This window comes from Anopheles bellator, chromosome 1, assembly GCF_943735745.2.
Source record: "Anopheles bellator chromosome 1, idAnoBellAS_SP24_06.2, whole genome shotgun sequence".
In the NCBI taxonomy this organism is placed as follows: Eukaryota; Metazoa; Arthropoda; class Insecta; order Diptera; family Culicidae; genus Anopheles; species Anopheles bellator.
Window position 1 is genome coordinate 24,320,434 of NC_071285.1, and position 137,842 is coordinate 24,458,275.

General features: G+C 47.4%; 14 protein-coding genes across 16 annotated transcripts in view; 7 read left to right on the forward strand and 7 right to left on the reverse strand.

Moving 5' to 3' along the window:
- Positions 1 to 30,281: 30,281 nt before the first annotated feature.
- On the forward strand, positions 30,282 to 59,324 carry LOC131205769 (protein gooseberry-neuro). The gene is made up of 6 exons (XM_058198019.1): positions 30,282 to 30,345; positions 33,688 to 34,001; positions 39,116 to 39,187; positions 43,094 to 43,217; positions 58,402 to 58,896; positions 58,966 to 59,324. Exons 1-6 carry the CDS (start codon positions 30,282 to 30,284, stop codon positions 59,322 to 59,324), a joined length of 1,428 nt encoding a protein of 475 aa, XP_058054002.1.
- Positions 59,325 to 62,196: 2,872 nt separating this feature from the next.
- On the reverse strand, positions 62,197 to 63,336 carry LOC131215272 (uncharacterized). The gene is made up of 2 exons (XM_058209661.1): positions 63,304 to 63,336; positions 62,197 to 63,240 (listed from the first exon to the last, which is right to left on the reverse strand). Exons 1-2 carry the CDS (start codon positions 63,334 to 63,336, stop codon positions 62,197 to 62,199), a joined length of 1,077 nt encoding a protein of 358 aa, XP_058065644.1.
- Positions 63,337 to 65,503: 2,167 nt separating this feature from the next.
- LOC131215273 (uncharacterized) lies at positions 65,504 to 66,503 on the reverse strand. The gene is made up of 4 exons (XM_058209662.1): positions 66,447 to 66,503; positions 66,107 to 66,374; positions 65,660 to 66,027; positions 65,504 to 65,587 (listed from the first exon to the last, which is right to left on the reverse strand). The coding sequence occupies exons 1-4, from the start codon at positions 66,501 to 66,503 to the stop codon at positions 65,504 to 65,506; spliced, it is 777 nt and encodes a 258-aa protein (XP_058065645.1).
- A 2,668-nt stretch (positions 66,504 to 69,171) lies between these two features.
- On the reverse strand, positions 69,172 to 70,200 carry LOC131215274 (uncharacterized). The gene is made up of 4 exons (XM_058209663.1): positions 70,015 to 70,200; positions 69,786 to 69,945; positions 69,347 to 69,717; positions 69,172 to 69,276 (listed from the first exon to the last, which is right to left on the reverse strand). Exons 1-4 carry the CDS (start codon positions 70,198 to 70,200, stop codon positions 69,172 to 69,174), a joined length of 822 nt encoding a protein of 273 aa, XP_058065646.1.
- A 1,172-nt stretch (positions 70,201 to 71,372) lies between these two features.
- Positions 71,373 to 72,277, forward strand: LOC131215275 (uncharacterized). Its single transcript, XM_058209664.1, has 2 exons — positions 71,373 to 71,739; positions 71,811 to 72,277. The coding sequence occupies exons 1-2, from the start codon at positions 71,373 to 71,375 to the stop codon at positions 72,269 to 72,271; spliced, it is 828 nt and encodes a 275-aa protein (XP_058065647.1). The 3' UTR covers positions 72,272 to 72,277.
- A 1,573-nt stretch (positions 72,278 to 73,850) lies between these two features.
- On the forward strand, positions 73,851 to 75,657 carry LOC131208537 (uncharacterized). The gene is made up of 2 exons (XM_058201324.1): positions 73,851 to 74,280; positions 74,348 to 75,657. The coding sequence occupies exons 1-2, from the start codon at positions 73,887 to 73,889 to the stop codon at positions 74,794 to 74,796; spliced, it is 843 nt and encodes a 280-aa protein (XP_058057307.1). The 5' UTR covers positions 73,851 to 73,886; the 3' UTR covers positions 74,797 to 75,657.
- A 1,525-nt stretch (positions 75,658 to 77,182) lies between these two features.
- Positions 77,183 to 78,086, forward strand: LOC131215276 (uncharacterized). The gene is made up of 2 exons (XM_058209665.1): positions 77,183 to 77,251; positions 77,388 to 78,086. The coding sequence occupies exons 1-2, from the start codon at positions 77,183 to 77,185 to the stop codon at positions 77,883 to 77,885; spliced, it is 567 nt and encodes a 188-aa protein (XP_058065648.1). The 3' UTR covers positions 77,886 to 78,086.
- Positions 78,087 to 79,663: 1,577 nt separating this feature from the next.
- Positions 79,664 to 95,367, reverse strand: LOC131215278 (neuropeptide-like precursor 1). Its single transcript, XM_058209666.1, has 5 exons — positions 95,020 to 95,367; positions 84,723 to 85,398; positions 83,463 to 83,678; positions 83,047 to 83,347; positions 79,664 to 80,564 (listed from the first exon to the last, which is right to left on the reverse strand). The coding sequence occupies exons 1-5, from the start codon at positions 95,095 to 95,097 to the stop codon at positions 80,207 to 80,209; spliced, it is 1,629 nt and encodes a 542-aa protein (XP_058065649.1). The 5' UTR covers positions 95,098 to 95,367; the 3' UTR covers positions 79,664 to 80,206.
- Positions 95,368 to 105,839: 10,472 nt separating this feature from the next.
- LOC131215279 (uncharacterized) lies at positions 105,840 to 109,993 on the forward strand. The gene is made up of 5 exons (XM_058209667.1): positions 105,840 to 106,336; positions 106,801 to 108,049; positions 108,118 to 108,287; positions 108,440 to 108,489; positions 108,543 to 109,993. The coding sequence occupies exons 1-5, from the start codon at positions 105,840 to 105,842 to the stop codon at positions 109,991 to 109,993; spliced, it is 3,417 nt and encodes a 1,138-aa protein (XP_058065650.1).
- Positions 109,994 to 110,027: 34 nt separating this feature from the next.
- LOC131214981 (2-hydroxyacyl-CoA lyase 1) lies at positions 110,028 to 112,254 on the reverse strand. The gene is made up of 4 exons (XM_058209338.1): positions 112,114 to 112,254; positions 111,797 to 111,919; positions 110,424 to 111,736; positions 110,028 to 110,363 (listed from the first exon to the last, which is right to left on the reverse strand). The coding sequence occupies exons 1-4, from the start codon at positions 112,159 to 112,161 to the stop codon at positions 110,144 to 110,146; spliced, it is 1,704 nt and encodes a 567-aa protein (XP_058065321.1). The 5' UTR covers positions 112,162 to 112,254; the 3' UTR covers positions 110,028 to 110,143.
- A 1,293-nt stretch (positions 112,255 to 113,547) lies between these two features.
- On the forward strand, positions 113,548 to 121,983 carry LOC131213801 (sialin). The gene is made up of 7 exons (XM_058207934.1): positions 113,548 to 113,746; positions 115,028 to 115,304; positions 118,935 to 119,059; positions 119,154 to 119,441; positions 120,078 to 120,506; positions 120,592 to 120,748; positions 121,266 to 121,983. Exons 2-7 carry the CDS (start codon positions 115,265 to 115,267, stop codon positions 121,661 to 121,663), a joined length of 1,437 nt encoding a protein of 478 aa, XP_058063917.1. The 5' UTR covers positions 113,548 to 113,746; positions 115,028 to 115,264; the 3' UTR covers positions 121,664 to 121,983.
- Positions 121,984 to 124,775: 2,792 nt separating this feature from the next.
- On the reverse strand, positions 124,776 to 127,331 carry LOC131215280 (uncharacterized). The gene is made up of 5 exons (XM_058209668.1): positions 127,109 to 127,331; positions 126,842 to 127,038; positions 126,544 to 126,777; positions 124,947 to 126,466; positions 124,776 to 124,866 (listed from the first exon to the last, which is right to left on the reverse strand). The coding sequence occupies exons 1-5, from the start codon at positions 127,329 to 127,331 to the stop codon at positions 124,776 to 124,778; spliced, it is 2,265 nt and encodes a 754-aa protein (XP_058065651.1).
- Positions 127,332 to 130,023: 2,692 nt separating this feature from the next.
- On the forward strand, positions 130,024 to 135,281 carry LOC131216468 (putative inorganic phosphate cotransporter). The gene is made up of 5 exons (XM_058210965.1): positions 130,024 to 130,169; positions 133,322 to 133,429; positions 133,537 to 134,643; positions 134,720 to 134,961; positions 135,027 to 135,281. The coding sequence occupies exons 2-5, from the start codon at positions 133,402 to 133,404 to the stop codon at positions 135,192 to 135,194; spliced, it is 1,545 nt and encodes a 514-aa protein (XP_058066948.1). The 5' UTR covers positions 130,024 to 130,169; positions 133,322 to 133,401; the 3' UTR covers positions 135,195 to 135,281.
- Positions 135,282 to 135,353: 72 nt separating this feature from the next.
- LOC131211197 (arginyl-tRNA--protein transferase 1) overlaps positions 135,354 to 137,842 on the reverse strand; it is a 2,845-nt gene continuing 356 nt past the window's right edge. The window contains exons 2-7 of one of the 3 annotated variants that reach the window (XM_058204589.1): positions 137,234 to 137,842; positions 137,022 to 137,165; positions 136,724 to 136,873; positions 136,202 to 136,362; positions 135,830 to 136,139; positions 135,354 to 135,749 (exon numbers count right to left, since the gene is read on the reverse strand). The exon at positions 137,234 to 137,842 is cut by the window's right edge and continues 47 nt beyond it. In XM_058204589.1, coding sequence (XP_058060572.1) covers positions 135,660 to 135,749; positions 135,830 to 136,139; positions 136,202 to 136,362; positions 136,724 to 136,873; positions 137,022 to 137,165; positions 137,234 to 137,842 — 1,464 coding nt within the window. In that variant the 3' untranslated portion in view covers positions 135,354 to 135,659. The remainder of the gene's footprint in view (positions 135,750 to 135,829; positions 136,140 to 136,201; positions 136,363 to 136,723; positions 136,874 to 137,021; positions 137,166 to 137,233) is intronic. The other 2 variants (XM_058204606.1, XM_058204597.1) reach the window with 2 other exon arrangements.

The window sequence follows — 137,842 nt, forward strand, 5'->3', positions numbered from 1 at the left end:
GAGGCCAAAAATTCGTTGGTAAATCGTACATCAAGGTTCTATCGGACCAAAGTACAATGGATTTACTTGTGGACGATGAAGCTCACGTGAGGAAGAATTTTGGCCAACTCTAAGAGCCCAAACTCTCTTGGAACAAATTAAATTCAATTCTATGTGTTAATCAAAAATCGTTTTTGTTTATTGATCACCTGACATAACACCAATTCGTTACAAGTAAGAACTCAACACGAACTCCAAAATATGGGTTTGTACATAAAAACGCAAAGTATCCTGTAGATTGCTGATCAGATTTGGACAGTTGTCAGTAGGGACACTTCAGTTCACTTCAATTTAACATCGTTTCACATGAATTAAACGTAATCATTTAAGTGAATGAGACGATGCCTCTAGTGTTTGCGGACAAACCCGAATAGTTTCGAAACGGTGTGGTGAGTTACAATTAAAAGTGGGTTATTCATGAAAAGTACCATTATAAAGTTTATTTATTTGCTTATTTTAGTTCAGCTCTTTGGACGGACAGTATAATCACCAACTTAGACTGTTGCATTCAAGATGACGCACTGCCAGGGTTCGGACTGGCGCAAATGAGGTCACAAATTCGTCATGGTTTTCTACAACGACAAAGCCATATAATCCGTCTTCAAGCAAAGCAATATCTCTGAACATTTAATTCCACTGCCCATATCTGGTTTAGAACGTGCTGCTGTTAGAGTTCCAAGCAGTCCTAAACCAAGAGTAGTCTAATGCGCGAATGGTACGAAGGTCACTATTTATATTTCGGGAATTGGCAACACTGATGTCATGTGAGTCCATCTGATGGTTCCATCGTAAAGTTTGACATTTTTGACGACATACGTACTCAGAACATTTTGTCATACGGACGCTATTTGTTCATTTTATATTTAGTTGAAAGTTTCGTCTCGGCAAAAAAATGGAACTGAATCGTGAACATTTTCGAGCGATGATTTTTTACGACTTTCGACGTGGATTATTACAACAAGAGTGCGTCAATCAACTTAATTTGACTTTTGGCGATGAAGCTCCATCAAAAACCACTGTGTATCGCTGGTATAGTGAATTCAATCGTGGTCGTAGTTCGCTGTCCGACGAGTTTCGTGAAGGTCGTCCAAAATCGACTGTAGTGCCAGAAAACATCGATGCTGTGCACGAAATGATTAAGCAAGATCGTCATGTAACCTATTGTGAGATTGAGGCATCCCTAAGCATTAGTTCCACCAGCATATATGCGATTTTACATGAACACTTAGCTGTGCGAAAATTATGTTCACGTTGGATCCCACATAATTTGACAATCGCTAAAAAAAAGGCTCGTGTCGATTGGTGCAAAGAAATGCTTCAGAAATACAATCGCGGTGCTTCAAAAGACGTTTATAAAATCGTGACAGGTGACGAATCATGGATATATTCGTATGAGCCCGAAAGTAAGCAGCAGTCGACTGTATGGGTGTTCCAAGATGAACCAAATCCAACAAAAGTTGTTCGCACACGAAGCACTTCAAAGAAAATGGTGGCCTGTTTCTTCGGAAAAACTGGTCATATTGCAACAGTGTCTCTAGAGGATCGTAGAACAGTAAATTCTGAGTGGTACACAACCATCTGTTTGCCAGAAATCTTCGGTGAAATAAGGAAAACAAACAAGAGACGTCGGATTGTTCTTCATCATGACAATGCCAGCTCTCACACATCGGCTCAAACAAGAGACTATTTGAGCACTCAAAACATCGAATTGATGGGTCATCCGCCGTACAGCCCTGATTTGGCACCCAATGATTTCTTTTTGTTCCCATCCGTGAAGAATAAACTGCGTGGTCAACGATTTTCATCGCCCGAAGAAGCTCTTGAAGCGTTCAAAAATCATGTTTTGGAGATACCTCATTCGGAATGGAATAAATGCTTTGAAAATTGGTTTAAGCGCATGCAAAAGTGTATCGATCATCGTGGCGAGTACTTTGAAAAACATTAAAAATATATTCGCAGCTTCACTATTTGTTTTTGTTCCTATTCCCGAAATATAAATAGTGACCCTCGTAGAATGTTTTAGCTTAAATTTGGGTACCTTTCTTCGCTACTGGGACTGCGACGATCTTGAGCCTCCCAAAGCGCCGCGGCGATGGCTAAATGAGGTTAAAGATCGAATTTCGCGAACGCGGAAACCAGCAGCTCCAGGGGTCCCGAGTGTTACGTTCTAGTGAGTGCAACTCCGACCGCCGGGTCGATGGACTATCAATGATTGCAATGGAAAATGAAGCCACTTTGCATCGGCTACCGTAAAGAGGAGATCAAAGGGAGCGCCTGCAATTGGACACCCTGCATCCGACTAGCACGAAGCCATTCGCTCGGCTTGGCCACCTGCAAAATAGCGACCGAGTAATTCGATTTTAGTTCGAAGACCTGACACAGGGGGCCCGGGCAACTTTCGTGATCGCGTTTCCGGCGGGATCAAAGGTGAACCCCTAGGAACCGCCCCCACCCATATGGCCGCGTGTGTGTGGGCTCGCCCGAGTGAAATCTAATTTATCGGATTGAAGGGCCATAAAGCTGGCAGGTCTGGCTGGCCTCAGTCGGATGCAGTAGCCGGACGGACAGTTTACGATCGCACGCGGCGAGTCTAAATGGTGCAGCGCCGGTGCAGCCCCCGATCGAATGCATTTCACAATCGATCCGGTGGGCCACCTACGAGGCTCCCCCCATTCCCGTTACGGGGCTACTGTGCGAAGCCCGGGTGTGGGGTCCGCCAACAAAACGGTCAATTTCTTGCTAAACTTGTGCCATTTCACTTGAGTGGAATGAGATGAGTTCCAAGGGTCCAATAAAACAGAGCCCACTCGACCCACACCGTGCTGGTATGCAGATGGATTCTGAACGGTGATCGGTTCCTAGAACGCCGAGAGTTCTGTGGCTGTTTTGCGTATTCCGACAGCGCAGGCGGCCAAGCACTTCGAATGGCACACCGTATCCGATCGAGGCGTTATCGAGGCCACGCAGAGCTTCGTTCCTGCGCGCACCGATCGTCTTGCGGTCGGTCGGTCCCCGCCAGAGCATCAAACAGCAGAGTAGCATAGCTCGCCCCGGGCTTTGTCGGCGCTTTTAGGCATTTATTTTTACGTTTGCCCATACTTACACACATATTTATGACGATTATGATCTATTGATCGTATCTTTTGAACTCGTTTCGGAGCGCCCGAGACCGAGCGCGGATGGGTCCGTCGACTTGCGCTTTCGCCGCGCACTGCACCTTATGCGGTGCGTTTCGTGGATGCCGCAGCATCCCGAGTGGCCACGAGAGAGCTCTGCTGTGCGGCATAAGGAACGAAATGGAAGAAGCATGGCTCTGCATAGTGGGCTGCAGGTGGCTGTGGTCAACAAAAGTAACGCCGAAAGACACTGTTGTTGTTTGTTTGTTTGAATGTTTTAAGAGTCTTTAGGCCTTACGGCCCTTTCGACTCTGCCGGGAGGGTGGGACATTCTAGAGACTCTGGGCACCGAAAGACACTGGAACCCATTTGGCGATTGTGCATCTCTTTTGAAAAATAATAACAAATGGGTGAATTCAAGAACACCAATAGGAAATTGAATTTTCAAATAATATTTTTAATATTCCTCTAATATTTCACCATAAACAACCTTGTTTTCTCTGCTCTCTGAAATATTTTTTTTGATCCATGACATTAAATTCAGATCTCTACTGTCAACAACTGAACCGTTCGAAGATAGCGATTAACCAGAAACGACCATCGGAAATATCTTGAATAGAGTCTAGAAATTCACTCAAAAATAATGGACTTCTCTTTAGCCAACCTAATTTAATAATAATCTATAAATTCGAACAAATCTTGATCGACCTTTACAAAACTGAAATATGTTTGAAAAAATGTTAAATGTCAGAAAGTTTGGTTACATTGGACCCACTGTGCCGAGTGGGGCTCGTCCCGGGCCGTCGTCACGATGTCTGGCTGGCTTGGAAAAATAAAAACCCACCGAGACACACCGCTTAACGCGAGATGCGTGAAGTTCCCGCACTGCCTGCCTTACGCTTCCTCGCCAGGATCGTCGCTATCAGCCCGCAGGGTTGTCTGCGCGGTCGGAGTGCGTGCGTATCATGCGCAGTGCAGCAGTGAAGAGAGAGAGATAGAGAGCGATGGCAAACGCGAAGTAATAACACTGTGTGCTGCAATTGGGAACAGCGCGGCGGCGGCCCATAAAATCGCTTCCACTTCGCATCGCTCGCCTGTGAGAGAGATTGACGGGGAGCCCGCGGTCTCCGGAGACATTCCGGCCGGCCGGTGGCGGGCGGCATAAATTTTGGCACGGATCGAACCGGACCCCGGACGATGGATGGTCCGCGCGCCGATGGCCGATCACTTTCTTCTGCGGGAAGTCGGCAAAAAGGCGCTTTGAACTCGGCATGGCGCGTCTTGATACGCGCGGCACCACAAAGCCGAGTGTGACATATGACCTGCGCTTCGGCCGGCCACACTTGAATGGATCCGCTTTGGATCGCTTATGCTGCGCAGGGGCTAGGCATCGGTGTATGAGCCGGGATCGATCGCCCGATGGACACGGACACACACAGGCCGTGGTGTCGATAGAACAATTACTCCCGTGTAAAAGTTGTGTCAAAGGTGCCGTGGCGGCAATGATGAGCGAATGATCTGCTTCGGAGCGTGAAAGTGTAAAGCATCACTCGAGAGAGGCGTGCATCGTGCCGATCTTCTCCATTCGCCACGATCCACCACGTTTGAGGGGCGATTGATCGACCTTGGAATTATTGGAGACCTTTTCTACTGGTTTTAAGTAATGGTCTTCGGTCCAGAAGTCTAGCAAAAAATTGACAACATCAAATGCAACTTTCGCAAAAACATCCCTGTGGAGCATAAATGGCAAAGTTTCAAACTAATCGTTAACGAAAGTCGAAACAATTTCGGGATCTGATTCTAGTGTTTAGTTAATAAAAATGTGAAAAAGAAAGTCACGGAACTAACCTTGGAAACGTTTTTGGTTTTGTTTTCGTCTTCAATAATGAACAGTGTTTGCGGTAAATCCAAAGAAAGTTTCGATGTTCAGCATATTTTTTTTCCTGGTTTTGTCCGCTAGAGGTCCTCGCGTAAACCTCAGTAAGAATGACAACAATTCATTTTTGAACTATATAAACAATACAGCCAACAGGGTTTAGTTTCTTGCTTTAAAATGAAGCAACAGCAACTTAAATACTTTCGTAACACTTTATGTTTCATCTCTTCGATTTACCAAAAAAAAGGTCTAAAACTTGAAATTCGGACTGTTAAACAGATGGCTCTCGCTATCCTTTTCTGGCAAAATTACTTTGTTTTGACATCAGGATAATGATAAAAAATAATAATTAAATGGTAAACTTAATCCATTGCAAGGGCATCGCCGTTTTCATAACACATATTTTATCTTAAAAGATGAAACCTTTAGCTTTAAAACTAAAGGCTTAACTTAGATCATTAACACATTTGAAGCTTGATCCCAGAGACCAACCCGAAGGGCATGCAAATACCTCCACTCAGAGGCTCCAGAAATCCTCCAAAAAGAAATCCCAAAATAAAGAACATCTTTCTTTGTGTCGTCCGGTCTATTGGGCAATTGTCGTTTTGTTCTACGTCCGAGCATCATTTTTCAACACCCGGCAAACGCCCGACCCAGCCAATATCCAGCATATGCTGCCAGCGGAACAGGAATTCCTTGGTCACCATATCAATCATTCACGAGACTCCCAATTCGAGCGGATCGGTTTCGATGTACCTGTCATGTTTGGTCTAATTAAACTTTCCTGGGGCCCGGCACCGACGGATTGACTAATAGACTTGCGCGCGGACTCGGGTCGGGCGCGCCGGTGGCATGATACCCGTGAGGCCGCGCGCTGTAATCATGTGTTAAACATAAAAATACATTTATATTAATCGTTTTTATTGCCGCGCGGCCCGCTTCGAAACATCTGACGACTCCTAGGCCGCCTAGAGGTCTGAGCTCTCACTCCATCTCTTTCTCTCTCTCTCCCTCTCTCCCGGGCGATGAAAGCGAAAAGAGATAGAACCGACGGAACTATCGAGGGAAGAGCATTAAATTCCACGACGATTCCTTCGACGATTGGGGGGGACTGAAAGGGCGGGCAACCGGTAGAACCTGTGCGCCTGCGGAACTGGTCTCCATTCTTGCGACGAAAAGGCCCGAGGCTGGTTTCATCGCCCCTTCGCCCCTCTCTCTCTGCCAGCCTCCGGCGTTGACCCCTGGAGGTCCCGAGGCTACGCGCGCGGACCTCACCACTCCGAGGCTGACCGTTTTGCCGGTTGAAGTCGGGCCGGGCCGGGCCGGGCCGGGCCGGGACCCGGGGCACACAATATCGAAACGATGGACAACAATGCGGCGAGAGCCTGAGAGTCTGCCGGAGAACGGAGAACAAAACTCCCGGGCCGGGATCCCGGGTTTGGGACTCGAGCGTTCGCCTTCGCGCCTTTGATCGGGGTTTTCCTTTGATTTTTGCCGGCCACCCAGAAGCGAAGGAGTCAACGCGTCTCGTCTATGATGGACTACGCCACGAATTGAGGCATTTCGCTCGCTCGCAGTGTCCGGTCATAGCTGACGCGGATTAGTCCGTGATTCGCCGGCCGATATGGGCGCATAAATGGGATGCGGTTCCCTGTGTCTTGTCCGGCGTGGGAAGTGTGATCGGTACCCATGTGGTCCGGATGCCTTAAGCCTAACCCGTCCCGCCTTTGACTGTTGTCCTCGCAACGTACCGTTCGTAAACCTTCAATATTATTAACTTTCGAAAACGAACTTTATGTTAAGAACCCACCGCAGATGGGCACGAAGGCGGTGTAATATTCTTCGTTTTCTGATTATTTCACAATTGTGAAACAATAACTTTGGTTTCTAAATAAGTTTCTAACACGGAATCAAACGAAATGGACTGAAGAACTGGGCAATATGATTCCACTTCAATCCTCGTTAAAGACAACTTTCGCTTAGAACTTATAATTGATTAATAAAAAATGTAATATTTATTAATAACTTAAAGAATAACTTTTTAACCATCATTAATATTCAAAGTATGCATTTTTTAAACTTGTCAAGTATTTTGTTATTTCACAATAATTGGTTAAGAATATAAAGACACTATTAAGATTACCTCACAAAACAACATCACACAACACAACATGCGTACAAAGAATAGATCAAGAATAGATTTATCCTTAACCTAGATGGAATATTATTGAAACGTCATTTAACGCCTTAAAGTAAAACAAAGCTGAAAGCATTCATAGCTGCGGAATCAATTAAAAATAAATGATTCTCTGTAAAAATGGTTTCCAACAGGCTTCAAACCTAAGAACGCCGACCTGCCGGTCAACTTCAATCAGACCGGCTGGTAATCTGCTTACAGGGCACTATCGTCACGTGCGAATCATTTCCTCTGTCTCGGGGCCATAATTTGGCCGGAAAGTCTGGCGAAAGAATTGCCCTCCGCCATGACGGCTCAACTCTGAACGTTTGCCGGCAAGCTTCAGGGACGTCTATATTTTCCCACTCGCAGAGGGTGCTCTTGATAGGATTAAGACATCGAACGTTTTGTAACGACGCACGGCCAGAAAGGGTTACAGTTTGACAACAAGCGCGGCGACCATGATTCAAATATTACAGTTCAAGGGACCCATTTTACGACTATAGTTACGCCAGCGATAGTAACCACCCGAAAGGAAGCCCTGAGCTGGCTCTTAAATCAACCAAAAGCCGAATCATTTATCGTTGTTTCTCACCCAACAGAAAGTGATCGTAAAACCATTCACAGCCCTGTCAAATATAGAGCCGTCACAAGGGAGAGTCATTGCCGCGGAGTTCCCGACTCCAGACTCCAATTAATTTGTTTAACATCGACACCAGCCTGTTGTTGGCGTTGGCGCCACCCGAATCCCGAATCGTAAACATGAGATTAACCATAAATCTACGGCCAGTTTTCTGAGAAACGCGTGCCTACGACTTTTTGTGGGGGGCCACACGCCACTGCCACGCCGGACCAAGTGGTGTGCCGGCCACGTCACGCCAAGCCTACCAGCTCATATAACCATCATAATTTCATAATTATTCTACAATTATGAAGTGACGCGAAGTGACGCGCATTCTCCGCAAGTTCGGCGTCGGCCGCAAGTCGCCTGTTAGGCGGGCAGGGACCGAGCAACCCCAACCGCACATAAAACCATAAGCAACGTTCTGTAAAACGATCACCAAAGGGCCACGGTTTAAAGACCCTCATGCTTCAGACTTCACGAGGGAGAGAACGTCACACGTAACCACAATTTTATAGAGATGTTTATACGTTTATTGGCGGGTTGCAGTGAACCGAACCACCTCGGTAACCGACCGAAAAAACCCCTTCCAAGGACTGATCACTTTACGGTGGGACCATAAACGGCCGGGTTTTGTGGGTCCGTGACTCTCCATGTGACTCGCAGTCGCTGTAGTGACTCTGGAAGTCACTCTGGAACGATCGTAAGTCGATCGGGGCCTGCCAGTTACCCAAATCCTGTCACTTCGCCCAGGGCCTTCCAGGGGCTCCAGGAAGGACTACGAAGGACGCAGCCGGCCGCTGCATAAAGCGGAGCGCATTAGCGGAGGATAATGTGTTTATTGTAGCAAACTTCGAGGTTTCCACCCAAGGATCCGGCCCTCGCTTTCCGGCGGTCATGTTGCGAACAGGCTCGTAAACAAATAAAAATCGTCGTCCGGACTCTCCGGCCGTCCTTTTTGCGGACGAATCCTTTTACCCAGTGACCCAGTGAGATGAGCTCACAAGGATCGGGGAGGATCGAGGCTCCGAAGCGGTGACCAGCACGAGATCTTCGCTAATCCAATTTGCATTGTTTGTTATTTCTGACAGCTTTTTTGACCCGCACTCCGGTTGTCCTGCGCACCGGAGATGCGCAGTTCCATTACAGAGAGTCCTTTCGGTTAAGTAAGTTACCTAAAGCTTTGCAGTGTGTTTCAGATTTTTCTATATCTATCTCGCTCAACCGGCAATCCTTTGGCTTTGGCTTTACCATAAAGCGCACGGCTTTAATTTCGTCCACCATTTCTGCGGCTTATCTGGGCCCGGTTCGTCGACCTGATCCGGTTAATAACGTTACCTGTGGGCACCGTTAAGCAGGGTTCCCGTTTCGAAACGGGTTAGCTAATGCCGGTCCGGGAGAGTGTTGCTGTTGCGGTAACGTAGTTGTGGGCACTTCATTGGGCTGCTGTGGCCACTTGGGCCGTTGGTTGACCGTTTAGGGCTTCTTAGGCTTGGTTGACTATCTCAAATATTTGTAAACTAACCAAAACACGCCCAACACGGTGTGGCTGCGAGAAAGGGAGACGCCAAACGATGTCAGTTCTCTGTCGTTTCTGCTTTGCCATGAAGAATAGCTTGGCTGCTTGGCCATAGAGACAGTTGAAAATTTTACTAGAAGTTGGAAACAAGCTACAAGTTTGTATGAAAAAATCTTTAACAGTCACTCGGAACATTTATCGGTAATGTACTTTTTCAATTTCTTTAAATTAATACTTTAAATTAATAATAGCTACAAGTTTGTACGAAAACTGGGCTTGAGTATTACCTAATTACTTGTTACTTCATTCTACGGTTATGATTATGAACTCCATAACCTTTACTACTACTTCCCTCAATAATTGTTTAAATAAACCAATCATTATAATAGGTAAACCCCAATAATTTGGCTAATTCAATTATTCAACTATTATGACTCTTTTGACTCTTTGACTCATTTTCGCATTCAGCAAAGTTTTCTGAATTCTGAATTTTCTGAAGAATGCTGTTCCAATTTTGGACAATTTGGCTACGTTGTTGGCTACATTGTTTCATGCTGAACGATTGTACAGTTTAGTCAACTGTCGTCGTTTTAGTTTTTGTAAAATAATTGCTGTGAGATGTCATCCGATTGTGTCCGGGATAGCGGAATCTTGTGGCCTATGAGTCAACTACGACGGATTCAAAAAGAGACCAAGATCTTTAAGGATACTTCCCGTTTCAATGAACTGCATTGTAGCTAGGTAAGGTATTGATTTGTGTATGCTTCTGGTGCTGTCCAAAGATATAGTCAAACGAACGATGTCTGGACCAAGTAACACAACGAAGTACGGTCACTTCCGTGCGATCAATGATGCTTTAAGTAGACTAAACTAATTCAGTGACTCAGTAACTAACTCAGTTTCGTCTTTTAACATTGTTTCGTGTAAGACTGAAGGCACCAATTACGCCCGAAATTGCGTTGAGAATTTGAAATTAAATACATTTACACAATGTATAAGCACTGCGCGGTACAATGTTTCTATTTTCGGAAAACACGAAAAGCGTCGTACGTAAATATTTGCTCTAAGACCCTTGGCATGCCCTTCGGACGAGGTAGCCCGTTTCGGGTAGCCGAGATGCACCACGCTGGCTTGGAAGTGCATCGAAAGGCGAACACGGTGACAGTGAGGACACAGTACGGGGTGACAATAAACAAATAAACTCATAAACAGAGACCACGGGGTGCGTGGAGACAACGGTAGGGAAGCCGTCGAAGCGGTCAGGGCGAGAAATCGTACGCATTTGTTCTAGTTCGGCACCGAAAAACCTCTGCACCGAAGGTCGTGTCGGAGACTTCGACTTCAGCCACCACCAACGCTGCCCCGAAGTTCCCCGAACGTCCTCCGGCCACTATCGCATGTCCTTGCCGAACCCTGGGTCTCTCTGGCCTCTACAGTAGATGACCAGTTTTTTCGACGGCTCGAAGGCCGAACCGGAGATAAAAGTCGCTCTTGGAACCGATTTCGGTTTTCCGGGAGATCGGTGGGAGCGTATCGGTGGAACGATTAGGACTTCCACAAAATCGGTGTGCATAAAATCGGTTTTAAACGGCGCAACTGCATCACGGAGCCGTCGAGGTCAGGTTTCTCTCATTGGCTGCCTCAGCAGAAACGGCAAATCCATTTTCCGCTCCGCTGCCGGCATCCAAACCTCAAGCTTTTGAAGGACGATGGTCACCAGTGTTTGCCACTGGCGTCGTTGTTGGCGACCATTGTTTTGCGAGAAAATTCTGCGGCAACGACAACACAACTCAATTAGGCCCAAACCGGCCATAACGGGCCATCGGAAGGCGACGCCAATGTTACTCCACAGGTGACTTCGTGAGCTTTGGTGGCAGATTCTGTTTTGGTTTTTTGTTTTCTTCACAAACTGTGGCTTTTGGTAGGCCCCCCCGAAGGGGTCGCATTGGCACCTGCCGTTGTGCTGTTGTTGTTGAGGGCTACCGAAAATCCTGCAGCGCATTTTGAAGGCTGAGTGATGCGGGGAAACAAAATACATTCTGAAAAAAAGCGATAAATCACCTGTTTTGAAACCGCTTCTCGAAAACTGCATTTTGAATGCTACTTTTGTCACCAACTTGACGAATGTTATCAGCTTAATAGATTCGCTAGACTGAGGATTTTAATAGAGGATCCGTTTAAGATAGTGATTTACAGGCCTTTCTAATACTTTTCACGCTACTCTAAATTTTTGATTATAATTCTTGTGATTTGTGTGAACAATAATCTACCGTGAATACTACAAACAAATCATAAAGTTTACAATGCCTCGGGCGAAACAACAGAGAACCGTGGACTTGTGGACTCCTCGTGCATTCATTCAGGTGAAGCAAAACAGTGAGCCCAGAAATGAAGAAACCATTTCGAGGCCGTAACGGCTCATGAATGAAATCAATCGAAACTGCGTCAGACACTGCGCGAGATGACGGTGTGTGATTCAGTTCAGCTCGTTCCCGAACTGGTTATTGTGGCAACACAATAAACCGAGACCATCACAACATCCTCCAAACCACCGCTGCCGCGCGAACAGGTCCACCATCGCAGAGAGGTGTCGGCCATAAAAATGCCAAACCTCCCGAAGTCACGATCGTCCTTCACAAAACGGTAGCCTGAAAATAGTTAATTAAAGATTTTTCTCTCCCTCTCTCTCTCTCTCTCTCTCTCTCTCTCTCCATCTCTATCTTCACGGCCAAGGAACGAGTCTCTTTCGGTGCGTGTGTTAGATCCCCAGATTTCACGCCGCTCCTGTGGATCACTTCGGTAGCTTTGTTTGGCTGTTTCTCCTTTTGACACGGGGAAATGATTTTGGGCCCCTAGGAGAGAGAAAAGAACCAAGAAGAAGCACTGATGACTTTTGCTGGGGAAATCTCAGGGTTTGGCGACGCGCGAATGGGATGATATCAAGAAAGTGACTTCGAGTTCGTCCAAGTATAATATGAATAAAAAAGCGATTACAGTGAACGATCCTAGAGGAGGCTATATAGTTTGCAGGAACCCAGATATTCGCTAGGTATGCTGTACGGAGCTGAACATAACATTTCCATTTTGTAACCATGGCGGTGTGGAAGCATTATCCCCGATATATCCCGATGTCTACCGGGTCCATTATCAACAACACACGAGTTATGCTAAACAACACACACCAAAGACAACTTCACGTCCAGTTGAAGAGCACCATGTGGGACACGTGAGAGTTACCTAAAGACTAGTTGGGAGCGGGGCCAAGAAATTAGAGCGGAACCTGTTATCACCAACAGCTCCAGGGGAACCATCAAGTGTATGAATTTGAAACTACCGATTAGTTGACCTTTAAAACGTCAAACTTCATTCTGAAAATTGTAGACATTTAGTAAAAACTTTGACATTTACGAAATGGGTAGCAATACGATTGCCGGAAATTGGGAAATATTAAAAACTTATTTCCAAAGTGACGATTTTCTTAGATCACCCTGCATGGGCTAGATTTCGATTTCGACGGAGATTCGGAAAAACTCTTCTAGTCTTCAGCATAATCAAATGAAGGCAAAGTTCGAAGTTCACTTTCCATGTTACAACAATTCACAAAAATCTTGTTAAATTTTAAATATAAGGAGTTGGTCAATTTTGACGCACATGTCCATGGCCGAGTCGTTTGTCCATACTTTTGCAGTAAACGCAGAAAAAACGATAGGTCTTAGCTTTCTGCTTAGCTACTCTAAAGGGCATCGCCTGAAAGTGCCTAACCGATGGACCCGCGGCAGGACGTTCCCATAGTTCATTACGCGTCCTTTTCGCCTTATATTTTAGCTTCTGTTGTTCTTTGGCCCTTTTTTTGCTACTTGCCCAGGCTCTCTTCACCTCAAATCGATCCGACGTTACAACCGCTGTGAGAGAGAGAGAGAGAGCAGAGCGCGGCAGGATGTTTGTTGTTGTTGTTTGATTGAACCGCGATCATCATTTTATCATTATTCACCGCGCCCCCGGCATCCGCCGGCGGCCAACTCCGGCGAACTCCGGCTCCTAAACTCGAAGGTGTCTAAATGGGTGTGAGAGTTATTTTAAAATCATTAAGCACCGCTCACCGCCCAACGCCGCGCCGCGAGGTAGCGTCTTCATCCGCTCCGATCGCACCAGGCGGAGACCTTCAGAGGGTCCGACCAGCAGCAGCAGCCGCAACGTCGTGTGTTGATCGTCGTTGAGTATTGATAAAGTTTCTTGGCTCATTTGGCTTGGCTCGTTCCACTTCTTCTCGGCCGGTCGGTAGTTCCAAGGAGCACCGGAGCGGCCCACGGAGCGGGCTACCGTGTTACTACAACGAATGGCGCGGCGATTGGATGCCGAATTGAATGGACAGATCGATCGATTGATCGCGGTGCTGCGAGGGTGGCCGGAGGGTGGCTGGAGGGTGCCGACGGGCTGCTCCCACCCCCGCCCGTCGGAGGCTGGCCGCTGGCCGGACAATGGGAAACATTGAAAAATGGTTTTCGTAACATGAAGGAAGACAATTAGTCCCGAGATAATTAGGCATTTCCTTCGTAAGACCCCCCTCGACATAACGGCCGGCCGGACGGACGGTGGAGGAGCGGAGGGAAGGGAGTCGTTCGGTAGTCACCTCCAAGTTTGAGGCAATATCGCGCGTATCGATGCCAAGGGTGTAGGAAGGTGTTCCGCTGACCGACAGCAAATCCTGTTGCGAGCGCGCGGCACGGCCACATCGGACACCCCGACAAAAAAAAAATACCCGCATAGCCGCAGCTCAGAAGCTCGTGACGCGACGACGTAACCACGACGTCCAAGCCGAACGGCTGAGCCGGCGCATGAAAGCCTTCGGGGGGCCTCAAGGTGATAAAACCGAGCCGGGACCGGACTTGGCGCGTTTTTCTTTTTTTTTTGTACCTTTTTGGCACTTGTTAACAATTAAGCACCACGTAAGCAGTGCTCCATTCGGCGCATTGTGTAACAATATTGAGGAAAACTGCTGGGGTCTCAGTGGCCCCAGCAGAAAAACGCCGAACCGAAGCGTTACAGCGGCGGTCTCAAAGAGTGCTAACTCTGCTTTAAGTCACTTCAGTTCAGTTTCGAGATCAAGGGCTTTCTCTATAAAATTAGGAAAAATTCTCCCTATCATAAGGACTCAATTGCTGGTCTGATAGTGACAGGAGGCCATTCACCGAAAGAACTGGTTATTACATATTTTCAGGCGCATACTGAAATCGGGATATTCTGACACGAATTCATCGCTGAACTGTGACCTAAAGCTAAAGTCCTCAACACGGTACATAATTCATAAAAATAAATAAACTATATTTACTGCTATGCTCTCCTGTTACTAGGTTGTGGCCTTTACTCAGATTCTAAAATAAATTATAAGGAAAACTAAGGCAAAACTTTTAATATTTTTGTGGAGAGACAATTCTCGTTATAACTTCTTCGTAATATTTTTGCGTCTCATTTTCGTGATCCTTTCGTGATGTTTTTGAGACAAACTAGAACCATAGCGTTCCACAACCACCGTATTCCAAGGCTCCATCTCCAAGCGACTTCTGGCCGTTCACTAAACTCAAGAGGCCGCCCTATAGAACGGTTACATTCAATATTTGAAATATGTAGGAGACGAAGGAAACGAAGAATCTGTTGAAGACTATTCCCAAAAAAAGGAACTTTTCGGACCATTTGAAAAATTGAAACAAATGTAGATATAAATGTATTACATACAATGTAGCAATTATTTAAAAGAATAAAGAATGAGTTATGCAACTGGTGGAAAGTGCACCTAGAGGGTTAATTAGTTACTTGGACGAGGACTTACGGTGACTTTCGCCTGCATTTGTAATGGCGAATTTCCAGCCAATTCTCGTACTACATTGCTTAGGTAAATTGTGCAACTTAACTAAGCTGTAAGCTAAGGTAAGTTCTCACAAGGTAGTGGCAATTATTGCTCAAAACTATAAGGATCGCGTTTGGTGAAGAGAACGTTGAGCTGTACTAGCTACAAAAAGCTGCTAACGATCTGAACTATCCCATTCAGTGTAAAACTGGCGCCGAGTGCCGAGTTACTGGCGAGCCAAAACTATGAAATCGGTCGAATTTGTCAATTAGCTAGATGACGAATTCTTAACTAGCATTCTGAGTTTCACAATCGGATCATTAGTAACATTTGCAACTGAATCAATCGCCTATGACATTGTTATGGTACCTACCTTGCTGTTGAAGAATTTTCGGCCAACGCTATCAAAGCCAGTATTCTTCGCGGAAAGTTCAAAGGAGATCACGAGCATTCGAATGATTCCATTTCTGGTTTGATTTGATTTGATACGATTGCATTTTCCAGATATTTTAATTTCACAATTAATTTAATTTAATTGAACAAAACAAAACTAATCATCCAATGTTTGCGATATGCTCTTGGAAAACTATCATCGCTATACAAAAGAGTTGGTGACTAGCAGTTTTGATATGCTTCGTATCATTGTAGTTCAATACACTTGCCGTTCAATACTCATTATTATTAAAATCGCCCATCCATTATTATTCTTAAAACAATCTCTAATCAGAAAAAGGTTTCAGTTGGGCAATACATCGTCTATCACAGCTGCCACAATAAATCAATAGATAATTCTTATGTGTAACATTTTTATTTAATAAAAATCGAAATATTATCTTCTCGTTTCGTGCTAAAAGTCGTGTTTTGAAATAATGTTTCCTCATTGGGCCGTTATTGTGAGTTCTTCAGCTCTCTACAATTACATCTCGAAAAACCCTATTCCTATAACTCACCTTACCCACACAATTTATGAGGTTTTGTGTGTGAGCACTGAGCCCGGCGCAATCAACCGTCGGTCGGCAGCATCGTTCAATCAGGCGAGAAGATGCAGGAGAAGAACGCAAGACTCGTGCTACATTCGGCCACCTACGCAGTTGATTGGGAATGACAGATTACGCCTTACGCGCGAAAGGTGAAAATATCTCCATACAACTGCCATCGCGGAAGAGTCGCTATTCAGTTGTCAAATAATGTGTCAATTAATTTTCTCGGCCTCTCTCGCCCCGGAACCAGGTCGCGCGCCACTACAGAACTCGGACCGGAATTCTGAGTCCGCAGATCCCTCTTGTAGTCCGCTAATCCGTGTTTGCTCACCTGGAGCTGGAGCGGGATCATAACTTAATTTTTTTTATTCCTGCCGCGGCCCCGGCCAAAAGCCGCCAACGTGCTGAGCGTTCGGCCTATGTGCCGAGTGACCGATATGACGGCCGGGACTGGGAATTAAAAATGCAATCACAAGACAGCGAGCGAGTCGGAGCGAAGAAGTCGCTGGTCCGGTAACGTCTCGCAGTAACGCTGCCCTCCCGGACGGCGAAGAGCGCCCAAGGACCGCAGGGAATCGGAAATTAAGCGGACAAATAAGTGACACAAGAATGCCGTAAAGCTCCGAATTTCCTGCCGAGGACGTGGAACGTCTCCCACTGCCGAACCACGGGCGGGAGCAAAAACTTGCCCGGCCTGGTCCAGGACGGGTCCGACGATTCATGCCGAGCGTGACACACAAATGCGACAGTTCGAGAATGGTCAGTTCGGGATGACCTGCGGTACTCCCCGAAAGGCGATGTGGCCATCGCTGTTTGACAGGACAAAAGTTTATTGCTACCATATTTCTTCCCATTAGCCTTTCTGCCTGTGCCTGGCCCCAGAGCATAATAGGATTGCGATAAGGATCCGGCGGTAATTTATGGTTTTTATGATTCAAATTGATTTTTAGCACCGATAATTAGTGAGGCAAGCGCTTTGTGCCCGAAATTAGCATGCAGCGAGGCAGAAAACAGGGTGACGCTGCATGACCGAAAGAGTGCGAAAAGCCGAAGAGAAAAGTGCTGCGGCGGTTCAGGAATAACCGATGCAAATATGCGGAAGAAGCGTACTTTTCTTTATGCAACCATCGCTCGTTTGGAGACTGAGAATTGTAATAGCTTAACACCTAATGGATTTCCCCTTTTTATATGATAAGTTTTGATGATTGATCTCACGAAGTCGAAGTCCATCATGAAGTGCTTCCACCTTACTTCAGTTACAATTACAATTGTGTTTCTTACATTGAATAAATCGTGTTCCTATCCATTCAATAACTCTTCATTTAAAAACAATTTGTGAGATGTGTCTAAAGCTCCATAAACTGTAACAAAGTGCCTATTATCTATTAACCATATCTATTACATGTAAAAGATTCTATTAAACTGACGTCTTTCGTGTTGCCATTTATTGTTCTTGCCGTGGCCCTAATTGGCCCATAATAACAATCAAATGCGGGTGGTATGACACAATTTATGACACCAAATCAAAGCACAAGATAAAAGAATATAAATCAAACGCAGCGCCCTTTGGCGAAAGTTTTACAAAATAAATCAACCGAAACCCGGATCGGTCCTCGGAAGCATCCAGTGCCCTGTCACCACGAAGGCTCCGATAAGTGTTGACGGCGAGCGAAAAAATAAAACCAAACCAATCGAAAGAAATATCATAACAACACTCAATCATACAATCATTAGTCCGCGGGCTGCGGAGCTGCACCGGAAGCGGAACACGCCGGAAGGTCCGCGGGCCACGGAGTAAAACAAAACACCCCAAAAAGCGGGGCGCCGGATTCCGCCACGGCCGCCGGAGGCTCCATTACGGCCGGGGGAGGCACGCTACGCAAACCGACCGGCGGCAATCTGGTTTGCGGTCAAATTTATCGCGCCGCTGCGCGGAAGCTTGACGAAATTTGATTTATTACCGGAAGGAAATTCGATCCCGGGTGGCCGGGTGGCCGGGTGGCCGGGTGCTCGCTCCAAGCGTTCCGCGTTCTGTTACCAAATGGCTCTCGGGTCGGTTCCCGAAGCCCGGGCATATGGTAGGGTTGTCGGCTTCAAGGAAGCCACGGACCTACGTTCAGCAACTCGTAGCGAGATGTTTGGTATTCACGGGAAACAATTAGAACAACTGTAGCTTTAATGTTAACACATGGCTCAACAAATCCAGCGGATCTTATGGATAAACGATTCAACTTCGGACTCGAAATATGCTTCCCAAATCTCTTGCCCAGCAGCATCGTGCTGAGGTACTGAGTAACTTTTGCTTATGGCAGGCAAATTAACATTTTTCCAAGCAACGCCAAGTGAATCTTTCGGACTTATTGACCCATCTGCTAGTGATATGATGGATTTCAGCAACTCTGAAAGTGATGTTCGCCTTGCACAACCAAGATGCTGTTAGATTATTATTGGTATTAAAAGAAGATAAATGGAGAAGGCAAAACCATAATGCTAATAAGCAGTATTAGGATGTTTTTCTCAGTTTGTCCGTCGCTGATGTGGATTCGGAAAAGTTTTCCGCGCCCAAATCCTGTAATCCACCGAAAGCAACCTGTGGCAGTGAGAAGAATGATGCCGAAGGCATTCCCTACCGAGAAGCAATGGGCTTTTAATGCGAGCCGAGTGATGCTCGCTCGTCGAACTTTTCCGACACCAACCTCATTCGGCTTCGGACGTCCCATTTCTGCGAAGTCCGACAACAACAAAAAAACAGACACGAAATAATAGAACGCCTCGCGCGTTGGGAAACGGTTCGCAACGCAAGGATCTGCCCGAGACCACCGGACCACCCGAGCAAGTATTACGGAAGCTCTCACGGCACATGATTGCCCCGAGGGAAGCAATCACTCAAACTGGAGTGTCAATCTCGGGCGTGGGCCCTTCGCCCCGGCAAGTGGAATGCAAAACCCCTGGCGGCAGTGAATTTGGTTCGCAGAAATGTTCAACTTTATGCTGCCGAGGCAGAGATACGGCTGCCGACCAACCGCGACGCTCGACGCGTTTTGTTTTGTCCGAACCGAATGCCGGTAGCACACCCAGGATCGCCCCGCTTGGCGCACAATGAAACCGGTAGCCAATACACGCGAGGATCCTGCGAAGGAATGAAGAGGCAAAAACACCACTGTCAACCCACCTGCTGTCCGCAATTCATCTTCATCGAGGCGAAGAATCACCGTCTCCGGCGATCGATAGCGTAAGCGGTCGGTTGAAGTTAACGGATGAAATGGATGATCGATTTGTGGGAATATTGTCTGCGAAGGGTTACTCATACATCACCCGAGGGCTCACCTGATATCCCTTGGCGATGGCGAAGCTTTGTGGTACCCTGGCCGATGTTGACCGGTCCGATATGAAGCTACCAGTTTGTTTGACAGTTCAATGTTTGAACCTTGCGGAACTGTGTCGGCCGTTACTTGTAAATAAAATCCGGCCACTAAAGGATTCACCCAGGTTTTGTAAGTGGTTTAACCTTTAATAGAACGAGTTAATGAAGAACCCTCAAACAAAATAACTAATTTGTAGTAACGAGCTCACAGTAAATGATAAGGGAAGAAAGATTATCCTGGTGTTTTTCAAAAATAAACTTTAGTCTCATATTTGCTTTTTATACATTTTTTTTTAAATTACTGTTGGTCAGTCACTTTAATTTATTTTTTAAAATTTCTTAAATTGATTATTTACGAATGAGAATTCCTTTTCGTTGTGGTTATATGATAATTCCTATAAAAGAGTCCGAAATGACTGTCACAACATAACTTGAGCTACTTCAAAAGATTTCGGGATAAATAATCAAGTACTATTTTCATGAAGTGAAAGTAACAAACCGAGCAATTCAATTATTATGTCAGCATAACATTGTTTACTAGCTCTCTGTTGTATGTATATTTCTCGTCATTTCTTGATTTTAATATGTGCAGTGATCATGGGCCGTGTTCGTGATGGTTTTCCCTTAATGTCTTCTTAGTAAATATTTTGTCCTTGTTACTGTCGTCTATGTTTTCCTTTAAAATACCCGTATCACTTTTTTCGCAGTCTGTAAGGCTATGTAAGCTTTGTGTTGAAGCCCCGAGCCCCGCCGTCTGGTAAATGTTGGTAAAAAGTACTGCTGAACTAAAAATAAAAGTAAAAATTATATCGATTTTCACGATGCAGTAGTCCAGGTGACCCATAGCTTGGAGCCTAGCACCAGGAAACCATCTTGGCCACTTCTCTCGACACTTTCTCTGCGCGAGATCCTCGAAAGTGTCTTTCCCATTCGTTCGTTCGTTCGTTCGTTTGGCCCAAGCCCAATGTTGATTAGCCGTCCTCCGGGGTCCGGTAGCAATCGACCATTTCCGTTTGGTAATTCTGTTTTTCTTTCGCCTTCCTCTTCTTTTCCAGTGGCCCGATGCTCTCGGATCGATGGGAGACATTATTTGATCGATTTGATTCCATTTTTTCCATCCCATCGACAACGCCCGGACGTTTGTCGATTCATCGGCCGGGCGCACGGCGTCCATTTTCTCCATCATTTTTTTTGTTTCCCACATCAACGCGGTCCGTCGGTTGTTGCTATTGTTGCTGTGTAATCCGGTAGCCGCGGATTCTGCCCGCACAGGCCTGGCTTCTTCTCGTTATTTTAACAGGAGTTTTGTTTCGTTTTCTTCTCTTACATGGTCCGTGATTTTCGTGAAGCCGTCGGTGAAGAACTGTTTAATTTTATATACATTTCATACCGCCCTCTCGCCCTCCCATACAGCCCCCCCAGGTGGACAGACCCCGGTAAATGCGCCGGAGAGCATACGGCAGGTACATAAAGGGTGGGCCCCCCGTCGCAGCCTGAGTCGGAAGCGTGAAGTTTCCTTTTTTGTTTTCGGATTCACTCTGACCTACCTGTGTGTTACTTTTTCCCCTGTTCGCACGCACCGCCGCCACCGAAATGGCGGCCATTAAATGATTGGCCGAAACGCGCTGATTGGAAAAGGGCGAGATTCGAAGATGGAAAGCAGCGTTAGGAACGGAGCTGCTGGGGGTGTAGCGGCGGTGGCCACCGAGGCAGCGAGGCATTTGGTGCTGCCGGTGCCTGGTGCTCAATTATTTCCTTCCTCCGTTCCTCATCCGCCGGTGAGAATGTTGCCGGTTGATTGGAGAAACATGGTCGACGCACCGTTCTATGCTCGGCGCGCACCTAGGCCGGGTTCGCCGCTTACCACCGGGTCCCGCAAGTGCACGGGTGCTACTTTGAATACACATTCCAGCGATAATTATAAAAAAGAGCGTTCGCCCCGTTCAGCGTGCAGGAGGGAGTGATGTTTTACATTCACAAGGTGCATTAGTTATGCTTCGGTACCTGAAAACGATAAGCGAAACTCCGGAGTACACGGTGCACGGTGGTCAAATGTTCATGTATGATTCTTGAACAGGCACCAATCGGGTTTCGATCGACTTTTGATCATTTTTAGATTTTAAATTTCTTTTATGTTAAACATTTTAATCAATTCTCTTAAAATATGTGACGAGAACAAGTTAGATTTTCATCTTCTCGATTTCTGTCACGAAGCAGTACCTGTCACGGAAACTATTAGCATCACAGACACAGTTAACAGATTTATAAGTGAATTTATTTTTAGCACTGTGGCCAACAAGTAAGGAGATCTTTGATTTGGAACTTGTTTGTGATTACGATTCCGGACAATTTTTTCTTCTACGTTGGCGTCGCCAACATCTCTGTCGAGTGTCGAAACATGGCCAACTTGTGTCGAAATATTAATTAGGTCTCTACGGGTCTTTTTGTGAAAAGTGAAAAGTGACCGATGTCTTACTGACCTGGTTAGAACATCAAAAGTATCAGTGGAAATCATTTTGGCAGACCATTCGGACCTTAGAACAGTGAAATATCGCTTGGTGCCCATAACGTGCTGTTTTTGCATAATGCATTTGCATTATCATATCGTGATCATTTAGACGAAAACTCGACCACATTCACCTGGCTTAGCACCATGTGACTTGATGCTATTCGCAAAATTCAAGAGGCCACTCCGTGGAGACCGTTTTGAATCCATAGACGAGATAGAAACCGAATGAATGAATTTGGAGGAATAAATGAAGTGTTTTTGAGTTATAAGCAAATTCTCGTTATTTTTTACCAACACTATTGTACTATTTTTTCAGCAAGGCTGTCGAAACTACGTAAATTATTATTTTAAAATTTGTAGAACGAACGGAACGTTGAACATTCCCTCTTAAGCCAAGAGCCTAATTCCGGGACGACCCGATTACATTTGCTTGAGTTAAAGGAATAAAAATCCCTTTCTTAGAAAAAAATTAATTAAAGGGCGATTTGCCTCATTTTGAAATGATTTGAAAATGCTAGAGCATCCTTTTGGGTGGTTGTGGTTGGTTTCTGTTAAATTTTTGCTACAAAACATCGCAAAAGGAAACGATAACGAAACGAGATTAGATTACAGTTGGTATTGTTAATCAATAGTTTCTTTTCATTTGTTATATTTGACAAAACAAGTCCGTCGTCAAGTCATTTTGTTATAGAAATCGTCAATGATTATATTAAATGATAGGACTTCAGAACTTCATTCACAAATTATTGACCGACAAATTAATGGAAAATAATGTTAAACTCTTTCATATCCTACCCAGTGTGTGGTTCGTTCGAGTTCGTACGAGTGTGGTTCGTACTTTCCCAACTTTTGGCTTTCGAAACCCGCTTCTTTGCAGCCCCATAATTCTTAGCCTAGCCATAGGTTATTCCACCGAGGCCTTGGGGCTCCATCGGCCACTCGACTGCCCGCCTCTGTGCCTGTCTCGCCAGGCTATTGTAGTTAGGGGCATTCAATCGATGGATCATTAGCTACTGTTGCTACTTGAATTACTTCAATCATTACGCAAAACGTTAATGGCCGCCGTACACGCCGTGCAGACACACGGCCCATCGCCGCTCAGGCGCTCAGCTCTGAAAAAGCAGCTCGATCGGCTGATGAATTGAGCGATGATCGTGTACACATCACGTGTCTCTCTCGTCGGAAAAGGACGAATCAAAATTGATCGTTCTCTGCGCGAGGCGCGGCGATCGTGGCGCAGACCTTTGCGGGGCCCAGCGCCCGGCGGTGACTGGGGGCGTGGGGACTGACGAAGGACAGAAGCTGGGTGAATCAATAATGTGGTAATTCCAATCGCTCCAACGCAGAACCGAACACAAAGTGCAACAAAGACCACCTGCCCACACTAGGCTGGACGGTCAGTAGGTGGCGCAGTGGGGTGGTGATGAAAAAACAACAACACAACACTGACACTCTGCATACACGGGGGATGCAATTTATAAAATTACCCTCAACGGCCAGACCCCGAGCCGAGGTTCACCGAGGGCTCACAGGAGCGTAGTTACTGATTAAGCGTGGAGTTCAGTTTTCGATCGGCCTTCGATGAGCGTATAAAAATGCTGTAACACTTTAGTACTGTAAATGCAGGAATCGAAAGAATTAATAAATAAATTAAGAAATTGCTAATTATTTGATGCTGTGGCAAAAGACCCATTACAGAACCGAGTTACAAGGAATATTATTTATTTTACCTCTGAACAGGGTTAAAACATTCATAGGCCCTATAAAATGCAATGGTTTTGGTACTTTAAGAAGTCCATTTACATCTTTCAATGATGCCAACAATCCACTGCGTAGCTGTCTTCAGGTGGGCCTGGTTGTCGTCTGCTCCATTATCGTCTCTTTAGCAACACCAGGCACCTTCAATCAATTACATGCCGGTTCGATGGCTGACACCCGGACCATAACCGGCACGCACTCGACCGCATCCGGTTACTAATACCCCTGCCACACACACACAGGAGGAGACTCCTAATTATGGAGTCGCCAGGACCGCGATGTGATGCCTATTATTACGGTGCGACGACCGTCGGCCGTGCGTGCGTGCCGTGCATGCGTCTTGGTGGGCCGTCCGAGACCAACGTAATCCCCCAAAACATACCGTTTTATTATGGATTAAAGATGGCGCGAATTGAGTGTTGACAATCGATTATGGACGCCGTTTTTCTCACATCGTTTGCGAGTCTCCTCCCCAGAGTAGCGGCCGCCACCGCCGCCGCCGTGTAACCGGTTTGTTGTAACATGTAATTTGAAAGCTTTTCTTGGGGAAGTTCTACGCAAAAGTGGTCCGATCCCGATCCGGGATAGGTGCTCCAGATATCGACGGCATTTACAAAGTTCTCTGTTGGGTTTTCAAGTGTTCTCGGAAGACATTTATTAATAAATTTGTTTAAACAAAACTCCCAAAACGGCAACCGTTTGGTCTCCGAACTAATTGACGACAGACCAACACAAGAAATGGTGAAGAATTTCCTACGCTAAGCCAAAACTAGGTTCATAACTGATAACTAATAAAGAGTAATGCTTTTTCCCTTTTATCTCTTTTAAACATTTTGTTTGATTTGGCCGGAAGTTTTTCCGCGATGGAAGAGTTCGCTCTGGTGAACAGTTTTCCCGAAAATTTCCCACAGTCCCGGCAGACCACAGACAGAGAGTCCCGTTACGGCTCCGAGGCGATCGTGACGAATCGCGCACGCCGAAGCACACGCCGCACCCTATCGCTCGGTGGAAAACTCCCCCAAACAGCAACGGTTTTCCTTTTCTTTTGGCAACACCGGGCCCGGCCCATTATGTGTCAGGGGTGGCGGTAGCAAAATGGTGCCCGGCGGCCGCGCGCTCGGAGGGTTCAACGAATCGAAACAAAAACAACCGCCGAAAGCCCGAGGGGGAGCCGGCCGCCGTCGTCTTCCGCGGTGGCCCGGGTGTCAGAACATTAGTTTTCCCAGAATGTTTATCCGGCAGTACGCACGCCATGCGAGCCATGCAAACGAAAGTGAGAACTTTGATCATAAAATTTAAATTACGATTCACGGTCGTGTGAACATCGCGGTGAGCGCGGCGTGGGCCACAATATTTGCATAGGCCAGAGGATGAATGGTTCCGGCAATCATCGGGCGCGTTCATCAAGTTGGGCTTTCTGTGCACATCCACTCGGATCTAGATTGATCATATCGAGCATATTGCATGGGCCGATAAGCCGACCGGACCGTATTTACAGCCATAAAAAATACGAAACACGTTTGAAATTTCGTGTTTATATTTTAAACCTGCCACACGAAGCGTAAACGATCTGACGTTTTTACGGTCCGATTTGCGCTTGGTCTGGCGCCCCAGTTATGATGTGCCAGACCTTGATGTGAACTTAAAATTCTTTTCAAAGATTACCTAAAGAAACTAAATATTGTCAAAATTAATCAATAAAATTGATCCAATTCCATGGCTTATAAATATTATATAGATTTTTTCATAAATTAATACATGTAACACAAAAAAATTGAAAGATAGTCCAAAAATTGAAATATATTCTATATGGTTTATTAAAGTATCGGATAAACTATAATTTGAACATTGACATGAAAGCACTACCACCGCAGCTATGTTTTTGGCATCGTTTACCATCCTTTAAGATTATGTCAATGAAAACGTATTAATTATTTTTATGATTATCAAAATATGTTCATTTTATTTTATCTATTTTTTATATTTTTACAGAAGAGATTCGAGTGTCTACAACCAAACTGGCTTGGTTTGCGATGTGCTATGGTTTTATGGTTTAAAAAAGAAACATTTTTGAATTCATTTCCACAAGACACTCCCACAGAACGATGGGCCACTATCAGACCTAACCGATCTCCAGCAAACGGTGCGTCCGCTGACCGAAACACCAGCAGAATTTTGCTCTCGGTAAATGCAAAAGCCCACCACACTGACCACCGGAATCGGTAGTGGTCAAAGTAGAAAGTCCTTAAGTTTATGCTGGGCACTCGGAAGCCGGTTGAATTAAACACGGAATAAATATCTGGCCACGGACTGGCCGGTCTTCCCCTTCGATGCTGGGCCGAATTGTTCAACGGCCAGTTTTGACTCTCTATGCCCTAGGTTGGGCTTTTTACCACCACCATGTTGGAGGTGGCAAGGCCAGTTCTTGACCGTTGTTTGGCAACTGGACTTTGTAGAGCAAATGGGACCTTAATTTATGATGGCGTGCAACGAGTTCACGTGCCGGCGGGAAGCCACTAGGCTGTTGCTTGCCGATTGTGCTGCCAGTTTGGAAGATATTTATGTGACATTCGGAGCGTTTTCGTGTGTGCATGTGACGACGGCGTCTGGTCAACGATTGCCGTCAGTGAGAGGGCAGCAACAATCAGCGAGACGGAAACGGGGAATTGATGTGATTAAATTTAAAACATCCGGATATTGAACGAGCCCACGGCCCATGGGTCGGCTCTTTTATCGGCTGGGATCTAATTTATTTTACAACCTCTGACCCGCCAAGAGGCCATGCCGGTGCATCCAATTGATAATGCGTTTTTAAATCACCGCCTGCAATGGCGATGGCGGAGGAGCCAACGCGTGGCTACCGGTTTGATGGTGGACTGGTTTTGATTTATTGAACTAAATCGGGGCTATAAATTCATTATCAGGGATGAGAGAAACGCCATCTAGACTGTGGCCGTATCTTCTCTCAATCGCCTCTTGAAGGCGAACATGACATTAGGAGTTGCACAAAGGATGTATTAAAAATTTAAAGAAGAAATTAAATGGCTTAGGACTACCACTATTGGCACTGACACCCACGAAGAAAACTTCAGCACTTCAACGCAGTATGTCCAATCACACCGGCATCTCTAGCGAACTTAATATGTAGCAAATTAAAAAAAAAAAATTTCTATGAAAGCCAGCATATTACCGTAACTATCAAGTATCTATTGTTTCGTCTATTCTTGACAAATACAAATTATCACAATATTTTTGCGTTTTTAGCGTAAGAAGGGTTTTTTTTTAAACAATGGTCGCACAAAATGCTAGGTGGTTTTTTTAATCTTAGAAGAACGGACCGGGCCGTATTTATTACATTTACTTAATAGGTACTTAATCTAATTTAACAAAATTTGCTTAGGTAATACGTGGCATTTCCTCCACTTCAATATAGCCTTATCCAGGGCCAGCTCGGCTGTTCTAGGTGGTTGAACAATTTGAAATTTCGACGGACTTCGTTGTCAATACAGGTACTTTTCCAATTTTAGTTTTAGTTATGGGTATAGAATTATAGTAATTGTACTCCAAATGTGTATGTATCTTTTATAATGTGTATCTTTGTACAGATTTTCTTGCGAAATACATACAAGTACACGTTTCTTAATACGTACAATACTTTCATATTTGGACCACATTATCGTTGCATAAAAAAGTATTTGTCTTGCACAACATAATTCCATGAAGCACTAAACCAAACCTAACCAAAACTCACCAAATAATGCTTTCAATATAACAAGAAGTTCCGCAGCGCATTCAATACAAACAGCCTCGCAGTTAGTTGACAGTAACTAATTTTGGTTTGTGTTTAGTATTAAGTGGGTTTTCAGTTGGCCCAGGACAGGACCGCTCGTGGATTGTTGTAGCCGGTAAAAGAAAGAAAAAAGTAAAAGAAAAGGAACTAAATGTAACAAATCGCTACTACTACCGCGCTATAAACTTCATTGGAAAACGTGCTTCAAGTATTTTTTTTGTTACTAGTACGTGCCGATCCATATTAAGAAAAGGTATTTCCAGGAGTCTACTTGAGGCGTCCATTTACTGTACCTCAATTTAAACTGTTAAAAATACTAACAATTCGATGGTTCGATGGATGAAAGTGTGTCTACGGCTACGAAGTGATGTCTTCTTAACTTATTTATTTATTTCATTTATTTTTATTATAACGGGAAAACCCATATTAACCACCTATGTGAAGTGTTGCATTCAAGTTGATGGACTTTTAGGGTTTGAATTGACGTCTGTCACTTAGAAACCGATTATTAGGTGTAGCGAGGCGGATGACCTAAGGACGTGCCACATCATATAAAATTTGTACTTTGTTAAATTTAAATGTAAAGTACCGTTTGCCGTTTCATTCGAAAAACCAATGGAGTTTATTTCACAATAATTCAGCAGCGAACAATCCGGCTAAAAATTAGCTTACAAAAAATTACTTGAACGAGTGTTCCAAACCTCAGCTAAACAGTGAAAATTGTGCCTTTTTTCAAAGACGCCCCTTGCGTCACGCCAAGTTCCCGTCGTAGGTTCGGATGTAAAATTATGACAAAAAGCGTGCCACAAATCGGCGAATATTTAAACTGAAACTCAGTAGCTTGGAGTTTAAAAATAGTCAAAAACTCGAGAACGATCAACGCGCTCGCCACGATCAACCGCGAGGCCGAATCAGCTCGCGCATTCGTCGACGAATCGATGAAACAGAATCACGTCCCCGCGACCACACACCGAGCAACAACAACAACAACAACACCATATTGGTTGATGAATTAACCGAGCGACGGCGAAAAGTAGGCGGAGTTTTTCCTCCCTTTCCCTGGCTTTTCATCCCCCTTCCCCTGCACCCCCTGTCGGTGATCGGTACCCGTTCGATTAAATCCGACCCTATGCCGGAACTACGGCCCCTCGGTTCCTCGGTCCGCCGGACGGGATTTCCACCCCTCGAGAGGGTGCCAGTGTGTGTTGGGTTGCGCTCCGTTTCCGTTACTGCGGCTCCTGCCCTTAGTTCCGGCCCTCACACACATACACACGCGCACGATCGAAGCGATCCGTTTTTCCCGTCGCGGGTCCGTCGCGTTTTCCTTGGCGGCGGCGCTCGGATTCGGTATGGCACCCGGTCGGCATGGCGCGGATAGGGTGATCCGCTTGGGACCCCTTTTTAAGCCGCGGCCGTGCCGCCTGTGAGCGAGAAAGAAACGCAAGATCACCCCGGTCCGGGCGCGAAAGAGGGTGGCGTGTGGCGCACGCTATGCCGTTTGGGGCGGCGTTCCTGCGCCAGAGAGAGAGAGAGAGAGAGAGAGCGACCGAAGCGGACAGCAACTCCCTCCGATCGATCAAACACGCGGGGTGTAAGTGTGAGTGGCCACCGCGGAATCGGCGGTGGCGGCAACGGCGGCCGCGGAATAAATCCGGAATAATGTTTTTGTTTTGTCCGCCGACCGGGCCAGTTGGTTGAGAAGGCTTTCGCCAAGCGGTCGGTTTCCGCGGTGTCTCTCTGTCCGGATCGTCGTCGTCCCGTCGTCGTCTCCCACGGGGACAACAACCAACCAGCACCGCACAGGCACAACAAAAAACCGGATCGCGGGCCGTCGTCGCGAAAATGCAACGAAAGACTTCGATGCGCAAGGTTTCTCGCCTGCCCCCCGAGTCGGCTTCAGTGCCGACGGAGCTTTTCGGCTGAGTCCGCCGGACCGGACCGGACCACCAGACGCCGCCGGACGGACAGTGTGGTGTGTGGTGATAGTGAAACCGGAACAGCAGTTCCTTCCTTCCTCCTGATCTCGGTGATCTCGGTGGTCACGTGCGCCGTCGTCGGTGTGATCGCGATCGTGCATGTGTGTGCGCAGTGATTAGTATCATTATCTTGATTATCATCATCATCATCGTCACCATCGTCATCAACATCGGGCGCGGTTCCCGCCCCATTATTAGTCAGGTCCTGGCTCCCGCGGAGCCGTGGCGTCTACAGTGATTCCTAATTATGCGCCACGGCCACGGTTGTTGGTGGCCAATTTTGTGTTAATGAAATTAATTTCGCACGAAGACCGGCTTGTGTTTGTGTCAAGTACTCGCGAAGCTAGTGTCCACAGATCCCCAAACCTGCGCTTTTCGGTGACAACCGTGGAGAGAGGCCGCAAACGTTTCTTATGGGTCCTTTTTCGTCTTGCGAGCGGGCTGGATGCGTGCAATTGTAAATGATAGTGCTCAGCTAGTGATAGTGTGTGTGAGTGTGTGTGTTGTTTGTGGTACCGATAATAGCATCCTCCGGGCGTCCAATCCAATCGCTTGCCCGCCCGCTCCCCCGGGGTCCTTCTGCAGGAGGTAATCCAAACGCGCCAAACGCGTTGAACCATTTACCGTCGGATCGGATTGTTCGAAATTGAGAAATTAAGCAAACGGCAAAAACTGTAAAAGGTGAAACGGGTGAACCAAGATTACCAAGCGATGGATATGTCCGGTGCGAATTCACTGAACATGCGGCCACTGTTCAGTGGGTACCCATTCCAAGGTAAGCGACGCGCTGAACTTATTGGCAAACTTACTTATTCAATTATTAACGAATCTCCCATGGAAATGTTTTCTTATAGGTTGTTTGTGTCCTAATAAATTATCAGTTGTTTTTTGGGTTCATTTACTGGTATTATAATGTTCCTATGATTATGCATTCTATTAAGAAAGGACAATTAGGAGAATTAGGAAAGGAAGCTAGTAAACTGCTTTGAAAAAAGAAAGAGGTGAAAAATAAGGCTAATGAATCAGCACCGACTTGTAGCCGAAAAGAAAATATTTGAAAAAGTGAATATTTCGACCGTTTTTCTTTTTATTGTATCAATGAGATGGGTTGAAAAATAATAATAAACAGTTAAAGAGTGATCTGAAGTTCGTAAAAAGTCGACTAAGTCGCTGTAAGAGAGACCGCTTTGGAATTAATTTGAAATAAATACTTGAAATAAAATAAAGTAAAAATAAATTTCTAGGAGAAGATAAACATCTCTCATTACACAAATCGTATAATAAAATTATTTTTATGATTTATTATTAATAAATAACAAAACATAAGTTGAAAAGACACTTGAATCGGTTCCAAAACAGACACAAAGTTACTGCCAATTATAACGCTGTAATATTGCGAAACAATCTAAAGATTGTATTATAAGTTATTGTCTCTAATTAGTCTTGAGTTACAGTCTCAGAATACTAGTAAACCTAGGACTATGAATGAACGACAAAAATAAAATAACAAAATTAAGTGCCGACCTCATAGAGATAATAAAATGACCTAAACTCAGCCAAAACATAGGTGTGATGGTAATTTAAAAAATCCTAAATACAACTTTCTAGTTCATTTTCCCAGTTCTTCACTCTGCATTCAACATTGGAATGTTGTGCGGAAAACGACCAGCTGTTTAGAAACGGGTCTTGCAAGCATAAAAATTTCCCAAATGGCGCGTTATGCCGCACGATCACACCTTCACACCTATCCGAGTAGAGACCTCACAGAGAAGAGATACATTTAAATAAATCACCAAATTTTTCACCACCCGTAAGAACGTAGCATTTGAATGGCAAAACAAAGAGAGACGGAAGAAAAAAAACAATAGTAAAATACAGACACCGCACACCGAGGATCCGGAGCCGGTTGTAACACACTCATTGTCGTCGGCCGATCGAACCCGTGTTCGTGCCCGGGGTTCGGTCTTAAGCAGACAAGCGTAACCATCCACCGGTGATCGTGAAGGACATAATGGACATCGCACGCTTAATCGCGGGCCGATTGTCGGCTCAGTGCCGGCCCCCAGCCCAGTGTGCCAGCTGATGGCATCAGGTCGGCCGGCCGAAAGTGTCGAAGCGAAAATCAACCGTGGAAGACACGGTACCGGTCGGACGGAGGACGATCCTCGCTAAGCAAGCGCACCTCTCTCTCGCTCTGATCCTTGCGTCCTGCCTTGCATTCCTCTAACCGGCCACATTCTCGCCTTCCTGTCGATGGCCTCCAGGACCCCGGTCTGCAGTCCGTGGTGCAGCTTCTTCCACACGCCACGCCACGTCGAACAGCATATGGTCCACAAATTAGCCATACCTGAATTCCGACGAATAGAGCCCCGACGCCCCGGACCACCTCCATCACACACGGAGACGGGGGCGAGAAGAAATGGAAAACCGGAAAATCGGAATTTTTCACGCTCCGGCCAGATGTTTTCCTTGGCCGCCGGTCCGTCGATCCGATCGACGGCCCAGTGATGGCCCTTTCAATCGGTAGCTCCCGGAATATCGGATCCGGATCTCAACTCCGACCGACTGACACTCACACCGCTGCCCTCTCGGCTGATGGGCATCGCGATCCGATGGCTGGCCACAATGGCCGCACATTGCCATCGGCACTTCTCGTTCTCGGGCGGCGGGGGATTTTCTCATTTTCTTCACGACGGGCGTAAAGACAGCTGAAAATTATGCACCGATGCACGCACGCGTTGGTGGCTGCTAATGGTTTTGAGCTTTTATGTTGTGGGTTGTTGCGTCGGATCCAAACAACTGTTCCCGCCGGGAGATGATGTTTCGGGTTTTGAAATGTATGCGTTAGTGCACATTGTTCCCTCTTCAGTTTATTTCCAAACGGAGTGATTAAATCATCATCCGCCTGAGGATGGCTTGTGCTTTCCGTTTAATTTTATTAACTAATTAACTACCGAATTAATTATACATCAACTAATGTTAAAAGCTACTTTTGTTCATAAGTAATCAACGAAAAAATAATGGAACCATTGCCATGGCTAAGCCCAGTTTGTCATAGGTATCCTAAAATAAACAAAGAATATGGAAAGATCTACACATTGAGTAATAAGTTAAAATGTATCGATAGGAATGACTGAAGGCAAACATTGTAATTTTTATTTCATCATAAATATAGTCAATCAAAGATAAGGCGGATCGTTTAATAATATTTAATAGGATATAGTTGGTTTAAATCAAATCGACAAAAAGCAATAGTTACAAGTGCACTAGCGTTTAATCTAGGCATTTGGGGGATGAGCTTTTCCACACGACAGATACTGTCACTGTCGCCCGGCTGGTCACGTAACACAGGTGCTTCGACGCCGCCTTATCATGAACCACCTGATGCTAATTACTCAAAAAGGCCTCCGATCCGAAACATGGACAGGCACGTTATACCACACGGTTCTTCGACCGGTGATCGTTTTGGTTCGCGAGCCGCGATACGTGACTAGAATTTTTTGAGATCTCGCATTTGCTCATCTCGCCCTCGGCTAGAAAGACATCCAGTTTTAGTAACAAACCTGGTTTTAGTAACACACAACTGTTGACGAAACGACATGAAGGCACCTTCTGGTCACACTCTGTTTACGTAATTGTTAGATAGGTGTGGCTCTATGGATGGCTACTAAATATAATCTTATTTACTACTCGTTAGTGCTGTCCTTAGTCACAGTATCGTTTGTTGTTCACAGATTTGGATATCTAGTGGTTGTCTACTGTACTTTGGAATGTCTGTTTACTTATTCTTTGAATGTTTTTATTTTAATTAATTGTTTTCTTTTGATTGGATTGTTCCTTTCATTTTTCATGTTTTACATGCTTTTCGTTTGCTTTCCTCGTTTGTTATCTAATCGTTCAAATCCAACTATTAATTTTAACAACTCTAACATAGAATTAGCACTACAATTGTCGCTCTTTGTTGTATGCATAATGGGACGATAGTTATTATTTCTCTGTATGCTTCTAAGCAATCCTTGACTTTGTGCCTTTCGTCGTCAACTCAGGTTGCGGCTAACTCGAAACATAAATGGTAACTCTCTAAGTGGTTCTCTCTCTCTTTCTCTCACTAACGCAGGTCAAGGCCGTGTGAACCAGCTGGGTGGCGTGTTTATCAACGGGCGGCCGCTCCCGAACCACATTCGGCTGAAAATCGTCGAAATGGCCGCGTCCGGGGTGCGACCTTGCGTCATCTCGCGCCAGCTGCGCGTCTCCCACGGCTGTGTGTCGAAGATCCTCAACCGCTACCAGGAAACCGGTTCGATTCGTCCCGGCGTAATCGGCGGCTCGAAGCCAAAGGTGGCCACGCCGGAAGTGGAGGCCCGCATCGAGGAGATGAAGAAGATGAACCCGGGCATCTTCAGCTGGGAGATCCGCGAGAAGCTGATCAAGGTACGTGATGGTGGGGTTCGGCCCTACCCGGTGGGCGCAGCGTGTTTGAAGTTGAGATTGATTCTGGACTGAGCCCCGGCCGGGATGGAGTCCTGATCTTCTGCCGACTCCACGGGTGGCTTTTCAATCGAAAGCGAAGCAATCGTTGCTTTCCGTACACAACGGAACATTATTCAACAAACACTCCAACAACGACGGAACTATCGAGCGTTTGGTAAGAGCCTCGAAAAACCAGAGGCTGCCGGTGGGATTTGATAGGTTTGTCAATAATTTCTGGCCAATTCTGGCCCCGGGAATTCTCGACTCCATCGCGGGAAACGGCGAAAGAAAAACCTTGACACCCCTCGGCTTGGCTACGTTCCGACGGCGCTCGATGATCTGGCAAATGCGTTGGCTGCGTTTCCTTCGCGCGTTTGGTCGATGTCTACTCCATTTTGTTCTCGGCAGGAAATGGTTTCATTTTTCCATCGCCACGGCCACGCGAACCGTGTGCTACTGGCTTCGTACTTCGCACCTCGTATTGTGGCAGCATCTATTGTTTCGTCGGCACCACCGGCGTCCGTAACCGAACTTGCCAGTCACTCCGACATAATTAGCCCGATGTACATGTCTTTCGAGCGGAGTTTCTCCGCACACGTGTGTGTGCCCAGGCCAATGATCGTGATGATGATGATGGTGGGGTTGTTAAACGCGACGGTCATGCTGCAACCGAGAGCACCGAGAACCCGCGCACCGAAAGCGAACTCGCTTTCAATTACGACTAGGGCGCAAGTAATTGCACAAAGTCGCCTCCAGCCCACCACGATCATCTCTTCATCGGCTCTCGGGACCTCCGGAAGGGTTCCTGGAGCTGGTGGCCCCACGCAGGCGACGGGAGGTAACATATCGGGTATCGGGCGTGCTTTTATTGAGAGCTGCCACGGCCGTTCTGCGCCACGCGGGCCCCAAAAACTCACCTCCTTCGTGGTCCTATTCATGTTCGATGATTGATTATCTCCAGAAAGTGTGCTGTGGGGAAGCCATTCTTTTTCTTTCATATATACACTCCGATTTGGTCCTATTGCTATCGTTTGATTTTTCCAATCTATTTATATTTCAATACTTTCGAAAAAAGTACCCCATAGTCGGTGTTTCAATTGGTATCATGCCACGTACTCTACGTAATGGCCCTCTTTTATTGGAAACATACTAGAAAAGAGATCTACTGCTCTTGGATGTATTAGAAAATGATCTGTGAATCCCTACGACTTCTTTACTGTAACTGATCTGCTGCCAATTGGAACTATTTTTATCGTTTTACTTGTAAACTAATTACGATTCCAATTTACGATTCAATTATGTCTAAATATATTTTTAAATATGTTGAATTGATAAGTATATTGTTCTCATTGGAACGTAATTAAAACTAAAGCTTTGCACGTAATAGATCCAGCTCTAGGGTTAAAACCACGAGAGTGTTGTCAATAAAATTTACTTCTAATTATTGAGTTTATGAACTCGAGAAACAAATAAGGATATTTGTTTTATACTGGAGCCAATTGGAGGATGATCACCGTTTCATTACTCTGATCAAGCAATCAATCTGATATTTTTAATGTTATTTTCAATATTTTATCAATTTATTATCAATATCTTACCATTTGTATACTCATTTTGATTGCTCCAAATTTTGCAATCAACAATGCAACTTACAATCAGCTAAACGAGTTTCCCGAAGGAAGAATTTTCTCAACCAAGACGATAACGTTTCGAACTGACAGTGATTGATCAATCCGTTCCAATCGTGTTTCCGTTTCTGCTGCATGAATATAAATTATAATAATCTCAAATTATAAAAATAACATGGCGAACTTGAACTAGATGTAATATATTTGGGCATCGATCAGGCAGACTTTCAAATAAAATTCAGTTGAAAATGCAAAATCCAAAGATCAGGCACGTGAATTACCAATAAGTACACTCTTCCACACAACTTGGTGTAAGCCTCATAATTCTAATAAGATTTGTAACGTGTTCTTCCCGAGTGGTGAGTTGTCCAAGGTAACCCAACAAGGGATACGTTGCGTAAATCTTTTGAAATGAATTTTAGCAAAACAATTTACTTCTGTTAATCTACCCAATTAAAACAACTCCAACTAATAATATGAGAAAAACCCGAAAAAAGTAGTTCAATCTAAATGCATGATTAAAGATAGTTTTATGGATACATAATTACAAGACGCACATTAAGTACGCGATCAAAACTAATAATGTGTATAAAAATCCTACACCATCCTAACTTATTTGAAACAAAGTTTAGCCAAACATAGCTCACCCCATAAACAATCATAAAAATCGTAAAGTTTTCAGATCGGTACAAACTCCGTTACACTTGTGCATAAAATGTAATGCTTTACACCACACCACATTTTTCATTTGATCCCGGGAAACAATTGGCCATTCGAATACTCATTCATATGGCGGGTAAGCTTTGAAATTAGCTTTTTTCACGAAACAAAAGAACATATTTCAAGCAACAAAGGTAATGTTTAGAAATCCAAATGGTGAGTTAGAAAGAACCTTTCAGTATCTCGTTCGATCAATTTTGATTAGCTTATCTTTCCTTGCTCGTCCGTATGTACGCATAAATCGCGAAATGTGAGTCGTTTTTGCCCACCTTCACCCATAAATGACCTTTCGCCCCTGTTGTTTAAGCAAATGAGACACTAGAGCCGAAGAACTGTCACCGGGAAATGTCATTGTCATGACCGTCTTTGTATAGTATTTGAGACATCGTTTGTAGGTCCGCTACCCAAGTTGATTTTACCAATAGTTTGTGCTCTGGTGTTGTTTGAACAACTCCAAGACTGCTACTGTGAACCAAGGCCAAAGATCCGCCAAAAGATCCGCGCAATGAAGTCGTCACTTGGGGGCCAAGCTTTCAATCTCTCGCTCCGCTCGCACCGTTCGGCCAGTCGGTACCAACCTCGCCACGATATTAAATATCGTGCGCAGCATAAATGGCACCATTCCAACCTGTTGGAATTTGGAAAAGAGGCTCGATAATGGCCGCACCGGCCATCGCTTTGCGCCCAACAAAGCCCCCACGGTGGTTCAATCCATTTTTTCCGGATCAAACCCTGGCCGGCTCCCGGTTTTGTCGAACGTTTCTCAGGTCCGGCTGGGGCTGAGCTGATGAGCTGAGCCGGCAACTCGCACACCCAGCTGGCCATCACCTGGAGTGGCTCCCCGCTTACAGCTAATTCTCGCTGGTTGGGATCATCTTCGGCGGTGGCGGCTACGTACTCGTCTCGTTCAATCAAACTCAGGCTCAGGCTTCCGCTACATGCCTGCTGGAGGTACGGGTGGCAGGCAGGCCGGGTCCGAAATTAGGAATCATTTTGGAGTGTTAATTTGCTCGGGTGCACCACAAATCCACCGCCACCAGTTCTGGGGCCCCCTCGATCCCCAGATACCGCTAATGACTTTTCGGCCGCCGGTGATGAATAGTCCGCAGGTCGGTTTCAATAGTTGTAAAACCTGGACCGGCTGCTGGGGAAGCCCCGAAAAGCAGCAACGGAGCGAGGATCTCTTGAGGATCGTCCGGAATGTACGAAGCCGGCATTGGCGGTAACGACGAAAAATCTCATCAACCCCTTGCTCCGACCAGGAAGAGGGCTCCGAGGCCCAATAATGAACTCTTGGACCCACGTCGACCGAGGCGTCAGAATTGCGGACGCGCGGAGAGTCTCCGACAAGCGCCGACGTTCGGCGAGGCGAACCTTTCCTCGTCAGTCAGTCCGAATCGAAGCAGTTCGATCAATCGATCGCGGTCGAGCGACAACGCCACCGTGTCTGCTACTGCCGTTTGCAGTAAACATCATTTATTTTACAACCAGAAAAGCGCACCAACAATGGAAGTTCAATCTACTACCATGACTCATCACGGGCGCACCCATCTCGCCCGGCTGGTGAATGAACCAAACCAATGTCCATGGTGCCACAGCTTCCTGGGACGACTTCCAGTGGCCTGTGGCGTGTCCCAGCTCATGGCCCAGGCTGGTCTGGTCCGGTAAAATTCCGGTAGCGAGGCCGAACTTTAGTCACGGATTGTTTGAGAGTGTACACATCCCAATTGTTGCCCGGGAGGTACCTAATGGTGTTGGGCACGGCCAGCGGTGATGGCTGGCTTCGATTGATCCGGTAGTCTGCGGACCGCGAACGACCAGCTAACAGACGCTATAAGTGGTTCGTTGATCGCCCAAAATCTAGTCGGCAGTCGTGGGATGCCAGCGCCTTGGTAAGCAGATTAGTTTCCCTATTCCGAGACCGATCATATCGATTCGATCGTGAAGCAGCTATTGGCATGCAGGTTCCATCGACCGTTCCGGGACTTCTTTTAATCTCTTGGCTTCTCGGCTTTTTGTTTGGCCGGCTTCCGTACCGGGGAACATTCCTGGGCGGACCCACAGGTCCCATTCAGGTCCGAGAGACGTGGTTGGAGCTAATGAATGAATCGATGACGATCGCCCCGAACCGGGTTGGCGCTGCTCCAACGTGAATGGTCCCGCCGATCCAGGTCCGCGCGATCGATTTCATAATCTGCGCTGACCTCCAGCCAGCTCCAGCGCGGGCAGTTTTCTCGCTACTCATCGAGTGGCAGGTTCGTGGACGCGAGAAATTACACCACGATTATGATCCGATTAAGGCAAATTTGTTTTCCTATCACCCCGATCGGGCCCCGATAGAGAAACCAGTAAGCGTCAACGGAACGGTTGACGTCCACCGAGCCGGGGACATCAAACGAGTCGAGTTTAAAATGGGAGCCAAAGGTGCCCTGATCTGATCCCCCGAGTCTGAAGCGGGTCTGAGATAGGTATTTTCTCAACTGTCATGTCAATCACGCGCGATCCCGGGCGACATTGATACGGGCCCCCGAGTGCCGGTAGCCCCCGCGGACGTTCTGGACGATTTGTGAGCTGGGGAAAAAGAAATCTCTGGAACTCGGGAAGAATAGTTTACGCCCATAACAATAAACTTTTAGGAAACTAAGAAAACAACTCACCTACACAAACAAACAAACATACGGATCGTGGAATAGAACGTTCTCCTTTCTGCTCTTCTACTCATTTTAGACTGCCGGCCCGGACGAACACTGCGATAATAGGCATCCTGGTCACCTGGGGCCCGATGTTGGCTACCGGCAGGTAAATGTCCTAAGCTCCTTTACCCCTTTACTACCCCGGAAGGTCAATGGACCCACATCGGGGACGATTCCTCTAGGCTGACTCTCCGTTCCATGGGGTACATTGATCACTCAACTAAATTTTGGACCCCCTCGGCTTTGGTGACAATCCCTTGGAGACGCGACCGATCGGGCATCGGAACATTGGTCATTGGTCGGTATCGTCCGATCGCTGATCTCGATTAATGAGGCGTCGCGAAACAAAGTTATTTTATTTACCGACCAACTGACAGGGCTTTTGTCGGCAAGGGGCGAGAAACAGAGTGTTACGCGCATGTCAAGACCGGCGTGGCGTGGCGGAAACTTCAAAGCCTCGCGGGCAGACAACTGCATCTCACATTGCCGGGCGCTCCAATATCCGGCACGTGGATAGATCCGTACTTCGCGTTTGTGTGCGTGGAGGAGACGTAGTTGGACGAAGCAGCGCTGAGAAGAACCGAGAGAGCTGCCTCCAGAGCTGTCAGAATTGATATTTATTGCAATAATCGCACATCCGAGGTGTCAAGCGTTTTGAATTATTCGGGCATCTTTGGCCCAGTGTTGGCCAAATTCTTTGGAAGGAAACGAGAACGAGAGCAGCATTGTGTGTGGGGGTCGCGCGGTGTGCGTGTTGAACGTCGTTAGGTCAATTAATCTACTAAGAGGTCCCCGCAACGAGGCCAGAGAACCATCTCCTTTAGCGATGTTACTCAATGATATGTTATGCAATAAGACCTCGTTCAGTTACACATTATCCATTCGTATTATCATTGTTGCAATGGATATTCTGTATTATTCTGTGTAATAGTTGATGAATAATCTCAAAAGAGGCGAATGTTCGGTTGAGCTCAAAACAATGTTCTACTGCAACCCAACGAGGCCTTCTCCTTGTCTCGGCCAGGCTAATCCCTGCTTTGATCGCGATTGGCACGCGTTCCGACTCTCCTCCTTTCGAGCTGTTTCTTCGACCTGCTGCCATCGGGTGTCCCTAAAAGCGTCCCTCCTCACACACGTCAATGGATTTATAGGCCGTTTCTTGCTTCTGGCTTCCTTCTTTTCCCCAAAGGCTGTTCGCGCCCAAAGTGCCTCAATCCAGAGTGTCCCCAGCTCAGCTGCACCTGCACCGATGCACCCCGGATTTATCCGGGCCAATCTCGCCCACGCCACGCCGCCACGTTCCGAGATATTAAGCAATTATCATTCTCCTCTTCCGAACCGGCAGAACCGAACCGTATGATTAAGTCTTTAGCAGCGGACCGCGTCATCGGGCGGATCGGATGATTGACGAATGAAATGAAGTCGGTTCGACTTTTTGGCGGCATGAAAGGCGAAAAATATGACGGCCCGGCCCACATCGGGATCGGCAGATGTGGCAGTGTTTCTCGCCGTCACCGTTCGAAGGCTCGGTTCTAAATGGAAAATTACCGGTTGTCGATGGTGGTGAGCGAAGGGAACTCCAGCAAACGAGCTAATTAATCCCTCCTGATCGGGCTTCGAAAACATATGGTACAACATTGGGTACTTTCAGTGACACTGAAGCACAATGCTATAAAGTGTGTTTTTTGTTCCTGTTCAATTTGTTTCAAGAGTAAACTTTTGTGCCGAATATTGTTTGTTTTGCATTTCGATCAATTTGATTTTGGTAGTATTTTTATTCCATATTCCCATATTTCGCCTACAGGAGACAATAAATTAACTGTTCAACTTTGACCTAAAATTAAATACTTGAGATATAAAGTTACACTTTCCTACTGTTGAAAGGCATGTCTGTATGTTATTAATAATGATAGGTCGATACCGTTCAGACCAACGAACGTTGCTCAGATTATTCAGATAATATTTCGGAACAGAACTCGGCACAGTACTAAAGAAACAATCGAACGCATTACACCTTCCATTTCCGGCCCAACCTGTCTGGGTTTCTTTTGTCTGCCCGCGAAGCCAAAGATTTCCATCGTTTCCCATTAGAAAACACCTAAAAAAGGTTACAAATATCTTGAGCCCTTTTGTTCGATCGAAGCGTGAATCTATAGGATCGTGTGAAATGCATCCTTCTGGACTTGGCCAGTCGCACTGTTTGGCGGCCTTGGACCAAGCAAGCATCCTCCGAGCACAACCTGTTGATTTCATCAATCATCGGGTCGCAACGCTCAAGGGCCGAGCGCCGAAACAGTTACCGTTTTCGAAGAGAAACAAAGTGGCTGAAGCTGCTGAACCTGGAGCGGATGCTGGACCTTTATAAATTCATTTAATTCGTTTTGTCCCTCACTCACTCTCTGTTGCGCTTGCCCATCTAATGCCGCGTGGACCACCATTTTCATTTTCGTCCGCCAGGAAAACCGCTCAACCGGTCCGATCTGATTGCCTGTTTTCGAACGGAGGCCCCTCGGTTCGGTGAAGGTGTTATCATGATCATCATTTAATTAACGGCCGACCCGGAGGGCGGAAGGATGAAAGCGCAGCGACGACGGGCACGAGCCTTTGGCGGGACCACATCGCGCGGGCGACCACAAAAGTGTCGGTCAATTTCGTTTCTGAAAATTTGATTTGAATTTTTCGGCTTTCCAGAGCCGCGGCCCGATTATGCCGATGCCTCGGTTCTCGCCTCGATGTGCGGTGTGCGACCGCGAACCGGGCACGGTGTGATGACGGTCATCAACGTGACTCGGTGAGAAATTTAATTGAAAAAAAAACACACGGAGTGAAGAACCCCATCAGAGTGGGGCGGGCTGTGGACTATTCTGTGGGGTCCGCTCTGCGGGGTGACAGGTGCTCCGGAGCTATGGGCATGCCCGCGTGCCGGTTAACACTTCAGCCCTTGCTTCGAGTGCTAAACCTGGCTCGAAGACGTTTTTTCTCTCCCGCTCGACGACGATAAGGCCTAACGACGGTGAAAGTTGTTCCGTCGATGAAAGTTTTCCCAAAAGGGTCTTTAGTAGTTGCTAAACGGATCCCACCTTGGCAGTTTTTGAATGGATACTGCTCTAGGTGTGATTGAGAAGCAGTCCTTCCGTCAAACATCACCCCAAAAGGTGTCAAAGGCAAATCAGTTCTTCAAACAACACAAACTATCCGCGAGAGTGCTCAAGAATTTTCGTATGGCTCAATTTATGGTATCAATAAACGGAAAGGGCGCGTTCCGCCAAAGCGAAAAGAACGAGAAACTTAAAGTCGCCTCAAGAATGGGAATCAAACCAACAAACCGGAGCCGTCCGGTCCGGTCAATGGAAGTCGATGGAAATGAGATATTAACTGCTAGAGCAAATAAAGCTCATAAAACCGGTCATCATCGGCACAGAGAGAGAGATACACAAAACGGAAACAACAAAACCCAACCCGGAGGAGGACCGGCCATTTGAGGCCGCGCGTGAGTGTAATAGAAGTGGGAAAATTTAATTAGAAGCTGTGAAAAGGTTTAGCACCCACAAATTTACGAGTCGTATCTGTTTTCCTTCCCCCCCAAAACGCCAACCAAGCAGATCGAGAGAGAGAGAGAGAGAGAGAGAGAGAGAGAGAGAGAAAAGGAATGAACGTGTTGAAAGCGAATGGTAGAACGGAACCGCGCGGCGAATGTTAACACCTGACGTGTGAGGGATGGATAGAAACCAATAGTCAGGCAGCATTGGGACAGGAAAAGTAGACGAAACCGACAAAAGCGGAAACGCGTTTGAAACAGAGACAAAACGCCGTTTAATGAGAACCAAATAGAACGTGCCAAATGGACTGACAAACTCTGGCAGCCTCGGGACCCTTTTTTCGGGGTCCCCCTGCTTCCTGCTTCGCTGGCGTTCCACAATGGCTTATTCTCCTGGGCTGGGATTGTTTTAATGTGGCTGGATGTGTTGGAATGTTTCACTTTTCCTTCCGTGTTTTCCCCCTTTACTTCCAGGAAGGAGTCACGGATCCGCCCAGCGTGTCATCGATCAGCCGGCTATTACGCGGTGGCGGTATCGAGGGAGGCCGCAAAGACGACGATGGACGGAAGGATTACAGCATACACGGAATTTTGGGCGGTAAGTCACGGCATCGGGGTGTAGATCGTAACGGAAGGAAAAAAGAATGGGCAAAACCTCGATGAAAGGGCGGACGAAAAGATGAGTAAAATTATTGAGCAAACATGGCAAAAACTGAGCAAAAGCTTAATTGAATAAAGCACAGTCGTTAGGAATGGCATGGAAAGTGAATAAGTAAAACAATTAAACTGATTACGAAACAAACAACAACACATCAACACGCAAGTGCAACGTGAAAATAGCAAAGCATGGTGCCGTTGAACACTTGGTAACTAATAGCGGGTCAATCGGCACTTTGATCAGTGGTGCTCCACCGGCCATGGTTGCCCTAATTAGCCGAGCAAGCCAACTGCACGATGCGGCAAGTATGTGCATCGTCTGACGGGTGTCTGTGGCTGTCAGAGACCCTAACATGCCGGCAAGTGACATCCGACGGCCGACGACTGGACCCCTGGATTCGACTTCATCGGATCCGCTTCAAGTAGAGCCATCACAGCACGCCAGGCCGTGATAATCCGTAGTCCCCGAAAACTAGCGCGGCCGGTTTGGCCTGTCCGTCGTCAGCATGCGCCGCGCCGATGAGAGGCTTCATATTTGTGAGATGACATTTCGGCGTCCCGGCGAACGGTCCTCTGGCGCTCGGAATAGATATGGCTAAAGTCCACCGTAGCCGATTCAGCGCGTTCTGCGGGCACACGGGCAGTGCAGTTTTGCTGTTCTGGTAACGCCATAAAGCAGTGTTGAGATGTCCTTTTTTTGCAAACAACGCTTATGCCACGTTTGTTGTTTCTCAATGTCACACGTTTCCGTCGGGTCGACACGGGCGGACAGCTAAGCTTAATCCATTGGCTCGCGTTTTAATAACGTTTTCGAGTTCGGTTCGGGAAGTTGATGTGGTGATACAAAAATGGGCAATGCAAAATTGACGTTAAGGATTTTGGCTTGACACTGGAATACGGAGTGAAATTTAATAGAAAGGACTGTGCAACAATTGGTATTGTTAATGTGAAAACAAGCAGCTCATTTAATGGCAGAAACTCTAGGTATAGTTTCGGGACTGTGATTTTTTATTCGTTGCGGATTCAACTGAAAATTCCTAATTACGCCGAAAGGTAGGCAAGGTTTGCCTGTTACTTTGTACGATTTGCAGAGAAATTCACACGTTAGTGCCAAAAAAGAACAGATTGTTTGCGAAAGCAGCATAAGAAAATTGATTAGCAGCATTACATTATTGAAATGTAGAAAGACCATTACATTTTTGATAAACTTTGCCAATTTTCGCATTTCAACAGGGTACGTAACGCCTGTAAACATTCAAGCTCACTGAATTAGAACATACAGTTCTCTAACATTTCAGACCACACTGTCTTTTATGTAACCATAAGTTAGCCATAACCAAGCAGTTCGGGGTATTTCGATCCTTTCTGATTCTTTTGAAGAGTGATTGTTTGTGTTTTCTAGAAAACGGCAACATTTGCTGGTTCACTTGCCCATCAAAATGGGCTCTGTTGTAACAGAAGACGTGAAGTAATTAAAAGAGGACTCTTAAGCAACGTATTCAAACCAGTCGGTGAGTTTTCTACAAAGCCACTGCACTTCAATCAAACTCGGAACGGCCAGTAAATGTGTTCCGATTCACCGAAATTCCCTTGGAAACTGTAACGCAACGGGCCACAAAACCGCACGCTCCTTTGATGCTTTTCCGGTGCTCCGGTGACTGGTGAATGGAATGTGGCCGCCCAGATCTCGAATCGCATCTTGGCAGGCGAAGCCAAGCTGAGTGCGCTGAGTAATTGTTTTGACATTTGTGTTTTCGGTGCCACTTTTTTTTGTTTTTCGGGTGTAGCCTTTCAAACTTTATCCAGCTGCCCCGTTCATTGATGCAAAATGGCGGCAACATGTAAGGGCTCCTGCTCGGACCACCTCTAGTCCACCTTCGTTTTTTGAAGGGTTAGAAACGCACAAAGCCAAGGTCCCCTTCATAGCCGAGCACTGCGGGGCCAATGTTGCAGGACATTCGGAGCGTGAAATTTATGCAGCATGTGCCTCTGTGTCGTGCTCGTCCTTTTGTGCCCTGGCTCTCCCGTTGCGCACCTACGACCAACCGGCCGACAGGAACTGTCCTGACTTTGTCCTTTTTTGAATGAACGCCGGCGGTCCATTTTAGCATAACGACAAATCGATCCGCATTGTTTGCGGGCCGGCGGAAGCTCCTGATTTCTCGCAATAGTTTAGAGAAGTCGAGGGGGAAAGGTGCTCGGCCGAGGGCAACCTGCCGAGCGGCCGCAGGACGTCCGGAAGTGACGTAGTTTCAGGTCGGAAGTTCAGCACACAGAGCAGGGCAGTGGTTGCGCTGGTCAAGGACGTTGCCATTTCGCACAGCAAATCCCGTTGGCTGCCCACGCTCGGTCAGTGGTCGAGAGGTGTTTTTGCGGAGGACACGTGGAGCAAGGACATCTAGCCGGCTGCCTGCGCACCGGTCCGGTTGGTGCAGGTGCGAAGAAGCGAAAGGAAGGAAGGCTCTCCCCGTCAACTGTTATAATCCCGCTGAGAGTGCTTTTCCGAATGCTGCCGGATAAACAAATCATCAGCAAACAATCGGGAGTGTTTGCCGACATAGCGTGCATTGTTTCGTGTTTCTTTCCGGGACTCTTTCCAGAGGGGTTTTGTTTTTATAGCCCTGTTCGAATGCACAGCTCAAGAAAAGCTCGACAATTGCTGCCTCTGCCGGCTTTTCCAGAGTTATACACAAAGTGGTTGATACGCTGTCTACCGTGGTTACGAGGATTTATCCAAAAAAGTATTGAAAGCACTTACATAAACGGTAAGGAATTAAAATGGAATTAAATTTACGGAGGAAGAAGCATGGCATGGTTGCGAAAGCACACCGCGAAGCTTCTTGGTGATTACGTTCCAATTTATTGATCAAACATTGCGGCTGGATAATACGAACTCATCGTTCCGTAATTCTAAAGATGGTTTGCACTGCCTATACTTTTCATAATGAAGTATTTTTCACTATTCATTGTGCCACTTTATTGGCCACCCTGTAAGACGTGATGAATCCTGGTTTTAAGGCTATTCGTTCCTTTGAAGTAATTCAATATGAAATTTTACCTCAAGCAAATCTTCGATTGTTGATATGGTTGAACAAAACAGTTATTTATTTATTTATGTGATCTATCATTATTTGGCACCATTTCTAATACAGTTTTGTACTTAAGTTGAGTGCAATTATCAGGGTTCGAACTGTGGTCTTTCGCTTAGACACGGATTAATCGGTGCAGCCCAGACGGACGAGCCACTGAACAGTTACTTTAGATAAAATGTTTTTCAGTGAAAATTTATTGTTACAATCGTTAAAGTATTGTCGTCAATGGCTTAGAAACTTGCGCTAAACCTGAGGTTTAACCTAAGAAAAGTGTAACTAATATAACAGAATTAGCCAACAAAAACGATTGTTGCAGCTTAAGAGACGTTAAACAAGGGCTAAATAGTTTGAATGGTTTCGGTGGATGTTTTGGGGATCTTGTTTCATCTCGTTACAAGAATTGCCAAAACAATAGTTTGGCCAATAACTAACGGAACTTGGGAAATTTCAAATGTTCATTGACTAATTCCAGGTGGACTGTGGACAGGCGTAACTTATATTAAACTGAAAAAATCAGCTTTACGATGTTTAAGGAAACAGGCGATAAATCGTTATATTTAGTTGATAAACATTCTAACTTTACAAGGACACCATCTGTTGATCAAATATGGGCTTTCCCAATTGGATAACAAATTATTTCTACTTTGCTGCCATTTACATGAAAGCGACATTCGAGTTGACATTAATCAATACCGATCGGTGTTTTGATCTCCGACCGTCGCCCGGTAGCAGTCCCTGCTGACAAACACTAGCCATTCCGCCATTGTCCCGACAGTGTCCTGTCCGGCGCATTGTGGCGGCCATTGTGGTGGCAAAAGAAAAGCAAACTACGATACGAAGAATTAGACCAATCGATCCCTGCGGATGACCCACTGGAGTCGAGAAGATGCCGCTACGACTTAACCCCTAAACGGCGGTCGGCTCAGTTTCTCACGTCGCTCCCGTCTTCTGAAAATTTGTCGACGCGACAGTTTCTCTCTCTCTCTGGTTTCCGCTTTCGAGGGGATGATTTGTAGGATTCCTCATTCCTAGCGGCCCTTTTTCTGGCCCTATATGCTCACTGTCTTCGGTCCGCTCCGCCACCGGCGTAGAGACGATGATCTTCTGCGTCCTCGGCAAGACAAAAAAAAAGACGGAAAAGCCACCCGGGAACAGTGACAACAATTAAAAGGTTGTCGTACAACATCATTTTCCAATTTCTCCAACCGCGGCGGCAACGTGTGAAGCCTTTGATGTGCAGCCGACAGCGACGCCGCCGAGCGAAGAATGTGTCGAAGGTGTCGAGGGTTCTCGGGTTCTTCCGATGCTGCGCGACCGGCTCAGTGACCCAGTTCTAGACGGTAACGTGAGACGGTATGGCGACGACGGCGGTGGCGGCGGCGGCGGTTTTGTGGTGTAACCTCGTCCTCGGCAACCAAATCTAGCGGAAAGAAAGGACACGTCCTGTGATGTGCATGTAGCAGTTGATGGTGAAAAGTGCGGCCCGTAGGAACCGTTAAGGATACCGTTGCGCTGGGAGGTCCGTGGTTCGTAGCCACGACAACTCGCGCTTTCGGAGTTGAAGCCACGGTTAATTATGCGTTCGGCGTTAGCTTCACCGGCTGGTACCGTATGAGGACTGACTGAAGCACCAAATACGACCACGAAACGGTGCATGAAGAGCAAACCGGTTTTACGAGACCACACACTAGGTTAACGCAACTGTAATTACGTGATTGCTTAAAGTATAACCGTTAAAATATTTACTGGCACATGCTCCATAGACTCTTCGAGCACCAGCCAATTTTATGGATCGGATAAATGTTATGCTCGGCTTCTACTGCTTCATCGTAATGTTGGAAGCGACTTTCCAACATTGTATGGCAATCTTTAGAAAATGTTCCATAATGTAGTTTTACTCCCTAAACCATAATTGTTATCAATTCGGTGTCATAAGTCGAGACCGGAAACACAAATGTAGTGAACACTTGGTGTGTTCGTAATGTAATCTCATTATATAATCCCAACTCGAATGGGCAGTCCCTAGAGAATCTGGAGCAGCCCGAATAGCATGGTGCTTCGAATTCTATTCGATCACCGATCACTCGCCAACCAACAACACGCATCCCTAACCAAGAGCTTCATCCCATCCTGTAGCCCATAGCATCTTAAGAATGCCAGAACTTAGTCCATTTAATGACGAGCAATGATAAAGAGTAATCTGATAACGCACCAAAAGATAACTTTGTTGATAATTGCCAATTGAATGTGCCAATTCTAAATACGCTTTTCGTACGCCAATTTTTTTGGTACATGGGGTTAGTATAATATTTCCCAAGGTGATATTTTGTTGCGTGTAGTAGATGTTAATTTCCATATTAAAATGGAAGGCACAATTTCAGTCTAATTATTATTACGTTCCGGTGGGTACCACTGTTCAATGGGTACAGCACTTCCTTCGTGCTGCATACATCCATTTTTATTTTATAGAAGTATTAACATTTCCCCAAATTAGCTTGAGTCCTAGTATATCTATTCTTAAATCATCATATTTTCAGACTTTCTTCAACATTGGAAAATGCGTCGATAGACTTGCACTATCATCCATTTTTAGCAAACCTATATGTCCCACAGACCGTGACATATCTTACCTAAGTTCTCTAGGAAAGTCGTCGTCATCATACCTTCAAAAACTACCGACAGAATGCGTCAAGTGCACCGGGGCAACACAAAGAAAAGGGCGACATATTACAACAACGAATTGAAAATATTTTCATCCACCGTCAATTGTGCCATTGTTCGGCGGGGCCATTTTTGCGGCCAAACCCAGGATTAAAGGACACCGGGCCAAAAGGACCCGCCTGCTATCCTTGCCTGGTTTGTGCCGTTTGCCGCAAAATTCGATCACTCCTGCGGGCGATTGTGGGCCAATGTCAAGATATGTTCACAATTATGCTGTGGAGCTCCCACAGGAGCTAGGGACGACACCACTCTAGGGACGTGTGAAAGTCAAACAGATCGCCCCGAGAGAATGAAGTGCGCAAAACATCCGAGGCCCAAGAAATGATTCATTTTCTGGCCATCATGCTCTCCCGGGCCCTCCCGGTTCGGGCCTCCCAGCCCGAAATGCCGGCGCAGGCGGCAACACGATTTTCGTTTCATGTTTGGTCGGGTTTTCGTTTCCCCGAGGCCACCGCCGCCAACCGAAAGACCTTCACCGTTCCCACTGTGCGGGGCAAACAAATCACTTGTCATTTAGGAGCAAAAAAGACCTGAATAGTACAAAACACGAACAGTACCACCAGATAAAAAGGGGGCTAGAGAGAGCGCAGGGCTTTGCTACAAATTTGTGTCTTTTTGATGTCGGCGATGCCGGCGATCCTGCCGGTGTATGTGAGTGAGGCTAGCAGGTCTTTCTGTCCTCTCGAGTCAAACGATGAAGAAACGGAGCAGAACCGCCTTCTTGACAAGGCTTCTTGTGGAAGCTCCTCTTTGATGATGGTTTAGTTTTGTGCCGGTCTGGGTGAGAATTTATCACAACCCAACACCTTCCGCGCGATCGTCGGTTATCGAGCGATTCGGCGAGTAAGCGTTCGGTCATTAATCTTTCCGACAGAGAGAGAGAGAGAGCTAGAGAGATTTCAATAGCCACAGGCACCTGCAGTATCGGCGGAATAGCGGTAAACCGGCAGGACCTCTGGGCACCTTCCGGCACCGGCGAATACCTGTTCTTTCGGCGCTGAATGAATTAAAAAAATTAGATTACATTTATTAATGAGCAAACGAGGGAGTTGAATTTTAATTAAAAAAAGAAGCAAATGTGTTAGGTTAGGGCTGATCAGGATCAGTCCTGCTGCTGCTCAGCCAGGGACTTGATGCTTTGTTCCTGCCGCCAACCAACAAAATCAAACAATGTGCGCGATCCAGATCCGAGCGTCAGGGCCCGACCCGAGCCCCCGAGGGGCGGTTCTCGATTGATGATCCTGACAGGACGACAGGATCGATTCACCTATCAGTCTCAGCGTGCCCGAGCCCTACATCGGCCACGGCTTTTTTTCTGTTTCCCTATCCGATTCGGATTCGTTTTCCGGTTTTGTGGGTCCGGTAATGGAATTAAGTTTTGCTCTTTTCGGCTCGCCGCTCACGAGGATAACCCGAGTAGTGGTTTGGTGATCCCATTTTTCGTCCGGAGGTGTTGTGTGTTTTTTGCCACCAATTTCCTGTCCTGGCTGAGCCAAGCCGAGGGTGTGAGATCATTTACCACATGACGTGCCGTTGGCCGGGGGCTGGGTTCTCTTGGAACCGGGATGCGGGTTTCGATTAACGAAGACGGGAAAGAAGCTTTGGCCGCTCATTTTGTGGCGCTAACCTGTTGCCGTGCGTCGTGCTTAGGTTTCATTAAATTAGGATCTTACACGTACCACATAATTAACTGGGCATGACTTAGACTCCTGAAACCTATTAAAAATATTTGATTTAATTTCCGAGCTGCGCTACGTTGGTATGTTATTTGAGCATCTTCAGGGGCCTCTCATAGTTTTAATACCATTTCGATGGGCTTCAGTTTGAAAAAGTATGCCAACTTAAATACTTTCACAAAATTTAATTGATGTCTTTAGGGTCACCATACATAGCTTCAATGTTTCTTTCAATTGATCTCAAATAGAACACATATACAACGTAAAAGTAAAATTAACGGATAATTAACAGTTGATAATTAGCAGGTGCCCCCGCTGATAGAGTAGTCGGTAACGCTCTTCGCTGTCAGCGCAGCTGACCAGGGTTCGAATCCCGGGATCGGTTGTCACTCAACCGGCCATGGTTTCGATTCCCAATACCGGCGCTGACAGAGGGGGTTGGCGCGGGACCAACAACCCCGCCCGTAAAAACGAACTGTTACAGATAGCACCAGGGATAATTGACATTAACAATTGTCTCTGGTGCAGGCCAAGACCGCACAGCGGTTGTAGTGCCAAAGAAGAAGAAGAAGAAGAAGAATTAGCAGGTGAGGGAGTCCTAAATTTAAGGACACATTTTGAGGACATTTGCACACAGCCAAAAATGTCCAAGAGCAAGAGCCCTGCTACTTTTAATCCGAATTATTATAAAAATGAGACTGATGACTAGAACAATCTTGATTACTACCCTATTTAATGAGTAATTGTTTTATTTGCTTAAGGCAAAAAATCAACCTACGGCAAAAATCAAAGATTCAAAAGAATGGTTATTAGTTAGCTTGGAATAAGTTTCCCAGTTTTACGCTGCACGAAAATTAAAATATTAAAAAATCATACAAGAAGTGATTTTAAATTAACTGCTTCGATTCACAATTTTATAGCCTCAGCATCGGAACAGTCTGGTGGTGCTTTACACTTGCATTAAGGCAAAATTGAAGACTCTGTATCAAGAGTCAGAAAATCAACCAGGTCCTATCTAAATTAAAGATCTGGGAATGTTTTAAAAATGAGTGAAATCATGTATAAAATCTTTAGAATCAATTTCTTCAACATCCCTTGATAAAGTTCTTATCCTTCTAAAAAATTGAGCTAATTAAAGTCACCATCCATCTCAAATCTTTTGTGACATTACCTTCCGATCGCCTCCGACGATCGATGTCCTCACACATATTCTAATCCGCTCTTCCGCTGTCGGTCAGCTATCTAACACCTACCGGAAACTAGGCCAATAAAACACGGGTCAAAGTGTGTACACCTGAAGCGCCCCCGGACCGGACCGGCTCTTGGTTCCGCGCGGTCTCTCACTGGACGCGGCCTTTGATCGGCTCCGCTTGATCCGTGCCGCGCCAATGAGCTTACAGCCGGTTGGTGGCCCTCCAACACCGAACAAATGACCACCGGACTGGAGAATCCTTTCACAATCGAGACTTCGGGAGGATCCCACTAATAAATGAGTGTGAGTTTACAGCAGCTAATACCGCAAAATTGTACCCAAGTGTCAACCGACACAATGGATCACATGATACCGAAGCCAATAAAGCCCTCGGGCGGTACACTTCAAACGCGGCCTCATCCCGGGCCGAGGACCGAGCGAAATAAGGAGGGCTCGAAGGTGTGTACTCGCGCACCCTCGCCGACCCTTGCCGAGCTTGACGGCGAAAAAATGAAATGAAAAATTGGTAAACGAAACCTTTTAGCCTTATTATAATTTATTAAGGCGATTCCCGCCCGGCCAGCCCGGAGACCGAGTGACGCTCTCTCTCTCTGTTCTCGCTCGGAGTCCGTGCGCCTTCAGCACCGGGCGGAACGGAGGGGGACTGGTCAGAATGAGAAGGCCGAAGGTGTTAAGCCTGCTCGGCCGGAATCATCGCTGGCACCGCACCGCACTTCCGCTGTCCGCTGGGCTCCGGACTGACGCTGCACTGATTACTGAAAAATGACATTCGATATCCGATTATGACTTCCTTTGCTGTTTCTCGGGAATGTTTACGACTCAACTCGACGCTGCCGCCGTGGGCTCACCTTGGGACCTTTGGGAAACAGTGCGTGACACTGAGTGTCGAAAACGATGTCCTTTAAGCACCAACCGTTTCTGGGCAGAATGCGAAACAAAGATTGTTTATCACCAATTAAATTTGATGCCAGCTGCTGTATTTATGCCACTGTTTTGCTGATCTTAAGAGAAATGGTAGAATTTATCTTGAATAAATTACACATCCGTTCGAGCAGTTTCGAGTTGATCTCTGTTCTAAAGCGATTCAATAAAGTTGATGGAATTTTATATAACACTCACTGTCGTTCAACTTCGTTCACTACATAATTCAATTTCAATTGAATTCTTACGGTTTTATGAGATAGTTCGTTCAAGTAGTGCAACATCTCATATCGAAATGTATTTTTACTACCCCAGAAGACTCAAAAGCACGTATAGAGTCGTTGTGAAACTATCGTTGAGTACTAAAACGGTCCTAATGAAGTTCTACCGCAACATCGAATTTCCTGTGAGAAAATTGTTTAAGTAGAAACCTGGAAAAGTGCTTTAAAATAGCATAAAATATCGTTATAAAAATAATGTTGTGTTGAGTAATTTTTGAGTTTGAGTTGAGTTTCACTCTTTTTACCATGGATTCATTTCAAACAGAAGGTATGGAGGAAGTCTTATTACGCTGTCTTTGCTGACAATGAATATACTGTTAAATGTACTTTCAAATCATTCAGATGAAATGAACATGACTCAAATTGTGGCCCGTCCGTAGATCATCGATCTTCACTGCTCCAAATCATCGGCTTACTAACGGATTACTAGGTAAATCTTCGTTCGTTGATGGTAACACGGCTCAGTCCGTTTTAGTAATGAATATTCATATTAGTTACGTGTTTAATAAATTACAAACCACAAACCTGTAAATCAATGTTCAATTTACATTCTACAATTTTGTATTCTCCAATAAGTTGCCATACTACTTTTGCAACCAACAGTGTTACGGTAACTTACCCAATGGCCACCTTCGAACGGTGAGGAACTATTTCTGACCATCACTGTTCACCGTGCCGAGCCGTGCTGCCGTGGCCCAGTGGCGAAAGGCTCCCACCTGGAACTGTAGAAATGAGTTTACCACCAACATCGTACATCGTTCGCCTGGAATGCTGGCCTCAGTATGCTTGTATGCTGCTTCACATACTCGCCCCAAACCGCGCTTATGCTCCTAGCTGTTCCCCGGGTATGTTGTGCATAAATTTGCAAAGTCCCAACATCAGCGGGCCGGCCAGCCGGTGCGAAAAGAAGAGAAGACGACTTTTTGGTGGGGCACTTAATTTTACATCCGAGTGCTCCGAGTGGCCTAGCTTAGCGTTCGTCGGGCCATTAAAGCCCTGCCGCAGCTCGCCGGCTCTCGGTAGTGGAAAATCGCCCCGCCGCGGATGGCACTGCGAATTTAATTGTTTGAAATAAGTTTGTAATTAATTTCATGCTCCGATCAAGATGTCAGAGCGCGGTGCGAATGGTTTGTGTTACAAAATATCTCTCCGAATGGTCGATGCTCACAGGATGCTGCTCCAAGAAATACTCCAAGATCCTCCGTCACTTCTGACTCCTGAGTTTCACAAAATATTTACCCGTTCGCAATTCGTGAGGGCATCTTCTTGGAACCGCCATTCGAATGCACATTGGTCAATGACCCGCGATGATCCTCTGGTGTGCCATAATCCTGTTTGCCTCCGAGCACTGGATTACTAGACACGCTCAAATGACAATGCCGGTGGCAGCGAACGGGTGGTGATCAACTCGGCCATCGCTCATTCTCTTCCCCAGTCGGCCTGCGCGCGGGACACAGAAGCACCGAACAATTACATAAACCGCGTCGTCGCCGGCAGTGGGTGCTTCGGAGGACTTTATTAGGGCGAGCTGCTAGGCTACGAGTACCGTCGAGATCGAGAATTGTCGTGCCGGACGTCGACGGACAGCAGATCTCGGCCTCGGCGTGCTGGCCCACGGCTAGTGCGGCCCCGTCACTTTTATGAACTCATTTCTGGCGAGGGGACCACCTGTGCCCAAGAGCCGGCCCGACCCAGGATTTAATGGCCTGTTTGGTTTTACGGGTTGCCATCAATCGGCCGCCAGTCGCCCGACAGAGAGAGCAAGAGTAACTACAACTGTTGATCTCCGAAAATCGTAGGCCGTGCGCAGAACCTCATCAGTGTCGGGTCGGATAGATTGCATTCTGCAGCCTTTGGAGCGTCCCCCCAGGGGTGGGGAACGTACCGCGGTCCGTTGGACCTCGGAACTCCAGACGAACCAGAGCTTCATGTCTGTTTCGTTAACAGTGTGCCAGTCTCCTGGAGTCTGGAGGAAGAACCAAGTCACACGTGCTTTGGGCTTTTTCCTCTTCTTCGGTCTGGCACTGACAGCCATCCACTCGGTGATCGCTCGTCCGTTGCTCGTCCGATGTTCATCTTGGCTCCCATCGGTCCGGCTCTTCGCTGGACGCGAACGCCGCGCTGTCTGGCGAGCGTCGATTGATCCGACACGGCCAGGGTCGCTGCCGAGAGCGTCCCGAGATTGACTCATCCGGAGCGCGGGTCGACACTCGACATGCTTCGACAGTGGTTCGACAATTGGAAATGCTATTTTATGGTACCCTTGCGCGCACCCATCTGCGTGCGTGGCAGTGCTTCATAAGAGAGTGTCAAAATTTAGCGCACCAAGAACCTCGCGGGTGTCGGGATCATCGACGGTGCCGCGTTGAGGTCTGAGGTCTGCCCACCGCCAACGGAACACTAGTAACGACGCACATGTTTTATGGCTTTTTAACCAACTGTGCCCCAACAGTGTTCGAAGCGGTCCGGTCGGCGGCAGCGGTCGGCCACTAACGACATAACACACCAGGATGAACGGAACGGGGGGGTTCCGCTCGGGCCCATTTCCAGCAGAGTTATTTAAGTCTAATTTATGAATATTGTAACATCAAGCCCGAAAGTCCCTGTCAAACAAAATCTGGCTGGCTGGCTGGCTGACTGGCTGGCTGGGTTTATGATTACTTTTTGGGCGATTGATTTAGGGCATCCTGTTGTTACGTCCCGAAAAACTTCCCGCGGTCCGGGGACCGAGCATTAGCGCTACCCGGCCAATCAATGTCTCGCGCTCGCGGTGAGTGCGACTTGTTGTTGGGAATTTTGCAAAATATTCTTCCAGCGCGTTTTTGAAATAACTTTAAGAACCCCCTAACGTTACGAGCTTAGGTTGGATCTTGGGCCATTACCTAAATAGCCAGCCGTAGGAAGTGAACTAATAATGTCGTCTGAAGGAAATTCAAGCTATAGGACGTTTCTCAAGCGTCAACATCATCTACATGATTTATTTTTAAGTGTTCCCATTAAACGGAGAGCAGCTTCACAAAATTAATAGGTCGGTCTGTTGCCTGGAGACTCTTGCTTTCCGTAGGAACATAGCAATAGCTTTCTTTTACCTTAATGTAAAAATTAACGATCTACAAACAAATCACACGTATTAACTACTACGTGGTAAGAAAAGTTTCAATAAGTCCTTCTTACTTTGAATAACGTTAAACAGTAGCATTTATTAAATAACAACATTTTGCCACTATTTTATTTTGCGATTATTTTGCCACTTCCACTTGAGTAGAAAAAGTCTCAAGTTTGTCTTTTAAGACCCTATTTGGAAGCTGTGTTTGTAGTTCATTTTTCCCATCAAAGGAGTTGTAACGACGAAGCTATAAATTGAGTGTTCCTTTTTGAAGCTATTAGGGTCTTTTTTCGACACACCACCATTAAGCATTAAACGGCATGTTGACATGTTTAGAGTGGCCAGGCTTGTTGGAACTGATTCTTAACTATCAGAGGCGTTTTTTATGTCAACACGTCGCGCTACTTTAAACCAAAATGCTATCGCAATTTTCCGAACGAGTTGAAACAAATTGTTGTGGCAGCTGAAAATCAGTTTTCAGAACCGTAAACTCCACAAACCTTAGCAGTTTAATTGTAAACAAGGGGGAAAGCTTTACACATACATACATATTTACATTTACAGAGTTATTGATACATATTTGCTGATACATATTTACATTTACAGAGTTATTGATATTCTATTTGCTTAAAAGAATTTTTAAATATCGCATGAAAAATTTAACGTTTAACAATATATTTTTCTTATCGCTATTTTCTATCTTATTGAAACACAATATCGCTTCAGATGGTCGCCTCGGGACCTATGTCAACAGTCGATTCGGATAAGAAATTTTTTTAAATTATTTTCTTGTATATTTAGGGGTAGCTTTAACTTGGCGAATGTAATTTTTCGTATGCTCCAAAGTTGACGTCAATACGTCAGCGTGAATACGACCTTTTACCGACCCGCAAGAAATACTTTAACGGTGTGAAAAACACCAGATCGTGGTGGCCAACTTACATCACCAAAGAGGTGAAATTATACGCCCATCAGATCGAAAACCGCTTGTTTTTTTGTGGCTCGATGCCCCCTCTTGCTGAAACCACAAATCTTCTAGCTCCATATGATTGGAGGCAAACATGTTTTATCATCTAGTGGTATCGCACGGAATTGACGGTAGTGGTCCTCCCTTAGGATCACCACTAGGTCCAGTTCAAAATAAGGTCCAATGACGTCGCCAGCTCATAATATGTCCTAGTTCACTGTCCTATAGGGGGTCATTTTGCCATTTCCGTAGTCACCAAGTGAAAAATGTTGTTGGAAAAATAAGCGTTTTTGAATCCTAACTTTTGTAGTAAGTTTTAATAATTTTAACACGTCAACTCCGTTATTCGGCGATTCGTTTTCTAAAATGACTGACAGAAAGCCCAAAAGGGAGCCCCAAATGGAAATGGAAATCTAAATTCACCGAATCAGATCTGGAAGTCAATGAAAAATTGTAAACATTTTCAACCTGAGCACCGATGAACGGTGGGTGATTATTGCCCGTTTTGGACCCCGAATCGGGTCTCCCACAATTGCCACAGGTCGCAGCCGCAGCCGAAAATCTGTACGACCTGCCACAGAAACGGGCGACCAAGCGATGAACGGCCCATAAACGTTCACGTTATCGTCCGCGACAGAAACAATTTATTTGACACTAACGTTCTGGAGACAACTTTCGCACCAACATGCCCGGCATGTAAATTTCACGCGCCAAGATGTCTCGCTCAACTCGCGAGCGGAGACGTAAAATGTAACCAAAAAGTTGTTCTCTGAAGCTCAGAAAAAGGAAGGGACAGCAAATTGAAGGGAAATGGGAGTTGCCACCGTGTGGTGCCGGTGGTGGCCGATTTCAGATGTCGCCGCGTAATGCTCGACTTGCGTGTGGTCTGGCGTACAGTTTCGCCAGGGCGCGAACGGAAATGAGAGCCGAGCATTTCCCTACCGAACTTTCTCGACCGACCGCCGATGTTGACATCTGGCTGGCTGGCGTGGCTCGGTTTGTGAACAGATTTCAATTACACGCCATATTAGACCGGCGAGCAAACAGCGCGCAGCCATCCGCGACCATCCGCGTAACTAATTCGGAACCTATTTTTGGTCTTCCGTCCGTCTTCTTGCTCGTTCCATGCTCCATCGCCGACCCGCCAGGACGGGGCTCGGACTCGAGTGACACGGAGTCGGAGCCGGGGATACTGCTGAAGCGGAAGCAGCGCCGCTCGCGGACCACCTTCACCGGGGAGCAGCTGGAGGCGCTGGAGAAGGCGTTCCAGCGGACGCAGTACCCGGACGTGTACACGCGCGAGGAGCTCGCGTCCAGCACCAACCTGACCGAGGCCCGCATCCAGGTGTGGTTTAGCAACCGGCGGGCTCGACTCCGGAAACACGCAGGCGCCCAGATGTCCACGCCGCTCGGGGGCCTCAGCAGCCTTCCGATGTCCCACCAGTACCACCACCACCATCACCATCACCCGGGCGTCCCGGCCAACCCGGAGTCGTACCAGATGGCAGCGGCCGCGAACTACGAGTTCGTCACCCAGAGCCCGTCCGGCTTCTCGAGCGGCCACTTCCAGCACGGCCACTTCGGGGGCCAGAACTTTGCTTCAGCCGCCGCCAACCACATGGGCTTCCACCAGAACAACCAAGGTAAGGGCGGGCTGGGGAGGAGGGGAGGCGATGGGACCGGACAGCAGCACTCATTGGCGACACTTGCAGAATTCCTACCACCAGAGTACACCAAAATGATGGGCGAAGAGTACCTCAAGCCGGCGCACGAGAACTCCATCAAGCTGAGCCCGTCGGCGGCGCATGGCGGCAGCGGGGGCGGTGGTGTGGCCGAGAGCTACGCCAAGGTGCCAACTGCGGCGGAACCGGCCGTAGCACCGGTCGTAGCACCGCAGGAGACGCCCTGGAGCCAGTCGTACCCACCGCACCACCCGGGCCAGGCCTACGCCGCGAACCTGGTCGGCTGTGGCCCGCCAACGGTGGCCACTTCCGGCACCGGGGAGTTCCATCCGATGCAGCAGGCAGCGGCTTCCGCAGCCGCCGGCTACCCCAACAAGTACTGGTCCTGATCGGATGACCGGTTGACAGCGTGGCTTTCTTTCCCTTTGATATTTATTTCTTTCCCTTCCTTCAATGATGCTTCGGTGACGGCGACTTTGCGCCACCGGAAAACTATTTAAACTCAAAGATACTAGGTAGTTCACTTTACATTGTAATGCAAGGCAAAATTTGCAAGGCAAAGGCAAAAAGGCGAGGCTGTTCGATGCACCCAAATGCTGTGTGAAGTTTCCTATTGGTTCGCTTAGTAACTGTCTTCGACGCTGTACGTACGGATCCATCGAATAGCTCGTGGTATACATTAATTTTATTCCTATAGATAAAATAAAAAAATGCCTTTAATTAAATACAATTGTTTTTCGAGTTATTCTTCGTTTAATTCAAACTATATCCGTTTGAAAGAACATTACGGTCCCCTAGAATCTCAGTGAAATGAAACAAAAAGTTACGCTGTTCGCGTCTTCCAACATCATGGTGACTTCGTGGCTTCAAACAAGAGTTACAAGAGTTGTAATTATGAAAACGTGGTTATTTGGCTTATGAAGGCAACACAGCACACGACTCGCGTAGAATTCCTGTTATTTTCGAACCAAACGGTTCGTAGCTCGTGTCGTGTGGTGAAATCCTCGTGAGGTGAATAACGATCGTTCATGTATGCCGCCTAAAAGTATGCAATCGGTCGGCGTGTAGATGTTTCAAAGGCAAACGAAACCGTTACGGAATCGTGCTTTGACTCCATAGCACTGTGGGAAAAAGGCGGTCATCAAAGAAACTGACGGTGTTAGTTATATTAGCTTAAAATAGATAAGTTGTCTATGACAAATGCGAATGATTAGCCTTTCATATTGCGTAGATGCTGAGAAATCATTTGTCAAAGTCGAAAGAGTGATTAAAATGGCTCTCTAAAACCAACTTTTATCAGCTATTTTAACGCGATCGTTATCACAGTTCTGCAATAGTAATGTACCTATATTATACATCATTCGAAAGGTAATACATTTTTCTGTCATATAAAATAATCAAATATTTACATTGGGTATTGCTAGTACATTTTTATCGGGAATTAGTACAGAAAACTAAGAAAAAATACAGTTTTTCAACTTTGGTAATGCAGCAAAAAATGTATTGCGTTGTACAGCCTAAACGAGACATTACAATTAAAGTTTAGACAGTTTTAAACATTTCCTGTAAGTTTCGTTTGCATATTCCTGCGACAAATTTAGCAAATTTCTATTTTAAGAAAACAATTCCTGATGCATATGGAGGCGCCCGGTCTTTTTATAGTATATGAAATGGCCATACAAAACATATTGACCTTATGCCTTTTGTATTATTTAGATAAACTAAGTGTTATCAGTGATCACGGATCAATCAAGTAAGCGTTGCCGTATTTGTAGTGCAACGCCTAACAAGATTAGTGTTTCTAATATTCTTGAAAATGGTTTTAGCCTGCAACCTTCTGCATTGTTGTACGGCATTTCACCTCTTCATTGTTAGTTGAGGTTTGTGCAGTGTTTGTTAAGCATTTCATATAAAATAATCTTTAACATCCTCGGGCAGGTATCAGAAAAAGCACTTCTGGTAACATTTGTCGTCGAATATTTTCAGATCCTGAGCGTGCGAGTACTGTTTTTAATTAAAAAAGTAATGGACAGGCTTAAGAATATCTTAATATCCATTAGCTGTCAGAAAGTAGTTATTGCCGCAACATTAGACAAAAATTGTAGAGATACATATAAAAAACTCTTAGTGCTTTATAGTTGGTTGAACGTACCTGTTGCGTTCATGTCATGTTTTGACTCATGCTGGGGATATAATACTACATACCCCTGTTGTCTTCTTTTAGACTAGGTTGCTTTGGAAGCGTGGCATAAATGTTTTAGACAAGATAGGACAAACCACGCAAGAAAATCTTCTCGAGAGAATAATAAAAAAGACACGTTCAATCAAGCAATACATAGCAGTGACCCTAAAATTAGTTCTATGTCATTGGGTTATACATAGCGAAAAAACCATACACATAGTTAACCATAAACGGATAATGAATACGAATTGTTAATCATGGAGGAACACATTAGCGACAATATCGCGATTGTTCATGTATTGAACCAAGTAGATAATATCGATTTAAGGTTGGATGAAGACATAGACTAATAAGTTTTCTATCGAACGTTCAAATAATAGTTCATGGGTTGGAAACTTCGGAAGGTAATAACTACTTGCTTCAAAATTCCCACAAACGGAATGGGTAAAGCTCCCTGATCACTTGATCCTTTCTGATTCCTGATATCCTTTTCTAAATTCACAAGGCATTCGATTTGTAGCAGAAATTCGATTTTTGCTTTTACGATAGTGCTTTAAATTTTTTCGTGTAATGCGGATTGCATACTTAAGGCGTTTAAAAACCTTAAAACAACGAAAAAAGTTTATTTAATGTACTTGAACGCGTGTGTTGCACCTAGAAAGTTGAATTTAATCAAAACACATGCAAAGAAAACAAAAACGTTGAAAAAAGTCCATAGATTCCTTCTAAAAATATATATGTCCGCCTCTCCCATACAAATTCCCCACTGTGCATAGGAATTGAGGAACCTTTTCAGGAGATTTACATGGTACAAACCGTACACCAATACTTTCTACGTACGTTTATTCAAGACTTATCGATACACTGGAACGTCATTGGAACATCTCAAACTTTCATTGCAACATCATTTGCGTTTGGAACCGAGACTAGCATTCAACATCTTAAAAAAGCGGTTAGAACAATAAATAAAGTTATATTTCAACAAAGTGAACTTTGTTTTAGCCTGCGTCGTGAATGAATGAGCACTCACGTTGGATGTGAAATAATTTAAACAACTTTGTTGGGGTAAGCCTTGGGCTCTACCCAGAAAGTAGTTGGGATATCGAAAGGGGTGTCAGTTGAGGCCAGGCGGGCACCCGCACGGGGGTATCGGCCGCCGCCCCGGCCTCTGGCTGTGGAGTCGTCGTCGTCGTCGTCGTCGTCGTCGTGGTGGTTGCGGGCGGTACGCAGATTCCGAGCCTAGCGTTGAAAACCGATCCCTGCCCGGGACAGACCTGTTCGTAGCCTAACAGACGGCCCAGTACCCGGCGGCACCAGTAGAACCGCGACGGGTCCCCAATCTTCTCGAAGAACCCTTCCTGGTTGCACTTGTGAACGCACCCGTTGGCCAGCTGGCTGAACTCCGAGTGCGCCTCGCACTGGTACATCAGAATGTTCCGGAGCACCGGCGGGCTCGTGGCACGGTTAAAGTTACAGTACGCATAGTACCTGGAGCTCTGCGGAAACGGCACGAAGACTGATCGCCCGAACGGGTGGCAGTGAACCGTACGACAGGCTTTCGATCGGCTGCAGGACCTCTTGGCGGAGTCGTACACGTAGTTGTGCGGGCAGCGCAAAGCCCGAGAGTTGACGCCGACTTGCGTGCAGTAGTGAAACTTGTGGCAATCGGACGGATCCGGAAACACTCCCAGCCCGGTGCAGAGTATACCTGCGCCTTCCCCAGTGCCGCTCCCGGTGTCGACGTCGGCGGTGTTCCTGCACTCCGGGAACAGCGGGTCGATCGTGGCGAGGCACGCTCCACCCATATCGAAGGCCAGCGTGTGGCAGTACGTCGACGGCGGGCAGTTCTGCTCCGGTAGCAACGTCTGGTCCGTAACGCCCGGGATGCACACTCGAACCCGCCGACAGCCCGTGCAGACAATCTGGCTCGAGTTGCTGCAACTGCCCGTCAGGCTCGTGTTGACGAAGGGAGGCGATAGCTGGGAACCGCTCCCCAGCCAGTATGTGGCGGGCGCGGACACGTCTACCGCCGGAATGAAGTTGTTCTCCACGGCACCATAAGACTCTGCGACATCAGCTTCCACCGGATAGTCGGGGTACAGATCCTGTGCAAGGGCTGCGGCCTAAGGAGTTCGAGAATTCCACCGATAAACCGTTGTCGTGGCCAATCGCCTCACTAGACTTACGGCAAACAGCAGCACGACGCGTAGACCATCCATTGTGACAAGGACACCGAACTATGGTCACCAGAACTCGAAACCACCTCGACTGTTTGGTGCCGCCGAGGATGGTGGACGGCTTTTATTGCTTACGTCCGACGTAAAACCGTTGCGAACCCGTTATTCGGACACAGGAGAGGGATGCCCCAGTTGCCCATTGTCGGTGCGCCAATTGCTTCTAATCAGGTCGATCAATAGTGCGCGGTGCGTTGGGACTGTCAATAAAGTTTCTAGTTTGCCTATTCCTGTTGCCTGTGCAAGAAAGTGGTCCCGAATGCCCGAAATGAAAGTCGAAGTGAAGAAGTGACGGTGTCAGCGGAAGTATGACCTGATTATGGGCAGTTCTAATGGGAAACATAAATATTGTTTGCCAGCTCACGGTTCACATCTTGCACCCTAGTTGGCCAAAAGTGAGTTCTAACGGGCTGGTCTGCTCTAACAGGTGGAGCTGCAAACGTGTGAAGAGCCCCAACTTGGAGATTCTATTTAGAGATCGGAAATTGAAACACGTTGATATGCTTTTAATTCGTGAACTCTACGGTTTTATTGCACCGATACTCGATTTTCGGGATCTTAGGCCGAAATGGCGTTACACTGTAACACCTTTGACTCGAACTGATTAATATCCCGCCTGGAGCTGATGTTGCTCCAGGCGGACTGGAGAGCCTCGAGAGAAAAAAGATCTTCACACTTTGACGTTCGTCTTAACAATGATCCTCGAATCAACATCCGACTACCAACTACCGATTACTGACTAACCCGCTCTTTATTTCTCCTTTCTTATTTATAGCCAGATGCCGATTCCGCGTTGCTCATATACCAATGAACTCTATTCCAGCGAAAACGTATGCTTTAGTTATAAATGCCTTTATTTGGCCCGAAATTTGCATGATTCAATCAAAACTTTATCACGCGAACAAACTCTTTACTCGGCATCTGATTCATCTAGCCCTTCGACTTATTCTCTTCTGTTTATTTCTTCAAGAACAAGCCAAATTGATATCCGGTCCTTTCCGGTCCCTTTTGCTGTTCAATTTGGATTGCAAAGTGCTGCATCAATTGAGTGCGTTGCATTTTATCGCCTGTAGCCTTTGGCTCTATGCGCGCTGAGGCAAACTCGCTAGCTGACAACATGTTCCGAGAGCAAGACGTTCTTATGACCGGATGTTATGTAATTATTGCGTTCTTCTAGAGCGTTGGGCGACTCGCGGGCATTTCATTATCATCTTGGCCGGTATTTCATGCTAACCATAAGGTTTTCAATATAACCCGATGTGTTAATTAATTATAAGGTTTCGAATCTGGTTTGGGTCGCATGCTGATAGCGAGTCCCCTTTGCATTGCTGGATAAAATTCATGGCTTGCGCTGACCTTGGTCTCTTCACGTATACGACGACGATACGTTGACGTCAGTGAAAAAATAAAACTTGACTAGAAATGTAACATGTTTTCTTCACTTTCGTGGCCCTCGAACCTACATCACTGCTGTCTAACGTCGTTCTCTGGGGGACACTCAAACATTGCGATTTTACGACTGTCCACAGCTGCAGATGTTCACCGAGCGGTAACCGCCACAGCTTTCCGCTTACTGGACTCAGATTGGACTGGACTGATCAGTGTTTAGAAACCGAGACCTAGCAAACGATTCAATGTGGCTCTCTTTACAATAATGGGCTTGGTTTAAAAACACACGACTAGCACATGGTTCACTTTGTCAGGTTGGTACAAGCACAGCGTCATCATGCTTTTATAATGAGACCATCTCCTCGCAAGACGTGCGCCGAACGTCAAGTTACCAGACGCCGGCCAACGGTTGATAAGATAAAGTATCCATTACATGTGCATTGCCTAAAATTGACACATTCTCAACCTGTTTGAAGGGATGATTGTCGTGATTCATCGGAGGCACATGCTACGAAGGGAACCCCATTTTCAATCTGGATGGAGCCCGAAGGCCATTCGTGCGCCTGGCATACAGTACAGACTGTTAATTCTGGTGGCTGTGACTTCATCTTCCCCTTCAAGCAATTCTTCGGACCTCAAACACAATTCCACAATTTTGCGTAATGTTTTTATTCACTTTCCAATATCCCAAGAGATAACTATCTTGGTTTTATTGATGGGTTCCCTCAGTAACCATTTCAGTACGCCCCAGCGAAGCAGCCACCTACGACGAGCTTGCCTTGATACAGGCTCCTTCCGTGACATCAAACGTCAGTGCAGGTGGACAATTCTTCTCATACAGTTCAAGCTGGGTAAGAGAATCAAATGAAGTGGGCAAATGTAACCCATACGAAACTTAGACAACATTCGGGGACTTTACCTTTGTTTTGGAGCTGTAAAGACACTCGTAGTACTTGGCCGTGTTGCCGGGGAAGGCGAAGCGACCATCCGAAGGACACTGGAATTCGCATATCTTGAGGTTAACATTGAACACCTCGTGCTCCCGTGGACACAGAAACACCAGCGGACCCTTCGACGAGCACAGGAAGTACAGCTGCGGGAATGGCGTGTACACGAACCACTTGTCCTTGTTCTTGGTGCAATCGGTCTGGAAGCAGTCGGCACTTTTCGTCTTCAGGAAGCAAGATCCGCTCATCTGGTTGTACACATTGTTCGTAGCTCTACAAGTTTCGGGATAGCTGATCTTGTTTTCATCACAATACAGGTACCGAGTGCAGTTGGTAGGGTCTGAAAATGGAAATCGGAAAGTTTCATTGGTTAAACTTACTCTAATCTCTGTCTGTAGTGTCTTGCTCTATCAACGAACCAGGGTAGTATCCGGGGGCTCCCAGCGGACACAAATCATCAGACGAGAGGCAAACCGACTGTAGGTCCGGAGTTGGCGAGCAAATGCCGGCACCAACGCAGTACGGGCTGTCGGGGGTCGCATCCTGGCAGCGGTACTCCGTCAGAATGGTCTTATCGTAGCTGCACACTTTCACGGTGCTGCAGTCAGTGCAGCCTAGCCGTTCTCCCGCAGCACATTGTCCCCCGACGACCCTTTTCGATGCTAGCCTGCGGGACAGGGCAGTCGCCTGTTTCGGTTTCCATCAAAACCAATTTGAGACGTGAGATAATTTTCGTTAAACTAGCCCAAGGCACTGTACCTGACCGGCTCCAACGGCAGCGACAATCACTAATGCGAGAAGCAATACCCGGCACATTGCTGCTTTTTCGTCTGAAAGCCACTGGTGACCGCTACGCTACGGCCTATGTTTATATAATCCACCTGAGAACCACTTCCTTTCACTCTATGCGAAGGTAATTTCGTTTGTTTACCGGACGATTTACGCAGAACAGATAAGCGGGACTACCGAAATTTGAAAACACCATGCACGTGTCATATGAGGATATATATGCACTGCCATAGCACTATAAAGTGAGAGATAACGTAAATAAATAAGAATTCTGAAACCATTCTTAAAAAAGCTCAGAAAGTGTTGAAATCCCTTCACCTGTTTAACTTAATATTTCTATTACTCAAGTAGCCGCATCGAGTTTAAAACATATGCATCAGTAAGTATTTTTTGACGATAATGTTATACGATGTTGTTGTTCGTTGCATAAATACAAAAAAAAACAAGAGCAAATTAACAATTGTGTTGAGAAATGCGGGAGATTGGGTGGGAATTTGCTGGATTCTGTCAAGATAATCTACGACACTGTAAATACGCGTACACTATAACCTTCACCGGATGTTTCGGGTGGGTTCTTTTAAAACCTTGCCCACCACACGGGCAAGCAATCAAGCGTTGAAGTGCCTGCTGTGTGCTTATCATTTTCGAGCAGTTCTTAGAATTTTGGCAATATTTATAGTCTGCGGAAACATGCGGAATAATTCGTACTGGTATAAGTCCGACTGCGTTTCCTGGCGCAACAAAAAAACGTCGTGTCAACTTCCTTCCCACGAAGTTTGCACTTGCCGGCCTTGTGGTTGCCGGCCATACCAAACAACGCAAAATAAGGTAAACTGCTCTCAGTTTCATTTGTTTGTACTATTGGTTTCATACATTTAGTAAGTGACGAGTTCTGCGATTTTTTTTCGAATTGCTTGGTTCTCTTTCTCCGTGTTACTCCGCTTTTACCACTCAGCAGAAGCTTACCAAAATAAACAAGGCTGAACTAAATTTCTTCAAACCATTTAAAACGGCATTGTCAATAACACTATCGGCTATCTTTGAACAATGTTATTTTAGAAAAAACAGCTTATTCGACGTGCTATCCGTTTCGAATTGCGATTCCGGGGAAAAATCGATCGGAATGTTGTTTAAGACCTTTTGTGAGTTCTTAATAATCTGGAGTAAGCATCTTTTTAGTGAAAGATTTGAACTTTGATTGTAGCGTACAGGAATATTAAATATTCAATGCACATCAGTTTATAGGTTTTCGTTGTTTATTAGTTTAAGATTTCCCCCTATTCAGTGCCTTTATCCCTATTTGATAAATTAAACTTGCCTTTCTGAGGAACGTATTCATATTTAGAAGGATAGTCCAAAACGCAGAAGATAAAAGAACAATCGAAAATACATTTCCAGAAGTTTAAACGAACGCTTCGTCAGGCGGTTATGCCCTTCTGTTAATTTGTACCACAATTTACTAATGTTTAAAATTAAACACAAACAGATATGTCATTGTTAGTATCAAACATGGTTGGGTATATTCTCAGTTTGTAAAATAGTGTTAATAAATCAAAGCCAACGACATCGCCATTGTACTCTGTGCTCGTAGGGAAATTGAAACAAACCAGCACAGTATCCAGGTGGACCGAGGGGACATAAATCGTCGGACTCTAAGCAATCCGGTGAGGGACTATTCGGAGTCGCATCTTGGCTGCGCTTCAGCATTCATTTCTTGAAGAGGATTGAAACCCAGCAGGATGACTCAGGATGCTTTTCCGCCCAATTTAGCACCTTCACCTAAGCTTCTGCAACAATGACAATCCGAACGGCGAACACTAGCACGCGCAACTTTGCCTCTGTTCGTCCGAAAGCCACTGATCTTCAGTACATCGTTCTTTCTCTATTTATAAGCATCCTACTAAATTTAAGAATCTGGGAACTTGGGAGCAATTGCGTTTGTTGGTACATGAGGGGATTCAGATAAGATAACGAACGTTGCAAAAAACGTGTCTAAAAACGTTTATTTTAAAGCTAAAAATAGACGGTTTTCGAAAACTAATTACCAACTTTGAGAAATTTTTAGAAAGTTTCTTGAAATGAATGGCTCAAATGAAATCGAAATTCAATTCAAATGAAAGGCTCAATTTAAAATTTGAAGATGGTTTTAAACGATTATAAATACTTTTAAATAACCAGACCAAAGTCGTCTAATTTTCAATCTTCAACATTGGCACAATTTATTTTGCCAACAATAATTTGAACTTATGCAATCGTTACGGCTGGTCTTATTTTGTGTTAAAGGTTTAGAGTAAAATCATTTGTTCTTGTCTGGTCTTTGATTTTAAGTGCATTAAGATTTGACGAATGACCTTAAACTACGCAATCGTCTCACAATTTAAAAATAAGGAAATGTGTGTGGTGATTCGATTCGAGACATTCGATTTTCTATTTGCTATCAGACGTTATTTTAGGTTTCGCTAGAAGATTTCGATGGAAAAAGAGAATTAAAATATAGCCAGTAGCTAACAAAAACTGATTTATGAAACTTACATTATTCAACAATAACCACCTTCCTTTTGATAAATTCAACTCACAAACATCTGTTTATTGACATAAACTTTCTCCTTTCATTACTATCCTTCTTTGGAACATACAAATGCCAATCCTCAGATAAGTCGCCCAATTGCAACCACTGTGTCCACTCTGGAATCCACTATCCGGAGGAACCTCCACCTCCGCCCGTGGCAGGTACAGTGCACATTTTCTTCGTGGTGTCGAACTGCAACCCAGGAAGGCAGGACTGCTCAAACAGTTGGAACTAATGGGGAATAGGTAAATGTATGGGTCATAAGTTCTGTTGGGCGAACGGCATCGGAATCCACACTCACCCCGCCGGTAGCGGTAGGCAGACACATGTAGTAGCGCGCTGTATCGCCCGGATAGGCAAAGTTGCCGCTTTCGGAGCAGGCAAACTCGCAAGCTTTCTTGGCCTCGACGAATACCTCATTCGCCCCACACTCGAACGTCATTGGCCCCGAGGTGCCGCAGAATATGCTCAGCCGGGGGTCAGGCTTGTACGCGTACCACTTGTTCAGCTGGCCGGCCGCATTACAGTTGACCTGGAAACAGTCGGCGGCGGTCTTCTTCAGTGACCACGACTGGGCGGTGAAGTTGAACACATAGTTCGATGCGGGGCTTGACATTTTGACCGTTTTCATGGCCGCGTCACAGAAGACCGCCTCGCTGCAGTTGGCAGGATCTGTAACACACGACGAGAATCGTTGAGTGTCCCATACTGAGCAACGCACGGAAGGAGCTTTCCCCTACCTGGGTAGGCTAGGTTGCCCTTGGGACACAGTTCACTCTTCGTTTCGCACGCAGCATTCACCGTGGCCGAACAGACTCCCTTGCCAGTGCAGTACGGACGAGAGGTATCGACCGACGAGCACTCATACCCTCCGACGTTTTCGTTTCCGTAGCTGCACATCTGAACGGATCAGGATGATGGACTAGAGGCTCTTTCCGGACCACTACTTCTCCGTTCCGCGGGTCTTACCATTACGCTCGTACAGGTTCCACAGACGATGCGATCTCCGGTGCATTTTGACGCAGTCGATCCGTCGTCGGCGGCGGGGGAAACTACAGCCCTTCTGCTCGGTACCTCAAGGGACACGTCAGCGGCAGCCCCTACCTGTACCGCCGCAAACGCACAGAGCACCGCTGCGTACACGAGACCCTGCATGTTGGAGGCTGGCTGAGCAAAACGTTGGTTTATCCAGCACCGACGTCGTTTTTATATCGTTCACCGTTTTCGGGAAGCTCTGCCCAAAAGCACACCCTCCGTGGTGTTGTGACTTTCGGCGAAAATTTTACTATGCAATGGTATTTACCAGATAAGATAAGATGCAGAGGCGCAGCGTCTTCCCGCTATCAGGAGAGAGGGGACTCACCTTAACCTTAACGGAATTAATGGACTACTTTCGGCACTTAGTAGCCACAATTGGTTGCGTTCTAGGAACCTCTTACCTCGATGAGATAATAAGGCTGATAGCAAATTCATAACCATGTGCTGAAGGTTAGAACTCAAGGTTAAAGTGGTTTACGAATTATGGTTCTTCTTAAGATAGCTATTTGGCATTATGATCCTCGAGGGTTCGTTGTCTTCCTTTTTCAAAAGTGTGGCACCCCTCGGAATTGGAGATCCAGTGATTCATTAGACAGATAGTATGCCTAATCGAATCTAGGTCTGCTTCTTCAGTACAATTTGTGTCATATACCCGGCTCGTGGGTTATAAGTTACGCCATGCTACGGTGAATCAGTACCCGTCCGTGGTTATTGCCTTAAACTCGATACCTACAACCAGTTCAGACTCCAGTAAGCATTTTATTAGCTTACCACGAGGGCCTCAACCATTAACATCGATAAGCATGTGGGTCCCACAAATTTAGGCAATCTCTCCCTTGCCTGTTTTATGGATAGGATGGGTAGGGTTCCATTTGGGGTGTTTCTGGCCCGAAATAGGTTCAAACCTTCCGTTGGATGTATTCCAGCAGGGTGTCTGGTCTTTTGGATATGTTTCTATGGGAATGATCATGGAAGATGTTTTCGATGTAAGCACTTGTACCGAAAAACCCGATTTCTAAACTAAATATTTATAGTTTTCCGAGATCAAAACAAACCCTAGAGTACTATGGTCAAACAGATTCCAACTTATTATCGCCATGTGACGCAGATACCTACAACTATTTGCGAAAGATACGGGAACGCTGCAATTCTTACGATCTGTAGTCTCTCCCTTTCTCGCTCTCTTGGTACGGTTGAACATCATTAAAACTGCATTCTCGGTTTATCTAATTCGACGAAACTAACGTGACCCACAATGCAGTTCCCGGTTCGGTCGGAACGCTATTTAAATGCAATCGGGACCAGGCTCATTGCAGTTCTTCATGATGCAACTCACGGTAGTGTTACTCTTACTGGGCGCTGTAACGGCCCTGTACCAGGCCGTGACGTACGGACAAACTCCGAACCTTAGCCTGAGCACCAGAGAGTTCGTCAAGAAAGAGTGTGACGGTGTGAAATCGTTCATCTGTGACTCGTGCACCTCCCGAAGGCCGTGCATCGGTGGTGTGGAAGTTAACGCCACCATTAACTGCGGTGCCGGTCTGTACTGCGTCGAAAGCACCTCCTCCGACCGGTGCGGCCCCACACCGTCTGCTGTTTGCCTTCAGTCAACGGCCAGCACCTCGTTCACGTGCAGCGCCACCGGAGTCCTGCCTGGTTCGTCCTTCGCGGTCAGCTCGAAAAAGTTTTCCACTCCACACTGACTCCACGGAGTGTCTCTTCTGTAGATCCCAACAACTGTAACAACTACCATGTCTGTCTGGCCGTTGGGGAAGCTTCCAGCATCTACAACTGTCCGCCGGGATACGTCTTCAGCATTGCGTCAGCTGGCTGCAACCGTCAGGTGTCGGCGGCCAATTGTGTGACCGTAACGTGCCCGGCCGGTGAACCCGGTTATGTCCTTTACGGCACCACTCGCCAGTACTACGTCATATGCGATGGCACGAATCGCCCTACGCAGGTCCTGAAGTGCCCGAACCAGTCCTTCTTTACGTACTTCACGGGGAGCACCCGGTTCGGCGAGTGCGTCTATACGTGCTCCGGGCAGGGGAACTATCCGAACAGCAACAATCCCAGCAGCTACTTCCAGTGCTATCTGCTGAATGGCCGAATCGTCTACACCGAGGTGGACTGTCCGCAAAATACGGTGTTCAATCAAACCCTGCGGTACTGCGTGAGGGCTCAGTAAAGGAGCACATTGTCCTTGATCATCACTGTACTTGCTAATATGTTGAAACAAGGATTTCCTCGAAACTCTTACGTTTCTGTTACGTTTTCCTGGGTCTAATTATACAGAATAGTTTAAAAGATGATTATTATTTTCCAATAGTACCGCCGAACACCAACGAAGTTTGGCGATGGAAAAAGAATTAAACGATCGGTTTGTGTTGATCGCATCATACTTTGGTTTGGTTTACTTTCATTCACCGCAACACCAGCCCTCCCGCAGAAATGTTTAACAATTGCTCCGAGCATGAGGTGACGTGATTTTAAATGGCCAGGGTCAACAATGTGTCACACTGTTACGGTGCCGCGCTTCAGTTCACAGTTGGTTAGACACCCGATGTTTCGATGTTTAAAAATCATGTTCATTGTGTTCACATTCATGTATCGCCAATTTCAACACGCAACAACAAAAACCAACGAATACACCTTATCAAAGGGGTGAAAGGTGCGCAAAAGATAATTTCTCTATTGCATCCCGTGTACTGCAACTAGGTCGAGAGCATCGTTTTTGTGTAACTTTTATTTAGTTACTTGGGTGATTTACCGAAAGGTTTTTTTTTTTCATTTTAAAAGGCTACACAGGCAATGCAACCATTTGGGCTAATGGCTGAGGTGTGAATGAATTGAAGTGTAGCATTTTTTATGATATAAAAATATTCAATTTGACATAAAGTTTAGGTAGTGTAGTTACATTTCGGAGATACAAATATATTACTAAGTTATGTTTAGCAAACGTTTGCAATAATGTATTTAAATATACGGGACAATATAAGTGCACTTCATATTTGCTGTAAAATTCTTAAAGCACCATTCAAGCAATCTCGAAGCTCACAGAGTCTACGTTTATTGTACACCAACCAACCGCTAGACGCCTTTTCCAATATTTCCGTTTTAATTAACAGTTTCTTCGTTAAGATGAAACCTATGTAAATAGAAATCAAGAAATGAATAGTATTATAGAAGAATAATATTATTCGTCTAAATCTATGCAAGTTGTATGAGAAATTACCATCCTACATATGAATCCTTAATGTCCGAATCATTATCCTAGAATTTGTAAATCTACAAGCATTGAATGGGTTGATGTCTGGCCTGATCTGTGCTGATGAAAAATTATACGAAACCTTTTATCCTGTTTTCAACAACAAATAACTTAGAAGCAACCTTCGGAGGATTGCCGTCGACCAGCTACAAACCATGTTCAAACACAGATACGTAAAGTGTTCGAATTCTAGAAAACGCCCGCAAGAAGCGCAACTCGGCGATAAGACACCACAGTAAAGATGTATATTCACAGAGATGCGGGTGTAGATGCCGGAAATGAATTGCCAACATCGCTGGGAAGCACCACATCTTTATCTCCCCAGTACAACGGCTGATGCCGTAAAAGACCGATAAGACTAATCGCTGCGTTTAGAGGTTGGCAAAACAGGGCAAAAAGGTAAACCCGTGCCAGAAGTTCCATGAAAACAGGATTAACTTCTGCACCGGGTGCCACCGGTTCCGGGGAGACAACACCACGGAGCAGACATTATAAGCGAGGCCACAAGTAATCGTCGCGACTAGTGGGAATCGAAATGGTATCTGCATCTGCAGCGCTGCTAGTCATCGGGGTGCTGGCTGTGGTCACGCTCGGCCATGCGGACCTGGAGTCGGACGGGGACGAACTAGTGGCCGAAGTCCCTGGAGTTCCCGGGACGCTAGCGAGTGTGCTGCCCCAGCTGAGGGCAGCCACCATTACCGGGGTCTGCGATGGAACGAAGCAAATCGTGTGTGCCTCGTGCAGCAGCATCCGAGTGTGTTTGGGCACCGCCCCCGGCCAGGATGTGACCGTGGCTTGCCCAACCGACCAACCGTACTGCAACTACGGCACCACCTCGGATCGCTGCTCCACCGAGCCGATCCCGACCGTGTGCAGTGATCCGGCCGCGAACGCTCCCGTCACCTGCTCGGCCGTGGGCAAATTTCCAGGTACGTCCTGCGGGTCCTGTCTGGGTCGCACGGTTAATGTCCCAATCCCTCCACTACTCCACATTAGATGCGAGCAATTGCCGCATCTATCACGGCTGCCTGAGTACCGGGGCCAGCTCATCGATCTACACCTGCCCCACCGGATACGTCTTCAACCCGGCGGTGGAGCTGTGCGCGTTCGAGAATGCGTTCTCCCGCTGCCTCACCCTGCGCTGTGGGGCCAACTTCGTCGGCCACGTCCGGTACGGAAACTCGTTGCGCTTCTTCGGGTTCTGCGACGGCACCGGACTCGCTCCGATCGTGTTCAAGTGTCCGAACGGGGCCCGCTTCACCTTCGCCACCGGCTCCAGCTTCGGTGAGTGCGTGTACGTGTGCCCGGGCCAGGGCAACTTCCCCAACAGCAACGACCCGGCCACGTACTTCCAGTGCTTCTGGGCCAACCGGCGCTTGCAGTACAACCTGGTGCACTGCCCGACGGGCCTAACGTACAACGCCGTTCTGCGGTACTGCAGTTAAGCTGCTCAGGATATGCGGTGGACTTCTGGCCTTAACGTCAAACGCCCCACCTATTCTGGTGAGGAACTCCCCGATATGATAAAGGAAAATTTGAACACCTATTCATGAAGAAGACATGCGTTTCGCGTGTTCCCAAGCAGTGCGGTAATTAAACTGTGAGACAAACCAACGGAGAAACGGAGCGTATTATCTTTGTTCTTGAAACATTCTCATAACATTTTCAACAAATGCACAAATGTTTAGGATATCTGAAATTAGTCTTAGATTATTTTTGTCTCGTGTTGTGCCGTCTATGGCAGGTCATCGCAATTTAGTTGAAAATACTTTCATCAGGCTTTGCTTTTAATGCTTCGAGGCGTACAGGGACAACAAACCCGATCGAATACAATGTAATTTACAATCCATCCACTTTAATGAGACACATAACAGACACAAAAGATAGATGTTATGAGTTTTGTTGAAGACAATGACGTTAAGCTGAACTGACACTTACAATCGACGGCCACACGACACAACAAAATTGAAGAGTTGATGGGCCGAGTAGTGAAAGAAAAAGAGCAGACATTCCAGCTTGTTATATCTTCATTCAACATGTCTAGTGAAGTTCCGACATTGGAATATTGAAAACTTCGATTATACTGTTTTGGGATTTTGCACAATAGATCAGTGGTGCGGAAACTTCATTCCGCTGGTGAAGTATTTCACGTCATTTACTTCTCCCACAGATATTTTACTTGCTTCACGATAACGTAATATCCCTCAATGGATTCGTATGTTTGAAGGAATGCAGTTTTTAGGCGGAAAATTGATATTATTTTCCCGAGTTCACATTGGCAAGAGACTAAGCCAGGTCGGGTCAGGGCTTGACGTGTGCGCTTTTGAATAAAAATCAATTTAACGTAAACAAGAAGATCCAAAGCATTTTGTTCTCAAAATGATCGCTGATCAATGTAAAGAAAGAATGTACAAATTCAGGCCCAGTCCTTATACAAAAGTCACAAATACGGTCTTCTAAGATACAAAACATACATTCTGGTGAGAAAACTGGGACATTTTCATAATTCTAAATGACATCTTTTTGGTGAAAAATCTCACCGTTAGCCCAATCATCTCAACTCAACTGCGTTCCGATTTTTTACTATCCTTTCGCGGACCATCAATCAATCAAGGAAGTGTTTGAAGATGAACTTGCAATCAAATGGTGAATTATGTATTATTTCTCCATCTTAAGACACTACTTTATTTATATTTCCTTATTAGTTCAATAATTGGTGAAACTTTTTTGTACCTGTGTTTAATACATTATCATATAGTACAGTATTCATAGTCACAATCCATAATCGTAGACCCTAAGTATTAACAGCATGGCCATAGCAAAGAATTATAATGCACTGGAATTTCTGATCAGGTTATTCGACAATAAATGGGAAAAAACGAATCCTTCGACAAAATGAACAATTGCTTAACGTATCGCTTGAAAATGTGGAGCGTCGATCGATAAGTCGATGGAGTCAACCAGCAGTCCTGCGACGAAAGAGCGTTCAACCGAACCGCGAATGTCATTACGCCTCCTTTCCAGACCCAGGAGCAGACAGTGGGATCATTATGGAGGCAGCTGTTTCCGATCTAATTGATCTAATCAGACTACAACAATGAGTCATAATACAGAATATGCCGCGGAAGTCATTGGCCAACATAAACTAAATGAAACAAGAAAGATTCCGAGAACACGAACACAATCGGATGCGCTTTATTCCTATTCCATTAATTTTGTATGAGTACGTTTAGGATTTTCACTAGATTTTCATCACAACTGTGCCGATTTTTTCCACCTGCCTGTTGTTTTGATTTTGAACAAAAAAATAACTTGAATGCAATTTTGCCGTGGCCGTGGTCTCCGACCTCCGACTACGACTGCATAAAATGCAGAGTCTAAAGTGTAAAGAAGTTGCCATAAAAACTAGTTTCAAAACAGCAAGTCATAGGAACACAAAGAAGTGCCATAAAAAGGACCAAAAGGAGCTGTCGTTCCAGAAGTTTTCCAGCTCGTCCCCAGGAGACAAATTTTGCACAGTTCCTCAAACACCCTGCGCCGCGCGTGAGTAACACTCCCCACGTTCGACTGCAAAATTGCGCCGCTCTAAAGCGCAATAGAAAGCGCGGATAACCGTTTTTACAATCGAACTACTTGCAGTGTGCGTCATTTTATTCCCCTGGCCATAAAAGGGGGCCCTCACAAAGGAAGCGGGCGCATCTTTACTGTACGCCCACTGTCTCCGATTGCTTCCGTTCCACCAAATTCAGTCGACCAACACCTCGGAGATAGTGTAGAAACTATTTAAATAGCCCCGGCCCCAGACCGTGCCCTTATCGGTTGCTGTGAGAGATGAGCGTGCTGGGTGCAGTCAACAGTGTTGCGCCGCTAGTGGCAGTGTCAGGAAGTGCATCCGCCGCGGTACTGGTCCGACATCGGAGAGAGGCTGGAGCGATTCGCTGCCGGAAGTAGAGGAGAAGATGCTACGTCCTGCGTTCGGTGCCGGAAGCACGGTGCTACTGGTCGTCTTCTGCCCCCTGCTGCTGATGGTAGGTAGTCGTCGGTACAACTTACCACCTGGCTCCCCGGTAACGACCCACGCTTCTTGTGTCTTCGTCCCCACACACAGGTTCAGGCGACCGGAAGCGCCCCGGTGCTGGTGCTGGTTGCGAACGGAAGCGACATTACGATTAATTTTCCCGGCGAAAACAACAACAACCGGCTGGTGAGCATCGTCAGCGCGTCCGGCAACAACAACCCGTCCATGGTCGACTGGATCGGGGGCAACGGAGCGAACAAGGCGCCCTCGATTTCGCTCGGCCGAGGACTTCCGCCGGTGGCCGATGACTCCGACAGCTCCGAGGATTCCGACCCCAATCGCCCCCGATGGTCAGTGGCACCGACCGGTGGCGTCGGAGCGTTACCAGAGAGTGATGAAGCGGCCAGGACGCTGCCCACCGTGACGGCAACCACCGTCGGAACCGTTACGACGACGAACGCAACCGCGACTATCCGGAACACCACTCCGACACCGACCACCGTGGCGGCCAACTAGAGCTTCCGGATTGCTGCGAAATAAAACCGTGATCCGGTCAGGTTGTTGCTGCTCTGTCTCATGTTGTGTTTCCTGTATTTCAAATGCTGCTGTTGACGGTTGTTGTAATGGTTGTGTTTATTTTCATTCCTTTTGCACAGATCGTTAGGGAGGAAGAGGAGGCTCGATAAATACAATCAGCAAAGTGTTGTCCTTTCTTTATATGTATAATGTATATAAGTATATAAGTATATATATATATATATGTAGGTTTTTGATAATACATGATCCTTCTTGGGTTTTTGGGGGTGCCGTTCGCTCAACGGGACTTCATTCAGCCACGCAAAGACCCCCGCGCAGGACTGAGGGTACTCCTCCTGGGGTCTCGTCATCGGAAGCTGTCATCGAAACATCGGATAGGCAAGGAAGAGAGTGTGTGGGTTTTTTTGTTTGATAAATACAGCTCATTCAAGACTCGAGTCGCGTGCGTGGTCCACATACGATCACTCAAATGGTAGGTTTCTTCTTCTTGTTTTGGTAGGACCACTAATGGGGCGAAGGATTAAAACACACACCAACACAGCGAACGTTTTGCAAGCTGATACCTCTCCGCATGGATGTGTGCATGCTTTGTGGCTGCCCCCCTCGCTCTCGGTTTTATTGTCTCGTTTGCACCGCATAAAAGTCTACTCAGCACCCTCTACCAGTTGTGTGACTTAAGCATATTAGTTATTTATCGCGTGGTGGGATGACCCCCCGCGGACCCCCCCACGTTGGCGGCCGATTGATATTGTCCGAATTGCAGTAATTGTTGTTGGTTAGTTCCATAGCTTCTTATTGTCCCGTTTCGTTTTGTTAATGGTGTCCTGCCACTAGCTAGTACCTCTACTTATTGTCTCTCGAATTCTTCCATATTCGTGTGCTCGAGCTTAACAGTGTGCATTGTTTGTTTCATTTTATTTTTTTTTGCAACAATCTTATCTGTTGTTTATTGTCAATGTATTGTGCTTCGCGTTAGGGGTGTGTAACATCGATATCAAAATGTGTCTCCACTCCGTACCGTGGATCGAGTCGGATCGACCATCCTTACACAACTACCATGCTGGCGACTCGCGCGATCAGGTGCCTGTCCGGAAGTGTCCTTTCGTGTATGGGTGTGAGAGTAAACTGTAGAAAAAACAAACACCACCCAGCGGCGTGAAGTGGCCTAATTTTGGGGGGCTCAAAACTGGTTATTGTCTGATCGGTTTCCAGAAACGGTAATCGGTACCGGTTACCCCTAAAACTCCCTCGCTGATGTCGAGGGAATGTGCTATGAAGTATATGTATATATATATATATATTAAAGTCACCTAGGGCTTCTTCTCGTTCACTTGTAATTGTGGATAAAATGTCAGGAATAGGGTACACTTTTAAAATCTATACACTTTTGGGGGCACCGAAGGGCCGAACATTTTCTCCCCCCGGGGAGCAACCGTTCCTTGGACAACGTCTACCGCAGAATGCCGAAGCGGACCAACCGGTGAATCTGCATCGCCCCACCGGAACCTGACTCCTACGAATCTCCGTCTCCGTCTATATGTTTGTGTTCTGGGTAAAAAGAAGGGTCCTGACGATCCGGTTCTATTTCCATTTTCCGTTTCCCACTGTGATTTACATGAAAACCCTTACGTGCGGAACTAAAAGCCCTACCTACAAACCTCGCCCCCCTCGCTCTCAGATGCTGGGTGTCGGTTGGTCAGCGGTCGGTTCTGCGGTAGCCGCTCTGGTGACAGGCTCAAAAAGAATCTCTAGTTTTTGCGTACGCTCCCCGGAGGAAAAAATATCGTCTGGTCCTGGCCTGGTGTCCGTGGGGTTCCTTACACTGCTAGTCAAAGTATGTGGGTATGAAGATGCCACGGGACTTATCTTAGAAATCGCTTAAAAAGTAGCGCCGATATTGAGAGTGTTTGATTATAGGTTCTAAGCTTGGCCACCGGCGGTCCACCGGCGGTGGTTCTTCGTGTATAGAATACGCTTCAGGCTCCTAGGCTCCCGGCTGTCCCGAGGCAAACCCGAGCTCCCACCTATCGGCGCGGTTTTACTACTTGATATGAGCAAACAGATATGAGAGTATTAGATATTTAGTCGTGGTCTCTGCAGAAAAACGGGAAGCCCATTCCTTCTGGGTGTGTCTGTCTTCGGACCGGACTCTGCCGGTCTCGTAATGGAGAACGTACGTTGCAAGGGTTTAAAACCGGTCAGTTCACTAGCAGTTCGGGCGGGACGAGAGTACAAAACTAAGGTAAGTCGATAGCACTGTAGAGGAACCGCGATAAGCTGCCGGCGCCCGACGGGAGAGTTTACTGGTAGAGTCCGCCCGGGCCGCGCCCGTACACGGCCTGTATGTACCGGTTGTCCATGTAGTACTGCTTCTTCAGGTAGTACAGCAGCTTACGCAGCCGGCTGGCGCAACGGTACTCGTCGTCGGTGTAGAACGGGCTCACCCGCTCACTAACGTAGTCTTCGCGTGGGTAGGTGGGATGACTCGCGGAGCCCTCGCCAGTGTAGTGCGGCAATTCTGGGCGGTGTGGCACCCCACGCGGACTCCCGTAGCCCGGAAACTCCCCAGCCGACGCCGCTCCGGAATCCATTATAGCACTGTCTACATACGCCGCTGGTTGGTTGTCGTAGTAGCTCGGGTCGGGAGTAAAATTCGACCTACATACAGAGAGTGACCGGGGAGAAAAAAAGGCAATCAAACGGATCAAAAACAGGAACCACGCTAGGCAACGATCGATAGGCGATCGAACCGAACCGGAACATCAATAAACGGAACTGGTAGGTGCTACAAAAAGACATGCAGTGAGAGTTGAGAGCTAATCAACAACAACAAACACGTGTGCCAACAAAATCCAAAAACATGAAAAACGACAAAAAGTTTGAGATCATCTCACATCTGACACACAAAAAGACTACAAAAAAAGGTGAAGAAGAAGATACAAACGAACGGGAGTTAAGAATTAAAATGCAAAACAGGGAAACACTCCCCGGCAACATGCAACATGAACGCGCTGATCCTACAACGAATGCGAAGAGCGACCGCGAAAGGGTCACAGCTTCGAAGTTCGCTCTAGTGACCACCAAAAGCAGCTAACGATGTAGTGGTACAGTCACAAAAAGAGGCAAAACTTGGCTTCATTCTAGGAAAAACGGAATAGATGATCACCTGCTTCGCGTGCGTGCTGTGGTTTTGTTTTTCGTTCGCAATTGTTACGAATTGTTTCATTTCATTTTTTTGTTTTGTAACGAAAGTGAGGGCCGCAGGAAAAAAAAATGGGAGAACAAAAACAGTTTTGTGTCAATATATGCGCGGCAGCTTGGAGATAATACATGTGTTATCGGACGCGTGGATTCGTACGGAAGACCCTCGCGCGGCCATCCGAATGTACACACCACGGTCCGCGGTCAAGTGTTTCTAGTCTCTAGGGTGAAGGTCTAGGGGATGCGCTAGGTGTGCAGCTTTGAGAGCTTTGAAGCAGCTTTAGTTGTTGCCCGACAATTTTTCGTTTCAATCTCACACGACTGAAACGAAAACTCGGCAAGTGCTCCACAAAACTGTCGTTCACGGTTTCAAAAGTAACGCATCCCTGGCAGACCTGTATGATATCAAATTGTCGGTCAAAGTGTTGGATCTCGTACACACGAACGATTAAACGAATGTGACCTCGCTTACGACCTCGGTGCCATATCGCCTCGCCGCAGTCGAAGTTACGGTACAGTGTTTCGAAGGGATGTTCTAGCAGAGTAGCAGAGTGAGACTTCAGACTGAGTTTTGATGGTTAGCAGTGATAGAGAGAGAGAGTGAGAGAGAGAACAAGAGAAATGGATAGTTGGACATTCAAACGAGATGGAAGAGGGTGCCAACATAAACCCCAATGCAGACCCCCGATAAATGAGGAAAATTATATGAGAGAAAAGGGCTCAAAAATATACTAGTTTTAAATGCCGGATGGTGTCCCTCAATTTATTTTAAGTTCATTCATCACTTCACTAATGTGTTGAGCAATCTGCTCCTATTCTTGATTGTATTTGATTGATTGGATTGGAACGAAACAGATTGGAATCTGTTTGAATCTTTTGTTCCCTATGTTTTTAAATTAAAATTTCTCTAGTTATTAGGCGCTTTTGATTGACGAAAATAGCCTAATTTTGTCCTATTCTTTGCAATTCAAATGTTTCAGTAGTTTATAAATACAAAGCAACAAGTAAAAAGGTAAAGTAAACATCAATGTCGTTGACACCAAAACATGAAAACTAAAAAACAAAAAAAAACAATGACAACGGCAACATATCAATATAAAGATAACAAAAGCAGACCGTAAGCCAAAACGAAATAAGCAAACACTATACCGATAAAGGCAACTATTGACTACGAAACTAGTGGCCACTTAGTTTTCCGTAACCAACAGGAACCTCCATGCGGCAGAGTGCAGCGAAACAAGGGAAACAAAGCGGTAAAAGCACCAGAGCAAAAACAAATGGTGTAAACGGAAGTCCGAAGAGGTTTTTGATAGGCACCCTCATCCCAGCCCGTTGTTGTTCCGAGATTGGAACACCATGAGTGAACACCGGCAAACATGCAAACATTTGCACACGCGCAAGTGAAGAGACTGTATGGAAGGTTAATTGCCCTCATCAGCAGTAAAATGCACAATGCAACAAGAGCGAAGGGAAGAGTTAAAATAGAGCAATTCAGGTGTCGGGTCGGGTTAGGTTTGTACAGTAATGTGGAAAATGTGCTCCACTTGGCAGTGGGCAGTGTGCAGTGAGGTAATCGATCGAAACGGGATGCTACGGGAACAGCGCAAGTCCTTACACCGACAAACACACATAAATAGGACGTAGGACGTAGGTACAGAGAAGGTCTATCTATTGGAGCACGGTGGGGTTTGGGAGCCAAACCAAGGGGCACATTCTCATGCCCATCATCCACCGAAACAGCTAGGGGAGAGCAGGCACATCGAAATCGAAAGCCCGTTCCGAGCAGGAAACACTAGGAGGGTCGAGGGTGCGGGTAAGAAAGAGAGGGGCGCATGAAGAACGTGAAGAACAGTGAACCAAACATCAGCATCATCCATCTCATTCCTTTGATAGAACATCTACGAACAATGAACCGCTTCAACTTCCTACTATTTGAGACCTCGCCCTTCCGGCCCGGCTGAAGCGGTTGCCGCGGGACGGCCGGAACGATGGTGCCCAGCCGGAGCGGACTATCGAGGCAATATGGCGCTTGGTCGGGGCGGCTCGCAGGCTCAGATCCTCCGCGCGCCCACCACGCTCAGCGAAGGCCCAATCGTCGCTCCCGTCACCTTCCGCTTGTTGACCGGCGCCGTAGTCGACGTCGTCGGAATCGTCGTCGGAACGAGCCGTACTCCACGGATACTGGCGTTTCGTGTGGTACCGATGGTACCGATTCAAGGCTCCACTTCTGGCGAGCGACCCTGGTCGCGACACAGACCGTGGCGTAAAAATACAATAATTCGTAAATTGGATTCCCTGCCGTTCGCGGGGCGCGAAATTCGCGCGCCTGGCGCCGCAACTCGGACCGCGACTTACCGAGGAAACGTTTCTCCTCCAGGTGGTTGTCCGCCCGGCTGTACAGTGGGTACGTTTGGGCAATCGCCTCCACGAGCTCCTCGTAGTCCTGGGGAGCGGTCTGGTACACCGGCTCCAGTACCTCCGGGCTGCTCTCCTCCAGCTCGTCGTAGTACAGTTCGCGCTTCTTGCGGCCGTGTCCCTGCGCGTTCTTCAGCGACTGGATGTTGCGTTTCTCTGGGAATTCGGAATGGAATGGAAACTCAATAATCGGCCAGATCGGTTCCTCCAGGATCTAATCTTGGAGGTATGGAAATCCGATACATCTACATCGACTCATTGCACAATGGTATAGGGTGATCCATCACGTATTTGGATGTTTAGAACTATCGATTACTTGACTTATAAAACAACAAACTTCATTCTGAAAGTTGTAAACATTTAAACAAAACTTTGAAATTTACGAAATGGGAAGCTGTACGCTTAAAATTAAAAAATATATACACTATCAAAAAGGATAATTGTCGTATTTGGGGCTAGAAAACCCCACACGTCGGCGACGAAAACCGACCCAGCACGAAAACCCAATTTCTGGCGGCGACCCATTTTTTTCGAAAATGAAGAAGCTGCCGCGTACGAATACGACAGCTCGAAAGCCCTCTGATGAACAACTTGGGCTTGGACCGATTTTGACAGGCTGCAGGCTGTCTAAATTTTTAAACATTTCAATTGAACTAAGTCACACGATGGACATGATCCAGGAGCCATTTGTGGAAACATGATCAGAAGTGATGTGAATTGGCTGCTGAGCTGTTGGTGACGTCGTGGACCTCACCGAGATTTGGTTTTCCTCCGGGGGGGTTTTTTGTGCCCTTCAACTTTGAATGCAAAACTAATCTCATCGCTTCAAATTCAGAACGTTGGCCAGTTTCGGATAAACAAACCCAATGCCTTTTTTTAATTAACATTAGTTACATATTAACATCCAAAGTGCAACTACATTACATGAGTGTAGATTAAACAAATGAACCTTCGTAAGAGAAGGCTCCAAGCAGTTTCAACGTTCAAACGCTGGACAATTCTCCAGCAATGCAGCTCTATCGCCACTTCACAGAGGAGCTGCTCGCAATATTTTCCAGCACTTTGATCAAATGAAACCGGCAAATTCCCGGCATCGCTTCCGGTGGTTGAATAAATTTACGCTTTCGCTGGAATGTTGAGCATTTGCTTCCCCAGGGACGGGTCCCATTGAATGCCATGCCATTGCCGTTTGTCACCTACCGTTGTCGCCCGTTGGCGAACCGGAAGGCTGCTTCGGAAGGCTCCAGTCGCGAACCAGCGTCTGGATGTTGCGCTTCTCAGCGTGGCCGTAGTCAGGCAGGGCGTTGCCGCGGGCCAGCGATTGCATGTTGCGCTTCGGAGCAATCGAGGGCAGCATTCCGGTGCGGAGCAGCGACTGGATGTTGCGCTTGCCGGGCAGCTCGTACTTGCGGGCCAGCGACGCGATGTTCCGCTTGCCGCTGAGTAGGTAGCCGGACTTGAAGGCCGACCCGACGGAGCGCTTGTCCTCGGTCCACTCGCCGTCCGGGGTCGTCTCCTCCGATTCGGCGTCCCGCGACGGCAGCTGCCCGTTTTTGGCCAGCGTGGCCAGGCTGCGCTTCAGCTGGTCCGGCTGGTTCCGGAGCAGGCCGGCCCGGGCCAGCGCTCCCACGTTGCGCTTGCCGAAGACGGCACCGTCGCGCAGCAGGGCCCGGTAGGACCGCTTGTCCACTGCCTCGGTGCTCTCGTCCAGGTTTTGGTAGCTCTCGCCCGGCTCGTGCTCCAGTATGTGGCGCAGCTGGTTGCGCAGGGCGGCGGCATGCATCTCGTAGCCCTCCTCCGGGTAGGTCAGATCTCGCAGCAACGACTCCAGCTCGCAGGGCTTTAATCGCCTCCCTTCGTAGTACTGTGCATTGACCTGTCACAAGACAAGACGGAGACATCGGTGAAACGAATCGCCCGGAGCTGGGTATCAATTCAAGTTTAAAACGGCCACATGTTGTCATAAAATATATTCTCAGCAAAACAGAATGCTGAGCATATCAGCATATCACAGTATAGTGAACTTCAACCAGAAGAATTTCCATCTTATTAGATGTTTTTTTGTGGTTTATTTATCAACATAAAGTAGAATCAGCGAATCACAAGACCCGTTAAATTCGCTATTAGAACGACCTCAGAACTTAGAAAACAGAGTGAGCAAACCAAAACGTGTCGATCAGAACGATTAAGATTAAGATGATGAAGTTGATTAATGAATTAGTTCAAAAGATTCTTGAAACGAGAAAGAGAACGACGAAATTAGTAATAGCTACCACTACCATATCAATGAATAACATTAATTAATACTCTTTTGCTAAAACCTGATTAATATAGAAAAAAAACCTTACATAAAATAATTTTACTAAGCTACATATTGTAAACAACAAAGAATCGATAATTTTAAGATTGTTTCGACCATGTGTGTCCCCAACGCACACAACGACTCAGGCCGCAGAAGTCAGAAAAGGTTTTCTCCGTATCCACAAATAGCTTAATCGTCATTTCTAGAACCGGCAGAAAACGCGAGGCCCAAGCGGAGGCAACCAGGAACTTTCTTCTTCTTCAGTTTCCCCGCTCCACAAAGCCTCCACAAGCCCGTCGAACGTCAGCACCGACGGGCAATATGCGCGGGAGCTTCGCTGACCTTGCGACCAAGATTGCCGAAGTCTAAAAATAGCCCATCCTCTTGGGGCTAGAGGGGACAAAATGTTACATTCTGAGCACGGCCTCTTCCACCACCGACCGGGACGCCTAGCCACTAACGGACCGTGGCGGAACGATGAAAACTAGCGGGCCTCTTATCCGTCTTTTGGAGCCTGGAGATGACGTACATAAATGGGAGCCGTCAATGAAGGGCGCACATTCATGCGGCCAACTTGCATCCTTGTTTTGTGTCGCCATTCCACGTTCCTTTTCTCTTCGACTGCGAGAAACGTTCTCACGTTTCGCTTCGGTAGCTTTAGGCCGATTCTTTCATTCGGTAAGGACGAAACAAAAAAACAAACAACCCAAAAAGGTCATCGTTTTAATGTCAAACAGAAAGTTTTCGTGCCGTATCCGTGCAGAACAGTGACATTTTATGAAGATCTTAGCCAAAGTACTTTGTGCACGGTAACCACCCTAGGGCCGGAGGACACAAAACTTTCTTCGCAGGTCCCCGGGCACCCTGATTCGTCCCTCCGATTATGAAACATCATTCCAACAAAGGTTTGCAGCATTGAAAGTTCGCGGACGCAACTTACAAATGGCCACAAACAAATGTGCAAACTATTAATTGATTCCATCGAGCGGCGAAGAAGTTTGCGTTTCCTGATGCTTCCCAGAAGCCCGTTCCCAGCAACTTTGCGCATAAGCCTGGCAATTTGCGAAGGCTGGATGTACTAGTGCCTCCCGAGTGCTTTTGCTGCTGAGCAACTGACTGTGTCGCACGAGAACTTTCGCCAGGACCAACCGGATGCATACACTAATTGAATTTTGTATCAACTCAAACGGTGCCCCAATCGTAAGCTGATGAACCTGTGGCTCGTATCCACTTATTTGCTGGCACAACTCTGTAGTGTGACCTTTTCATATCGGAAAGGCAAAACAGAAACGGAAGCCGAAAGAACAATTAGCATAAACACATCGCAAATAGCGAATGACTCAATGGAAAACCTCATGTAACGTCGGGGGAAAAAATCGATTATTTAAGCCAACAAGCCAGGGTGTCTCTGGAAATCTTCATAACGATCGTTATTAGTCACATCTGGCACGTATGCGTCCCGGAGGCCTAATGGAGCTGGCTTTAACACCGGGGGCCTGGGGCCGTTATCCGTGCAGCATTAAATGCTTAAACGATGTTTGCTAAATAACTCCCTTCCCTCGGTCTCTCTCTCTCTCTATTTTTTGTTGGCCCGCATAAAACGAGGTCACCACCTGGTGCAGCTCGGTGACTCTTTACAAACAGTCCTGTGAATTTCACTGTGCAGTGGCAATAAATCGTCCTGCGGAACCAACATGATTGCAGCGATCGATTGTTTGCCCATTTCTGGCCGCTGTTGAGCCCGGGGGCAATGTGAAAAGCTGCAGTCCATAAATGTGTGCCTTTCGATTGCGTTTCGATTGTTTATCCAGTGATATGAAACGTTTCCGTTTTTATGTATGTTTTGCGGGGATTTCGCTGCCTTTGTGTATTTAAAACAAGTGGTGATTGAAAAAGATTCATTTCAAATAACCACAAAGTTTCTACTAAATAAACACCAGCACGTACGCTCAACTCCATTCCATCTGCTTTTACTAGCAATCAGCTGTACCAATATATATTCAATATATTCAATTGTTTTTGTGTTTTGCAATGAGACCCAGTTTGATCCTCAATTGATTCGTCTCAAACGACGTCTTTTGGAATGGTTTAGCGAGAAGGTTGTTAGTTTGTTTGATGTTTCGAAACAAAATTTGTTGGTTGTAAATTACGTGTATTACTTATAATCGTGCAGCGTAAACTTTCTAGAAACTCTTCAAACTGTCAAACAAAAAGACAAAACCGGGAGGCGTTTCAGGAATCTGACGGATACTAAACACCGTTCAAAGCAAAAATATCTTGCCCCGCAGAACGCACCAAACCGTAGGTCGTGCCGTCGTCATTTCACTTGCCTCTCAACACGAAGCAAAGGACATTTTTTCATTAAAAAATGCAAAATAGCCAAGTGAGCACTTTCAAGCGAGCGGCATGCGCCAATGGTTACGCTTTCAAGTGAACGTTAAAAACGTCAACGTGATGGAAATTATTGCTACTCTTTTTGTGTTCTACACTTGCCAACATACTTAGGAAACACTTCGCCGGTGAGTGTAAGGACGCAAGGACGCAAGGCGTTCCATCGTTGCCAGTGGAAGAGTTTCTCCCGACGTCGCCGAGCAAGAAGGTACGAAGTTATTTTGACAAACGCTTCCACCCATCAAGCTTTTTTAGTGATTTTCCCTTATCATTGTTTGAAGATTGAAATGAGATTGAAGGAGCGTCGTGGCGCGAACCTCGAAGGAGTTGGGATGGATAAGTATTACGCGATAAGTTACAAAGGAATTAAGATCGCACTTTAATTATTGGCGATTGAGTTCAGATGATAAAACGAGGTGGCAACAACTCGAATCGTTTCATTATTCAAATTACCAACAAAAACAGTTGCAGAAAATAATTACAGGAAGCAGGAACAAAATAAGGTGATATAAGATGCAGAAGCCCTTCCATATAAAAATCTGTGCAAAGTTAGAAGATAGTTAGATTACAATTAACTCACTGCTCCGTGTTGGCTTTAGTAACAGCAGAAATTTCCCAGTAATAATGTCTATTGACTATGACTATTTGGTTGGGTTTTATTTAAAAATCTAAATTTAATAATAATAATTTATTTAATTTAACTTAATAATTGATTTCCTTTATTACCCATGTTTTTCCGTTTCTTCAAGAATATTCCATTAACGTTTCATCACTAGAGAGACACTCTTCAGATGATTCACAAACTTTGCTAAGCTTGTTGATAATAACCACAACGCGAAATAAAAAAACGTAGCTCTTTCATGAGATTATCGAGAGATTCTCAGTAACAGTGTGATAAAGAAAATTTGTTTTATCAAATGTACGAAAGTATAAATAGATTGTAGCAGCACTGTAGCAAACACAAAGCAGCACATCAAGCAGCAAAACAGCTCTCTGTTGCGTTAATGCTATAAATTTTAAATAATCGACGTTTTGGTTAAACAGCAGAACCTCGTAGTCGAGTTTCCATTACCATGTACTACGTCTACTATGTCTGGCTTTATTATTTTCCACCTTTGAGAACTGCAAATCCCTTGAAAATATAAAACTCAGACACAAAATTCTCAAATCAGTTCGAGATGCGAACGCTTCCTTCTTTCCATTAGCCATCACCAACGACGACGGTCAGCGGCATTTTCAAGAACTCGGGCTTCGGCGAAGGGCGCAATCAAACAGTTTTAATTAATTTCAGCATCCCATCCCGGGCATCATGCGATTCAATTTCCCCCTCGCGCTGGCCCGCATTATCCGATTTATGTCGGCGCCCGTTGTTCCGTACCCCGTTATGCGATGGCACGAATCCCTGCCCGATCTCCGATCGAACGCTCCACGGGCATCGCACGGGCATGTTAAGTTTGTGCGGATCAGAAATTCATTAGAAAATTTATTCCTGTCAAAATTTCCGACAAATCCCTCTCAATCACGGCAAGCCGGGGACGGTCCACTCGTCCGGCCCTTGCCGCGCCGGGCCCGGCCGCACAGCAATCGGATTACTATAATGAAGTTTGTGGCCGGAAGGACGATAATTTTTATTTGCTTCCTACGCCGGAGACAGGACGTATCCTGTCTGTCCCGGGGTGTCCCCCGGGTGTATCCTGACAACGGAGCCGAGAAAGCAGCAACCGGCTCCCAGCGAGACTGGGCTGAGCTTCGCTCCACGGCCACGGTGTCTCGTGAAATGTCACCCCGAACCGGGCGCTTATCGTTTGCCAATTTTCGACACGCCGCACTGTCACCGCTATTTTTCGCCCGGCCGGCCACCGTCTTCGGAGACCTCTCCGAGTATATTGTTTGGTCTAATGAGCGCCGGAAGCCTGTCGCTCGAGATAGATATTGGACAGAAGATTGATGGCCGGCCCATAATCTGCGGCAATAAAAGAACACTGCGTCGTGGGCGCCGATTTGTTTGGCTTTGGGCGGATACCGTGCGATATGCGGTCGGTCAACTGTTGCTCTGGACGAATGTCTCGGGCCACACTGGCACTCGGGACACTGATTGAAATTATTTGAACAGTAATTAATTTCAAAACATAGCCGAACTTTAAACTGGCTCTTCTTTCGGTTGCGTCTCGACATTTTTCGTTCCACTTTATCCAAACATAGGATTCGTTTTCCACCCGCCAACATAGGAAAACCGCCCATTTTTTTAGAAAATAAATTATGTTCCTGGCGACAGAACGTCGAGCTCCTATCTCGTTAGACACTCGGTGAGTCTTGAAGTATACACCATCAAATGAAACGTTCCGTTCTGTGACCTTTAGCTATTCAAATCAAATAAACTCAGGTCATTTTACGAAATACTTGTTAGGTGAGTAATAAGTTTTGATGTAAATGCCTTTTCTGGCATCGATAAGAAATGGCAGAGTAGCTTTAGCGACAAACGTTTGAATTTAGGAACCATTTGCAATTTCATTTTCATTTCATTTCTGTAAAGAATGGCTCCGTTAGCGATCTACTGTTAATGCACATAAGTTGAGAAAGCTTGTAAACTTCACAATGATTTTTTTGGTCGTTTCCACAATGACATCAACATCACCGAAATGAGTTGTGAGCGAAGGACGCCCCATAAGACAATAGAAAGGGCAGCGTCCTTATTTGTATCAATTATTTCTAGCAAATATTTATATAAAACATTTTGTATGAGGAGGTAAAACTTTAAATTGAAATTAAACAGACAACACTTCTGACTCGCTGACGTGGTCGGCGGGTACAGCAACAATTAAATAGTACATTATGAAGTAAATGGGCTCAAGGCCTAATAGTGATGGTAATGCTCAGAATATTATCATCAATGGTATTTAACCATCCATGACCGTCAATTTGAAGCAATTGATGTTGCAATTTACAGCTTTTGATAGGGCGCAAGCGAATTATTTGCTGAACAATTTATTCCACCCCACAGATTAACAGGACTCGATCGATGTACTCCAGTTCAAGCGATGTGTAGTTGTTAAAAAATTAATAAATAGGATATGGCCAAACGTGTGAGTTCAATGATGAGCTACAGCTAATTCGGACATCTATCTAATCTGTTATTGGACTCACTATTAATCTATGGCCCCCCATTGCCATTTGGCAATTTTTGAGGATAAACATTTCGCTTCTGTTTTGCATTTTATCTGCCACATATGCCCCATCATCCCTTTTCAGTTGATTAGCATCGCCACCATGTTATTGGAAACATTGCCCATTACGTCTGCAAAACGGCGACCGTTTGGCCTTTGGCTGCCATCGACAAATTGCACAATCCTGTTCACGCCAACGACCCTCGGGTTCTGAGAGCTCAAATGGAAAAATAAAGTACCCATGAGGTTGGCCTTCGGTATCTAGCGTCCCACACGGCCCACACACGGCCAAGCCACGGAAAGGTTCGGTAGCGCTAAACAACCACTTGGCCGGCAATCCGATTTAAGGGTGCGCCCGAATGCAATAAACTCCCCTCTTACGGTTCATTTGAAATGGGGCCGACGGGGACCAGAGCCACGAATCGGACGGGGACCGATTTCCAATCAACATTTTGCGGCCGTGTAATGCGAATCTTTACTACATGGCGTCCGCCGCGAAACCTCTACATGGAAACCCCCGGACCCCAGACTGTGAGTCACTTCCTGTGCCACAATCGGAACCATAAACTGGTCTGGACAAAGTGGCGATCTTCGGGGGCGTTCTACCGAAGACCTTCCGTAGACGTTTCGGGCTGGGCATAAATCTGTGGCAACCAACTCGAACATTTCAATTACGCTCGGGAGTGGACCATTACCCATTGGAAAATGTGCCTCCAGAGTCTTAAAACAAAAGTTATGTAGTTTTGAAGAGCCAGTCAACTAGTTTGGTACAACTTGCACTTGGTGTATTTGGACGGCACAACTGTTTAATTGTTAATTGAACAGGAACAGAAATTCACTTCCACCACAACATGGGCACTAATTTTTTCACCGAACCTTGACCGCCTTCTCCCCAGACAGACCAACTGATGGGACGTTAAAGGAGTCGCTGGTTCTGTTAGCCATCTGAAAAAATGTCCTGTAGATGCGAACCACGTTCCGTCCAGGCTGCTTTCGGAAGAGCACTGCACTGGCCTTAGGCGGTGGCAAACCGCTAATCGGACATGACAAGTCACAGATTGCTAGCGGTTGTCTTTGAAGATTGCTTTGCGGACAGTTTTTTGCTTACATTCGTTGAGTAATGAACAAGCTAGAACTTCCGCCGAACTCATTTGAACCACAGCAATGGCTAACAACAGGGAACTTCCGGGCTTCATAACAAATTTGAACTGTATATTTCATCAGTACTCGGAAAGGTTTCATAAGAAACGTCCAGCTAGTAAACAATTTTGTAACTCCTAAATATTCGATTCAGGCCACTACACTAACTTTCAGCATGAAATCGGAATCATTTGGTAAGCGCTGTGGGCGCTAAACATGCTTTAACAAAAACGTAAGTTGAATTCTTCGTGTTGCTCGTTCTTAAGCTTGTTTAAACCGTTAAAACCTTAATGTCTATGATAAATTTCGCTCAAAACCATGTAAACAGAGCTACCGAGTGGGGCCGTTCACATGTTTACGGCGCGTTACAGTACGTTACAGTCAATACCTCTACTTACAACCGCATTTTAGCCACTCCAGAAGAAAACCACGAAAATTAATTAGCATACCGGTGATTAATGGCTTTTTAAAACTGAATGGATCCAACGAGAGTGCTCCACAAAATTCGCTCGATTCAGCTGTTCGTTACGCTGCGACATGGTAATACTCAGTGCTGTGCCAGTAAGACTTGTTTAAAGACCCGCAGATGGGAATTTCTATCGCCTAGCACCGACCGATCGACACTGGCTTCGTTCCCTACGAATGTGTTTCAACGCCAAAAGCTCAATACTTAATTTAATAAACCAGGCCTAGAACTTGAAATTGAGACTTATTTCAAAGAAATCAAATGGTCATTATATTGAAATTCAAATACAAATACAAAGTACAAATTCTATGCTATTGAAATTATGTGCCACCGCTAGATATACATTTCTTCTATCTCTCTTTGCTAAATTGAGGACGAAAGAATTCTTCGTCTTTTGAAGCAAACCAATTAGTCATCCAATTGCAACTTCCTCGTAGGAAACGAAGTGCTGCTCAGCCAATGCGTGTCCCATCGACGAAAATGAATGATATTCGGAAACGGTCAAGTCTGGTGAACACAGCGGTGGGATATATTAGCTACCATCCAAGTGATTTGATAGTATCCGGAACCAGTTCCTGCTTTGTGGGTCATGGAGACTAGTGGTTCAGTGGTCATTAAGCCCCACCTGGCGCCTCCATGGCGGTACAGAAGACACACATACACCACACCTTTCTGTCCCATCAGAAAGTCCATTTTTTGAATTCCTCCGAAGCTCTTTGCTTGTTAAGTCAAAATCGCCGCTTGGACATTTTTTAAACTTCTTAAAGTACTGCGATCTTATAAAAACAACCTTCAAACATTATTTGATGTATTTTTTTTAGAAGTTTTCTTCAACAAGTAGCAGAAAAATAATAAACGCCGCAAAACGTCATTTTCAGGCACAAAAGTTGACATAGTCTGACCCTTTCAAAAATCGGTTGCAAACTAAATTAAGTTTTTTTTTTCGACCTGAAATCATTTTCCTGATATCAAAACAAGGTAGGTAGGTTTCAATTGGGAAAAATATTCGAAAATATTTTTGTCCTCGTCACCAGCGTTAGCGGCAGTAATTCTATCAATAGCCTGAATTTATTTTAGCAACTCTTTATTACAATGATGACAATTCATTACGATCTTGTCAAAAGGTGTATGAGTATGGACAATGATTTAAAACAATGCACATTTTTACTACATCAATGCTAAGACGCTTCAAAAGCTTTTAGAAAAGTTTACGAAGCCTATGGTTCTGAGGTTGTTATTGATTGAAGCGATTTTTCTACTTCATTCTAAACAGTTCGATCACAATTATCCACGTCATTCAATTTAGTGTTATCAGTAAAGTTACCTGCAATTCAGCAGTCAGTCGATCAACGATCAACATTTTAAACTTTAAAAGTTCGGTCTGCATAAAAAACATCGATAGCCCTACGTTGTCCTATGAATGGAGCCAAAAAAGTAAAAAGTTCTGCGAACCCAAATAACCCTCCAACACCAAGCGCTGGTTGGCTAGAAAATTTCGATGTACCGGTGATTAGATTGAACCTTTCTCCGATCCGATTCTCCACTTGTGCCGCTTTTTACACAGCGCTTTTTGGCGAAAAAATGTTTCGTTTAGGAGAAAGAAAAATGGTCGAACGTAAAAAACAAAATCCGAAAATGCCTTGGCAAAGGTTTTTCGCCGAATGTACGGACATGTTAATGTTTGGGGGTTAATGATGTTAATGAATTAGTAGTAAATAAAAAGAAGCAAACTTGCTGGCAAACATCTTTTACAACATGGACAAGTATATGAAAAGTCACTAGCTCATTAAAAAATAAACCATTCGAGAAGAAAGTTACAATACGACAACACAACACATGCAAACTCCGTGACGAGCAGCTTCCATAAATCCGTATAGCACAGTCCCGGCCATTAAATGCCGTTGAAAGGATGTCTGGTTTAAAAAAGTGTAAATCCGACCAACAAAAACCGATGGGGTCAAAAAACCTAATCAAGTTCCTCTCCCAGTAAGCCCTTTCATCATTCCCAGCGATGTACCGTGGTGTACTACTTACATGGTGAAGGAACAGGAACAGCAGCATGGAAATCCTCAGGAGCAATTTCGGCGGTACAAGCATCGCGTATCCGGCCATTATTCGTTTTTCGATTTCGTTTCGATTCAACTTCCAACTCGCCACTCGCCACCCGCCAATCGGTGTCTGCAGTTTCACAATTTCACAATTTCCCTGTCGTTCTCCTTCGCGGCACGCGATTTTACGCTTCCATTCAACTAATCCTCGGCCCGGGTATTACGCGAACCGCTCGAAGCTGTGGGCGCACTCGGTTCACGGGACCCTCTCAGTGCCGGGATATGTTAGGGCAAAGACACACATACATACACGCGCGCACACATACACTGGGACCGGTCGGAGTCAGGGGAGAAATTCCACCAAATGCTGCAATCCCCAAAAAACACCTGTTATGTGGCCAACGAGAACGAAAGAGAGAGAGAGAGAGAGAGGTATTTAAAGGGTGGTAGAGAGAGACAGTGAGCGTAAGATGGAGGCGGAAGGCGCAAGAAAAACAACAATCAATTTCCAATCAAAGTCATCTCACGGCGCCCTCCAGGAGAATCTGCAGGGCGACCGCAAAATAAGCCATTCTAGGAGGCCACCCAGCGCCCGGAGCGGAGATGCCAAAGAAAATCAATTTATGTATGTGTGCCCCCGTGTGGCACACCGTTTCCCATGGTAACCGCCCGGCCCAAGACTCGCTCGTTGGCCGTGAGATGTCGTGTAGTGTTCGATTTCTTCGGTTTGGTTATCGATGGTCCGTACATTGCGAAGCCTGAGGCTCCGGTGGAACGTGAAAAATCCTTGAAGCTGATTTGGGGATTGGAAAAATGTGCTCGGTGCACGCTACTTGTAGAGTCAACGCTCTTTTCACGAGTCCTGCCCAGAGAGTCCTTTCGATGGTCCACATAGCACCGTACTAGCACCGCAGGGCAGGGAGCCTTCAACACATCCTTGCACCACCGGGACAGTCACGAATGTGCGTAAATGGTTCCCGGGCCTGTGGGCACCAATTGTGACACTTTACTCGGTGATTCCGTGAACTATTGTGGACTGACTGCGTCAGTCGTAAGCATGACGTCCTTGGTGACCACTCGTCTCTCTCCTTCAAAGAAACGTCCTCCAAAAAAAACGTCGACCAGCAGCACACACACTACGCACGCAGCACGGAACACACTGTACCGCCAAAAAGGAAAACTCCGGGACACTCGGGACACTCCACTCCGCTCTCTCACACGACACGCTCAGTGCTGCGACCAGAATCGCCTGACCAGCGGCAGGATTCGGCAATCCTTTTTATATCCTGTCCGGCACGAGGCGTCCTGTCCGCGCCTGTGAATGAATGAACGTGAGCCGACGAACGTGGACACGCGCCTGCGCTCGGTGCACTGGCGTGGACGTCGAGAGTGCCATACGGGACTTCAGGTACTGGGCGCCTCCATTTGCAAAACCTCCACGGTCGCCACTAGGGAAATGCTTGAGCCACCATGGTTCCCGAACCTGGGCTTTTCGTCCACCGACCGAACCTCGATTCACAAACAAACACAGACGCCGACCGGAGTGGCGCAACAGCGTTCGCTACCCACACCACTACCACCGCGAGGTGAGTGACTGCCAATCGGGTGGCCGAACCCGAGTGCGAATCTGTGCCAACATTAGAGCTAGGCTTTTGCACGACTCGTCTCGATCACATCCAAGGGATGTTCGTAAGTTCCGAGGGATGTTTTTGGACGAAATCGTTCGAAATGTTGTTTCACATCCAGGGTGACGTAGCTTTTCGCTTAATCACTTGGATTTTAATTTTACAAACTATCGGCATCGCGTCAATTGTTTGCCTCGCGCAATCTCCTCAACAACGGATAGAACTGAAGAAATCACTATCCGTTCATTGCATCAACTAACAGGAAATTTGATTGACTATACAAGAATTGATAAATTGAGCTCCTACAAATACGCCTGAAAAGATAATTAGTAATATAAGTTTGATCTGTCTTTTTTAAATACACAATAGAAAGGTTGCAAGAACATATGCTGAATAATTTCATAAACTTATTTATATTAGGTGAGCAAATTAATTCTTTGTTGCCTAACTACAGCAACAAAATAAATGACTACCTTAATGAAGGTATTGTCCGTCGTTAGCCACTACTTTTTCCCATCTTGCAGCTAATTCCCGGATTCCATATCGATAGAACTCCTCATCTTTAGAAGCGATACAATCAGAGATCCATTTCTCAATACTTTCATAAGAACCGCTCTGCTGCTACCTCATTACGTATTTTTGTTGCCGATGGAATTGTTCATCAATCATTTCAATGTATTTTAAAGAATTCTTCTTTTGAAGCAAACCAATTAGTCATCCAATTTCAACTTTCTCGTAGGAAACGAAATGCTGCTCAGCCAATGCGTGTCCCATCGATGAAAATGAATGATATTCGAAAAGAGCCAAGTCTGGTGAATACAGCGGGGGATAGCAGTTCCCTTCCAAATGATTTAAAAGTATCCTGAAACATCCCGATTTTCAAGTCTTAGACCTGGTAATTTGCACACCTAATACCATTTCCAACGCAGATCAACGTTGGGTCAACAGTTTGAGGGTTTGAAAGACTCAACTCAAATCAAGTAAAGACCATGCTACCATTGTTTGAAATTTCATCTAAATTATTACGGAGCATAGAATGATGTTCAGAAATGATTTAAGAAAAGATGATAATTTTTCTCCGAATATTTTCTACCTATGCCAAACATTAATTTATTAAGTAATGTTATTTTAACATTTTATTAAATTAATTTACGAACCATTGAACGGAAAGAGAACCATTTCATGCATTTCCAAGGCTTGCACATTGCTACAAAAATAAAACTGTGTCCAGCGTGATTGACTGTCGTTCCTCCCCTTGGTTGCAGTTCTTCGCCGCCACCAACTTTGCAAACAGACTATAGGCGGCTGCAAAGGCAATATTCTTCAATAAAACCCGATGCTGATGGGTAGAATCTCGGCAGCTTCAATAGCATCGAAATCAAAATGAACCCTCATCCGCTCACCCGAGGCGTCGGGATTCATTTCAATCATTTTCAATCAGTCTCGAGAACTCACGCTGAAAGTTAGCATCAACGCGTCGAAGTGTTGGGCTGAAAATGTGGCCACCGCCGTCCAGAACGCCCGAACGCGAACACTGCGCACGCAAACAACCTAAGGCGAACTGGCAAACGTGCTCCCGGAACCGGGAATAAACGATTACGTCCTGCCCACACAATCACCAGCGGTGGTGGTGGTGGCGGTGGCAGCGGTGCCTCGGAAGCCTGCCACCGATTGCGCCCTCCGGGGGTGGCGAGTGCCTTCGGTATAACTTGTTGATAGTTCAATAAAAGTGTATTTGCATTCGCCACTTGCCTGGGCGACGATGGCCAGCACGGTCTCTCGGCAGCACACCACTACGAGGACACCGGGACTTCCGCTCGACTGCGCTGACATGCGTTTCGGAGCATTTTTCTTCCAACCCTTCCCCCCCCGCCGGCCGGTCGCTGGTTTCATTCATAACGCCCCTTGCGCCTGAAGTTCTACACGCGCGATGGTAGGATTTATGTTCACCGCCCGGTGGCCGGTGGCTGCTTTATGCTGACACTTTCCCCACCGCAGGCACGGGCGCAACATATTATTTTTCCGTGCCGTTGATTTTTGCATTCCTCGGCTTCGACTTCGGCGTGCGATTTGGCTTCTTTTCGTTACAGTTTTCTTTTTTGCTTCTGAATCTGTGCCATAATTTGCACCGAGGGAGAGCAAAGGGTAGGCACCGCAATCTGCACGGTTCGGTGCGCTTTTTCATAAGCGAAATTTATGATGTCACGTGACCGGTGCAGCACCGCCCGATGATTCATGAGGCGGCGGACCCACTGGCAGGGAGGGCACTGTTGGGCCTCCGGACATTGATGGAGCAGATTGATGAAGCAGATTCTGCCTGCCAGCCGGCCAGCGTCGTGATCCATTTCCAGGCCGGGTTGTGGAAGAGCCATTAATTTTCCACCGCCAGTGCGCGCTGCCAATCAATCGTCCAGCCGGGGCCGTGGGTTGATTATGAAACTGTTGACTGCTGTGGCGACGCTGTTATGCAAACGTTCAAGGCCGGTGCACAAGGACAATACGAAAATGCCACTTGCCCGACGACTTTTGGAAGTTGCGCCTAATACATTATCCATCGTCATTTAACGAATCAATTTACACCTAGGACTGATAAGATATGTCCTTTGTTACGAAAAATACTGTTGACTAAATTCGCAATTGCTAAAAAAGCTCAAATTGTAAAGATTTCTTCTCGATGCCACTTCTCGGTTAATGATTGTGTTCATCGGTGTTCCTTCCTCGATCCGTATTTTTATGCAATGCAGCCATTGGCAGGACAATAGTGGAATAATCAGACCGCAGTGACGAAATAGTTACAAGAATGGTTGGATATCGAAGCGTATATCGTTGCATGGTTCATTTAGTTACGGAAAATGGGAACCAAATAACAGAAGAAGCACATCATCGTACAACAATTTTTTTTAATTTACAATATCCGACAATTACATTTTTTACATTTTTGTACAACCTAGTAAGTTAAGCATAGCAGTAAAGAAAATGTCACCCTACCAAACAATACTTATGTTAGTTTTAACCATTGTTTTAAGATAGAGTTACAGTATGACACTGTGGCCAACAAGTAAGGAGAATTTCGATTTGGGAATTGTTTGTGATCCCCATCCCTGTATGAGATTATACGTCGAAATACTAATTATGGTCCTTCCAGTGTTTTTGTAAACAGTTAACAAGGAATTCTTCGTTTTTCATAACGTCAGAAACTGTTCAACAACGCAATTCGCATAAAATTTTGTATCCGGAATGTAATGTTGTGCTGACAAAAAGTTTGAAAATGTTGCACAAGAGCTTCGCTGAGCAAACTCTATCGAGAACAAGAGCTTATAAGTGGTAGAAGGTGTCCAAAAAGGGTTGGGAAAGCGTACAAATCGAAGCACGGCTATGCCGACCATCTACATCAAGTGATGAGCTACAACTCAATAAAATTTAAAAAAAAACAAAAAATTGATGCTCCAAAATCATCCATTGACAGTTCTAGATCTTACTAACTTTGTAGGAATATCAAAAGAAGCAGTGGAAACCTTTTTGAGCGACCGTTTGGGGCTCAGGTTAAGAGAAGTTTCGTTATTTTTAAGGCACAATACTATGTTTACCAGTATCTTTCAGCATAGAAAAATATAAGCCATAAATTCGTATAAAAATTATTAATAATAATAGTTTTCACATTCAATTTAATAAAAAAAAATTCCATTGCTTGAATAGATTGTTTAATTATATGAACAGTTAAATACTTTCGAATACCAGTAAAGTCAACACTTTATTAACGGTTCCTGTGGAAGCCCTTCTTGTTTTTTCCCCATAAAAATCACATCTACTAATTCTGTTCTCGAGCTTAAGTAGTTTGTTTCTTTCAAAATCAAATCGCCAAAATCAAATAATGTGAGTGTAAATAAAACCAACAACCTCAACCAAGCATTAATTGAGCTCTCTAGAAAGAGTCGACCACACTCTTACCACTTTTAGCGTTATTGAATTTCTCTTGTGGACATTTTCGGAGAAAAGCATTTTAAAGGCGGTGAATGTCCCACAATGTCGGACGGTCCACTTTCGCCGAACATAATTTAATAATCCCTCCGCCCCGGGAAACGGTTCTTTATGCCGTTCGCTCTATCACGCGGCCGGCTTCGGCGACACAGCGAGAGCACAAAGCCTACATACGCCGCAGACACCCCAGATTGTGCCCTGTGACCATTCCTCGAAATTGATGTGCTAAAAATGCAGATCAGTAGTAGCACCAGTAGGAAGAATCGGGCCCCACTAGCCCCGCCGGAAGCACTGTATGCACCGACCGACTTCGAGAACTTGTACCGCCGGCCGGCCGGGAGTTCATCGTCGTTCGGGGATGTCTGCCCGAATTTATGACGCTAGTGCTGGACGCCCCAGACCAGGGGGTTTGTTCAACTTCCCGCGTTTTTTCTTGCTCTTCTTGTCCCGGTCGACTGGCGGCGCTCGCTCGGGTCCTTGCAAAAACTCTTACTTCCGTAAAAGGATGGCTCGCCATCAGTGGCGCGCTAGGCGGTCAGCGTGCTAAATACAGCCCCAGTGTGTCGCGCGAGGATTCTTTGCCATTAAAAGTGGTCCCCAAAATGGACAATCTCACAGCCCGAGCTCTCCGCCGTCGTCCAGACGGCGAGACGCCAAATTTATGAAAGGGCATTAAAAACTGACCGCTTTCTTCGCGACCGGACGAGCCAAACTCCGGTGAAACAAATCCAGAATCCGCACAAGTTAAACTTTTCGCTAGAGAAATATACACCAAAAATGGTTGTAATTAAAGTGTAGTGTGCGCCACAATTTTATCTTCACCTCACAACTGGGCCAACCTTAAATTAGTTCCACACGAAAGTGTTCGAGTTTAATTAGTGGTGGTTGCACTATCATTAATCACATACCATCGAGAGCCGTGTTCTTTTGCCGATTTTTGCTTTATAAAGTGAGGTTAGTGTTTCGCAGCCAGTTCCCGGTGGCACCGATTTCTTTCGCAACCGCAACCGGTCCAGCCGCGAAGGATGAGTGCGCTGGTCCTGGCCTGGTAAGACTTATAATGGAGTTGCAACGTTGATTAATGACTTCTTGTGATCTGTGCCTGCCGGTTATCACTTGCAGGCCACGACTGGCCCTGTGAACGGGAATCCGGTGACGTCATGAATAAAATCAGAACACGAGAGGGGGCCGACAGTGGCGTCATTCAGCAGCTGATGCCGTATGATGGTATGGCGTGATTCGGCCAAAATCAGAACCCCCTTTGCAACCTTAATTACACCTCACATCGCAGTACTTGCCTCAATACCGGGACAGCCGGACTCAGTGGTGACGGTCGGGCCAACTAAGACACAACGCATTACCAGAAGCTCTGACTACACGAGTCCTTCCCAGGCATGACAAGGCTGAGATATCATAAAAAACAAGTTTTTAAATTTTTAGCCTTCGTCTGTTTAAAATAATTTAAACCTCCGTCCGGTATATGAAATGTTGCTATGTTCATTAATGATTCATAATCAAAATAAAACAATAAAAGGAAAATGATAGCAGAAGACATTGAAACGCAATAACAAGAACGAGGCCAGTTTAGCTAAACCTAGGGGTTTTCAAATATATGTAAATCAAAGTGACTGGTAATTGGCTTATTTTAAGTGACATAAGAGCAGTTTTTATTAAATAATAAATTAGTGTCACCATTGTCTTATAATAAAGACGTATCGGCCATGTTAAACGTTCCTTTATTTGTTGGATCTTAGAAGTAAAATGAAAGACAAATGAGCCTTCGGTCTGTGCCATCGGTCGACCGCAAATTGCCAACCGAGCCCGGATATTCTGTTTCCGCAAGTGTTGGCAGTTTTCGAAGGAAACTTTTTTCTGTTACTTTTTAACGAAACCAAAGCGCGCCCACTGCTGGCATTGAATCCCTCATTAGCCATATCGATCCTGTAACGCGAGCTTAGCCCGCCGATTAACGAGGCTCTGCCGGTACTGCTGGCAGCTGCGGTCTCGGAGGCATAATCTGTCAGCCAGCAATGTGTCGGCGGATCGGGGATCCGCCCGGCAAATGGATCAGTGGTACCAAGGACGACTAGCGCCACAAATGCGCACATAAAGTGAAACCGAAGCTTGTTCATAAATTGTGTCTCGTTTCGGGTTTTTTGTTAGGTTCCGTGCCCGCATTGCATTTTTTTCCCGTCACATATCCCGTCATCCCGTGACGTCCGTAATAACCTACTTCGCACCCCAGAGGGATCCATAAACTATCGGTTTTACTCCAAACCTCCGGGGGGTGGTTTCTGGTGGCATTTCGTAGGCGGTGGCACGATTTGTACTAATTATGCTCGCTGGGATTTGCAAATGGCGGCCGCAGTGCTGTGATTGGCGTAGGATAACCAACCCAATCGAGCTAACTGATTTGTCTTCAATACCTCAATAACTATTCCATTTTTCCATTGAATGCTATCATTCATTCATTCACATCATTCGGGATTCCAGTGACTCTAATATTATTTGGGTAATGCCAGCTTTGAACCTCATTGAACGTTGTGTATTCATACTGAACATTTGTATGTTTTTCGCATCACTCCTTTGATAGATAAAGGGTGTTACTAGCAAAAACTAGTCAAACAAAAAAAATTGCAAATCAGTTAAAAAAAATTATTCAAAAATCAAGTAATATTTCTTTTGAAAGCTCATTAAATAAAGAATATGTAAAAAAATATCATTCAGTCCTCCATCTTAAGGAATGCGAATCGCCGAACTTATCGTGTCACTCCTTTCATTAACTCTTGCACCGTTTTCTTGGTCGCTTTCTTTGCTGCAGAACTCCAGTTTCTTTTATCAATTCAATTTCACTGATAACTGTTTTCCGAGTCATCTTAAGGTTCCGCTTGACGATTGCCCAATATTTTTCAATTGGGTGGAGTTCTGGCATGTTGGCGTGGCTCATGTCTTTGGGCACCACTTCGACGTCGTTTGCGGCATATCACTCCATGGCCTTTCCCCCTAATTACAAGATGCTAAATGCATCCAAAACAGAAAAGAACCTTTGTACTTTGTTAGGAAAGGCAAAAGACGTTTATTTAGGCACTCTCGGACATAAATTTCCTGGTTGATGGTCCCGATCGCGATGTAAATGCCTCTTACGAACCATACGAACAGATAGCCTGCAATACGAGATATTTCTTTGCGAATTTCAACAGCTTCATTTTCTTGCAAATCTCTGTCAACTTTCCTCTTCCAGTTGCCGTATAGTACTCCTGTCCAGGAAGCTGTTTAAAGTTTGCCTTGACGTAGGTTTCATCATCCTGCACTACCCAGAAAATTTCGTAAACATTTCCATGCACAGATTCCACGATCGTTTTTTGGCCGACATTTTGTGCTTATCGTCACAATTTGGAGTCACTACTTTCTTGTAGGTAGGCAGACCATCACGTTGTAGACGGTACTTCCAGCTTGGTTGTGACTTCTCGGACGGAGAGTTTGAGATTCCGCTTGAAACAACTGATCACTCGTTTCGTCGTTTTTGCGGTCTTCTGGTTCCGACTTCCACCTGATCCAGTCTTTCTGACTGTCGTCAAACGTTATCCGAATACTTTTAATACATTGGTGACCGTTGATTTGGACACATCCAACAATTTCGATAACTTGGCGCCCGATGACTATGAAAAACACTGCGTCAAGTTGAAGTTGACTAGTTTTTGATAGTAACACCCTTTAGAACTGTGTGTTATCAGTTAGCTGAGTGTTACACAGAAGCATTAGGCGGTCAAAACAAATGGTCAGGCAAAATGCAGCCGGATAAGGACAATCCTACTCAAACCATCCTGCCATGAATCGAAAATTCCACAAGAGATGAAAAAAGGCTGGCAGCGATGACAATTAATTGATTGATTGATTATGATTATTTAAATAATCTGCAAAAATGCACAATTGCAATTTATAACTGCATCATTTTTATTGAAGTTTTTTTGAGCAACGCATTGGATATTTATTTTAATTTAATTTATGTTTATAATTTATTCGACCCGTTTTCTTAAAGCTATACAGGGGAAACTTACATAATCTACGGAGAAGAGAGCAAATAGAAAATAGACCCTGAAAAAGATTAAACAAAAAAACAAAAAGCATTGTATTCTTTTAAAGAGCAATCACAATCAGCAATCACTATCTGTTCGTATGGTTTAAAAAGTGACATTTAAATCGCGATCGATACCATCAAACAGGATATATATGTCCTTTATGAATATCCTAAAAAAGTACAGATTCTTTTCTGTTTTGGCTGGATTTGGCATCTTGTCACTATGGGAAAAGGGCCATAGAGTGGTGGTGCCCAAAAACATAAACCCCTCAGACACGCCAGAGCTCCGCCCAATCGAAAAATATTGGGCCATAGTCAAGTGACGTTCTGGAGTAAAGAAAGCGACCGAGAGAACGGTGCAAGAGTTGACGAGAGGAGTAAAACGAAAAGTTCGGCAATCCGTAATCCTAAAGATGGAGATTGAATGAAATTTTTTCTACCCATTCTGTATGAAATGAGCTTTCAAAAGAAATATTACTTGATTTTTTAATAAAATGTTTGACTGCCTGACACATTTTTTTTATTTGAGCAACTTTGGACAGTCACACCCTTTACGCAGATCACGATTTACTTAAGACCGTTAACTTTGAAAACCTTAATTCAGGTGTTGAATTGTTTCAATTAGTTGCTTTGACTCAAAATGCGCTCAACGAAATCAACGTTGACCTCCTACCGCTCCCACCTACTACTGAGGAAAAACATCCAAACACAACCCAACCAACTGCTTCCGAAACGATGTCCGCAACTTCCAGTTAACTCCCCAAGCCAACTGAATCCACAATCGCCGGTCGCGCAAACAGAGACCACGCGTTCGGCACAAAGACCAGCCCGCGCACCCGCGCACCCCGAAAGGGTGGTAATTGCACCTCTCTCTCTCTCTCTCTCTCGCCCTTTCCGTCGGTCAGCATATCGCGACTCGACTCATCCAAAACCCATTATCAAACCGCGCGTGTATGTGTCACGTATGTCACGGGTATCGGGCCTCTGACGTGCCTTAAATGCCACGCATTTATCGTCGAATCGGTTGGGCCGCGTGTTCCAGAGCATGGGCCGTGGGCTCGGCTTCAGTGCCACTGTTCTTGCCTTAACCACCAGTTGGCAGTATTTGACCGGTCCGCCAGAATTATGGACGACAAATTGCGCAAGGCCCGAAAAGCTCGCTGGCGATCGTGCGCCAGGGACACGTCGGAAGTTCTGTACAATCTCCGGTATCTGTTTGTGATCTCGGTGACTGCCCTGCTCATTTTGGTCCTGCGTTACCGACACCATCCACAGGAGCAACGCGTGGAATCGCACCGGGAAGAGTTCGTTCTGCCCAACGTGGCCCACCGGTTGGTATCCAAAACAGACCGCAACGACGTGGCACGGCCGTTGGTGTCCAAAGCAGACCGCAACGATGTGACCGGGAAGTTGGTGTCCAAAATAGACTACAACGACTACCAGCAGATTCAGCAGGATCTCGAGCGCATCGGACCGGGCGAGCAGGGAAAACCGGCCACGCTCAGCCCAGCAGACAGTGAAAGTGAACTGCGCCAGAAGCTGTACTTCCAGAACGGCTTCAACGCGCTGCTTAGCGATAAGATCAGCGTGAACCGCTCCGTGGCGGACCTGCGGCACCCGAGGTATCGTTGGCATTGTTATCACCCCTCGCACCCTCTCTCTCTCCCTGTTATCAGCACTCGCTCTCCCTCGTCGCATGCGGCATGTACGGTAAACTGTTTACGTGTTTTGTGTTGGTGACATTGGACGTGGTCCCTCTACGCTGCCTTCATCGCGTAATGCGCACGCATTGCGCTTTTGTCGAACATGCTTTTTGCACAATCGCCACTAACATTCGAGGCCGGTAAATCCTAGCCAAAACACATGCTTTAGCTTGCCCCAGATGTTTGCCGAACAAGTGTTTTCAGGGACTTTTTTTGCGCCAATTTTAAACTGCTGACAAGAACCGGCCACTGGCCCTGACACCGTTGCAGGGAGCCCCCGTTAGGCCACTCGATACCCTTACGCACTTCCAATTTGGGGACCGCATCGAACGTAACGCAGCGTAATTTAACCGAACCCAGTGTGGCCCCTTTGATGTTTCCAGCTGTCGACTGCAGACCTACTCGAGCCAGCTGCCGGTGGCCAGTGTCGTGATACCGTTCTACGAGGAGCACTGGAGCACCCTGCTGCGTACGGTTTACAGTGTGCTGAACCGCGCTCCGGCCCATCTCCTGCAGGAGGTAATTATCGTAGACGATGGCAGTACGAAAGAGTTTCTCAAGGGCCAGCTGCAGGAGTACGTGGATCGGCACCTGCCAAAGGTGAAGCTGATACGGCAGGGCAACCGCACGGGGCTGATCAAGGCCCGGCTTGCCGGGGCAAAGGTGGCCACCGGAGATGTGCTCGTGTTTCTCGATTCCCACACCGAAGCCGGTGTCAACTGGTTGCCACCGTTGCTGGAGCCGATCGCCCAGAATCCCGGGACCTGCGTTTGCCCGCTGATCGACGTGATCAACGATCAAACGTTCGCCATGACTCCGCAGGACAACGGCGGCCGGGGGCTGTTTGACTGGAAGTTCCACTACAAGCGGATCGCAATCGCGCCAAAGGATACAGTGTCTCCGACGGAGCCGTTCGAGAGCCCGGTCATGGCGGGCGGGTTGTTCGCCATCGGGGCCGAATTTTTCTGGCAGCTCGGCGGGTACGACGAAGAGCTGGATATCTGGGGTGCGGAGCAGTACGAGCTGAGCTTCAAAATATGGCAGTGCGGCGGGCGAATGCTGGACGCACCGTGCTCCCGGTTCGGGCACATCTACCGCACCTACAGCCCGTTTCCGAACTCGCGGAAGTACGACTTTGTCACGCGCAACCACAAGCGGGTGGCCGAAGTGTGGATGGACGACTACAAACACTACATCTACGAGCGTGATCCGGTTCGGTACGCCAAGTCCGATGCCGGCGACCTAAGCAAGATGAAAGCGATACGCCAGAAGCTACACTGTAAGCCATTCGACTGGTTCCTGCGGGTGGTGGCACCCGAGATCTTGGAACTGTACCCTCCGGTCGAGCCGAAAGAGTTCGCTTCCGGTGCCATCCAGAGCGTGGCTAAACCGTCGCTCTGTATCGACACCATGCAGCGAGGTCGCGGAAAACCGATCGGAATGTTCGCCTGCCCGAGCGATCTGGTGCAGCCGGATAACCACAACCAGTACTTTATCCACAGTTGGCACCGTGACGTGCAGCTGAAGACCGACGACCAGTGTTTGGACACACCGAACAGTGCACCGGGATCGCCGGTCACGATGTACACGTGCCACCAGCACCAGGGCAATCAACTGTTTCAGTATGACCACGTAAGTGAAAGGGGCGGCTTCCGGGCTTGTTGGCGTCCCGACGTACTCACGGCATTATCCTTCCGCAGCGTACGCAGCAAATCAAACGAAACGACCAAATTTGCATCGACTGTGATCCTTCCGCGAAAACGGTGTTTGTGAACCGGTGCGACCCGGAAAGCCCAACACAGCGCTGGAAGTTTGGCAAAGTGAACCTGAAGCTCCTGAAGCAGTGGGACACGTATGGGGCTAAGTTTCTGTGAGCCTCTCGGTTGCTCCAATAAACTCGGTTGTCCCTGCGGGGTTTCTTTCTGTATCCCTTTTCCTCCGATCATTCGTTCGCACCGCTTCTCGCCAAAGAGCACGCTCATCCGTCCATTCCACATACGCGTCCATTCCATTTCATCACAGTGCCTTACTGGCCGATCAAGTACTAAACCTCCATCGATCGCTCGGAACAAGGTATAACCGCACTCAATGTCGGTACGATTGTTACGGGTGGCTTAACTTTCGCCTCGCCATTCCAGGTGCCGTGAGCTCCAGTACTCCCGAAGTCTGCCGTCCGTCAGCGTCATCGTACCGTTCTACGAGGAGCACTGGACCACGCTGTTGCGCACCGTTTACAGCGTGGTAAGACGTTCGCCGGCCAGGTTGCTGAAAGAAATCATCCTCGTCGATGATGGCAGCACGAAACCGTTCCTCAAGCAGCAGCTCGACGACTACGTGGAGAAGCACCTCAAGTCCGTGGTGAAAGTGGTTCATCTGCCCGAGCGGGCCGGTTTGATAACGGCCCGGTTGACCGGTGCAAAGCTGGCCACGGGTGACGTGCTACTGTTTCTGGACTCACACGTCGAGGCAGGAATCAATTGGCTGCCACCGTTGCTCGAACCGATAGCGCGCGATCCTCGCACCTGCGTGTGTCCCTTCATTGACGTCATCATGGACGATACGTTTGAGTTTGTCCCCCAGGACCAGGGCGCCCGCGGTGCGTTCGACTGGAATATGCTGTACAAGCGGCTCCCGCTGCGACCGGAAGACCTCCGGGACCCCACGAAACCGTTCCCCAGTCCGGTGATGGCCGGTGGTCTGTTTGCCATCAGTGCCCGGTTCTTCTGGGAGCTCGGCGGCTACGATGAGCAGCTGGAGATCTGGGGCGCCGAGCAGTACGAGCTGAGCTTCAAGATTTGGATGTGCGGCGGGCAGCTGATTGACGCTCCGTGTTCGCGGGTCGGCCACATCTACCGCAGCTATTCCCCGTTTCCGAACGCGAAAACGTACGACTTTGTGGCCAAAAACCACAAACGGGTGGCCGAAGTGTGGATGGACGAGTACAAACAGTACGTGTACCGGAGGGATCCGCAGCGATTCGCCATCGATGCGGGAGATTTGTCGAAAATGAAGCAACTGCGCCGCCGGTTGCACTGCAAACCGTTCCGCTGGTTCATGGAAACGATCGCACCGGATCTTATCGAGTGGTACCCACTGATCGAGCCGGAAAACTTCGCTTCCGGTGTCATCCAGAGTCAGGCGAATGCCAACCTGTGCGTCGAAGTGGAGGGCATTTCGGTTGGCGTCAAACGTATCCTGCTGGCACCGTGCGCCAGTGACAAAGTCGAACCCGAACGCCCGGGACAAAACTTCCAGTTCACCTGGCGGCGCGACATCAAATCGGCGCTCTTCTCGTCGGAGTGTTTGGACATGTCGGAACACTCGCCCAACGCGCAGTTGAAGCTGATCGGCTGCCACAATCAGCAGGGCAATCAGCTGTTTCAGTACGACGTGGACACCAAACAGATCTACGCGGGAAGGGAAAAAGCGTTCTGCCTAGAGGCTCAGCTATCGCGCCGTCAGCTCACCGTCAACGTCTGCAACGGAGCGCTCCAAACCCAGCACTGGCGCATTGGTCAAATGAACGTACAGCTTCTCAGGAACTGGCGCAAACACGGCGCAAAGCTAGTTGATTGAAACCCGTTTTATTGCCCGCCATGGTGGCCGGCCAACCGTTGATACCCGTCCGTCCCGTCACTCTGTATTATAAACTGATCTAAGTAATAAAATATAACGGCGCTAAGCGCCTTTTGTTGCCCTCATAAAGACACGGCAGCACGTCTTTCGTTAAAGCTTCGACTCGGTGAGCCACTTGAAGTCCTGCGGCTTACGGTCCGCCTGCGGACTTATGATCACGTTGATCACGCTCGGTCTGTCCGTGGGAATCAGTGCGTCCTTGACGGCTGCCTGCAGCTCCGGAATGGTGCGCACAAAGTGTCCCTTCATACCGAACATGCCCAGCATGTTCTCGTAGTGCGTTTCGTGGGTCAACGCCGAGGCCGGTGTTCTGTAACGAGACCCCTCATTAATCGGTCCAAACTTGCAAATGCACCTGCCTCATACTTACACCTGCGTCAAGTCGCCGACCGAGCGCATATCGTCGTACGTTTCCTTATCGAACCCGGCATAGATGCCCCCGTTGTTCACGATCACCACCACAATCGGCAGCTGATAGCGTACCATCGTCTCCAGCTCCATGCCCGAGAACCCGAAGGCCGAGTCGCCCTCCACGCACAGCACCTTCTTGCCCGGGAACTTGTCACGACAGACAAGGGCCGCTGCAATGGCAAACCCGGGCCCCACGCCCATCGTGCCGAACGTTCCCGCATCCAGCCGGTGGCGGGCCAGCTTGTTGTGCAGCAGTGTCCGCCCGATGTCCATCGTGTTTGCCCCTTCGCTTACGATGATCGCATCCTTCGGAATGCATTGTTGCAAATGGTGAAACACGGCGTAGTAGTTCAACGGCGTGCCGATGTTCAGTGCCATCTCTTCGACCACCTTTCGGTTCTTGTCGCACTTGGCCTTCAGGTCGACCCACCACGGCTGGCGTGCGTCGAACCGGAAATGCTTTTTCGCCAGCGCATCGATCAGCTGCTCGGTGAAGGGCAGAATGTGTGACTGCACGGCCACACTGCTCAGCACACTGTTGTGGAGCTCCTCCGGGTTTAGGTCCACCTGAATGATCTTCACGCCGTCACTGTAGCGAGGCGGTCGGCCAAAGTGCAAGATCCAGTTGAGGCGAGCGCCGAGCAGCAGGACTACATCCGCTTTCTGCAACGCCAGCGTCCGGGCCGGAGCAATACACTGTGGGTCTAGATCCGGAACGACCCCTTTACCCATCGGCGTCGGCAGAAAGGGTAGGTTTGTTTGGTGGATCAGCTGACGCACTTGAAGCTCAGCCCGCGCGTACGCCGCTCCCTTGCCCACGATCACCAGCGGGCGTTTGGCCGTGGCGAGGAGCTGGGCCGCCTGTTCAACCAATGATGGTTCGGGAAACGCAACCGGAGGCAGTGGATGGCTGTACTGCGGTGGTATAGCATCTTCGGGGGCCTTAGCCGTCAGCAGGTTGCCCGGGAAGTCGAGATAAGCAGCACCGGGGCGACCGTAGCACGCGAGACGGACCGCTTTTTCGACGTGCAACGGAATCAGCCCGATGCTGGGTGGACGGGCCGCGTACTTGCAGTACGGTCGGCTCAGTTCCACCTGCGGACACTCCTGGAACCCACCGATTCCTTCGTGATCCTGCGAGGTTGAACCACCGATCACTAGCACGGGCCAGCAGTTTACCTGTGCGTTCGCCATTCCGGCCGTCACGTGCAGCAAACCCGGTCCCGACACAACCAGACAGACACCCGGCTTCCCCGTCAAGTATCCGATCGCCTGAAAGAATCTCGAATTAGCGATCGACTTGCAGGTGGTTGGGGCAGGAATTGACCGTACCTGTGCCGCGTAGCATGCCGACTGCTCATTGCGCATCCCCACATACTTCAAGCCTTCCACCTGCATGGCCATCGATAGCTCCACCACCGGGATTCCTATGATGCCGAAAACGTACTCGACGCCCTGGGGACGAAACGGAAACCATTAACACCAACACTCGTGCGCAACACAATCAACAGATAGACTATTACGGGGCAGTTTTAAGCCATTACAGATACCGAACGAGCTGATAACACGCCCCGGGAGTTCGTGGAGACTTATCGCCGGCTTCAAACTTTGACCCCATCAAGGGACACTCGGGGACCGGATCTTCGTACCTGTTCCTTTAGTGCCTTCGCCAAAACTGCATTTCCGTCCATCTCCATTGTGCTTGGTTCCTAATGGTAGCTGAAAGTCACAACCGAAAAACAGACAATTAAGCACGTATTAAGCAAACTACGATGACTGGAAACCCGTGGCCTTTTGCTCACGAACGATCTTGTTTTGAATGATTTGAAACGACCGCAAACACCGAACCCCTTACCCCTTTCCCATTTGACAAACACGACAGTCTCCCTTCGGAAACGGAGCAAAGCGCGCACGCAGCCGATAAGTTCGAGTGGCTGCGTACAGATGAATCGATGGCGCTAAATTTGAACTTTTCAAAAACTAACGACGAGCAGAGTGTTTCGAATTTTTCAGATCTTCTGCAAATGTTATCAATTTTTATATTAAGCTTCGTCGAACATACAATTTAATCTTTGAACTTCAACTTCATAATTCAAATAATTCATTCGGAAAACTACTAGAAATGTATTTAAAATGTGTGTCTCTGTTATTTGCACAGAAGAAAAAGGGCGCAATAGAAACCTAGCTCGAAAGCGCATTTCATTAAATATTTTCTTAAAATTTTCTGCATTACTATTTTAATACTAAGCAGTTTGGACCCACCGAATCTAGAAGCGTAAACAAAATTCATTCATCAACAACCACAATCAGCCATACTTATATCCATACCAACTTAACAATTATTAAAAGAAGGAAAAATCAAATCTAAAATATATAACCGTTTATGGTTATAACCGTTAAAATATATAACTAGTGAAGTCAGTTTATACAAAACAAACTAAACTGAGTTCTGAGGGAAATACTGAACATATAATTATATACAATGTCTTCAAATGTGTAAATGTGACCACACCGACACGTTATTGTTCGAACAGTTCCTTCAACTAGTTCCAGAAAAGTAACCTAAAAATTACATTTCAGAGCTAAAATCTTGGCAACTTGGCGTTATTGATCAATACCGCTGATGATCGGTGGAGCAACAAACTACTAGCTACTACTAACTACTACCGAAATTCAAATCGATCATGTCGCTCGGAAACTAAATCATAATGTAAATAAAAATCGAAAGAATATGACAAAGCATGTAGTCATCAGCACGCGATTGCCGAAAGCTCTCTATGCCCCAGCACATGGTGTCGGAAGCCACGTGGTGATATGTCGGCCGAACAAAACGAGAGCACTGTGTGAGCGAAAAAACAACAAAATATTCGATAAGCTCGTTGTTGTCGCCCAGCAGCAGCTACCACCACCACCACCAGCAGCAGCAACGATATCGCCACGAACACGCGAGAAAGCTTTTTGCGATAAAACTGTCCGGCGGAAAATTTGCTCTATCAGTCGGGGATCAGCTGTACACGATCGTTGTGACTTTCTGCACACGCCGCGCCCGTGACAGATAAAGCGAGAGAGAGAGAGAGCGAGAAGCGGAGTGCGTGTCACGGAAGCACAACGGCTGGTGATCGGTCGTTGGACGATTGTTTCGTGGAAGTTTCCGTGTTTGCGGGTTCGTGTCCCACGGTGCGGTGTCCCGTAACGCATCTGCCGAGCGTGACCTGCGGTGATAGGTGCTAAAATCAGAGTTTGCCAAAGCCAGTTTACCTCGGCCGTGGATCTGGTGGAGAGGTGAGATTTTTGCGGCTGCCGTAACATTTCCAAAGTTGGCGAATACTAATGTGTCCTCGAAGCGCCGAAGGAAGTCGACTTCAAATTTCGATAACAATGTGCCAAAAATATGCCAGATTGTAATGATTATCGTTCTCGTGATTAGTGAGGGTTCCAAAAACCGGTAACTGAACTCGGTGGAGTTCCCATCCATCAATACGAAAAACTACCCAAAGTCCCACAGTGCCCTGCATCGTGAAAACTGGTACTTTGCGTAGAAATTTGTGCTTTGCATCGGGAATTCCACACCGGTCACGACCTGGCTTCGGGCCTAGATTCCAGAGGTCCCGACTAATTGAATATTATTTCATAGGGGCGTGCTTCCCAACGACAACCCCTTCGACATTACGGATCCGTTATTAAATTATCACAGGTGATTGGTCCTAATAACAGTGCGGCCAGTTGTTGTGAGCTACTTTGAAGTAGCAAAACACCTTTAGCCAATTTGTTTGTCATTCGGTCGCCAAACGAGCGTCTTCAAGCCGCCCTACAATTTAACACATTGTTAACACCGTCCTCAACACGCAGTTCCTTTTTTTGTGTCTTTGCCGGAATTTTGTGTACTTGCGGTTGTTTGCACACGTTGTGATAGATGGGTCCGCTGGGTCGTGCAATAACGCCCAAAAAATACTAAACAGGAGATGGTATAAAACGGGCAAGTCAAGGTGCCATTTTGACCCCAACTGGGGTATCAGGCGTAGTTTGCTAGAGCTCGACTGGCTATAAAGTGAGGTCCGAACTAGGACAAACAGATCCTCCTGGCAGCGGAATCCCGGAGCTGTTGTCTCAGCTACCTCTCGGTACTCGGTCGGTTGTATACCAATTAACACGAACGAATTAGCGCTCGTTATCGTGCGAATGGCCGGTGTGTCCCAGGCCAGGCAACTTCTGCATGATTTCGGTGCCATATCTTGGCGCTTACTGCGCATCAAGCGGATAAAATGGCCCTCAGCTCCTATCTCCGGCTATCGTCAATCGTCTTGCTGGCCTCCTCCGTGGTTCTTATCTCCGTGGTGCGGGGTGTGCTAATCAACCAGTGGCAGTCGCATCGCTCCCCAGGGCCATCCTGTGCCATCCTGTGCGGCCCGTTTATTGTGGACCTTGAAATGCAAATCGTGCACTCCGTGGGCCGGAACTGCGCGAGAGTCACTTCCCCCCCCGAGCGAGGAAGCGTCTATTAGCGTGGTGAAAAGAGCTAACCGAGTGTGAAGTGCTAACTAACCGCCATCCTTTCGTTCGCAGGGTGGACAACGAAACCTCGTCGGCGCGCGGACCTCGGACGTCAGCCCGGTGCAGAGAGTGATCGGTGATGATGGGCGGCGTACTTGCGCTGTGAATTCTAAGCACACGCCTTTCGGGCGGTGAAGGTGAATCTGCCGACACGGTGAACGGACGGACGGCACGGTGCAATCGGATTCAGTGTGCGCGGGACGCAAAGTCATCGGAAGTCAAGCGGCGCACGCGGAAGCTCCTTCAAAAATGGTCTACTCGCCCGTAGTTCGGCTCATCAAGGCGAGCGGTAAGTAGGAAGCGGTACTGGGAAGAACAGCTCGCTGGGTCGAAGACCTCCCCGCGTCTCGGAGGCTTCCTCGAAAAGGTCATGCGGGTGGCGGAAATTCAAATCAAATCACTTTTACTAGACCAAGGCCAATAGATTCGCGCGGGGTCTTCCATTGACTGACAACAACATGGCGGACCACAACTTAACAACTATCTGGCTTATGGTTGAACTATTCACAATTTTATTTTTCTAACGCCACGTAATCCTATCGTGTTTGTAGAACGCGAGACAAAGCTTATGCAAAGCATTTGTTTAAATGGACGAAATATTGTATGACTTATCGAATGAATAATACCAAATCGAACTTCCAAATTAAAGAAACGATCAGAAAAACACTGACAAAGCAGCACCAAGAGAGCACAATTATGGAATTGACCCTTAAAGTCCTCAATGATCTCTAAGCACTAGCACCCTTTATGGGTTCCGCAAACAGTTTATTCATCCGCTGGCTGGTCCCGAAAGTTGGCCACGGAACGCCTACCGAACCTAGATTGGATGCCTAGAAAAGTTTCCACAAGGACTGCTTCTTCGGCTGCGGCTTCCAAGCGGCCGTAACAGGACTTCCGGTGGGTAAACTCTGGACATACGAGCTCGCCGGGTACCAAACCGACAGGACGGGCTTGAAAAGAATCGGCTCATCGTGCGGCACACGGACCACCGAGTCCCGGAACCCGGGCACTTCGGTGGCCGGCGGATCCTCCTCGGTGCTTACCTCGGTGGTCGTTACTTCCGCTGCTTCTTCCGCTGCCGCCACGGCGGCCGCGTGTTCCGCTTTTGCCTGTGCCACTTCCGGTGTGTCCTGCACGGGTGTGGGCAAATTGGAAGCATCCACCACGAACCCGTCCACGGCGTTGGCAGTGTAGTTCACCTTCTGCGTCACGTTGTTCGCATCGAGGTACTGATAGGCACCGACCACCGTGCCGTTGGCGTCCATCAGCTCCACTTTCGCTGACGATCCCGCATTGTAGCCGTACGCGTACTGTCGGCAATCCTGCCCAAACACCAGGTACTGGCTGCCCACCTCGTTCAGGCTGGGCAGAGCACACGGGTCGCTGGGTGCCGGCGACGCGTGGATCAGCAGCCCGCACGACAGTAAGGAACTCCAAAGTAGATACATTTAGGTTGCAGCTCCCCGAAGCAACTGGTGGCCCGGGACAGAAGCACAACCATAATTTATAGTGCCCTGGACCCCAATCGGTCCAGAAGGACCCCGAATCACTACCGCCGATGTCAATGGACCCAGAAGTCCAAACTTCAAACAAAGGTGCGACGGGGAAACCAGTTCAGGACCACTTGGCTGCGGGGCTTCAGTACGGAACAAAGAATTTAATTTAAGAAGCTAATGCAATCAACATGCTACCCAAACTGGTTCTGGATCCAACAGGTCAACCAATGTTCTAATTGGCGTGACCTCAAAACCGTTGTAATTACCTAAATCAATAGACGCGTTCCCCCACCAGTTCCGACAGGTTTGGGGACACTTGCAAGAAACGGCTCTCCGTGGCCGTAGAAACCATAAATCTAGACCCGGCACAAATCAAGCCCTTCGCAGCTGCGCCAGCGAAGAAGCGCGATCGTTCGGAGTGCAAACCATTTCCTACCCATTTCCCATTAGCGGCCACCGGGCAAGCAATCAAATTGATAGCCGACCGGTGACCGTAAACTTGTCATTGCGCTGCACTAATGGTTTGTGCAGTCTGACGCAACAATGGCTAATTTATGTATGCACCCGCACACGGCGCAAACCCCTTGCGGCCGCGATCTCCACTCGATCGTTAAACGTCCGCGCCTGTGGCCTGTGCGTGTCCCCAGAACGTCCAGAAATGAGCCTTTTCCTCTCGAATGTGAAAGTTACATCAATGCCCGACGCATGACGCATGGCTGGGCCAATCACTGTTGCAGCTGTTGGTGTGTTGCCGAGGAGAAGATGTCACGCAAGCGTCTCGTTAATGACAGATGCACGACGCCCGCTCCCGGGACACTATTTGCCCGACTCATCACTCTCCGCGCCCGGCAACCCTTTTTTTGTGGCCGGCAGCAGTTCGTGTCCTCGGTGCTAGAGAAATCAAATAGAAGCACTCCCAGCCGGGGTGGGCTGTTTCGCAAATCATTGCAACGCCATCATCGTAAAAGCGTGCGGGGCTAGAAATGGAATCGTGGGCACGTGTCCACCGGTGACCGTGTTTTTGCGGGCGATCAGAGATCGGGAATCGGGACACCGTTTGATGGCAGGTAGCTGAAGCGCTCTGGAGTAGAAGTTGATGAATGGAGAACAGTTAATGAAAAGAGCGCTCTCAAAGGACTTGTCTTGCATCCTAGTACTGGGTTGTTCAATAAGTATTGCGCTTCAATAACAGAGAACGTTAGCCTATATTTTGTTATATTGTGATCTTTCATTTCAATCAGTCAATTCCAATCATGAAAACAAAACCAAATATCGTGCAGAGCTTTAACTGTTATTTTTGAAAGGTTTAAATGCAAAGGAAATTTATGAACGAATTTCAAAAGAACATAAATCTTTTTCGCCTTCAATTAGTACTGCAGAAAGATAGCTGAATTTAAACGTCGTCGTACAAGCCTTTGAAGACCATCTCCATCAAGGACGTCCAAAAATAGTAGCATCACCGGAAATAGTAGAAAATATACAGGATATCGTCGAGTGACTGGAAGAGCAATATTTTGACTGAAATATTGGGTTTCAGACAGCTGTGTGCCGCATTCGCTAGAAATGGAACAAAAATGCATTCGAATGAAACTTTATCGGCCGCATTTGGAGCTTATTCGAAAGGATCAAATGGATTTTGTGCATTGAATCATCACTCTGAATGAGACCTGGGTTTATCAACATGATTCTGAATCAAAACGAGAGACTAAAAAATTGTGTGAACCTGGTTCTTCGGCTCAGGAACGAGTTTTGAAGGATGCGAATGGAATTTTGTTTGCGAATTACTTGCAAACTGGTGAAACAATAAATTTCGATCATTATTGTATCCTTTTCGATCACTCGAAGGAAAAAACCAACGTGATAAGAGACCTGGTTTGAATATGACAAAAATCCTTTTTCATCGCGACATTGCACCGTGCAGCAACTTCCATCTGTTTTCAGACAAAACATTTCATCCATGGAAAGCAAATCAAATCGATCAAATAATATTGGAAGCGTATTTTGAAGACGTTCCAGTTTCTCACCTTAGGAAAGGAATTCATAAATTGAAGTTTCGTTGGAGCAACTATATTGATGTTCAGGGAGACCAAACTGAGAGCGTGTTTCAAACCATAAAATTATGATCTTCATATTGACCATCTCCCTCAGACCCTCAGACCCTCGGACCATCCCTTTGCCAGTTTCCCAATGTCTCCCAAATGATTGCTCGATCCCTCGACAACACACAAGGCAACACTGCCATCGCTTGATCGCCGATCGATCGATCGGTAGTGCAAACCGAAGAAGTCATTGGCCCGTGCCCGCGCCAGTTCGCCGTAGTTCCGTGTTTCGCGCACGGCGCCACGCGAATATGTCGCCGCGCCATTGCATAACGTCGTCGCTCCGTCACTAACACGCTCTACCTCTCTATCTTTCGCACACAGATCGCATTCCGACCCGGTTCAATGTCGCGGTTATGCTTTTCCTTGCCTGCCTGATCAGCTACATGCTGCGCGTCAACATGTCCGTCAACATTCTGGCCATGGTGCCACCGATCCAGAGCAAGGCGGTCGCCGGACCGGCCGGCGATAGCAACAACGGGACGGTGGCACCGGTCCCCGATGCAAAGGTTCCCGATGTAGGTCCCTCCACCTGGGAGTCAGCATGGCAACAGCGTCTCACTTTCCCGTTCCTTCTCGTCCCTTCTTCCCCAGTACGGACCGCGGTACAACTGGAGCTCCCACGACCAGAGCATCATCCTGGGGGCCTACTTCTACGGCTACCTGGTGTCATCGTTGCCGGCCGGCGTCTGCGCCGAGCGCTTCGGTGGACGTAACATGGTCGGCCTGTCGCTGGCCTTTAGCGCCCTCCTCACCGCCCTTACGCCGCTCGCCGCCGACAGTGGCATGTGGGCGACGGTGGCCAACCGCGTTGTGCTCGGCATTTTGGGCGTAAGTATTCCAGGTTGAAGACCTGAAGGTGGGATTAGGAATAGTCCCCTGGCCCTGGGACCCCAGACCCCGGCCGAGGTGACACAATCCAGTGGCCCGCCCGGCGAAACCCCCTTAGAGGCTCCGGGCCCCTGGGAGTGAAAGTAAAACATCGCGAGTTCAAACCGGTGCCGCGGGGAACACGTTATGGCCGAGGGAATCTTTTTTTTTTCTTCTTCTTCCATCACGCCACGGTTTTGCCCGGGTGCGATTTACATTTTACACCCCGACCGGCCGGCCTGAGAGCCGGTCAACCGTGAGCGCGAATGCGTCGATGAGCTGGAAGTGGAGCGCCCGAATTCGCCCAACTACCAGTTCTGGTTTTTGATGGCCGACGTGTGCTCGACTTCCGATCGTAAACGATGACAGTGGCCGTGGCTGCCAGGTGGATTAGCAGCGGCAACGACAAACTACAATATAATTGGACGAATGTGTGGCCGAACTCACCGATATGGCACCGGCCGGCAGTGGCCTCTGGCTGAAAGTGAGCGTTTCGTGCCCGATGGGACTCAGTCAATTGTGGCGTAGGAATCTCCCGTTGGCCACGGTCACCTCCAGGCTGACAGTGGAAGTAACAGTCTGCCTTCTGTTCCGCAGGGGTTCCTGTATCCGGCACTGCACAATCTCATTTCCAAGTGGGCCCCACCGGACGAAAAAGGAAAGTTCGTTTCCGCTCTGATGGGCGGCACGTTCGGGACGGTCGTCACCTGGCCGCTGGTGGGGGTGCTGATCGAGACGCTGGGCTGGTCGTTTGCGTTCTACATCCCGGCGGCCATAGCGGCGATCGCGGCCGCCCTCTGGTACCTCATGGTGGCGGACAGCCCAGCGGCGCACCCTCGGATCAGGGCCGACGAGCAGGAGTACATCGAGAAGTCACTCGGCGATACCATCTCCAAGTCGAAGCTGCTGCCACCGGTCCTGTCGTTAGCCACGTCGCTGCCGTTCCTCTCACTCCTGGTGCTACACTTCGGTAACCTCTGGGGTCTGTACTTCCTCATTACGGCGGCACCGAAGTTCATGAATGAGGTAGCGTTTCGGGCGAATCCCCACAAACCGGCTTGCGACGGAGATTGATCTACGATGACCCGCTGGCTTTCCCCTCACTTCACAGGTACTTGGATTTAATCTGGCCAAAGCGGGTTTCCTGGCGGCCATGCCCTACCTGGCCCGCTCGCTGGCAGCGTTCTTCTTCGGCACGATCGGCGATCACATGCGGAAAAAGTCCATCCTCGGCGTGACGGCGATACGGAAATCGTTCTGCATGTTCTGTAAGTAGCGTTCCAATCTGGAACAAGTGGCTTATCTTCGAATATCTCAAGGTCAGACCGCAAGTAGGGGCTTTTGGGCCACTTTAGATTCCCTGATAGTTCTATAATTCGTGAGTCTTGTATCTATTTCTGCCGGAAAAGCCGAGCCCTTTCTCCGATCTCCGAAGCATCGATGCAGGGCCGGTCACATAACAGTCATTTATCTTTCTCGCCACTCGCCGTCAATCGGTGGAAATAATGTGCTGCGCCCTATTCACAAAGCCCCCAAAGAAGGTCCCCGAGCGATAGGAAAGCCCCCCTCGGGATGCCGATTGATGCAGGACACCGACGGATTGGCGGAGCTATCGTGACGGGTATTGCGAAGTCAAACGATCGACCGGCAATTTCCCGACTCGCCATTGCGCCAACATAAAGACCTGCGGGGGGCTATAAATAGCTACGGGCAGTGGACAGTGGGCAAGACATGGCCGACCCGGGTGGCTAATCAAGCGATTCCATTTTAATTGCCCCCACACAGCTCACATAATACCCGGCCTGTTTCTCGTGGGGCTGATCTACATCGGGTTCGACGCGTACGTCTGCGTCGCCATCATCACGCTTTCGCTCGGCTTCAACGGTGCGTCGACGATGACCAACCTGCAAAACTCCCAGGACCTGGCGCCCAACTTTGCCGGCACGCTGTACGGGATCATCAATTTCGTCGGCACGTCCAGCGGCTTCATCTCGCCGATCCTCGTGGCGCACTTCACCGGCGAGCGGAGCACCATGGACGAGTGGTCCGCCGTCTTCCTCATCGGGGCCGCCGTCTACATTGTGCCGGCCATCGCGTTCGTGCTGTTCGGCTCGGGCGAGGTGCAGAAGTGGAACGAGCCGGCCCCGAAACAGGTGGCGGACGCAGAACGCGAGCGTACCTAGGGCCCCAGGGGGGACGCGGACCTTCGGGGCCTTGGACACTCTCGAATCTCGAATCTCTTGGATGGCCGGACGTGCCCCGCTTCGGTAGCGGAAGAAAAAGTATTACTAAGCTTACGTTTTGTGCTGTACAGTTGCCGTTAGGGTTAGAGTCTGTTCTGTTTTGTTTTTTACATGAATACTTACACTTTACACATCCACACATACAGACACGCTTCGGAGGCGTGTCTGTGATGGACATGCGGCCTAATAAAGATTCTTAACTTATCCTTAACCTACACGCACGACGTGTCGTGCGTCTGTAGATGATCTAGATTTAAATAAATTGAATATACCGAACCTGGAACTCAGCAGTTGTACTTCCGGTGAGATGTGGAACAGTCCGACATGGCTTGTGGCGATTGGCTGGAACGGAATGTACGAACCTTGGCTTTCCTGTATCCATACGTTTGTCTGAGGAGTCAGAAACACCAGAAAAATTGTAGTCAGTTGCAGACCTCAGCGGCAGAAAAGACGTTTCCCGGGACAAATGTAACCCCGTGAAGGTCCTTTTCTAGGACGAACGGTTCCTCCTTTTTGGCTCTTTCTTTTTTCAACAACCTTCCTTTTTACTCTTTGTCTGGTGACTCTTTGTCATCGATCGACTCAAACTGATCGCCGAACGAGCGATCTCAGGATCAGTGTCGTTCGAAACGGAATCCTCCCATGAGTCGGTATTTCAACAAGGCCAACAAGGTCTTATCAATCGGGCGAGCTGTTGGGGTTGGCCGTCAGGGACGCTTCGGGTCTTCAACCCTTGCTCGACCGAAGATTTCCTTTGAACATTCTATACGCGTTCTTTTCAGTAAAGGCTTTCTTCGCCATTCTCAAGGTTCGTTCTCCGCTGCCTTTTTGTGGATCATTGAAAAATGGAAATATTTGTCGCCATCAAAATATCTATTTGAATGGCCCAATTCGTTAGTCTTTTTTTTAAGGCAACGGGCATTGAACGAAGCATCAGCAACAGAACAGAGCACATTTGTCACTGGACAGCAGATGCAGATGCAGTCATATAAGGCAGTTCTTTGCGTTTAGTAGACGTAATAAAGCCTGTGCCACTAAGAATCCGGAAAAGATTTATGTCTTCCAGCAGCGCCTCTGGTGGTCAGATTTTAAATGTTTTGATAGTTATGTCTTAATTAAACATTCGACTTTCAGTGCTTAAAGTTTAAAGAAAGAAGCAAAAATAATTCTGCACGCTCACGTCGAGAACCCCACGTGGTCTGCTTTAAAAATGTCAAAAACACAAAAATTCGCAAAATCAACCGTATATGCTGTGCTTTACTGTTTTTGGGAACCCCATACGTAGATCGAAATATTCAGAGTTGACGTCGTAGTGGAATATACGATCGGCAGCTGAACTGGAATGTTTTGAGATCAATCAAGGCAAATCGTGGACATTCGGTTCGGGATATTGCCAAATAATGTAGTACCAGCAGAAGTGCTGTCCAGAGGATCTGTCTGAAACAAAAAACGGGACACTTAAGCAAAACCTAGTCGCTAAGACACGCACTAGAAAGTCGTACGAGAAGATTCTTACGAGGTAAAAAGGATGTTTGCTTATGGACGACGAAACATACAGGAAAATGGATTTTAGACAGCTTCCTGGACCAACATTTTATCTTGCCACGGCACGGGGAGATGTCCCCTCCAAGATCAAAAAATTTGCAGAAAAATTAATGCTATGACAAGGAATTTGCACCTGTAGACAGAAATCAAGGTTTTTATCACAAACACAACGATGAACTCAACTCTATACAAGGAAGAGTACCTCAAAAAGCGAGTGCTATCATTTATTTTTAATCATTTAAGTCACACAAAGGTCCGATTAAGTTTTGGCCTGATTTGGAATGCTGCCACTAAAGCAGGGAGGTAATTCAGTGGTACTTTTACAATAAGGTGGATTTCATCGCAAAGGATATCAGCCCACAAAATTGCCCTGAACTCCGCCCAATCGAAAATTTTAAATCAAAAGGAAGTTGAAGAAGACTGGAAGGGTGATGCGGGATGCTGCAGAGATGGCGAGAAATTGGCAAAAATTAGCCGCTGAGGTTGATCAGAAGATTGTGCAGAAAATAATGGTGCGAATTCCAAAGAAGGTCCACGATTTAATCCAACGACCAGCAAAATAAATGCTTTACAGGCTTTACTACGCTCTAATAGTAGTCATAGACAGTCGGATCCGTGTTAGAGAAATTTCCCTTTCATTTCGGATTCTTCCTTTCAGACCACTGGTAGTGATTCAGGATGGCGTTGAAATTTATTGCCCCATCGGTATTATCTACGCTTATCTATATCGGCTAAGCCCTTTATCTACCACGATAACTCTACGAACTGCTGACGCCTCACTATAAACTAATCAGTAGTACCATACCTATTTCGCATTAAAAATGACGTGAATTTAACTATATCTTAATTCGTTCGGGACTTGTTCGAGTAACGCTGTGTCAACGCACGAAACCGGCTCGGTCCGCGTCCAACTTACGGTCCGGACCGTGGAAATCAAGCCACAATCGGCCATGTTTATCAACAGCGGATCCACCACAACCGACGGGCTTCCGACGGCGCGAATTTCAGCCCCGGTGTTTTTGTTTCATTTACGGCACCCAAAAAACCTTCTCCAACTTCACCCGACGCACGTACGATCGTGCAGTCTGGTGAACCGGACACACCGTGTGTGACCAAACACGGGGTACGTGATCGTTGGCCGGCAACAGTAGCTCATCGTATCACTCTGGCATTCGCAGTTCCACGCACCCTCGGTGCCCTCGGTCGTAGTCATGGACTGTAAAGAAGCTGCCAAACTTTTGGCACTAGCCATCGACGTATCAAATAACGCAACGACTTTATTCAACGACAAATGCTTACTAGACTAGGACTCTGCTTCGCCCCTGCAGCCCTTCGCCTCCCCCCTCGCGGCGGTGAGGACAGATCGACACAATCACTGGATTGTTTGTGGTGACGGGCAAGGTTTCTCGATTGTTGCCGAAGCCACCGTCGATCGATATCGAGCTGACGACGACGGCCCAACACACAGTCAGTCACCACGCGTCTCGCTGGTGTCCTGCATCCCGCACTACGCGCCACCCTCCCGTTGACACTTTTGGCTGGCGACATCAAAGTAGTATCCGTGGGCGCAGTTGAACTTGTTCTCGTCACACATTGGCCTGGGCGGAAGGAGGTTAGAAAATCCATTACCAGAACCGGGGGCTACTACAGATTCGAAATCCAGCTCCAGGGTACTTACAGGCCACGCTTGCAGAGGTAGTACGATCGTCGATCGTGCGGATCCTGCACAATCCCGTCCGCCGGGCAGATGCTCACCGTGTACGGGGCGAACGCCACGGCTGGGGGACCCGCGACGGCCAGCGCGTGGAACTGGATCCCTGGCATCGGTGGCGGCGGTTGAGGTTGGGGCGGCGGTGAATATTCCGAATAGAGTTTGGCCATCGGGCAATGGGACGGTGGCAGGGTCGGAGGTACCGCTGTGCTGGTGACTGGAGGTGCCGAGGACACGACGCCATTCAGCGCAAATCGGAGCGGATGAGGACAGTAGGCAGAAGGTGGCCGGAACGTCACGGCGCTGTTGGCGAAGAATGGGATTGCAAATTTTGGCGCCATCGTGGTCGTGGTCGTCGCAGCGGTAGTCGTAGTCGCTGGTGTCTGGACCTGGGCGGTGGCAATGAACCGGATCCCTTCCGGCGCCGGTGGAGCGAAGTGTCCCGTGACAGACGGTGGCAGAACGGCGCAGCACTTCTTGCGTGGTTCCCGGTACAGCACCGGTTGGACGGGGGAGCCCTGCTCCGAGAACAGCTGCGGGGGGCTCATCGCTCCCCCCGAGCAGCCACTCTCGGAGTAGAGCTGGGCCGTAGCTGCGAACCCGGACTGCTGCTGCTGCTGCTGCTGCTGCAGGGCCAGTGCGTTCTGCATACCGGTCAGGATGTTAAACGAGTCCTCGTCGTCCGGTTGCAACTTCGCATCGACTCTACCGCCAAGCTCAACATGGACGACCGGGTACGATGATGCCCCGTTGGCCGTTGGTTGCTGGAAGAAGAGCGCGTCGCCATCGCTGGAACCCCCAAACTCGTCCGACTCGGAACCATCGTGTACGATCGAAGCGATGAACTTGTTGTCCATCGGCTCGTAAAGCACCTCCGTAAACGCGGCCATCGGGTCGCTGGCCACCGGCACTGTCTGGGGTGGCGGCCTCTTGGTGTCCTCCGATCCGTCCACGTAGATCACCATCGGTTTCTTGTCGTACGGCTGGCCATTGTAAGGACCCGGGTTGCTGTAACCGCCGTACGCGGGTGACTCGAAGTGGTAGATCTGCGGCTCGCTGATGACGGCCGGTGGCTGGTAGTCGGTTTGCAGTGCCGCCAGTACGATCGCCGTCAGCGGGTACTGCCCGTCGCCGCAGATGTTGATCGGATCGTCCTCGTCGTAGTAGAACACGGCCAGCCCGCCGAGACCCTGCTGCACCACGAAGCACACCTTCTCCTTGATCGACTTCTCGTTCTCGTACGAGTACCAGGACAGGTCGCGGAACGCGTACGGACTCTTGGCGCTGGCATCCCAGATCTCGAGCGACCCGCTGTACAGCTTCCGGCAGATCTTGTAGTACGGCCGGATCTTCAGCTGCAGGGCCGGCGTCCCGACGCGGTACTCGTTCTGGATGTACAGCTTGTACGTTAGCGTCATCGTCTGGATGACGATCACAATCTTGCTACTGCACAGACCGGCCATCTTCCAGCGGTCCACATGGTAGTCCTACCGCCCCCCGGGGGGAAAACCCGTTAGTTTCGATCGTTCGGGGATCGTCGTGAGATCCTGCACCAGGTACTTACAATGTTGTTGGACGAGCCGGGACTGGACGAGTAGAGGGGTGCGATGAACGAGGTTTTTCGCAACTTCCGAAACTCCGTCGTGCTCAGAATGACGTAGTCGGCGTACTTTGCCAGCTTCTCGACCGGATAGTTCACCTCGATCACCGACGGACGGCTTGGCACGGTCACCGTCAGTCGCAGCCCGTTCCGATCGCACGCCAGCCGAAGATCCCTCAGCAACCGCACGTACTGGTCCTGAAAAGACATCGCAGGCGCATGAGTCACCTGTCTGGGTCCTGTCCGAGAACCGACGACATACCCGTTCCTGGGGCGCCGGATACAGCCACGAAAGATCGATCCCGTGGAACCCGTTCGTCAGCGTGAACTCGACTAGGTTATCGACGAAGGCGGCCCGCCGCATCTCGTCGCTCGAGAGGTACACGAACAGTTCCGAGGGCACCACCGAGCCACCGAACGAGACGATGATCTTCAGACCGACTCGCTTCTTGTAGACACCTAAGACACGGAGAGCGAGGAAGCATTAGTCGCACCGGTCAATCACTGACCACCGTGGGGGAGCACTCACAGTTGTCCTTGAAAAACGGGAGCGGCACACCGTCCGGGCTGATCAGGATGTCCGTCACTATCAGGTACCCGCTCTCGATGTGGTCCAGCTTCGTGTTGCCAAAGTTGGAACTTTTCACCGTAAGAAAGAGTGCCGGTTGGGTGGCTTGGGCCACCCCAGCACTACCGAGCACCACCACCACCACCGTGAGCAGCCACCCGAGAGGTCGCGCACTGACACCCATGCTGTCCTGCTAGCCTTTTTCGAAACCTGCGCTCTGCGCGTACCTAGAGCCAACTAGAGTGCCGTGCCGTGGACAGCCACCATACAGCACCGTACTAAAATTGTCCCCCGTGGGCTGCGGACCCTTATATAAACCCTACCAGGCACCCCCCCGGTTCTGGGCTTTTCACCCCACAAACCGCAGCGGCCCGACTATCACCGAGCTAACCGTTTGGTTTTTTTGGTGCCCCATTTGCAGCGCTCTTCTCAAAAACGCACGCCTCGCACCCTGCGCGCTGCGTGTTTGCACGCAAAACAACGTTTCCCGTTTCACGCACACCCATCGCCCGGTGGTGATGGTTTCCAGTGATAGTTCCGTCCCCCGGGGCGGGCGCTTACCCCGAAAACCGGAACGTGAACGTTGGGCCATTTTTCGGCCTGCCCGGCCAAGCGCATACCGTGGGGCTACTGCATAGCTCCTCCATAATCTAGGAATTTGCCAAAAGACCTAGAGGAAGCGGCCGCCGTCTCACGTGTGTGGAGTTGGGTTCCTTTTTGGGCAAACAACCGCAAACCTCAAGATTATCTCAAGCAGCTGTGACCTCTCTGGAAACGAAAAACCATCGCCTAAACCGATCAGTTCCTCGTTAGCATCAGGGTCAGGTGCACGGTCACCCGAAAACCACATACCGGAGCGTGTGTGTCACGCAAACAACCGATAATGCCCAACCCTGCCCAGCACACGGTGCAGCGTTTTTCCACATCCTTTTCCCCGACGGCCAATCGATGGGGACACGAAATAAAAACCAACGATGGCGATTCGGTCGAGGTCGGGCAAGCTGTTGGAGGGAATAGGGGCTGCATACCTAGCGTAGGATGGCGGCCTGTACCAGGCACTTAGTTGTAATTGTCACGTGCCAAGGACATTCTTACTCGGTTTGGTACAGGAAGAGTTGGCGGTTCATCACGTTCCAAAGTCCGAAGCGTCTTAAATTCGGTTGAGAAATTCTTCGCTTCACGGTGCACTGTCTTTGACTTGAAGGACTTGTGGGATCGAGTGAAATGTCGCTAACCGAGTTTTCGGACAGCTACTACTTTATGCACCAAACAATTTACACCATATTTCTATCGTTGCGACACGGGACGCATTAACGTTGGGACGTTTGTATACCTCTGTTAGTATGTTTTAACCGGGTTTGTATCTTCTACCTACGCTTAAGTCACGGACGATCGACACTCCTGGAGTGATTCTGTGCTCTGATCATGCGGTTGATGGTCCAAAAATATGCCAATCGAGGCTCTTCGGTAACGAAAAGTTCGCCAATGTCCAATGTTTATTGTAATTGTGAAAACCTATTTTTAATTTATTATTTTTAAGCATAGATCTGCAACTTTTAAGCGAATCGCTGCAACTTCTCATGCTTCGATTTCGAGTTTTTAAATGACTTATGCGTTTTAAATACTACTAGAACAACAGAAACGCTTAAAAAGTTATATAATAAGAAGAGTTATGACATAAAATAGGATAACTTAACCGTAGAATAGTGAATCTTGCGAAAATAAAAACAATCGACAAAAGTGCTTCGAAAATGTGGTTTGGGGAATTAGGCGACAATGTGGCTAACATCAGATCCAATTAATCCGGTGCTCTAAATTATCAACTCAACCGATCAAACCCGAATTCGGGGTATGCCTCCATTGGGCTTGTGGAGTGGTTTAGGCAAACTTATGATAACTTCAGTACCAGCTGATTTTTATTAAACTTTCAGCATTAATACTGAATACTGAATACTGAATAATACTGCCGTTTCTTTTAATTACCATCAACTTGTTGAAAATTGAATACTTTTCTAGGTGAATTAATGGTTCTAGCCGCGCCTAAATGTATGCAACTGTGCGTACTTGAGCTACGAACGTCGCTCAGCGTGTAGCTCAAATTCAATTCCCCGTTCAAAATCCAAACGCCTGTCAGTTTGAAAAGGCCAGTTATCGTCAGAGGAAACACAATATAATCGACTTGTGGAATAAATGTCATGCCCGAATGCTCTGCTCCAATGATCGACCCCCTCAATGCCATTACTGAAAACCAATTAAATATTAATTGAATTTTTCATGACATTTTCTTGTGAAAAATAGATATAAAATATACAATGGTCTAGTGCAACACAATCGTGCAACAATGCCTTAAACTCGCACACTAAGCCACCCGATAGCAGAAATATGCGACCAAACGCTGAGACCACAGAGCCAAGCGCACGAGGAATTTTCTTTTTTTACCGCCCGCTCTTGCCATCTCGCTCAACCTCTCACGCTCCGAGGCACCCTGGCTTATCACTTTTCCGTGCCATTGGGCGTGTAGGGCGTGAAACTTGCCCGCAGCAGCAGCAGCAGCCGACGAGCATGAAAAAGCGCGCATCACGAGCTTCGTGGACATAAAAACCGCCAGCGGCGTGTGCTGAGCGTGATCGGCCGCGTAAACGCGTAGGACTGAAAGGGAGAAGAGCGAGAGAGAGAGAGAGAGAGAGAGAGATCAAGTAGAGACCTCTGGGACGGATGGCAGATACCCGGCACACGAGCGCGCGAACCGCGGATATACGCGAATCGACCAGCGGCTGGCCAATCCAGTTGGAAACGATCGATCGGCCAGAACCGAACGCACGATTTGCGCCGTCGCCAGTTACCCCGTGCTGCGGTCAGTCAGGTGGATCCAGATCAGTGTGCTGGGTGTGCTCTTTAGGGGACGGGACCACGGGTGGCACGGCTTTGCTTAGTGTTGCGCATGTGGGAACCCGGGTGGCAGACAATGCGAAAGGCAGTGTTGATGTGTGAACACGCGATCCGAACCAGCGATTGATTCGACGTAAGACAAGACACTCTATAAATCTCGCTCGCTAGTTTTGCTTGTTTGTTTTCTGCCGTGTCTGCGACTGGCGGGGACTTGGTAGTTCCCATTGCACCGCCGGAATCCTGCCCCGTGAAGTGAAGTGTGTCCAATAAATGTGCCGAAATGCCGAACTGACGGACGGACTGAGCCACTTGAAGGTCACTTTGGATTCGCAGCCTAAACAACCACCACCAGCAGCATTTGAAATGGCAAAAGCTGGACGCGGTAACTGGAACGAGTTCCGTGTGACCGCTCTAGAAAGGAAAGGAGCTGCCTGTCAAGCGCGTACGGAGGAAAGCCCTTCCAATTCTCCGGCTCCGGTGGCCTCCGCCGGTCAACCGACACGGAAACCCACGGTCCGCCGGACCGTAAGGCGTAAGGCCAGCCGAAGGATAACACGGTCACAGCTGCCCGCAAGACCTTGCCCTTTCCGGCCGTACGGCTTTTCTATGCAAAGTCACTTGCTTCTGTATAGCGTCCAAGTACCGATAGCAGTTCGGGGGGATTGGCAGAAATCTGCATCGGCCCTACGGTCACTAACCCAATGCTTGTGGGGCGCCGGGGCGACCTTCCTCTGCCAGCGGAATGTTGGGTCCGTTGGGCAGCATGCACGTCCTTTTTGTCGTCATTCTTTGCTGCGTGTTGCTGGTAATTTCGTAACACTCACCGTGCCGCGTTGGTGTGGGTCACAAACTGCCGTATCGAGTCGTCAGGTTCCGCAGCTTAAGTATGGTGGCGATATCGCGGCCACCTAGCAGGGCTAATTTTGCCTCCCCATTTTGGTCCACGCCGGTCTGTTATCTTCCTGCAGGCTGGTTCGCTGTACGGTTGTAGAACCGGCTTCACGAGATGCTGGTCGAGCCACGGTGACGATAATGACGACGACAACGGTGAGGATCTGGTTCATAATTGGACCGCAGCACATTCCGCCAATCGTCAATTGCTTCAATAAAACAGGCGAACACGAAACGCGTTTCACTTTAGCGCCAAGACCCAACACTCTGGCCAGTGACAAGCAACACAGGAGCTTGGGGTCCAGTGATTGAACGTTTAGTTAGTTCGATATTGATTGTGGCAATTCCGATGATCAGCGTATTCCGCCAATTCTGGGCCAATCACAAACCGATCGCTCGGAGATTCGTCGTCCGTATTATTTGAGAACACATTTCGGGCACACAAAAGGCCCCTTAATTACTGTTTCCAGGAAGAAGCCCCTTAATTCCAGGAAGAACTGTTCACACGGCGATGTTTGCGGTAAACTTCGAAACTCGGAAAAACAAACGCAAAACCCTGGCGGCCATACAGTGTTTACCAATTAAATTCGCAGCTCGTTAAATTATCGAAGCAGCAAACGTGTGGATCGGCGGAAGCCGAACCCTGGGGAGTAGGGACAAGGTGAAAGCGCTCTTTCTCTTAGTCCGTGGCGCCAAACTGATCATCGCCACGCCTGTCGGGGTCTCCCATCGTTTTCTACTTAATAATGAATCCGGCAAATAAGTCACACGTAAACAAGTAAAGTACCCTGGGAGCCCCGGGCCCTTGTTCCGGGGGATGGGCCCAGCGGAGAATCGGTTAATGATGAACAATTTTCACATCATTGCCCCGGGGGGGGGGGTTGACCGCGGTTCCGACAGTGACGGGCGTACGCCACATTGTGGTGCTTCACGAAACCACCGATTACGGCACCTTATCCGACTCGATCCGGGTGCGACTACTGTTATTACCGGATCACCGTTGATTACCGGCATGCGATGTTGTTTCGGGGGAGGCCGAAACAAGGCACACGGCAACGAAAAGGTCACGTTTCCGGCGAATTAGAATCTGGAACCTACCCAGCTTCTGGTGCGTGCCCGCGCGAGGTGACGTACTGCCCGCACACAAACAACAATGCCCCACCCCCACCCCCCTGACCCCAGCCAACATCCGATCGGACCGGAAGCGATAGGCCATTACAGATCCCGAACTCTCGGGGCCATAAAACCGAATTAATGGTTCTGTGTGCGGTTCGTTGTCGCGCCGGTCGTTGATGTCTTTCTCTTTAGTGTACGAGACTTACGAGACGAGACTCGACGTGGTGTTGAGGTGGAAATTTAAGCTAATGAAAACACGGTTCCGCGGAGTTCCAGCGTTCCAGAGCGAGCAATGCAACCGTGTCGCTTAAGAGCAAACTACGAAACGAAAGTCAACATTTGCGATCGTTAACTTGCATTTTAACTTGCAGGGGGCAGGTGTCAGGAGGGCGACCTGGAGGGTGCCGGACGGGCTGGGCTGCGCTAATAAATTACTGAGTCGTCGGCCAAGCCGTGATAAACAATCTGAAATCGTTTACTGATCGCCGACCCAGCCGGCGGCCATCGAACAATTGAAGCTTCCACCGTACCGTCCGTGAAACCTTGCGTGGCGGTTGCGGGTCGGACCATATGTTAAACGCATTTAGAAACACGTTCCAGTAACACCTGAATTGGGAAGCCTTGCCGTCGGACAAGGAGGTAGCGGAGGTTGATTCGGCTCACGTGGCACCTCCAGCAGAGTAGCGCGTTGTAGCTCACTGACCGTTTTGAACTATCCACCGTTCCTTTACAGAGTCTCATCTGTATACATCGTAAAACAGAGCTTGGAACAGTACCCAAGTCTGGACTGTTTTTTTTTGATAATAGACAAGCTTTAGTAGTAGTTCTGTTCGTAGCAGAAAATCTTACAAGTATCCTTAGCAGCCAAAAAGACCCATAGCCGAACAAAGTACTGTGGGAAGCGTTGTAAAAAAATCGGAGCTTCTAGGGACTTGCCAACTTAACACTTAATTCACTGCAACCGGTATATTTAAAGCTGGCCAAAAAGTGTTCCTATTTTCAATTCTGTTCATTGTTTTTTTCTCACTTATTGAATCTTTTTGGACGGCGTTTTAGGCAACACGTAATAAACCAAACACTGTAACCATATTCGAAGCCTTACTAGGGAACAGCAAAGGCACTTCGACTCTACCTATCTCAGTTACCATGTGCTTCCCTCAACTGTCGTTCGATTCGTGTAGACATCTAGCAATCCTTGACTTACAGTTAAGCTGATACATTTCCATATTTAGGGGTAATCAAAACCATTTTCCATTTATGCTTCCGATACTACAACAGGCCTCCAGCCCTTTGTCAACACGAACCAGTAGAAGGTTCAGCTCCTCATTGTTGTCGCTAAAAAACGAGCACTAGTCACAATGATAATCGACACGAGCGCCATTCGGGGTAGGTTTCGTTTTTGGGCAAACGACGCACAATGTTGCCCAAACCAAAGCCAGTACGCCCCACTGCGCATCTACTACAATCTACTACGCCCTTCCCGCCCTTTGTAGCAAGCGTCCCCAAACGATTCATTGTAACGATCATGATTTTCGTCGCGTGCACGGCGTCGTTTATGTTGCGTGTCCACATGTCGATCAATCTGCTCGCCATGGTACAACCCACCGTGACCGGTGCGAATCGTAGCGCAGCGATAGTCACGACCAACGCGACCTTGACCAACGGCGACGATTTGGCAAACGGTACGCTTCCGACGACGGGCGGCGACGAAAACTCGTTCCTGCCCTTGAACGACACGGCCGGTGGAGAAACGGTGGTGCCGATGGTTCCCAACTTTGGGCCCCGATACGAGTGGAGCCAGAGTATACAGAGCCACATTTTGGGGGCCTACTTCTACGGCTACCTCCTGACGTCACTCCCGGCGGGACCGCTGGCGGAGCGCTACGGACCCCAGCGGCTGATCGGTTATTCGTTTCTGCTATGCGCTGCCGTTACCGCGCTCTTCCCACTGCTCGCCATGATCGATGCCACGGCCATCATCGCGGGACGGTTCCTGATCGGCTTCCTGAGCGGGTGCGTTTACCCGACCCTGCACAACGTGATCTCGCGCTGGATTCCGCCGAACGAGAAGAGCAAAGCCGTCGCCTGCATCGCCGGTGGCAGCACGTTTGGCACGGTCATCACCTGGCCGTTTGCCGGCCTACTGACCGAGCAGTTCGGCTGGGTGTACGCGTTTTACGTGCCCGCGCTCATGTCGGCCCTCGTTGGTCTCATCTGGTTCTGGCTGGTGGCCGACGCGCCCAGCGAGCATAAGACGATATCGAAGGAGGAGCGCGACCTCATCGAGGCTTCATTCGGCAACACGGTCTCCAAGAGCAAAGCCCGACCACCGATCGGGGCCGTGCTCACCTCGTTGCCCTTCATGGCGCTCGTGCTGTCGCACTACAGCAGCTTTTGGGGGCTCAACTTCTTCGTCACGCAAGCGCCAAAGTTTATGAACGAGGTGCTCGGCTTCAAGCTGGCCAATGCCGGATTTCTCTCCAGCCTGCCGTACGTGGCGCGCATGTTTTCCGGCTTTCTGTTTGGTTTCATCGGGGACCTGCTGCGACGTCGGGAGGCCATGAGTGTGACGGCTTTACGCAAATCGTTTACCGTTTTCTGTAGGTTCATCATAAACTGTGCACCACGACCGCCACTACCAAGCCTAACCTTTCGAATAATTCCTCCCACGGACAGCTCACTTCCTGCCGGGTGCGTTCCTGGTGGCGCTCCCGTTTCTGGCGCGTGATCCGATCGTCACCGTGTCGTGTATAATCGCGTGCCTCGGGTTTAATGGCGCGTCAACGATCACCAACCTGGTGAATGCGCAGGACCTGGCCCCCAACTTTGCGGCCACTTTGTACGGGTTGATGAACTTCCTCGCGACAACGGCCGGCTTTCTAGCGCCCATGATGGTGGCGTATTTCACGAAGGAGAAGGTAATCGCAATCGCACCAAACGAGACACCCTCACACTGGCTAACGGTCCACTTGATCACCTGCAGAACACGATGGACGAATGGAAGTACGTGTTTCTCATCACGGCCGGTTTCTACATCGCATCCGGGGCCATTTTCACCATCCTCGGTTCGGGCAAGGTGCAGAAATGGAACGAAATCAAGGAGCCTCCCACGGAGTCGCCGACCCCGGCAATACAGAGCGTGCGGTTGTGAGGAGCGGTGTATCCGGGCCGGATGGGCCGGAACCAACAACGACAGTGCCTTTAATAATTTTATCTGTTTTAGTGTGAGCATCGGACAACGCGTAGTTCCCGTGCAGGATGTGTGTAAAGTTAGCATATTTAAAAAAAAACACTTCAATACATGACAGCTTATGCAAGCGAAATATATTATTGTGCGTCAAGCCGTTGTTTTAAAATCTTTCCGATAAAATATTAAAAATCGATAAAATATTAGTAATTTTATTGCATGATTCGAACTCTATGCAATTATCAGCTTTTTGTTAGCTGGTGCTTCGTAGCACGGTAGGTAAGTAGCATGTTCGCAAATATATGGGCGAAAATATATAATGTAATATATGAATGGAAATAAGAAACACAAATTATAAATTCGAGAGCGACAGTAAATATCGTTCAGCATTGATAAAATAGGCGATCCTCTCTTTGAGACGGCCGCAGATTAAACGCCACACAGCAACATTCTTGAGGCACACTCCTTGCCCACCAAACGAGCATATTCGCGCAACTCGGGAAGCTCCTCGAAAGATTCCTAGAAGAACCGAAAAAGAGAAAGTCCGGGACAGAGTTTAGCGGATATCGGGGAAACATCAGCCACAGTCATGTCATTACCTGGAACTCCGAGTACGTCATACACGGAGCCTCGCGGGCTACAAGAATGTCACCTAGATCACGCTCGTTCGGCAGGTTATCATCTTCCGCCTCCGGATCTTCGTTCAACCGGCAGTACTTGCTGACATCCAGTTTATCCTTAACCGACGTGTCGAGCAAATGCCACGAGAACACCTCCGGGCAGAGCAAGTAGGATGGCTGCAAGTTCCCCTTATAGCGCATCTTGGGGCACGATTGGATGTAGAATCCCATGTAGTAATTTTTGAGGGTTGGCACCTGCTTGTGCAACGCTCGCGAGAAAGCGATCTCTCTGAAAACGAAAGCCAAAGCAAGGTTAGGAATCTGCAGTGTCTTATGCAACTAAATACTAACTTTAGCGAACCGTAGGTGCCAAGAGAAAGAAATTGAAACTCGGGATCGTAGAAAAAGTACACCGAACTAACGCAGTACGGCAGCACGTCGATCACACCGACGGCGATCAGACGATCATCCAGCCAATATTGCTGGTGAAACGAGCCCAATTCTCCGGATGCCTGAAGCAGAAGAGAAATGAAGTTAATGGATCAATTGGACTCCAAGCGTCACGCAAAACTTATTCTGAATTTCTTGCTTGACAAAGAACCTTCTAAGCTCATCTAAGCAACGGAGCATACTGTTAGTAGATACCGTAACCAACGTGGTGTTAGAAGGTAAACAACTCAACAGGTTAGTGACTTGGAAAACTCTCTGTATCTTGTTTTTGGAGGCAGCTTTTGCTAAGCTCCGCACGAGCAAAATTAGATACTTTTAAAAATACACAAACATGTAGCAGCAACGTGGCCACGTGTAAATGTCAACAGAAAGTGTTTCGTAATCACTATATTGTGAGAGGGCTTAAGAAGGGACGTAAAATACCTTAAGTGGGGATTCCACCAAAAACTCCAGATAGTCAGCAATCGAACCGGGGCGATCATTGTGGATAACCGTCTGATACTTTTCAAACAGAACGTACGAAGCAATTTGGGCCTCTTTAAATTGTGCCCCGGAAGTCGAAACTGTCACAATCTATAGGATCAACCGATTGGATTGGTTTTTACCGTTTCGTTGGTTGCAAGTAAAGGATTAGAGAAACGAGCAAGAGATGCAAATAGAAAAAAAAAGAAAACAAACAAGAAAAACCATTAGCTAACTCTCGATCACTTGCGTCATTCACCTTGAGCGGAGTTTTGACTAGAAAACGCTTGTAGCGGTCGATGCTCAGCTTGGAGGGTGAATCCTTGTGTATGCGCTGCTGGTACGCGGTGTACACTTTGTAGGAGGGGACCGTGGCACCTTCCTCGGATTTGACCAACTTTACCTAAAAACGAAGAGCCAAAATCGAAATTGTGACTGATCGGTCACTGCCACCGCGACACGCGATCGTACCTTCAACCGGTGTGCTGCCGGTTCGTCGTCCCGCGGTGCATCGTCAAGGAAATCTTCCAACGTTTTCACGATATTCTTCCCCTTCGCTTTGTTCATCATGTGCTTCAGCTCCACGCCGGAGATTCCCTTCTTTTGCAACTTTTCCTCCTTTCGCTCGATGCGCAACAACTTTGCTTTCTTAGCCGAATTGGCTGACCCGAAACCCTTCGACTGGGTCGAAACTTTCGATGTGTTTCCGGTCAACACTTTCGTCATGCAAGTACCATCTACCTGATCGGTCGGAGCGTCACTGGGCTTAGCAACAGCCAAATCCTCCAGCGTAGCGTCCGTCATGTCTGCGAACTGCGGCTGCTTCGAAGGAGCCCGAGGTGCTTTCATCATAACGCAATCCCTACCTTCCTGGAGCTGCTCGTCGTCGGCGGACTCTTCGCTTTCGTGTGGCTCTTTGATGCCATCACGCAGAAACTTGTTCACACGTTTGATAATTTTCTTGTGCGACTTGCTCAGCTGGAAGTTGAGCGCGTCACATTTGATCGTGTAAGATGGGCAGCAAGTAACTCTCATGATCGGTTTGTAGCAATAACAACCGGATCTTCTCCAGCCCCGATC

What these genes read in the sequence shown, in the direction of transcription:
- LOC131208537 (XM_058201324.1), top strand. Translation starts at nt 73,887, where the DNA reads ATGGTATCTGCATCTGCAGCGCTGCTAGTCATCGGGGTGCTGGCTGTG. An exon ending in GGCCGTGGGCAAATTTCCAG is followed by an intron (nt 74,281 to 74,347) that starts GTACGTCCTGCG and finishes ACTCCACATTAG; the next exon opens with ATGCGAGCAATTGCCGCATC.
- LOC131215273 (XM_058209662.1), bottom strand. Translation starts at nt 66,503, where the DNA reads ATGTGCCGGGTATTGCTTCTCGCATTAGTGATTGTCGCTGCCGTTGGA. An exon ending in CTGCCGTTGGAGCCGGTCAG is followed by an intron (nt 66,375 to 66,446) that starts GTACAGTGCCTT and finishes AAACCGAAACAG; the next exon opens with GCGACTGCCCTGTCCCGCAG. An exon ending in TTTACAGCTCCAAAACAAAG is followed by an intron (nt 65,588 to 65,659) that starts GTAAAGTCCCCG and finishes TCTCTTACCCAG; the next exon opens with CTTGAACTGTATGAGAAGAA.
- LOC131215280 (XM_058209668.1), bottom strand. Translation starts at nt 127,331, where the DNA reads ATGGGTGTCAGTGCGCGACCTCTCGGGTGGCTGCTCACGGTGGTGGTG. An exon ending in CCCGTTTTTCAAGGACAACT is followed by an intron (nt 127,039 to 127,108) that starts GTGAGTGCTCCC and finishes TCCGTGTCTTAG; the next exon opens with GTGTCTACAAGAAGCGAGTC. An exon ending in ATCCGGCGCCCCAGGAACGG is followed by an intron (nt 126,778 to 126,841) that starts GTATGTCGTCGG and finishes ATGTCTTTTCAG; the next exon opens with GACCAGTACGTGCGGTTGCT.
- LOC131216468 (XM_058210965.1), top strand. Translation starts at nt 133,402, where the DNA reads ATGATAATCGACACGAGCGCCATTCGGG. An exon ending in CGACACGAGCGCCATTCGGG is followed by an intron (nt 133,430 to 133,536) that starts GTAGGTTTCGTT and finishes CGCCCTTTGTAG; the next exon opens with CAAGCGTCCCCAAACGATTC. An exon ending in CGTATTTCACGAAGGAGAAG is followed by an intron (nt 134,962 to 135,026) that starts GTAATCGCAATC and finishes GATCACCTGCAG; the next exon opens with AACACGATGGACGAATGGAA.
- LOC131215275 (XM_058209664.1), top strand. Translation starts at nt 71,373, where the DNA reads ATGCAATCGGGACCAGGCTCATTGCAGTTCTTCATGATGCAACTCACG. An exon ending in CGCCACCGGAGTCCTGCCTG is followed by an intron (nt 71,740 to 71,810) that starts GTTCGTCCTTCG and finishes TCTCTTCTGTAG; the next exon opens with ATCCCAACAACTGTAACAAC.
- LOC131215272 (XM_058209661.1), bottom strand. Translation starts at nt 63,336, where the DNA reads ATGGATGGTCTACGCGTCGTGCTGCTGTTTGCC. An exon ending in GCGTCGTGCTGCTGTTTGCC is followed by an intron (nt 63,241 to 63,303) that starts GTAAGTCTAGTG and finishes CGAACTCCTTAG; the next exon opens with GCCGCAGCCCTTGCACAGGA.
- LOC131214981 (XM_058209338.1), bottom strand. Translation starts at nt 112,161, where the DNA reads ATGGAGATGGACGGAAATGCAGTTTTGGCGAAGGCACTAAAGGAACAG. An exon ending in CGAAGGCACTAAAGGAACAG is followed by an intron (nt 111,920 to 112,113) that starts GTACGAAGATCC and finishes TTTCGTCCCCAG; the next exon opens with GGCGTCGAGTACGTTTTCGG. An exon ending in GTCGGCGACTTGACGCAGGT is followed by an intron (nt 110,364 to 110,423) that starts GTAAGTATGAGG and finishes GTCTCGTTACAG; the next exon opens with AACACCGGCCTCGGCGTTGA.
- LOC131213801 (XM_058207934.1), top strand. Translation starts at nt 115,265, where the DNA reads ATGGTCTACTCGCCCGTAGTTCGGCTCATCAAGGCGAGCG. An exon ending in TTGTGCTCGGCATTTTGGGC is followed by an intron (nt 119,442 to 120,077) that starts GTAAGTATTCCA and finishes TCTGTTCCGCAG; the next exon opens with GGGTTCCTGTATCCGGCACT. An exon ending in CACCGAAGTTCATGAATGAG is followed by an intron (nt 120,507 to 120,591) that starts GTAGCGTTTCGG and finishes CTCACTTCACAG; the next exon opens with GTACTTGGATTTAATCTGGC.
- LOC131215278 (XM_058209666.1), bottom strand. Translation starts at nt 95,097, where the DNA reads ATGGCCGGATACGCGATGCTTGTACCGCCGAAATTGCTCCTGAGGATT. An exon ending in GGAGGAGAAACGTTTCCTCG is followed by an intron (nt 83,348 to 83,462) that starts GTAAGTCGCGGT and finishes TGTCGCGACCAG; the next exon opens with GGTCGCTCGCCAGAAGTGGA. An exon ending in AGCCGGGCCGGAAGGGCGAG is followed by an intron (nt 80,565 to 83,046) that starts GTCTCAAATAGT and finishes CTCTGTATGTAG; the next exon opens with GTCGAATTTTACTCCCGACC.
- LOC131205769 (XM_058198019.1), top strand. Translation starts at nt 30,282, where the DNA reads ATGGATATGTCCGGTGCGAATTCACTGAACATGCGGCCACTGTTCAGT. An exon ending in CATACACGGAATTTTGGGCG is followed by an intron (nt 43,218 to 58,401) that starts GTAAGTCACGGC and finishes CCGACCCGCCAG; the next exon opens with GACGGGGCTCGGACTCGAGT. An exon ending in CTTCCACCAGAACAACCAAG is followed by an intron (nt 58,897 to 58,965) that starts GTAAGGGCGGGC and finishes CGACACTTGCAG; the next exon opens with AATTCCTACCACCAGAGTAC.
- LOC131215276 (XM_058209665.1), top strand. Translation starts at nt 77,183, where the DNA reads ATGAGCGTGCTGGGTGCAGTCAACAGTGTTGCGCCGCTAGTGGCAGTG. An exon ending in CAGGAAGTGCATCCGCCGCG is followed by an intron (nt 77,252 to 77,387) that starts GTACTGGTCCGA and finishes GATGGTAGGTAG; the next exon opens with TCGTCGGTACAACTTACCAC.
- LOC131215274 (XM_058209663.1), bottom strand. Translation starts at nt 70,200, where the DNA reads ATGCAGGGTCTCGTGTACGCAGCGGTGCTCTGTGCGTTTGCGGCGGTA. An exon ending in GAACCTGTACGAGCGTAATG is followed by an intron (nt 69,946 to 70,014) that starts GTAAGACCCGCG and finishes TGATCCGTTCAG; the next exon opens with ATGTGCAGCTACGGAAACGA. An exon ending in TGCCTACCGCTACCGGCGGG is followed by an intron (nt 69,277 to 69,346) that starts GTGAGTGTGGAT and finishes ATTCCCCATTAG; the next exon opens with TTCCAACTGTTTGAGCAGTC.
- LOC131215279 (XM_058209667.1), top strand. Translation starts at nt 105,840, where the DNA reads ATGGACGACAAATTGCGCAAGGCCCGAAAAGCTCGCTGGCGATCGTGC. An exon ending in GCGGACCTGCGGCACCCGAG is followed by an intron (nt 106,337 to 106,800) that starts GTATCGTTGGCA and finishes TGATGTTTCCAG; the next exon opens with CTGTCGACTGCAGACCTACT. An exon ending in AACTGTTTCAGTATGACCAC is followed by an intron (nt 108,050 to 108,117) that starts GTAAGTGAAAGG and finishes ATCCTTCCGCAG; the next exon opens with CGTACGCAGCAAATCAAACG.